At 40.0% G+C, this 133,428-nt stretch overlaps 11 protein-coding genes across 16 annotated transcripts in view; 6 read left to right on the top strand and 5 right to left on the bottom strand.

The window, feature by feature from the left end:
• Nucleotides 1-12,895: 12,895 nt before the first annotated feature.
• Nucleotides 12,896-21,805, bottom strand: LOC129378625 (C2 calcium-dependent domain-containing protein 4C). Its single transcript, XM_055058986.1, has 2 exons — nucleotides 21,402-21,805; nucleotides 12,896-19,070 (listed from the first exon to the last, which is right to left on the bottom strand). The coding sequence occupies exon 2, from the start codon at nucleotides 19,015-19,017 to the stop codon at nucleotides 17,758-17,760; it is 1,260 nt and encodes a 419-aa protein (XP_054914961.1). The 5' UTR covers nucleotides 19,018-19,070; nucleotides 21,402-21,805; the 3' UTR covers nucleotides 12,896-17,757.
• Nucleotides 21,806-27,557: 5,752 nt separating this feature from the next.
• Nucleotides 27,558-41,949, bottom strand: cdc34a (cell division cycle 34 homolog (S. cerevisiae) a). Its single transcript, XM_055046492.1, has 5 exons — nucleotides 41,470-41,949; nucleotides 31,906-31,992; nucleotides 31,254-31,351; nucleotides 30,150-30,284; nucleotides 27,558-30,055 (listed from the first exon to the last, which is right to left on the bottom strand). The coding sequence occupies exons 1-5, from the start codon at nucleotides 41,650-41,652 to the stop codon at nucleotides 29,833-29,835; spliced, it is 726 nt and encodes a 241-aa protein (XP_054902467.1). The 5' UTR covers nucleotides 41,653-41,949; the 3' UTR covers nucleotides 27,558-29,832.
• A 635-nt stretch (nucleotides 41,950-42,584) lies between these two features.
• Nucleotides 42,585-69,153, bottom strand: ap3d1 (adaptor related protein complex 3 subunit delta 1). 5 transcript variants are annotated; one of them, XM_055046457.1, is made up of 35 exons: nucleotides 68,787-69,153; nucleotides 65,814-65,909; nucleotides 65,032-65,112; nucleotides 64,804-64,884; nucleotides 64,601-64,708; nucleotides 64,323-64,452; nucleotides 63,485-63,624; nucleotides 63,039-63,112; nucleotides 62,882-62,931; nucleotides 62,611-62,660; nucleotides 62,257-62,305; nucleotides 59,504-59,649; nucleotides 58,889-59,037; nucleotides 58,562-58,792; nucleotides 58,245-58,476; nucleotides 58,007-58,152; nucleotides 57,741-57,882; nucleotides 57,359-57,430; nucleotides 56,950-57,025; nucleotides 56,599-56,798; nucleotides 55,870-55,943; nucleotides 55,012-55,035; nucleotides 53,682-53,844; nucleotides 53,350-53,499; nucleotides 51,844-51,897; nucleotides 50,266-50,361; nucleotides 49,856-50,014; nucleotides 49,549-49,596; nucleotides 48,908-48,928; nucleotides 48,341-48,530; nucleotides 48,173-48,261; nucleotides 47,707-47,792; nucleotides 47,163-47,284; nucleotides 45,213-45,292; nucleotides 42,585-44,966 (listed from the first exon to the last, which is right to left on the bottom strand). In XM_055046457.1, exons 1-35 carry the CDS (start codon nucleotides 68,880-68,882, stop codon nucleotides 44,871-44,873), a joined length of 3,801 nt encoding a protein of 1,266 aa, XP_054902432.1. In that variant the 5' UTR covers nucleotides 68,883-69,153; the 3' UTR covers nucleotides 42,585-44,870. The 5 variants fall into 5 exon arrangements, with proteins under 5 accessions (XP_054902432.1, XP_054902440.1, XP_054902454.1 ...); XM_055046465.1 differs by lacking the exon at nucleotides 48,908-48,928; XM_055046479.1 differs by lacking the exon at nucleotides 51,844-51,897.
• A 941-nt stretch (nucleotides 69,154-70,094) lies between these two features.
• On the bottom strand, nucleotides 70,095-77,077 carry hdgfl2 (HDGF like 2). 2 transcript variants are annotated; one of them, XM_055059011.1, is made up of 16 exons: nucleotides 76,839-77,077; nucleotides 76,333-76,409; nucleotides 75,363-75,504; nucleotides 74,875-75,066; nucleotides 74,514-74,636; nucleotides 74,363-74,431; nucleotides 74,089-74,269; nucleotides 73,892-73,976; nucleotides 73,494-73,791; nucleotides 73,268-73,398; nucleotides 73,099-73,166; nucleotides 72,486-72,556; nucleotides 72,297-72,398; nucleotides 71,463-71,619; nucleotides 71,275-71,392; nucleotides 70,095-71,147 (listed from the first exon to the last, which is right to left on the bottom strand). In XM_055059011.1, the coding sequence occupies exons 1-16, from the start codon at nucleotides 76,908-76,910 to the stop codon at nucleotides 71,048-71,050; spliced, it is 1,986 nt and encodes a 661-aa protein (XP_054914986.1). In that variant the 5' UTR covers nucleotides 76,911-77,077; the 3' UTR covers nucleotides 70,095-71,047. The 2 variants fall into 2 exon arrangements, with proteins under 2 accessions (XP_054914986.1, XP_054914992.1); XM_055059017.1 differs by having other exon boundaries at nucleotides 74,875-75,063.
• A 1,382-nt stretch (nucleotides 77,078-78,459) lies between these two features.
• fh (fumarate hydratase) lies at nucleotides 78,460-80,392 on the top strand. The gene has a single exon (XM_055058264.1). It carries the CDS (start codon nucleotides 78,537-78,539, stop codon nucleotides 80,034-80,036), a length of 1,500 nt encoding a protein of 499 aa, XP_054914239.1. The 5' UTR covers nucleotides 78,460-78,536; the 3' UTR covers nucleotides 80,037-80,392.
• Nucleotides 80,393-80,461: 69 nt separating this feature from the next.
• Nucleotides 80,462-83,375, bottom strand: fam32a (family with sequence similarity 32 member A). The gene is made up of 4 exons (XM_055058275.1): nucleotides 83,247-83,375; nucleotides 81,979-82,126; nucleotides 80,896-80,949; nucleotides 80,462-80,672 (listed from the first exon to the last, which is right to left on the bottom strand). Exons 1-4 carry the CDS (start codon nucleotides 83,318-83,320, stop codon nucleotides 80,604-80,606), a joined length of 345 nt encoding a protein of 114 aa, XP_054914250.1. The 5' UTR covers nucleotides 83,321-83,375; the 3' UTR covers nucleotides 80,462-80,603.
• Nucleotides 83,376-83,507: 132 nt separating this feature from the next.
• On the top strand, nucleotides 83,508-85,464 carry mrpl54 (mitochondrial ribosomal protein L54). The gene is made up of 3 exons (XM_055054926.1): nucleotides 83,508-83,719; nucleotides 83,943-84,099; nucleotides 84,790-85,464. The coding sequence occupies exons 1-3, from the start codon at nucleotides 83,590-83,592 to the stop codon at nucleotides 84,920-84,922; spliced, it is 420 nt and encodes a 139-aa protein (XP_054910901.1). The 5' UTR covers nucleotides 83,508-83,589; the 3' UTR covers nucleotides 84,923-85,464.
• A 1,165-nt stretch (nucleotides 85,465-86,629) lies between these two features.
• malt2 (MALT paracaspase 2) lies at nucleotides 86,630-96,121 on the top strand. Its single transcript, XM_055019870.1, has 16 exons — nucleotides 86,630-87,289; nucleotides 87,436-87,602; nucleotides 88,929-89,059; nucleotides 89,147-89,303; nucleotides 89,389-89,567; nucleotides 90,681-90,777; nucleotides 90,973-91,023; nucleotides 91,193-91,285; nucleotides 91,367-91,570; nucleotides 91,735-91,912; nucleotides 91,987-92,061; nucleotides 92,159-92,286; nucleotides 93,032-93,181; nucleotides 93,276-93,433; nucleotides 94,472-94,609; nucleotides 95,363-96,121. The coding sequence occupies exons 1-16, from the start codon at nucleotides 87,168-87,170 to the stop codon at nucleotides 95,792-95,794; spliced, it is 2,460 nt and encodes an 819-aa protein (XP_054875845.1). The 5' UTR covers nucleotides 86,630-87,167; the 3' UTR covers nucleotides 95,795-96,121.
• Nucleotides 96,122-97,675: 1,554 nt separating this feature from the next.
• Nucleotides 97,676-106,372, top strand: safb (scaffold attachment factor B). Its single transcript, XM_055054916.1, has 20 exons — nucleotides 97,676-97,983; nucleotides 98,200-98,290; nucleotides 98,589-98,650; nucleotides 98,739-98,963; nucleotides 99,528-99,561; nucleotides 100,372-100,723; nucleotides 101,041-101,084; nucleotides 101,164-101,252; nucleotides 102,388-102,537; nucleotides 102,985-103,058; nucleotides 103,201-103,247; nucleotides 103,339-103,424; nucleotides 103,585-103,727; nucleotides 103,823-103,916; nucleotides 104,018-104,211; nucleotides 104,289-104,415; nucleotides 104,623-104,687; nucleotides 104,774-104,832; nucleotides 105,516-105,570; nucleotides 105,685-106,372. Exons 1-20 carry the CDS (start codon nucleotides 97,831-97,833, stop codon nucleotides 105,800-105,802), a joined length of 2,262 nt encoding a protein of 753 aa, XP_054910891.1. The 5' UTR covers nucleotides 97,676-97,830; the 3' UTR covers nucleotides 105,803-106,372.
• An 11,615-nt stretch (nucleotides 106,373-117,987) lies between these two features.
• lpla (lipoprotein lipase a) lies at nucleotides 117,988-126,072 on the top strand. The gene is made up of 10 exons (XM_055056441.1): nucleotides 117,988-118,252; nucleotides 118,911-119,116; nucleotides 120,276-120,455; nucleotides 120,922-121,033; nucleotides 121,753-121,995; nucleotides 122,407-122,649; nucleotides 123,247-123,367; nucleotides 124,352-124,534; nucleotides 124,624-124,731; nucleotides 124,831-126,072. The coding sequence occupies exons 1-10, from the start codon at nucleotides 118,147-118,149 to the stop codon at nucleotides 124,880-124,882; spliced, it is 1,554 nt and encodes a 517-aa protein (XP_054912416.1). The 5' UTR covers nucleotides 117,988-118,146; the 3' UTR covers nucleotides 124,883-126,072.
• Nucleotides 126,073-132,990: 6,918 nt separating this feature from the next.
• The window catches only part of LOC129374617 (lipoprotein lipase), a 9,758-nt gene continuing 9,320 nt past the window's right edge, over nucleotides 132,991-133,428 (top strand). Inside the window, exon 1 of the mRNA XM_055053123.1 lies at nucleotides 132,991-133,428. This exon is cut by the window's right edge and continues 16 nt beyond it. Coding sequence (XP_054909098.1) covers nucleotides 133,304-133,428 — 125 coding nt within the window. The 5' untranslated portion in view covers nucleotides 132,991-133,303.

Here is a 133,428-nt window from a genome sequence, read left to right as displayed (position 1 = left end):
TACATAAATACCTGGTTTTAACTGCAATGTGCTCATTAAAAGCCAGTTTCTTCTACATCATACTTCCATGATCCCTCTTATTCAAACACATTTTAATTAACTGCACATGACCCTGGCCTCTGGTTGGCAAATTGTCACATCCTTTTTATTTAATGAAATGTTGGGTAATGAGGCTCACGTCATGTTTGTGTGCTGCCTTATGCCTAAATAGCCTGTTTAGTGTTTCGGGGGCTACAGCTGTCAGACTTCCTGAGATGCTGACTCTCTGTGCAGCGTCAGAGAAAATCCCAACCCCAAGCCCTGCACCACGGTGAGACAAAACAACAAAAAAAGACTGAAGGCTCCATCAGAGAGACACTGTGCGGTGAAATCTAATCCCTGAAATCCAGGGGAAAACCAGAGCGGTGGAAGATCTGAGTCTACCTCTGCATGTGACTGAGGGTTACTGAGTTTGGCTGGCAGCAGCATCCGGCGGGCTCCTCTGTTTCACGTCTTGCTTCATATTCATAAGGAACCTCCGTGGACCAATTAAGTAGATATCATGACTGTGACTGGATCACTGGCTTTTAACGTGACAACATATCAGAACCCATTCCTGTGTGAAATAAATTTCTCAGAATGAAATTAAAGTTGCATCGGCGCCTATTTACCTGGAGCTCGCATCAAGTTCCTGTTTGATTAAAACTGTAAAAACAATCACTTCTGCGAGGCATCTAGAAGTGCCTTCTTTTTCCAGCTTTAACGATGCTTCTGCTGCATACCCGACAAGCTTTAGTGATGCCAGCACCCTGCAATCTCTGGAGAGGTCGGGAGTCGGAAAAGTCGTGGATGAAGAGGCTCAGCGGGGATAAACTCTTCTCTACGGGGATCCTTTCACTGTTCAGCAGAACAATGCCCGTGCAGATGTGAGTCGTCATTCTCACACACAGATGCTGGAGAAAAGAGTTGGTGGTGAGGGAGAACTGTTCAAATGTCACGGGTTAACGCTGTTCATCAGGATATTTCACAAATTACCCGAGAACAATAACCAGGCAAATATTCATTTGCTCGAGATTTCCTCTATGAATGAACAACTTCGGATTTACCACACAACGTCATTGTTTGCAAAACTACGTGAGCATGCAGAGGCGTCAAGACAAAAATAGTGATTAAGGATCTTGCATTTGCTCACACAGTCCTCTTTTTTCACAACTGTAGCTCCTTTAATGCTTTGAGCTCTGTCTGCATTCAGAAATGCAATCAGCATAAAGTGTAACAAGGTATTTAAAAAAGAATTTGCTTCACTTTTTCTAATCATTAAGTTCCTTGATTGAACTGTTTATTCAGCAAATGCCACGTTACTGGATTTTTTTTTTTCTGTGCTCTTTCATTTGTACCAAAGCCTCCGTCTAAGCTCAAAGCTTTCTCCTCATCTCTTTTCCACAACTCTTTTCTCACCTCTGCTCATTAAATAAAATGATTACCTGGATAGCCACTAATTTGTCGCTCCAGCTGAACGCCTTTTTATGAAAATATGTCTGCCGCATTTTTTTTCTCTGCCGCAAATTTACATCCATTTGTGGTACTCCATGTTCTTTGCATGCACTTTCGTGCGTCATCCTCTGTCTGAAATTCACTTAAGCTCGGGGATCAACACAATATATCTCATTTGTTTTGCTCTTACACGAACACAGGCAAATGAGAAGTTGCGGTCTTGAAAGGTGGTAAACAACAGTGAGTGCCTCATAGATTTAAGGCAGTCCTGAAGTAAGTGATCTTACAAATCTTCAACTTTTAAACGCCCTATTATGTTTCAGTTATTACAGTTAACCACATTATGTCTGACTCTACTGATCTTAATGATAATACTGTATGTTATTCGCTAACTAGGACTGATCACTAATGAGTGATCAGTCATTAGTGATCTGCCAATTATGCAGATGACGCTCAGCTTTGTCGCTTCTTCAAAGATTCGGAGCTCTTCAAACTCTGAATTGCTTCAGTGCCTAAAAGAAATTACAAATGGGTTCAGAAACAACTAAACCAAACAAGGTCTCATAAAAACTTACAGTTTTACTAATGTTTTCAGTGTTTTTCTCCATTTCATTCACACGCTCATTAATTCAGTGCTTCATATTGCACACACCAACCCTTTTTCCTCTGTTGGAAATGGACGACTTTCGTCGTATCTACTTGCGTAGTCGGGGCAGGAAGCAGACCTGTTGCTCTCTGTAAATATGGAAACTACCTCCTGCCGTGTTGGTTTGGTACGAGACCCTCAAAAAGGCAGTGAATACTGACACCACAAAGAAGTTTGGAAAAAAATGATGGATTCAGATTATTGAATGGTTCTTGAAGGGGAACAGGTTTTATTGGAAGTTGGATGTTGTTGGGGTAAGTTTGAAACACTGGATGTTTGAACAGGCAGGTGAGGAGCTACGGATGGTTGTGGCGAGATTTTCACAACATGAACCAGAGGAGCAGTAAGGAGATTCATGCAGAGAGACCTGAGGCAACGCAGTGAACTCTTCAGGAGAACATCAGAAAGGTGAGAACAAAAAAGGGGTGAGAAACTCAGAAGAGAGCGTCATGAGGAGGATGATACCTACTTCAAATCAAACAGAAATGGTGTCAATCAACTCAACTCCGTTTGTGCAGCAAAACGTTTTGTTTGCTTTGAAGACATTAATGAAAGTTTGAAGGTCAACTAGCCCCCCACTTTTACAAAATCAAAATGACCTTTAAAACTTCAACTCAAAACAAAAATGGTGTCAGAGTTGATTGATAACTCAACTATGTTTGATTTGAAGAAGGTGGTGCGGGGACCGGTTGACCTTTCATGACCTCTGTAAACATTTCTGATGATAACGGCACAAATGAACATTTTTGCTGCACAAAACGTTTGACACCATTTTTGTTGTGATCGGAGGTGGAGTGGCCAACTTCACAAAAAGAAATGATAAAACAACCAAACACCAATTTGCTTATTCCTTCTTTTCTTCTTAGTGATGAGTTTAGATTCAGTCATATTTTTATAACATGTTACAGTAGATTTTGTTCAATCAAACCTGCTAAAAAGCAGCAGGTTTTTTAACAGCACTAGGATCATAAAATGATGATTTTCTGAAGTCTGAGCGTCACCAGCCCTGACAATAACAGTGACTATTATAACACATCCATCTCGCAGTAAAAATATCATTACCTTATGCTAAATGTCAAAAATTATTGTAAATTATGTATCTGTGCACCTGTTTATCTGAGTATTTGCAGGTCAAGGTCTCTCGTCTATGAAATCTCGGCCTTATCACAGTTCTCATTCAAGCAAAGAGGAAAGGTCACAATAATCTTCCTCATTTAATCAAACAGCCATTAGCGAGCGTTATGTAAATTGGGAATCCAGCTCTGCGTGAACACTGATACATATAGTCTGCAGGCCCTCTGTTAGAGTGCTTTAAAATTCAGGCACATGTGCGGCGATCGTTCGTCTCTGTGGGGCTCAGATGCGGTGAACTTTCTCCAGAAGTAATTACACCCTTATATTCATCTATCTCTGTAATTATACCCTTAGCAGCCATCCTGCTCTGTACCACTGAGCAGAGAAGCAATAAATTAGTGAATCAAATGTTTTCAGTTCCCCGGTGAAGCAGGGATCATTAATTTCATTTCATTTTGGGTTTTTTTTCAGAAACCACAGATGAAAACAATGCAGGGTTTAAAGGCAGCTGTAAGCTCACAACAGATTTCACTGATACCATATGCAGCAGTCTTTCTTTCCAAGGATCAGATGAACTTCTGGAGGGGCCTAAATTTTCATTGCATTTTGCTTATATTGCCAAACACAAAAAAATGTTTAAAAATCATAATTTTCTATTCATCAATGAGAAAATCTACTTTATTATGTCTTCTACAAGACATTCAGAACCATTTCCAGTTCAGGACCGATGATCCGGAAAATATAATTTTACAAAGTGGGAGTTTATATATTACATTTATTACTTCTGTGAACTTTACCTCTTTGCTGAAAGGTCAACACCTACGGTGTCTGATATTCACATCCTTTGATTTTATTTATTTTTTTTTTTATGATCTCTGTAGAACAGAACAAGTCTCAGTGTATTTTGCTGGGACTTTGTATCATAGAGCAACACTAGGTACCACATAATTGGGAAGTTAACTTGCCTTACGGTGCATAGCATTACATAACTCTGAAAGCACCAAAACGCAATCATCCAGACTGACAGGCCAAGCAAGAGGAAGAGCATCAATCAGAGAAGAAGCCATGGTAACTCTAGAGGAGCTGCAGAAAGCCGTAGCAGAATCTGCTGCTGACAGGATAATTATGAATCTAACATCTCCTTGAACTGTCAAAGATAGAAATGACATATAATTTGTATTTATTAAGATAAACAACAGTCGTTGTCACTGAGCCAACAAAAGCCTGGAAATAGTTTAATCACTCTGGGAGGAACAGAATGGAGCAACGTCACCATGTTGACTAAAATTACATCTGTGTGCTGTTTACAATATGCTTCTGCAAAGTTTGAACCCCATTTTTATGTTCTTCTTACTGCAGTTGTAAAACTTACGCTGTCTCAACTTTACTTTCACTCCAGCTTTTGTGACAGAAAAATAAAAATAAAGAATATATATAAGTAAGCTAAACAACGATTCATATCGACAGAATGCAAAATATGGCTAAAAGAGTACAAATCAACATGTCTTTTTATGTGTCTGAACATATTTCATAATATGCTTCAAAACTGCTGGACAATATGTTTACAATAATTGCAGCTTTCAGAATTGCATGTGTTGAATCACAGAGCCATGAAATTGGATTTAAATTAAAAAGCATGGTGATAAATTGCCAATTAATTCAATTGACTTATAACTCAGAATTTGATTCAAAATGGCCATAAATATTTACTTCATTATTTGTTTCCATTTGTCTAATTTATAATTTGTAGCACAAAGTTCAAAAGTTGCTAAACATGTCTGTAGCCAACAAATAAGTATAATATTATTACCGTAAATTGCATTATACTTTAGTTTTTGTCAAATTCTTGTGCTAAATAAGAGTTTTTATGGAAGTAAATATTTATTTCAGCAAAGGGAATCGAAAATGCACTAAATACAAAACATTTGACAACAGAAAGGACAAACAATGAAGGCTTAAATAAAATCCCCTCCAATGTATTTTTACGGCATACTCCACAATAAATGTTATATAAATGCACTTAGTCAGATACAACATCTCCTTAAGAGCTACATAGCTATGCAGGTGTTTGATTCAGAAACACAGTTTGCAGAGTAATTCCATTTTTTTCTAAATTTTAAGATCTGAAAAAAATTTGACATTTTTTGAAAAATCTAGCATAAATTAGTAATCAGTTTAATATTGATATATTAAGTGTTTTTAACACTTTCAGTTTAGGCATGCTTCTTTTTCAGTAGGTTTTTGCATCATTTCTTTTTTAAAAAATCTAAATCTACTGTTCTAAAGCTTTTTTAGCCTTGACTTCTTTTGTTCTGAGTCAGAACACATCACGATAGGTGACTTAACAACATGAATACATTGTTAATTATCTTGCTAATTATCCATTTTCTAAGCTACCTTTCTTAGCAGACAGCCCACACAGATCCTGCGATAATTTGAGTCTTTGGCGCATAGAAACAGGTTCATTGTTCTTTTTTTCTCAATCAAATCTCAACGCAGAGAATGGTCATGAAGGCAACGGGTGGAAACATAATCAGGTAAAAAAATGGGGGGAAAAAAACTAAAGGGAGGGCTGGAAGGACAGAGAGTGCCAGAAAAAGAAATGATTGGCATAAAATTCAGCTGCCACGCCGCCTGGGCCCAATTAGGACGCCATTATGGAATCACTATAATAACGCATCATTTAGCACGCTGTATTTCTGCTCCATCTAGTGAAGTCTCACCATCGCAGAACGCCATTATTTTAACTTCGTCCTTCGGCGGTGGACCTAGACAAAGAGTGGGAGAACAAAAGCTGTGTGTGGGTGATACTGATTATGCTACAGGCTGACCTGAAGCGAAGACTGGCTGCTTTACCTCCTGCATGGAGAGAAAGTTCAGTTCTTTCCCCTTTGCTTATCTGCACCCCTGTTAGTCCTTATAGAATATGTCACAAAGCTATAGGGCAAAGCAGAGTTTTGACATTTAAGAAATAAGACCATCAGATGCACCCAATGGTGAAAAATATATACGTATATATTTATTTTACTGTATTTCAGATCTAATTTTTCTACACTTCCACAATTAACAAGTAGAGTTTTGCTTTGTTGTTTCTTTTTTAATTTGGGGCTTTTTTCTTTTTTTTTCCGCTTATCTATTTGGAAGATGCCACTTGACCACATTTTTACTCTAAAAGAAACTTCAACAAGAGAATTGAACAGCTGCTAAAACATTTGCTTGCTTGTAGTTTCTGTTTCTTTCAGTGTCATAATGTGGTGCTTTGATCACTTTTTGTTTACTTTAAAAAACCAAAAGTGATCTTTACTTTAATCATGATTCTCTTAGTTGTTGTTTTTGTCTCTGTTGCTCATTATTTCTGTTTATTCCAAAGTTTATTTAGGTATTAATTTCTCCATCTTTCAAAAAAAAATTTTAAAAAGTAATAGACCAGCTTTGTCCTCAGGAGCTAATAGGAGTGAAAACAATTTAGCATTTCAAGGAAAAAAGGAAGCAAAGAGGATTTTAAAACCTGTAATTCAGCCCACCGCCAGAACAGCTGGTTCTCATTAAAAATTAAAGCCCTCAGCTCTGCCTGCACACAATGATCACGGCATGCATTTAGGAGGCTTGAATCATCTCCTTTAATTTCTGCTGCGTGTGGACTTAGAGCCTTGTCTCAGCACAATAACGTGATGCTCAGGCAGATTGTTACCCTGGGATGTGAAGTTTGTGCTGCTGGGGCAAGCTTCGCCTCCCAGGCGGCACAATATGCTGGCAGAAACATCAGCCGCCGCGCAGAGACGCCATCTGTCTCTGCACTCATCGCTCCCCTCAGAAAGGAAGCGCAGGCCTCCTGCAAACTCCCAGCGGTTTAGCTGATAAATAAGCAGCCACAAAACTTGGAAGGGTTGCACAAGTAACACAAAGCCGACAAGAAACTGACGCACAGGCTGATTCATGGAGCTTTAACCACTTTGATTCGTTCTAATTTTGGTAGCCTAGACGCTGCTCACAGTGGCCAACCTCTGAGTCAAATCATTTGTTATTTCTGGAAGTGTCGTGATCAGGCTCTTAGCATATGGTAGGTAAAACATGCCAAAACAATTACACTTTGTTAGTATGTAGCTCAAAAGTAGTTTCTTGACTAATGTGAGCAATATAAAGATTAAAAATGTTAAATTTGTTTGTGCAGTTTCTTCTTTTGTGATGCAGTGTCATTAACAGCAGCTCTATGGTCTCATACTCAGTGAGAGAAAGTTTCAAGTCAAGCAATTTATTAAATAACCTGAGCTCCAACTGATAGACACGTTTTGGTTCTCAATTTAATGGCCCGGGATGGAAATCACAAATGATCCTCTCGTTTCTTCCCAAACTGGACAAAAGCTAAACACTTAATGGTGATCAGGAGTGAAATTTCAGGCGATAAACATGTACAGTAAATCAATTCTGTCTGGAAAGCAAGCCCAGGGAAGTGCGTGTCCATCTTTGTTGTCTCTGCGATGCAAGCGAGGCTTTTTTCTGATGCTTCCCGCTGTCCACTTTGACATTTTCACCAAGAATTTTAATCTGGTACAAATCTCTGTGAGCAGAGTGAATTGTGAAATGATGGGAAATCTATATTTAAATACATTTGAACTGCATCCAGCTCTTGTGCAATCTGGAGGTGGGTGTGCTTCTAAATGTAGGCGTCCCCAGTTGGTAATTAAGTGATCGTAGTAAATACAAACTTCTAAATTTAAATTTTTTTTTTTTTTAAATCACTCATTCAGTCCGTCCTATTGTTCCAACGACATTAAACAGGATTTAGTTTTTCTGACCAGAAGTCAGAAAGTGAGGGAAAAGGTTTGTGTCTTCTTATGTTAGGTATTTAACTTCGACTTTTCACATAGACTTGCAACTGTTTCAGCTTTTGTTGTGCAGGGATTTTTGTTTTGCTTCCCTGTCTTTCTTGACAGAGTCATGTGGGAGAAACGGAGCTGAAGCGAAGTTGTAAAACCTTAGAAGGTGAAACACGGGCCTTCAGCAGTTACAGAACAAAGGAGCCACATTAGAGAGGAAAAGGGTTCTTAGAACTGCCGGTATATGTTCACTAATCTGTTACGACTCCAACATGCAGCATGTTGAAGAGAAAACAAACACGCGTTGCCAAATGGCAGAGGATAACTCTTGCTGCTTGCGAGGAGCTGCATGACCACTGAATCAAACTCCCTCTGTGCCAACGATACAAAACGACTGAGCTGAGTGCTTCGGAGGCTGGTAATAAAAGAATTTAAGCTCAATCAGCTACTGGAAAAGAACATCAGCTAAAAGCCCCATGGCAGACGCCTAATTGCGCTAATCACTACAAATGAGCGTAAAGCAACATATCTAGAAAGAGGATGCAAACCATCTGTGTGAGTGCAAAGTTATGAGTAATTGCAGGCTTCAGAGGCAATTAGGTTATATTTATAGTGAATATAAAATGTGTATCTATCGACTTTTTTTTGTTGTTGTTGTTCCTTTTTATGCAAATAAAGAACTGCACACAGAGGTGCCGTCGTTTGTGTGTGAAGAGTCCAGCCTCAGCCTTCCCAGCATTAAAAGCGTTCTCTCAAAAGGTGTTACTCTCTCCTCAGGCTGTAATTGTCCAGGACAGACGGGCGAAATCACAGCTGAAGGAGTTCTCTCTGAGAGCAGGTGTTATCTGCATTTTCTCCATGCACCGCTGAATGCCGTAATTACTTCTATTGCATTTCGGGAGCCTGCTCAGCACTCACACAGAGGAGAGCTGTCACTTCCCCCTCCTGATCTCACACAGAGTGCATCAAGCAGGCAAATTGCATGTTTTTTTTTTATTTCACATGTGCTTAAAAAAATTATGAAAAAAATCTAAGCATGTGTTTTATGAATCTTTCTGTCATCTCTGCACAGCCAATGAACTCAGCACCGCAGCTCGTGTCTCTAGGCAGGCTGGTATTCACAGCCTCCCTCTCACGATCACATGGTATGATAATTAATCAGTGGGGACTGCTTGAGAGGGCCAATTTGTATCCATGAGAAGCTGAAAACTCAAGCTTTGGTTTCAAGTGTCGTGCAATAAACGGATTAAGCCCTAATTTTTTTTTTTTTTTTTACTGGAGTAATAAGCTGCAATAATTTAATAGCTCCTGGAAGATTAAACACATTTTACAAAAGGAATGCATGAGTGATAACCCAGAGGATGCACAAGATATTTTTATTTTAGGGACACAAAGTAGTGACAATGGTTTCAAAACCAGGACAAACCTAGAGTCTCCAAAATGCAAATGAGGATTAATGAAAGCTCAGAATATGCATGTGTAGTAATAATGGGGGAAAAAAAGAGATTTTATTTACAGAGTTTTATCTTTTAATGGGTCATTGTGGAAACCAAAGTGCTGTTTAAAATACTTGGAGAGCAGACGTGTTAATAAAGCTGGTCATTTAGTTGTTTGTTGCTTATTGTAAAAGATCTCCTGTAATGAAATAAGTTTTGAAATGATGAGTATAGCGTGATATTTGACAGCGTACGTTTCTTCTGTTTTGTCACACTGACATGTTACAGACCATCAGATGCATTTAGGTAACACGAGTAAGTACAAAAAGAAAACACTAACTAAACAGCCAGTTTAATATCCACATCCCTTCGTTAAGACAGTATTCTTCCTCATTCTGAAATCCCTAATTAAGGATGATTAACTTTATCTTTTGGAAAGTCAGGCTGAGTTCAACTGGATTTAATTTCCCTTGCGACATGCTGGCCTGATTGCGGCCCGTACTGCAAAACAAACACATTTTGTTTAATTAGAACTTGACGCACAGCATGAAGCAGGTTAAAAGACCCCAAGAAGAAAAAAAAAACACCATAACTCAATCCAACACAAATAGAAAAAGATATGAAGAGCAAGTTATTGACATCTGTCATCTTAGAAAAGATCACAAAGCCGCTTCTGGGGTGTTGGGATTCCAGCTGTAAGAATATAGACATACATCCTTGGAGAGAAACGTCTCAGGAACTGCAGGCGTCACTCGCCTCATGTAAGCGTGACCTTCATGGTTCAGCATCCAGGGAAAAGTAACAAGGCGAAAAGTCACAAAAGTATCTTGATGTCTTGAAAAACACTGAATGTTTTTAGAGTGAATCCAATGATGTATTGCTACGGTGTTTCAGGATCTGGGAGACTTGTCAACGAAACTGTTAATTCTACCTGAAAATTACGACAAGATGCAGGTCATCTGTGGATGATATGCAGTATTTGTCTGATATATTAGAAATATATTTTTTTATGCCGTTGGTTCGAATGTTGTGATTCTTCTGCAGAGAGATTTTATTTTCCTCTGCTCAAATCCAGTTCAGCCAGCTCCAGATAACAAGTGACTTGGTTTTCCTTCTTCACCAAAGTCACAGCGTGCTTTCACTTTAACCGCTTCCACCTGCATCTGTTTATGCCGTGATCTACTCATGAAAACAAAAAAAAGATTTCACAGAGTAAGCTGCACGGCACGAACGCCCCTCTGCTGCTTTTAAAGCTCCTATATGCACCTAAATCTGTGCTCTGAGCCAGACCAGACAATGTGTCTCCCTCAGGGACAGGAGTGGGCCAGAGAGACAAAACCGCTCCATTTATAAGCACCAAGCTGTTGACCTGATGTGGATCTCCAGTGTTTCCAGCATCTCCCCCTCGGCCACAGAGAAATGTGCTCGTACTTTTCCATTTGATTTGGTGTCAGCGGTCAGGCACGATAATGGGTACAACACTGTAGCTCGCCAAGGGTCCCGCTGACTCTGAAGAATAGGAACTTTTTTTAGGAACATTGCGGTGGAGATGTTTTACTTTAGAATAGGGGGGAGGAGGAGGATTTTGGATACTTTCTGTGGAAGCATGGCTGGTGGTAATGGACCCTGTTAAACACTGGGGAGATGGCTCTCTGCCTCGCTGCTTCTGACTTGGTTTCCATTAGTTGAAGTGATCAGAGGGCGACTCGCAGAGAGACAAAGAAGAAGACACTAAAGACGCTTTATGACCATCACAGCAGTGAGCGGTTAGTTGTTGCTAAAGTTGTTTTCCTTTTGGTTTCTGGTGCTTTTTGTCTTTTATGCACATTTTCCCCCTCCCCAACGCTGAATATTTTACCTTTCGTCAAATTAAGTGTTCGATAATGCACGTCATGTTTTATTGAGTATTATTTGTCGTTTTACTGTGATGAACTGTGTTCTTCCAGAAATACATGGATTCAACTTTTATCTAAACATTTCTGTATCTTTTCAACGTCACATCTCACTGTGAACTTTATTTATGCAACTGAAATGCAGCTTCTCTTTAATTAGAAACTCAAGTTGAAATATTTTCATCCAACATTTGGTTCCCTTTGAAGATTTAATTAGGTTTTTGTTGTAAATATCCTTTTTCAGTTTTTGCCTTAATTTTTTCTATAAGAATAAGGTTGTTTTTTTTTTACATCTGGTTTCGCTTCCAGATTTTGTTTGAATTCAAGTTGATTTTTTTTCCCCCCCAAAGCAATTAAATTATTTACTGTACAATAATACTAACAATGGGTTAAAATATTAAAGTCTTAAAACAAACATTACCTTATCTGGACCAGACCAGGACCGTCTCAAGCTTATTGTAGTTTCTCATGTTGGGAAGCTTTACAGCTCAGTTTCAGGAGGAAAAATACGAGAAAGGTTTTCCTTTGACATTGCAAGAAATGTTCCAGATTTGCTTTTAATGCCGTTTCATTTCGAAACATCTCGTCACCACTGTAAAGTTGCCAGACACAGTTTGGCCTCATAGAAATCAGGCAAAAGGCTCTTTTAGTGTTTTTGGTTTCAGCTGTCAAACTGACCTCTGTGGTTGACAGTTATCTATAGTTCATTGAAAACTTTATAGGGCTGTAAATACAATATAACCTCGGTGGAGTGTCATTAACTGAGCGCTGTTCTGCTCCCTGACTTTGAGACGACAAACATATCCACTCCAAATAAAACGATGTGAAAACAAACCAAGGGGAGCAGAATAGGACAGATGCTGACATTATTAGGTCTATCCGTGCTCATTGCTTCTTGTTTCACCTCGACTTCCACACAATTTGTCTCAAACACGGACAGGTTTAAGACTAATTCCTCCCTGAGGCAAAAATATATATATTGTGCGCTGCTTTTTCCTGCCAATTACTGATCGCATGGCAGTGATAAGATATTTTCATGTTCCCATTTGTGTGCGCACCTCTGATGCTACTGTAGATAAGGCCCAGCAACTCTACTAGATTTTGTTTTTATTTTAAGTGGCAGGACATTATGAGCAAAAAAACAGCATTCAACAGGTAATTGGAAAGAGCAGGTAATGATGAAAGCATAAAATTTTAAACCCTTCTCAGGACGCAATGTTTGCCCATTCAATTATTTCAGCCACCTTGTTGTTTGTTAAGAGATAATTAGTGAACAAACTGCATCTGGAAGAGCCAGACCAACATGCAAAAAGACAGCAGCGTGAGTCCAACCCAGGACCCTCTGTGCAGAACTTTCTATTTGTCATGCCAATAAATACAGTGAATTGTTTGAAAGGGAGAAAATATGAAAAAGTTTGAGTGGAATAAACGTTTTACACAAAAAAACACCAGCAATGTGTCCAACTTTAGAGCTGGTCTTCAAACAGAGTAAGTGTTTCTCTCTTTCAAAATTATATAAAAAAAAAAAAAGGTACAAGTCGACAACGACATTACCAGTGATTGCAGCGACGTTTTATTGAAAGTATCTCCAACCCATTAACACACACAGAGAGAGAACAGCTGTCAGTTGTCGTAACATCACAGTGTGAACATAATTAACCACACAGATCAGAAACACAACATTAACTTCTACACAACTCGTCTACGTTTAAAGAAAAGTTAACGATCAAGAGTCAAGTATCGGATTGGCACTTTTTCAGCTTCATCTGTCAGAGCAAACGTCTCGAGACAGGAGGGGGGGAAAAAACACATCACCACATTTACATTTTCATTGAAAACAAAATGTCAACAAGCCAAAAGGAAACAAAGTCACCGTCAGTATAACACACATACACGGATATTGATGGTTTCTTATTTAAATTGCCATCAGCAGAGCCTCTTTGCCCTTTATCTAAATTAGAAATTTGTCAAATGGACAGATTTGAACCACAGCAGCAGGGTGGCCACTAAGGAAAGTTAATGCTGATAATTCCTCTGTAGATTCAGCTTTGAGTTTAAAGCAGATAAATGTTTTCCAGTTCCCTTAACTCAAAATTCTTTTGTGCTTAAAATAAGCAGAATATGCAAACCAAACAACACCAAATAATTAAAAAAAGGGAATAAAGTTGAAGAAGGGACTCAGACAGAAGAGCTGTGAACTCTGCAGAGTTCAACTGAGTGGAGAACTAACATGTGGTTCTTCAGGTTTATTTCAACACCACCCTTCACAACTTTATCACTGACTCAAAGCCTCCATGTTGTACAGTAGTCTTCAGGTACAATGGGCCACCAACACTGGTTCAGAAATCAGGGACTAAAAAGTGGCAGAGCACTACTGTACAGCTTTAAAAGAAACACTCCATCAAACAGTCAGCAAATCACAGCTACCATGTGCATCACTATAGGAATCACTCTTTGTGACAGAAGCAAAGTTTTACCTCGATATACAAAAGCACGATTTCATTTTATTTCATTTTATTTTAAAGAAGTGCTAAAATTGAGCCACATCCGAGGAAGTTCAGCCATGCCAGAAGACACCTCAGAGACACAGTTTGGGTTTTTACCGGGAGCTTGAATCCAAAGTAGCAAGCAAAGACCAGGAAGCAGCTCGACGGCAAGAAGGCAGCAGAGATGACAGCACGTCACCAAATCCAGTCCTTCAGAGGACGGCCGACAGGGAGACGACACGGAGCACATCAACGGGGCAGCCGCAGGTGGGAAAAGCGTCACTCTCTCTCCTCTTTTTTTCTCTCTCCTCTCTTCTCCTCTCTCCTCTCTTTCTTTCTCTCCTCTCTTCTCCTCTCTCCTCTCTTTCTCTCTCTCCTTTCTTTCTCTCTCCTCTTTTCCTCTCTCTCCTCTCTCAACTCGGAGCGCAGAGTCTCGGTGCTTTCCGTGACGTTTCCGTGACGTTTTCTCTCTCGTTAAAGCTGAGAACGCGTCGGCGCGCGCTCGCCGGCGCATCGTCAAGTCGCTCGACAAAAACGTAAGTCCTGTTTACAAGCGAGTAGATAAACACAGAGCGAGTCCAGCGTACGGCAAGTTTCAAAGGCATTTTACCAAAAATAAAAAAATAAATAAAAATAAAAAATACCCCACTTCATACAGAGAAAGTGAACAACTCTGGATAAAATCACGCGGCTCGGTCATTCTCACCGTCTCTCTCACACACACAGTAAGGCTTTAGGGTTTCAGAAAACTTTGAACAAGTCATGCAAACACCGGTGACGTGTTGACGCCATGCTGCTGGTACGCACTGACGCTCTAATCTCACGTATTTAAAAAAGTAACACATTTACATGCACACCGCTAATACAGAGGCACTACGGCTAAAGACCGGTTGCATACGTCGACGACTGACTTTAAAATTTTTTTTTTTAAATCAAGAATTTACAGGGTTTAATGAGTTTAATGAGCTTGTCCTTTGTCCTTCTGCCACCAACGTCACTCTAAATGGGCTTAAAATTTCACCGGACGTGTGTTCATTTAATAAGTTTGATTAAAGTGGAGAGAAATTGAGCATTTAAGGGCTTTTAAACTGATGTAAGAGCTTATTAGTAAGGTATCAGATTGATGATGGGCATGTACCAATTTAGTGAGTGCCTGTTGCTTGGTTGCACAAGAGTTGATCATGTTGCCCACACTAGGCAGCTGCAGCTGGAAAATCAATCAGGAAGTCAAACAGGCTTCATCAAACAGGTATATATGTTACCTTTATTACTGCAAACACTAATATAAAATCCGTCCAACCGTTCTGGGGTTTTTTTGTTTGTTTGTTTGTTTGTTTGTTTGTTTGTTTGTTTGTTTCCCCCTTGGAGATTTCCAGAAGCTGTTTGAATCTGAATAAAGTCTGTTTCTAATCTAATGCTGGGTTTGAGTAGACCATTGGAGTTGCAGGACGGAGTTTAACTCAAGTGAAATCCTCCAACCTGTTGCTGTTTTATGCTCTCGCACAAATGCATCAGTTTGACATGTTTCCCCTCTTCCTTTAAACTTTAAACTGAGTGATATCAGCGCTGACTTTACCTGAGTGGTTTTGTTTACCTTTTAAATAAGAATAAAATGTTTTAGGGTCAAATATGTCACCTGTTCTTAATACAAGATTGCAATATTTCAAACAATGGGACACATTTGTTCAGGGATGTTATTGAGCATAAATCCTCTCCTAAGTTTCACTCAGAGCATTTTTACGTTTACAGGCAACTTCAGTAAAACTGAGACAGTTTTTTTTTTGTATTGCCAACCCTTAATATCAAAAATGTCTCCTGACCCACAAGAAATGTGTGGTTGTGTATTATTATTAGTATTTTTTTATTTTATTTTTTTTGCATCACTTGCTTTCTTAGGGTTAATGTGCATTCATGTAGGAAACTATTGTTTAAAACAGTTCTGTAATTACAATATTTAACTGTAGAAAAAAAAATAAGACAGTTTATTCACAATGTTGAAAATCAAATAAATAAGATAACTGCACACTTATGAAATAATCTTGCATTGATTGATTTAGAATTACGGGTCCCAGCATTTTCATATCTTTTGACATAGTGAATTTTCAGTTTGTCAAAATATAGTCTAATAAAACTTTATTGAGAGCCTCCAAAGCAAGAACTATTTAGTGATTTTGAACAGGAATCTCTAAATAGATTCCTGTATGCTTGTATAGAGCAGTCCTCTATACAAGCATAATCAGTTTTGGAGAAAAAACTAATTATTCTGAAGCGAGGGTTTTAAAGAAGACAGCTGAAAATTTTCCTCCTAAAGTATGTTCTCAATTGTTCTTGGAAATGGATCATTTCCAATAAGCATATTTAAAAATATTCACAAAAAGTCAAACTACAGTAGATGTGGCGAAAGGTTACAGGAAGCTCTAATTTAGTTATATATTGATACTGGTCAAAGTAGGTATGTAGAGGTGATGGATTTTAATATTTCTGAGCGAGATATATAGAGCCCCAAACATTTGTACTCAAGCTGACAGCTAATGGATGAAATTTGAAGCAGAAACCGAGCGCAGTAACAGGATGCTACATAAATCACCGTATAAATGCAACGTGTTTGAAAACAGGTCTGATTTTGATGCTTTAACCTTGGGTGGATCTGGTCCGTGAAAGCAAAACTGAGACGGTGCGGTACTGATGAGGAAGCAGGTATTGGTTGTTGTGTAACATTTCTCATTTTGAGTGTTTTAATCAAGTTTAATCAGATCATTGCAGTCCTTTGCTTAATCAATCATATTGTAATTCCATTTTTGATGTGCATGTAAATGTGGGCGCTCTCTTCGCTCCTTGCCTTCACCCTTGCAGATCAAAGGATCATTTGCACATCAGGATCCAGGGCCACTTCAAAGCGTGCACTCGTTCACAAAAGCATCTCTGTGCCGGCAGATGGTGGAGGCGATGTAAAAATCCTGCGCTGCCGCGGATTTCAGTCACATTACAATAATAAAACCACAGCGAGGACGTTGGCGCGGGAGGACAGGAGACAGCCTGACGCACAGGTGCCATCCAACCTTTGAGCCGGGAGTGCCTGGCTCGGGACATTCGGCCGGGAGACGTGCTCAGAATGGAGAGCTTTCATCTGCCACATTCGTCTGGTGCTGTTGGGTTCAGTTTGGTTCGATGAGAATCCATTTTTAGGAGAAGAAGTGAGTTAAATCCTCCATTTGTGTACACCAGGGAGGTCGTTCTCTGAGCTTATGTTGAAAACCTTTCTTCTTTATAGATTCTTCCCCCTTAAAGTCAGTGAGTGATGGAGAAAACAGTGCAAACACCAAAGTACAGCTTCAGTCAGAAGAGGTTCTGTGGAAAGGTTACAAGCAGCTAATAGCTTACCTGCAATGAATAACTCTTGGCATCTTTATTAATTATAAACCCAAGTTTGTTGGTCCCAGAGCCTGAAGCTAACAGCTGGTCTAGCCAGGGCTAAGCATGTTTCAGGTGAGAAGCAGCTTTGACAGAACCATGTCAGGAGTGGACCCACACAAAACTGAACCAGAACCTCAGAGCTTCAACGTGATGGAGAAACAAGGAATTAAGGAACTTTTCTCTTCTTATGTTTCACACAGGAAGATGATTGCAGATACCCTGCCTCCAATTCCTGTGTGAAATGTAAGAAATCACAGATGACTCTAATTAAAGTCAAGTTTTCATAAACCAGTGTTGTTTTTGGGATCTGAATTGTTTCAAGACTGTAGAAATCCACTTTGGTCGCTAATTTCAGACTAGCAAGAGCTTCAGCCATGATGACTGACTGATCTGGATCTAAACTAATGCAAGATGCCTAAAGAGTCATCTACAGTAGGTCAGAGGCTTGCTTGTAAACTTTTATCAGAACTGCTTTTTGAAAATCCCAAGTTACCAATTTAAGCTCCATCTGCTGTGGTTTTAGAGTCCTGAGAGCAACTTTGCTAGTGGTACCTCCCTCTCTCCCAGCAGCATGTCCCTCTTCAGGCTGGTGCCTTTGTTCACCACCTTGAACTTCACAGAAAGGTTCTTCACCTGAACAGGGCTGATGGAGTCAAAGAAGAAGTCCTCATTGAAGACGGGGTTGCGGCTGTTCTTGATGATGTTGCTCCTCTGCTTCTGCAGCTTGCCTGGGTTCAGGTACACAGACACGCAGCAGTTGATGCTTTTGATGTCGACGTGCTTGTCGTACAGACTCTCAGCCACCAGGACTCGGATGAGCAGGCGCGATGTGCCGGAGTCGTAGTTGGCGCTGATCCTCACCGTGCCGCCCTTGTGCAGGTTGATGGTGTGCTCCCGCTGGAGGCCGTGGTCGGACGCTCCTCCGGCGCCGTGAAGGGACGGGACGCGGAGCCGCCGCTGGATGTTGGGGCTGGGCTCGGCCGAGCTGCACTCGTCTGTTGACAGGGAGCTGTGGCGAGCCAGCGTCCGCTTGGCTTTCACCACTTTGGCCTGCGTCTCGTGCGTGAAGATCTTGAGGAGGGATGCGGAGCGGGACAGCAACGGAGAGCTGAAGGGAGAGGACTCGGCGGAAGAGCAGGTGTCACTTTCTCCACCACTGAAGTACCGGTAGGGGTTCATGTGGGAGGTGTTGCAGTCGGCGGGGGTCAGATGGTTCCCTGTCTCACTGCCCTTCCCTGGAGTCCTCCTCTGGGTGTTTGGAGAAGTGATGGGACTGGTCAGCTCACAGTGGAACAGGGACTCTTTGCGTCGAGTGTGGGGGCTCTCCTTCAGGGTCGCGAAGCCATAAGATGTCTGAGTCTTGGGAACGTATGGCAGAGACATCGCCGTCTGCGACTGGGGGTCTGCATTGGTGTCCCCAGCCACGACGTCATCCGCACTCTCTATCTGGATGATGTGGCGGTTCGCTGCTCTCAGCAGGTTCTTTGTATCTCCTGCGATCTTGGCCACCAGGCGAGGGCTCCTCGGACTGCTGATCTTCCTGTTGCTGCTGATGGTTTGCTCAGAAGTGGACGGCTGCAGCCCCTCTTTGGGCTTGATGCTCGGCACCTCGGGCTCTGGAGGGCAGCTGACCAGCTTTGGGGGGATGAAGAAGTCTGGGATCTTGTCGGGAGTGAGCACGTTGCTGTACGGTGCAGCGGCAGCCTTTCTGTCGCCGTTGTCTCCTTGTCTCAGCACACTGGTCTCCACCGAACCTCGGATCTTATCCAGAACCCACATTTTCCCACCAGACAGTGGCAGAAGCAGGGGAGCAGGTTTCACTCAGGAGCCCTCTGTAATTAATGACACACATTGGATGGAGAGAAGTGTAAATGAGCACTCCAACAGAGAGAGGGCATAAAAACACCTGAATGCTGAAGAGCTGAAACACAGTCGTCAATTAAACTCCCATGTATTTGCTGAAACATAATGGGTATGAGTTATGAAAATTGAATTTCTCTTAAATTTAGAATATTAGATATTTTTAAGCAGAAACTGTTAAGTTCTAGTTACATAATGGCACAATAATGGACAAGATTATTGAGTTGAGAGTTGTCCAGCAGACAGTCACTGAATTCCTTCAAAAAGACATAAGAAATACAAAAGATAATTGACAAAAGAGTTGTTTCAAAGCATAGTAATGGAAAACTAACAGCAGAGTTTGCACTATTTTAAAAAAAAGCCAAATTGGGACAACTCAGCATGTTTCCACATGTACCACTAACCCTGAATCAGTGCTGTTTATTGCTCTGCAGGACTGTGTGAGCCAAAGCCCGACGTAAATCTATGTGGTATTGTCAAAAATAACACGGGAGACACTAAACCCAACAATGCAGGCATGATGAAGGTCTCCATTAAAGCAAACTGGGGTTATCTAATGCCAGCCTCCACGCCACATCAAATTGTTGCATTCAGCAGCAATTTGCAAAGAATCAGCAAAAAAGAAAAAAAAAAAAGAAAACCCTTTTTTAAAATCAATAATCAAACAAATCAATCTGCAGAGCAGAAATGTAAACATTCTGGTGAAATATTATAAAAAAGCAATTATAAATCAGCACTTTCCTATCGCTTGCTTGTTAAAATGGCTAAACTTGAGTGAAGCGGATCACATCAGATCTACATGATGAGAAACTCGTTGCTCCTCATCACTAAAGACGACTTGAACCTCAGACATTTAGCTTGGAGAGCTTTGACTATTAGACCACGGTGAAGCTCAAAGGGGTCACAAAGGCCCTCAGAAAGAAGACTGTAGCACCTTCACCATAAAACACCAGTAAAATGTTCAATGAGGTCCCCAATGATCTTGGAATTGGCTATTACCCAGCATGCAAATGGTCCAACGCAGAGGCATGTTCACAACATGCTAAGTAAGGGCACCCAACCCTGACCATACACGCAAGTTTACCCCAACAGCAAACTGCAAGGTGTTAAAACAAGTCTCCAAAATACCTAAAATGTTACTTCCTGTAACATTACAGAGAGTTTATGCAGAAGTCCATGTGCCTTTGCAATCAGAAGTAGATTGAACAGATGTGACTTGCTTTTGAGGCCTGCAAGGATGAACAGTTGCTTCATAAGAAAAACATAAAAGGCCGCCAACTGATCCTTGCAACACGACAAAGACCTAAAACATTCCCACTGAGGACGGGAAAAGAACTGAGCAAAGGAAAGTTCTGGGTCAAATCAAAGTCCACATATTGATCTCAATAAGAGGCTGTAGGGAGACTTGTAATAAAACCCTGAAACGCGAGACAAACCTTCCTCAGACTGATGTCAGAGCCTGAAGAGGCAAGTAGATGCTAAAATGCATCTAACTGAAGTTATTTCAGCCCAGTTCAGGAAAAGGCTGCAGAGCTTTTAATGAAGTGTCCAAACGCTTTCCTAAACTTAAAAATACAGTTTTGTTTATATGCTCTGTTTGATCTGAATGACTCATGATTTTTATATGCATGAAATTAAATGCAATTTGCACTCATACATGAAAGGGGAAATGGACATTTCTCTCATTTATTTATTTTTTTATGTGACTGGGTCACATTTAAAAACTGACAATCTGTTTAAATGCATATTTAGAACAAACAGTCAGATTTGGCAAATTTGATCAGTTTAACCTGGTTGTAAGTGCGATGAGGAATGTGAATTAAAATGCACTTTACAAAACATCTGGATAAAATTCATGCATATCGACTTCAAAGATGAAACCCTGGACGTTTGAAATTATTTCAAACAATTTAAACAATTTATAATAATTATTCCGGTTATTCTGAAAGATCAGGTCAGCTGCATTAACTTCGGGTATGAATAACATCCTGAGAGAAAGGCAAAATAAGAAAAAAAGTCTTTTCATTTTATTTTTATTTAAGTGACCTCGCACAACAGAACAAAATGCATTTAATTCTGATGAACTAGTCTGAGTAAATGCATGTTTTATTAATGGGGATTGTTAAATAAACTAATTGTTTTTCTTTATCTAAAGTCTCATTTAAAAAAGAAAAAAGTTACAAACGACAACGCGGCTCAACAGGTGCGCAAATGGCTCCTCCATCTCCGCTGCTCTCCAAACCGCATACATTTCGTTTCGGTGCCAAGTTAAATCAACTCATATTTCATAGGGATGTACTCACAAGCTTGTCTCAGAGCGTGGCGTCCTTTTTTATTATTATTATTATTACTATTATTATTATTGCGCTCCTCTGCGTGCAGTCCTGCGGTGACAGGTGTTTCCTCTGGACACACGGCCGCGATGAGAGCTCCGTGACGCGGCTGCTCTGCGCCCTGACGCTCGGTCTCCTGCTCCGGAGCTCCTGCGGTGCGTTTTTATGGACAGCGCAGAAGCTTCGGCTGACCAATAAGATCCACCTGTGGCACTCCGCGTTCTCCCAGCAGAACCAGTGAGAAGAGCACTGGTTGCGTCTGAAGTTACACAAGTGCGATGGAGGTTGTTTTACGCAGCCCAAACTCTGCTTCGTCTTTGTTTGTTCGTGTTTTTTTTCTTCTGGGAAATGTGTCTGATTTTTGTTTCTGTTGTATCTATATATGTATATTTTTTGAGTGATTCTCAAGGCAAGGCAGGATGTGTGAGAGCGTCCCCAAAAAGAAAACAAAAAACAAAAAACAGAACTCTACGGGCTGCAAATGGCTTCAGCTTTTTGTGCGTCAACACATAGATTAAGAACAGGTTGGTGTTGGGAGGATATAAATACACACGCAGCGCAGCAGGAAATAAGTGCTGCGTGTTTCGTCTCTTTCTTTGTCTCTCCATCTTTGGGTTTAAACCAGCTGATCGGTTTCCCAGGTAACTGCTATGGCAACAAACCTACATTTGTTTCTAAAACAGGACGGGGCCCCATGACTTCATTGATCTGAGGAACAAAAAAAAAAACAACTGCACTTTATTTGTCCAGATTGCCTGGTTTGGAGCTCAAGTGTCGTGGATCATGAGAGTGGCGCGTTTGGTTTGAACTTCATGAAAGTGGAAAAATCAACACCTTTTCACCTCGTGCTGCCGCGTTTTATTTCATTGGTAAGTTTATATTGGAAAAGACACTGAATAAAGATGCATTGATGTTTTACCAAGCAACAGGTAACTTCTTGCTTGGCTTTGTTTAAGCGTTTAAGTCTTTCTGTGATACACCAGCACAAAGCAGTGCCTGGTTGCCGGCTGACAGGAAAGGTATGAAAGTCGGTCCACTTTTGCTGGACGTTTTTATGGGCCAAATGTCTTCAGGACAATGAACTTTTAGTGCTTTTTGCTAAAGAGGTTATGTGCTCATTCAAATCAGATGGAGGGTCTCTGTGAACAGCAGTGTTTCTAACACTAACCAGCTTTCCTGTCCCTGCTGTATAAAGCATTCCCCTCAGCATGAAGCTGCCACCACCATGCGTCTCCATGAGTTCTGGTCTTTGGGGGAACAGCTGAATGTATGGTGAAATTAAATTACACACAACTGACTCACTTTCAGTTTACTAATTAGTTTATTCCTGAGGATGGTTGGCATCAGGTTTTATATATTTAAGTATTTATCTTGGAATAAACCCTCAAAGACCCAGAATGCTGTCGCTTGCCTTGACATCACTCCTGTACTTCCTTCACTGGCTTCCAGTTTGTCTTAGAGTTTATTCCAAACTGGAATAAATTAAATCAACTCTAATTAAAAGTTAGAGTTGATTTCTAACTTTTAATGTTAGTTAAAAAAAAAAAAAAAGCTTTTCAGGGAATTGTACCTTATTTATGAAATCTTCTACAACATCACCCAGCTGGAGCTCTTTGGTCCTCTGACCAACATCTTCAGAAGTCTCCAGATCAAAATTCAAACACTGAGGTGACCATCGTTTGACGGTCCAGAACTATGGAAAAATGCCTCTGTTTTTCCATGGTTAGAACTGCTTTTAGCACATTGTCGCGGTGAGACACTTTAATGTGTCCCTTTGTTTGTCTTGTTTCTATTCTGTTCTCTATTTTCTTTACTGCAGTAATGGAAGCACTTTGGTTCCTGTGTTAAAATGCTATACAAATAAAATCTGATTGGTTGAAGCCGAACGCTCACCAAACCTTTCAGATTTTATGCTGTGTACCATTTTTACAACCCAATCCGTTCAACAAACAATACATGCAAATTAACCTTGTAACTATAATGTGAAAACGTAAAGATGCATGACACAGTACACATGTATGCATACACAAATATTAATTTTAAGAAATTAAAATGATCTGGTGTTTGACCTATGATGGGGCTGCAGGCTTTCAGTGACACATCACTCCTGAACCTGGGGCACATTATGCATCTCACTTTCAGATGTTTCTGCCTGATGCGATCAACTGTGGAAAAATCTATTTATTATATGGATTACTGAAGAACATCTGAACCAACTGCTGTTTGTCCTGAAGAGAGAGGCCAGAAATCGACCTGCTAGTTTTAGAACAGGAACCGGAGTTAAAGGGACAGTACCGTGGATTTTCCAGGCACTTGGTGCCATTTTATAGCACAACCAAGTAACTGTGTTACCAGCTGTTATAAAAAAAAGGCTGCACATATAAAACATGTCTTAAGAGAAATTTGACTTTACAATTTAATGACTTGGAATTGGCCTCTGTCTCTTTAAGATGCACCGACTCTGACACTCCGCCTTCGCAGGTTATCACGTTTCTCCATTAAGCCTTTAACCACCATGCTTAGGTGTGTTGGACTGAGAAGAAGTTCCTATATTGAGCTCAGCAGATGCAGAGTTTCATCAGGTGTTTGCTAATTGCTGCTGCTGCTAGTCTGAAGGAGTGAGCAGTGGAAAAGGCAAAGGTTGTCTTTGAACGATTTCTCAAGAATCAAAACGGTACATCACATAGGCTTTTGTTGAGTGAATATTATGTAAAGCTTAAACAAAAAAGTAAGCTTTTACATAAACTTACACTAGACATGGCCTGGGTCAACTTATTACTTAGAATGTAATATGTTTGCTTGATAGAATTTTAACAGTGATTTCACACGTTTTATTTAATTGTCTAAAAGAGCGGTGAACAGAACATCTCTGTGCAGTACTGTGGGCAGCTTTAAAATAATGAGATCAATTCAGAACCTTCAGTGGGCCTTCGGAGAAAAGGTTAATGCATCTGTTCTTCTCCCATTAACGCAGGCCACGCCGCACACCTCTGTCTGTCACAGAGCAGGAGGAACGCGTGAGCTATTAGAGACCAAGGTGAAGAAGTACGCTTCCTCGCAGACCCGAATCGATGCAGGCAGAGACCAGGACAATGACACGTTTAAAAAGAAAAGAAGGAAAATCGTTTGGAGGATGAAAGTCAGAATGTGCATGGCTGTGAATCGTTACTCCTGCTGACGTCTCATCGGGTCCCTGGACAGACGGGGAAGAAGTGGTCGGGACCCGGATTCAGAAAGGAGGCTGAACAAAAAGCCTCGCAAGAAATCCTGTGAATGTTCAAGTTTCAGCACGCGTTACTGGAGAGATACATGTTCACACAGTCTATCAGATGTTGACAAAGACAAACTCATTTATATCAGTTTTTGGCATTTATTAAGACTAAACTTCTTTAGCTCAAGGTCTGTTAGAGTTACATACATTTTGTGTTTGCTAAATGTTTTAGAGAATTTTTTTTTAAATTCTGTGTCATATAGTTAGATTTCCTCAATTTTGGTAAAACTGTCTTTTAAACAATGAGTGGGCCCATTCTTCCTGACAGAACTGCTTTAACTGACATCCATGTCACAGTTGCAGTAGCGTTCTCCATCTTTTTTCTCTAAGTACAACATGGGTCATTTGAGCCGAATGCTTCTTTTTTGTTGTCGTTTCATCAGACCTCAGGACGCACCTGTAGAAATAAATCCCCTTTTTGTGCCGTTTTTGAAGTGATGGCTTCCTCCGCACTGAGTGGCCTTTCAGCCCACGACTCACTGACACTCGACTTTATCAAGTCTGTTGCTTTTGTTGTCACCCATTATGATCAACTATGGAAAACAGAAGTGAAACACGTACTTTTGTTCACTCCCCTCCCCTTATTGCTGCCATCCCACCTTCATCACAGCTTCTGTTGCCTTGGAGACATCTCATAGTCTGACATATGGATTAACCCCTCCCCCTTCCGTCTCAATTCACTTCTCTTCATCTCTCGAGTTTGTTGCAGGTCCCTCGTTCTCCCTGGAGCTCACCGACAACTCGGACTCGGCTGCCTTCCAGACTCTGGCTGTCCGGAGATTTCCTGCCAATCTTCCAGCGAACACAAGACATAGTAACACACGTGACTCATGGTCACAGTGTGAAAGTGACAAAATAAATTGATATATGTATACATTAAAAAAAAAAAAAACATTGCGCAGTTTGAACAAAAATGACAAAGGAGGCAGGGAAGGACGCAGTCTGGCAAATGCCAGGACTGTTTGAGTCTTGCTTTCTCTGCTTCACTGAACTGGCATTTGGAATGGCCACACGCAGGGCAAAGGTCAGAACTGTTGCAACAGGAAGCAAATTTGATGGACTCCATGGAAATAAGGTACATTCCTGCGACGGGGAGACGGGAGGAGTAAGTTAGAAGAGGAGCAGAAGGAGGATAGGAGGGAAATACAATAACAGCCCAAGAAAGGACAGCACACTGCTGTGAGCACTTATGATCTGCCTGAAGCCCTAAAATATGGATTACTGGTGTGCGTTATTGCCAGATACAACCTCCTTTTTTTTAAAGCATTTCACAGATTAATGGGTTTCATTTTCAGGTGGTAAATTACAGGCCGATACGAGAGGCAGAAAAAGAAGTAACTGGATCATGTATCTTAGTTTTACAAGTGATACAAGGGCACATTCTGCAAGACAAGTTTGCTTTCAGACTCTGGCACATCAGGCAGCATTGAGAAGGTTCTTCATAAAGCTGTTTGCTCTCTCTCCTCCAGCGGAGAGCAGACCCTCCAGCTAAAGCAGGTTGGTGGATTATGAGCTAAGAAAACGAGAGAAAGAAAACCGAGTGTTACTTTCTAGAAGATCAAACTAAATCACCATATTCATACTCACTCAGGCGTGTAGATTTTTTTTGTCTCCCGCCTGTGCAGAGATGAGGGACAGAGTGCTGGGTGTAATCAGGCACAACCTTTTGCTGCCCCCTAGAGGCGTTAAACTGATGTGTTTTGCTGAGAACTACAACTAAAAGCCTGGTAAATGTCTGCATGTTCCTCATCATGCTGAACAAAACAATTTGTTGATACTATAACCAAGAGCTACGCAGATGATCTGAAAAACATCAAATTCTAATTTTACTGTTCAAAAGGTTTACTCTAAATTGGATCCTTTTACCTAAGTGTTACTTTTAGTAGCCATTATTTTGTGTTTATACTAACAGTTTTCCCAGACTTTCAGTAATATGGATCAAGATTAAAAAGTGCCATCACAGCATAAAGGTTATATGAACACTGCACACATAGGCAGTGTTGCCAAATCAGTTTATTTATAAACAGAATTAAATCGATACAATTATAATTATTGTTTTTCAATCCGAGACTTAAAACTTTCAATGAAAATACAAGTTTAACCACTAGTTGGCAGCAAAGCTTCTGGCACGGTCTAGACCTGCCTGATACAACCTGGCACGTTTCCTTGCAAATAAAATTTATCATCACAATAAATATGTATGAACCATCACAAACATTTCAGTCCTCCTTCATAAAATGTGTCCTTCAAAGTAAAGCAAGGAGCTAGAATGATAAAAATGACATTTATATGACTCTTACAGCAACTTTTACTACAGAAAACAAAGAGATTTGTGTTTTCTTGAGGGACTCTGAGCCTTAAAGCTTCACAATCTTACCTTTGCTTTCTCAGAGAGTAAAACTTTCTAGAGTGGGAAAAGAACAAAATAATCATAATAATGATAATAATAATTAATAGCTTTAATACAGTTTGAAGGACTGGTGCACAGGTTTGAATTTGAGCTCGAATGAGACAAAGTATGGATAAAAAAAATCAAACGCATATAGACACACCATGTGAAACCTTAGGACACCCGTTAAATATTCTGCCCTTTATTAGTGTAGTTTTTTTTTGTTTATTTTTACTTTCAGCAACAAGTAAATGTAAACTTCTGACACAAATTGAAAATCCCCCCAAAAAGGAACAAAAGATCCAATTCTTACATGTCAGAGAGTACTCTGGGTTTTACGTATTCATCCTCTTCAGCACCTGCAAAGGAGCACAGAAAATGAAAAGAAGTGAGTTACAAAAAAACAAAAAAAAGACGACAAAAAACAAAACTTGAGCCGTACTGAAAATAAACAAAATCATCAATATCTAATAAAGAGCTTTATTTCAGAATTTAAATAGATTTACAAACCATAAGAAAAGAAAATATAAACAAGAAAACAAAGCATCAAATGATCGTCAAACTATCCACAAGTGCATATCAAGGTAGAGATTGTAAACAGTCCTTTGAAGCCAAAAAGTAAGTACTCCTTCCATCCCCACCTCGTCAGGTTCACTCAATTGGAATACAATTTGTTGGTGGTCGTTTTTACCTGAGGTTCTTCGTTTTTGTTTTTTATTTTCATTAATCAAATGCTGGGTTTTCTGTCATTGGTGTTTCAACAGAGAGATCATAAAACTCAGGGGGGTGAGTGGAAAGGAAAGATGAAGAGAAGAAAAAAACAAAAAAAAAACAGTAGTCTTACAAACAACAAATGAATTCCATTCTCCAAAAACGTAATACAGGGTTGGAGACCATTAAAGGTCATAAAATAGGAATCGGTTAGTGATCCAGTATTAGTAACTCATTGTGGAGGAAAAGGTTCTTAAAATATTGTGTGCTTTGTCCGTTTGGATTGATACAACATTTTGGTTGATTCCGCTTCAACATTTTACTTCTCCACACTTCCATGAACAAACTTGAGTAAAACAAAAGAAAAAAGATCAAGTCAATAATCAAAATACTTATGAAATCTTTGCAACTCATATCAAAATCTGAGGAGACAAAAAAAAAAGTAAAACTAAAACAGGCCATTCACAATGTGAGAGTTTCAGATAAAAATCATCAATTTCAAGGACCTTTTTACCTTGCACACATTCCCAACCATTAAATCATACCTAAAACCACAAACACCTATCAGCATGCTAGTGAAGAACCAGTGTCCTGCTCATGCTCCGATAAAGACCCATCCTGAACTTCCTCTTCACATTTTTCAGCACATCTTTGAAACGATCTGCGGCTATTCACACAACGATAACGGTTACAGTAAAGTTCAGCTTGTCACTGGAAATACTGCTGGTTGTTAGTGGTGTGCAATCTCCAGTCCTCTGCTGGCGCAAAGGAGGCTGAAAACGGACCAACAAGTCTAGAAATTCAACCGGCCGTCATTTATTCTTCTGCCCTATCTCGGCTCAGACGACTGGGTTCATTGATTCAGGTGAGTCAAGATGGCTGCAGCCCCAGTCCAGCAGTTCAGGGGTAAGAAAAGAACAACAATCCTGCATGTGCACACAGTCGCCAGTAGGAGGCAAGCTCGGTGAAAGATTGCAAGGCAACTTCTCTGCTGTGGACGTCTGTGCTACTCTGAGTGGGAATGACGAACCGACACCGAACACAAAGACGGATCCGGCGGCAAGCGCCACTTCAAAAAGTAAAAAATAAAAACAAAAACCCTCAGATCCTTTTCCGACTGGAGTTTGGTCTAACTGCTGCAAGGCTCTGCTTTACTGCCACACTTACAGCACTGCATGTAACACCAACTCAAGCTCTGACTGCATAGATTTGTTTTCATTTTTAAACAGCACACTGGCAGCATGATCTACATTTGACTCGTGAGTTCAGCTTACACCCCGGATAAATCTAACAGGTGCCTCTATAAATAAGCGGCGAGGTTATCCGATAGAAGTTTGAACCCTTAAGTCAGAGCTTGAATATCACTCTTCTGGTTGGGGCTTGCTTGGACTGGTCACCTAGCTCTAGGATAAAGGAAGGCACAAGGAAGTGTGAGTAGCCTGCTGAAATGGATAACTTCCCCGTTCGGAGCAGCCCGAGCCCCGCGGCTTTAAAAGTCAAAGGTGAAAGCGTGTCAGGGCTTTGAACCTCGTGCTAACTGGAGGTCGCGCATAATATGGCTCAAGCAGAACGGTTTGCCTTAATTAGCTTCCATTGTGTTTTACAGTGATCTGATTTGTTGCAAAAGAGAGAAACTTGACATCTGTGGAGGAAATAAGTCTCAGTGCTTTAAGAGACTTTTCTGGACATTTTAACAGCTAACAGTGCAGAAGTATTCCTTTGCATTTGTCCTGCTGTTTGCGTGTATCATGTGTAACCTCTATTCAGATAACATAATGAAAATAAAAAAGAACATGAAAGGACCCAAAATAACTCTGCTGCCGTGTCAATGATGACCCAGGCTTTAGTGTGCATTCTGTGATTGCACGCAGCAGACCCTGGACAAGCAGTCTCGTGCCAAGTGTGTCCATTAGCAGGAGGAAGGGGGTTAAAGTTCGGTCCGTGACACAAGAAGGAGGCTTGAGTGTGTGTGTGGGTACGATCGAGGCGTGGTCAGGAAAGGGAGTGGGTGAGGTCACAAGGAGGCATGGTCAGGAGTCCTCTGTGCCAGAGTCATCCTCATCATAGCAACAGTCCTCATTGTCTTCCTCCTCATCTTCGTCCAGCTCCTCGTCGTCATAGTAATCGTCATATAAGAGGTTGGAGCCGTCGTCTGTGGGTGGGACCTGGGTGCGGACGCAGTATTCGTCCAAGGTGGTGGGAACTTTGACGCCGTCCCGCTCTGCGTCCGCTTTGGTCGACAGCACCTGTTTCCTTTGAAATGGGGGGGAAGGAGCAAAAGCTTTGAGTCGACACTGAGCAGCAAGCTGCGGTTTAAGTGACGCTGTGCGTTCTCTCCTCCCGATACCTTATGATCTCTATGTATTCTCTGTCTTTCCCCTTGCTGTCCCTCCATTTGCGGTACATCACAGAGGCGTCCACGTTGGCTGGGGAAAACGTGTTGGGTTCGTTCAGCAGCGAGATGACGCTGAGCAGGATGGTCCTGCGGAACAGGCAGAGGAGGAGGATTAGCGTGGAGCAAAGTAATGCAGAATGAGTAGAACACTGAGACGAAGAGGACAGAGAGGTAAGACGAGACAAAAAGTGCATAACATATTTAAATTTTTATAGATTATAAACTGAGTTTTAAAGACTCTGGTTAGTGAATATGTTGAATCAGTTTATTGTGTGTAGCTTAGATTTCTGAAGAAACTGAATCAGTCTTTCAGTTTTTAGTCAATTCAGAGAATGTCCAATTCTATTTCTACTGTTGAGTCTAAATGTTAAAATATTAATTTGGGTTTTCACAAATGAATGAAGCTTTAAACCACAAACTGTTTTAAAGAACCCTTTAGCAGCAGAAAATAATTCTGTTCAGGTTTGATTACCATTTCAAACAGAACCATGAAATGGATTCCCAAACTCTCGGTTTGTCTGTAACTGTTTATTTTCTACAAGTTAGCCAACATTTCCAATCAATTCAAAAAACAAACAAAAAAAAGCTTAATCAAAACCAGTTTGTCAAAGTCATGGTGACGCCAATTGGAACAATTCTTTAGACAAACTAGATGCATCATGTGGTTTAACACCTCTTTTTGGTAATGAGTTGGTATTCAACAATTCCTCACAAGTATACAGTATTAAAGTAAAAACATGTAGGTAAGATTTTATTTTTGCCTTTCTGTAGCTTTGTGAACCACAGAAGCACAAAATCTCATCTTATGTGGAAGAGACCAGCAGCAGGTCCTTCATTTTAAACCAACTAATTTGGTTACTAATTTGTTAATTTAAGTTACTCATCATCATTCATGGGTAACTTATTCTTTTGATATATAACCTGTTAGTCATATGAACGGAAAGTTAACTATTTATTTTTGCCAAATAGCCAGTTTTGGGTTTAAATATTTAACTAACAAAAGTATGTTCTATTGAAAACAATTTGAGGAGTTTATTTCTTGCATCTCAGGTTTACCTGACATTCTGCGTGGGGTTCCACCTCTCTGAAGGGAGTTCTCCACTCTGAGGATCGTCCACCGGCGGATGTAGGATGGAGATGCACACGTCTCCGTTCTGCAAAGAAAACAGCAAACAGCTTGCTTACACAAGTAATTTAACTATTCAGAGAATGCAATTGAAGAAAATATTTTTTTCTTAGCTTGTTCATTTCTAAAGACCTTGAGCTAATTTCTCTGTAGAGACGCAGCCTTACAGTGGCGATTCTCTTGACTTATTGTGCAATATGAGGGGCTGCAGCCTTAGAGCACAGGGGGTGTAGACATGAGTCAATACATTTGAAGCATTGAAGACCAAGCTGTGATAATGCATAGAATATCAGTCAGCAAATAGAGCATCTTTTTATATCTGTCAGAAACAATTTACTCTGTATTTCCAAGTTTTTTTGTCGCTAGTCCTAGTTAACACTATGCTATCCTGTTTCACAGAAAAACTTTAAACCTTTCTGTCAATCCCCAATGTGGCTTTTCAGTGCTGCAGAAACACATCCTTTCAATCAGATTTAAGAAAAACGCTGATTTCACTATTACTGACTAATAAAGAAGATAAAGAGCATAATTCAAAGTCGAGTTCACAAACTGTAAAAACTAAATAAATGTAATATTCATTACCTCATAGATGTTGGGATGCCACATTTTGGTGAGGAAGCGAAAGGCAGGTGGAGAGTACGGATAATCAACAGGAAACTTGATCCGAGCCTGAGGACGAGAGAAGAAACATCGGTGATGTGGCAGGAAGTTCAGTTGTCCTTCTTTGACTGACTTCAAGTAAATCACAAGTGATTCCAGAATCCAGAGAGAAGCATTTTAGAAAACTTTTCCAACCAGCTGAGGTGGGATGAGCTGTACGAAATATTGAACTGCTGTCTATATAATTTTCTTTTTCTTTTTTTTTTAAGTGTACTATATCTCAATCAAAATGAACTGATTGGAGGCTTTATTTGGTGAATTGCTCTAAAGCATCTGCAATCTGCAAAATAATATATTTAGTAATTTGGGTAGAGGCTACCATGCAAAAGTTCACAAAGAGTGCTTAGGACATTGTAACCAACATAAAAATCCAAAGCAACATTTAGTTTTAACATTGCTATTACATGTTTGATTGGAATAATTCTTCCTTCTTTAAAAAGAAACCATTTTCTTAAAATTGCTGTTTACATCAGAATTTAGATTTTATTTGCCTTCATCTTTCAAAAATGTAGGATCTTTGAAGGAAGAATCCTTAAAAAAAGAACACTTACAAACAGGTGTTTGAAGTGTTTGCACACATACAAACACTTACTTATCCAGCAGTCAGAACAAAATAATTCGCTCCGTTTTCTTGTCAAACTTCAAAAACTGGTTGCTGAAATACTCTTGAATTTGTTGCCAGTCACCTCCAACAACGATTTAGAGAAAAAACAAAAATAGTAACTGTGGAGTCACTGTAAGCCACTCCAGGGTGGCTGCACACGGAGGAGCTAATGGCAGGAATGGAATACGGAATGGAGGAAGGGAGAGACGGAGGCTCGCACAGCGTTTGGAGCTCAAGGAAACAGCGGTGACTGAGAGGAGGGGAGCTTGGTCCACAGAAAGACAGCTCAAAACAATCCACTACTCATATTCACGTTCTGCTATTATATGTTCCAACAGTGAAGCACTGCCACATGAACATGTAATGTGGAGAACCAGTGTGTAGAGAGCCCCCCCTCAGCCTTTCCTCTGCACAAATAGTGCCAGGAGAGACGGGCACAGCAGGGGATCATGCACCAATTGGACCGATTACACGTATGCATAGAACACAGCAGGAACCGTCTGCTGATACCCATGTCAGATTCACACACGCACAGCTTCCTACATTTGTTGATTTAGCATGGTCAGATGGTGTGTGTGTGTGTGTGTGTGCGTGCGTGTCGGGGGTGAAAAAAAGTGAGTTCAGGGGTTTGGGTTTATATTTATATGTAAAAAGGTTTTAGCCTTCTTTGACTGTGTTGCATAACCTAAGCCAAATTAAGGCAAACATCTAATTCAGCAGCTCTACAAGTGTGACTAAATCTCTGTGTGTATGCGTGTGCTGGTCCCTGCAGTGTACAGTAAAATATAAACATTTGGCATATATTACATAAAGGGATCAACAATCAGGAGAAACAATCTGCTCTACCTCATGAAACGCCACTAGAGAGAAAATGCTGACATGATCACAAATAGGGAAAACATTAAATCCCTGGCTCTGACTGGTCTTGGCAGAAAGCTGGCCGACAGGCAGAGACCAGGGTTCAAGGCAACACTGTACACATTAGAGTCTGGCAGCAATTCAGCAAAGAGGGAAGAGCCTGCAGGGGAGGCGGACAAAAACTGTACAGCATCAGGGACTGTTGCTGGTGGTCTTCAAAAACAAAAACAGTCCAAGAATTAATCGTTTGTCTAGACATTACCAAGCACGCATAAAAAATTTATTAAATTTAACCATCTAACTTTCTGTTCTAAATGTTTTAATACAAAAAGCTGAGATGAATTTATATTCAACATTTTACATATTTCCTCTTTCTTTTTGGTCAATCAAATCAAGCCCCAAGCCAGAAGACCTACACAACTGTCAACTGTCTACTGAAGGGCAAAGTGAGTTTTTCTGAATTTATTTATTTGTGCATCAGTGAGCGAGCTTATTTTTGTAGATACCTGTTCATAGAAGAGTCAATATCTCACTCTTTTGGCTTATTTCTGGAAAGGCTTGTGCACATTTACACAGGGTGTCTCATGAAAAAGGCCTCATTCATCACAACCTCGCCAGACGAAACGCAAGCAAACACTGTGTAAAGTGGAGAAATGCAGTGGTGCAAAAATGATTGCTTTAAGTACTAAAGTTTTCTCTAGTTGGTGTTTTTTCTCTCCATCATATTCTACAAAATACAAATGTCTTTCATTTTGGCTTTTAATAACCCTCATGCCCAGCAGAAACTAAGACTAATTGAATAAGATGGGGTAAAGAAACCGAGAGCGCAACAGGCCGCCGTCTTTGCTCATGTGTTTTACACAACACTATGTAATCTGGTTTTGCTTCCTTGGTACTTGGCAAACAGGATAGAAAACAAAAAAATAATAAAAAATACAGTTTCAGATGTTAAACGAGGGCTTCTGCATGTTTGCTGCACATGCATAAGTCTGCATAGGCTACCAAAACCTTCACTGAGAAATCCCCTTGATTGAGCTGTCGCCTTGTCCTCCTTAAAGGTACTCAAATTAATCTATTCCTATTAATGAAACATACAGATGTAGTTCAACACTGCTTTACAAATTTTCATTAGAAATTGTTTGGTTTTTTTGTGTCAGATTTGAGAATAGTCCACTTTTAAAACACTGTTACAGTAAATATTAATAAGTTAAAATTAAGTCGGTGAAGCTCTGCATTGGTTGCTCGGTGTGGGGCAGTGTTCGCCAATTGTTACGCTAGGTGGCGCTTTATTTTTGGGCCTGTTTTTTTTAGGACTGTTTCTAGAAGCAGTAGAGACCCAAATGGAGGAACAGAAATGTGTAAAATGTGAATTTTGCTGAATAGCTCCATTAGTCAATGCCAACAGAACCAACATGAACTTGTTCAGAAACTCAACCCTATTTGTTGGACTGAGCCAAATGCCTTGAATCTTTAACCCTAAGACCATGTTTCCGGTCCATCACTGTTCCTGCTTTACTCTGGATAAAGACCACTACAGACAAGGAACCAGTCATTACAATTCAATCTTCACCACATTGCTTAAGTCATCTTTGTCCACTTTTGCTTCTTGCTTAATATGGCCAACCCACTAACAGGTGCTATCATAAAAGGACTATGAAAGGTTTCCCCCACCTTTCACCCAATGACTGCTGAAGACAGAAAGGATATAGACAATAGCTTGATAATGAGTATTATTAGCTTTTGATCTCTATGGTGATAATGTCACCACCTGATCAATATATATGGCCACATAATGATCAGTTGTTTAGCGTTATATTCCCTGTATGCTGCAAGGTGTGCAGCTGGAATGGTCAAACAAAGATTGTGAAATCAATAGACAGAGAGGGAGATCCATTGAACCTGTAGGCAAGAATCACAGCTAGATATACAAACGGTGTACAGTGAGGAGGCATGAAGGAAGACAAATGTTTGGAAAGATACATGTACCCAGACATACACACAAAGCCCCAACCCCAAACACTAAATGTAAATATTGTTTTCATTCCAAAATTTGTCAGCTTACCTAAAGTTTTAAAATGTTGCTGAACTGTGAAATACTAATACTCTTATGCTGGACAAAAAGAAATCCAAACATAATGCTAATAATTATTCTTAATGTTGTACAAGTGCCATTAAAAAAAACAAAAAAAAAAACACTAATTGTTTGACCTATTTAAGGAAGAGTGCAACCTGGGTTCAACCACTTATGCATGTTAGGGTTAAAAATCTAAGCAGCATACATGAGAGAAGCCAATTTGCTTATAAACATCCAAAAACAAGATTCAGGAAAGATTTTTTCTACTAATGCTACTAGGAATCCAGAATGTGAGCCTAGTTGGATCATTCTATGAAAATCTTTCCTGGACTGTGACCTAAAAAACTGCCTCGAGTACGAAACAAGAATGAGACAGAGAACACACCCACCCTCTGAAAAATGACAGCAAGGAAGAGTAAAGCAGGTCAATGAAGAGACCCTGAGAGGAACAAATCATTCTGTTCTCCTTCTGCACCTCTTCAAGGTCTCTACAGACCTTAACCACACACACACACACACACACACACACACACACACACACACACACACACACACACACACACACACAGGGATGATCATCCCTAATGACAGAGGAAAAGGGACCTTGAGAGAAAGGAGCTAATGTCAAGCACACATGTTCCAGAGTTTACAGTATAGCTAAGCAAACAGGCTAACAACTCGTTATCTAAATTCTAAATACAAAGAAGCAAATTAAAAAATTAAGTCGAACTGACTATCAGAAGGATTTTTATGACATTGAACTGCACAAACAGCCATGTTTCAGAGATACGATTATCACACAGCTAGCCTAAACAGGAAAAAAACAAAAACACTGCCAGTGCTTCAGGGGACAATTATAACTAGTCGGGGCCTCACACTCACCCCTGCCGGCACTAAGCCCTGCTTTCTAATGGGAGGGGGCTGCACTGTGAGGAAGGGATCTGTCTGCTCTTGAGTGAGCCGTTTCAATATTCCTTCCTTTTTCCTCGGCCCTGCTCTTGTTTCGCCGTAACACAGCCAGAGGGGGAAACATGACTCTGGAAACTCTGCCCAGCCGATCCTTGTGCAGCTGGGCAGGGTCGTCTTGCCTGTACCCGTCCCTCGACTGCTGCTGAAGAAAACAGCAAGCTAAGACGAAACAAAGACAACTGTTCGACAGGAAAGGGTGGCTGTTGGGTAATTATCAGAGCACGCCATCAGCCAAGCCAAATACTCTTCTCATATGTTGTTAACACATGTATATAGAGTGAAAAAAAAAGAAACATCATTGTGATAAAAGATTTTCAGTCTACAGTGCGAGATGTTGAGACCTCACAATGCTCGGAAAAGAACACGCACTTTTCTGAACTTCACTCTATGATAGACCTGGGCCTCTCAGCCATGTCCTGGACGGCTGATCAATAAGAGAAACTGAAAATAAACATGCAAAAACTGTAAAATTTATCATTAAAATAACTACACTGATTTGTTTCATTATATATATATATATATATATATATATATATATATATATATATATATATATATATATATATATATATATATATATATATATTTATTGGGAGGATACAGCTGTCATTTTCTTTTTTTGGTAGCCACATTATGTTTCATCATGACGCATGTACCATCTGACACGGTACAAGGCACTAAAGCAATGGCGAAAAAGTTCTAGGCCACATTTTCTGTACTTTACAGCCGTTTGTGTGTGTATAATGTCCGTCAATAAAATCGGGGCTTCAATAAAGAGCTGGGACACTATTGTTTTCATTTGAATCGTATTATTTGATGACGGAGCAATAGATGGAGAGACAGAAAAGAATATTTTCTGGAGCACAAAACAACAAATGGAAGAGTGAAGAGAATGAAGATGTAGAGATTTTCAAAGTGTTCAATAAACAAGAGCCAAGTTATGGCAGTGTATGAAGAAGCGGCGAGGAAATGTTCAGGTCAGCTGAAATTACTTCTAGTAAAGTGAATGTATTTACAATATAACAGATGAGAAGGAAAAAAAAGAAACTTGTTTGTGGTTATTTTGTTGTTCACACAGTAGCTAATCATGTGTTTAACTAAATGGTTAATCATGAAACAGACAATGAATTTGGCAGTGACACGCTTGAGTATAAATATCTTAACACCACAGTAATGTTGAGATTTATATAAGTCTGATCAGACGCAGTTTCCAGTAACTGTTAACCAACAAGTATATCATTTAAAACAAAATTTTAATACTTTTTCATGTGGCTTGACTTTTTCAAAACATACTTAACACAAAGTTTGTCATTCAGTTGTGAGGATGGAGAAGGGAAGCGAGAAAGACATGGCAAGGGAACAGGTTTGTCTAATATTAGCTGGAAGTGTAAGAACAGCCACTTAATCCCAGGTGATTCATTTTAAAATAGGTGTTTAAAAAAAGTTCAGTAGCATTGTTTGTCATTTGATTAAAACTATTAAAGCGCAGGTTAAAAGCTTGAACCAGTTAGCAGACATCTCTACTGGAAACAGCGTTGCACAATTTACTTCATTTGATGCTATTTTTGACATGTGAGATTGTTAAGTTGTTACATGTTGTGCAAAAGCAATGTCAGGCTTTTCCAATATTGTGCAGCCCTCATGAGAATGATTTGTTGCTTTCAGAGATGCACAAATCAGTGGGCAAGAGATCAGTAATAGTCATTTTTTTCTTGATCGGTATGTGAAATATTGATCTAGTTTCAAGCTGTAGCAGTTTTTCCTCTCACCAGAACTCTTCTTATTTTTACCTAAAGAGTGTACTGTGATTCACTTCATTTCTTTAAGATCCTTGAAACATTCAAATCAATCGCCAGCTGGGGCAGCATGCTTGTACTACATGAGTAGCCAAGTCAGCCGGTGTGCCTTGTACATGTCCAAGGATCACTGCCAGCTATGAAACAAAATGGTCCTCTGCTTGTAATCAGACACTCAGAGCAAGGGGTGGATGATTGGGGATACCTGATGTGACAAAGCAGAAGACGAACAGAAACTTGAGATGTGAACGTTTAGAGGAGCACCTGAAACCTGCAGGCCAACGGCCAGTTTATAATCCTAATGCCCCAGTCACTGTGCACACAACCCAGTTACTTAATCAGGACTGAATTATATTATAATATGTCTCAATCCACTGTGTGGCCTATAAAGACGGTGTGGTTGAAAGCAACACCCGCTGAGAAAAAAGACAAATGCTGACTCAGCCAGGCTTCATTAGTATCTGCCCCGTTTCAGTTGAGAAAGGTAACCAGGCCAAAAACATTTTCCCTCCTCCTGCCTGTTAGAGTAGGGCAAACTGGTTGGATGGAAACCCAGACAAGAACAATGAGTCATAACCATGCGGTGGATTTCACAGTCGGGATGTGCATTCCTGTCCCGACAAAGGAATCCTGTAGCACCCACATCGACACACAGAAACACCGTCCCCAGAGGCACTGGGGCCCTCTGCCTGTGTTCACAGGCTCCACAAAAAACAACAGAGGCGGACTGAGCGTACTTCTCAAGTACTGGAATTACTCAATCCCAAACAGCTGAAGGGGTGTTTTCGCAAAAACAGATCCATCAAACTAGGTTGGACACTGCAAACACATCCATTACAGCAGTAGTTTAAATTAAAATCTTCTGCTGATTCACTCATGAAATAAAGTGTTCAAACTTAGCCTGCTTCACCAGATTAATAAAGGGCCATCATGTTTTCTTTGGCATCAGTTTCAGCCAAAAACAGAATATGATCATGTTTTTGCTTTTTAATCTTCAGTTGATGATCATGTTATTTATTAAGTTTGAGATGAATTGACAGAAAGCTGTTTGTTATGGCAACACCTTTTACAAAGTAGGTGTGTAGCTTTCAGTGGGATTTAAAGTGAGTCAGCTATTGTAATTAGCTTCAACTGTTGAGTTAGAAAGTACATAAACAGGCTGTCGACTTTGAATACTCAGAAATATAGAGTATCTTTCAAGAAACATATTTGATAAGTTGATCACTATCGAAAACATAAGCAGAGGAAGAACATCTGTTAAAGATCTTTACTCTTGAAGGAGGAAGTATGTCAGCAAACAATGTTATTTGTCACACAGAGGGGGAAAATCTGAATGGATCATGTATGCATAAAACTGGGGCCATTTGGAAGGAATTGAATCTGTATCAGAAAATGAGCAGCCTTTCCTTCATTTTAACTGAAGCTGACAAGTGAGCTGACAAGTTTATCTACCGGGTACAGAATAAAGAACCATAGAGGACAGATAACACAACCAAATGAGAAAACAAGTATGATTGCACATGAAAACAATCCAGATGGGCTTGCAAGGTTATACTTTTAAAGGATGAGCCAACGCAAGACACTGGTGATGTTTTGAGAGAGATTCATTTTCACCAGACCAAATATAAACTTTTACAAAGAAGAGAAAATTCTTTGAAAGTGAATGTGTTGACAATGCATTGATATATTTGTTTAAGTCACTTGGTTTGCCCAGTTTTACACTAAGAAGTATGTTCAATAAACCATGAACATTTCTTCAAACAGGTGTAAATACTGTATTACTTATGAGTAGAACTAAACTGAGTAATAGCTGTGTTATGATGGAAGACCTTCAGAGATTTAGGTCTTTCAAAGGATTTTTGGGAACAACCCAATAGTTCATGTTTTCAGGTAAATACATAAAATACATGCATCAATGAATTAGCAAGAGATCAGCTGTAGCTGATGATCAGCAGGTCAGGGGCTAAATTATACATATACTGTTTTCTATTCATTAAAAGAACTGCCTCTATGTTTGGTCTATAAATCCATAACCAACAAAATCTACTTGAATGGACTTTCAGTTTGGTAAATAATTAGTCTTTGATTAAAAAAGAAAAAAGCTGGACACAAATAGGGTTGGTGGATTGAGAAATTGTTCATGGTTATCAATTTTAGTTCTAGGGAAAAAAAGAAAAATATAAATGGGTCAAAATAAACCTTCCAAGAAAACCAGAAAGTGATACCAGTAAGGACAAAAATCCAGTGCATCACTCACAACAAACCACAGTTTTGGCCTCTGCAAAACTGAGTGTACACTTCATTAATAAACACATATTCTCTTTAATATTCAAATGAAATAATCTGTTTTTTGATAAAACTATTGGAAATGTTTGCCGGCATACCTAATGTAAATATCTGGATGCTTTGCTTTGACGATGAATACTGATTTTGTTTCTGCATGTGTGTAATTTGTGGCACTGTTTTTTCCATTTACAAACTGCAAATGCTGACTGCAAAAAAAAAAAAAAAAAATTAAGTGCATTTAAAGCCCTTTCACATACTAACATGAGAAATAGATCTTTGCTGAACTTATTGCTGTGTAGTTAAAGCCATTTTGAGGAAAAGGGAACAATGTTTCACAAGTTAAATGCATATTGATGCTAAAGTAATCCTGATTACATTAGATTGGTGTGATCAAACTGATGAGGCTATAATAATATTCCCAGGTAAACTGGCTACATTTGAAAGTAAAGCAGGGTTGTGCTGAGCACAAAGGAGATGATTGAATTAGTTAGGAGCGTCCCACTGAGGCGGGTGTACATCCCAGCCTTTTGTTCCACAGTAAAGGTATCAATCATATCCCGACTGTAACTGTAAGGATCGATAAATATGAATTTTCTGAGAGAAATTAGCCACAAGAAGGAGCTTCTTGTGGCTCACCATCAGACCTGAAGACATCTGACTGAGCAGAGTTGGTTTAAAGTTGAACAAAGAGCTGTGTTGTATCACAGCAACGATGAAACAGGAAGCAACTATTAGTTAAACAATGAGTTCACAGTAATAACTTTAACATGCTTATGTTGGGAACTGGCACATAAAAGGTGACGCCAGCAGGAGTGCTGCTCCTTGTGTGGGAAAAGGTAGGAAAGATAAAATTCGCTGAAGAACAATAGATGTGAAGCTAGCTAACGTTAGCCGCTCACCTTAAAATAACCACCCTCGTAGTGCGTGTTTGGGGGTCCGAATATCGCCACTTCCCAGTTGTACATGTCCGACTCGTCCACCAAAGTTATCTTGAATCCCTCCACCGGCTCATCCTGGAGGCTCTTCATCTCCAGCATCAGTGCTTTTTGTGAACTGGCTACATGGTGCCCATGCTGAGCCATATTCCACAACGACTAATATTAATATATTTCGGCGACCCACTGCCAACTATGCCTGCGAAGGACAAAGCTAGGTCGGTGCGAACAACGGCTACCAACTGAACAACGAGGCCCCCCGAGCGTGTTAGTGAACGTTGGTTTCCGTTGGTTGTTCGGGGGGAAAGAAAGCGAAAATAATAATAATTAAAAAAAAAAACAGGCTCTAAAAGACCGCGACGAGTGGGCTTTATTTGGCCACAGCTGGAGCGCCTTCTTCCTCTCTTGTTGTGAAGGATCCCGGGGAGCTCAGCACATTCTAAATAAACCTGTTCCAATGAAGTCAGACACCAAGTCTACCTCATTTCCGGTTGCGATTTTTTCAAAATAAAGCTTAAACATTTGCTCTACTGGAGTTACCCAAGTTCTGAAGCAACAAAGCAGGTCCAGACAGTCACGCTATGACCTCTGTAGTCAGTTTAACAATGTATTTTGTGTAGATTTTTTTATAAATGTATTAGCTTTACACTAAATGTGATGTTCCACATTTGTCTCTGGAAACATTCCAAATCCTTCGGGGTCATCAATGTCTTTCCTGGTTTTCACCATGGATTTAACCATTTTCTCGCAAAATCACGAGCACTGATTTGTTCACTGCGTCGAGTGATGTGTACTTTAGATGTTATGGGTTAGTTTTGGCTTTTGGCAAACTATTTCAGATGATCTGAAATAGTTTGGTGACAAAAACAAAAAAGAAAGAAAAAACTGTAAGGCCAACACTTTTTCAGAACACACATTGAAAATTTGGTTAAAGTGTTAGAAAGTTTATGTGAGTATGTATCACACTTACTTTAAAGAAGGAAAAAACAAAACACCAGTAGTAACCCCAAATGCAAGCAAATTTGGAGTAACACTTGGAAACAGACAGGCTTCAGACAAAGTCAAAAGACCAAAAAAAATTTGGTATATGCAAGTTTTTATTGATTTATTTTTTTTGTAACACAAAAGAGACTACAGAAGCTTCTCCCAGAATTTATTTCTAGTTTTGATGGACTTTCTTTAAAGGGAGAGTTTATAATTTATGTTGTCCTCTTGACATCATGACCATTTACAATGTATATTTGATAGCTGAGCATGGAGAATTAAAAGGAAAACAAAAATAACTGTTGAAAATCTTTCATGTGAGCGTACATTTCATTGTAACGAGCCAAACGTGGAAGAAGACCTCACAATGAACGAACCAAAGAGAGTTGAGACAGCGGTTTGCTTCTCCGTACACTGCTTCAGGTGAACTTTTAAACTGGTTTTCTGAGCCCCGTGCCCTCGGTGTTCATGACACCAAAACCCTTCCTTCCCTTGTGTTTAATAATTTAAAACATTCAGTGATATCACGGCTTAACAGGTAAAAACACAATGCCATTGAAAATAGAGCATGATCAAGTAAACAAAAACATATTCAGGGGAAAGAAAAAGAAAAAAGAAAAAAAAAGGACAGTATGGAATGACTTTTTGTTTAAGCATGTCCTGTGATAGAACAATAACAGAAAAAAATACATTCCTAATCATGCAATATACACATTTTAATCTAATATTATGCACACAATGATCATAATAATGAATGAAGAGACGATTTCTCTTGGATTCAGCGAGGTTGTTTTCAGGAACGAGGAATACATACATGATCGTTTTCTTTTGACATTCCTGAAAAACAACAGATCATCTCTGTATTCAGACTCTACAACTAGACTGAATATCAAGTGGAATGGCTGACCCGATGGTCGAAGACATCAAAATTATCTACAACAGCAGACTGATGCAAAGAAGGGCCTCAACAGTATATATGAACTAGTTTTTATCTTGCTAAACAGGGTAAGAAGTCAAAAACGAACAACTTAATTCAAATAAAAAATAAAAAAAAGGTTTTGTGAGAGGAGGCAAATTCTTCCTTGGGGCGGAAAAAAACCCCCCAAAATGACAACAGAACATAAAAAGAGGCAAGGCGATTTTTCCGAAGGGCAGGAAAACATCAGGGATGTCACCTGGGTGCCGGCTGACATGGGTGAAACAATCGTGCTGCAAACACTCGAGTGGCCCAGGCGGAAATATTTCACAAGAACACGAGAAGACGAAGGAGGTGCTTCCTCCCGGTGGAATTTAACCAATACTGGATGACAGAGAGCCTGAACGGCGTCTGCTAGCACAGAATGCGCCTTCCTGGTGGCTAGTTTTACTATTATCAACGATTTAAATCCATTTAATTCATGGAAGGAACGATATGTCAATTCTTCAGAAGAGCTTGAGTAGACTGTAGGAGAAAAGGCACCGAGCAAAAAAAAAAAAAAGAAAAACATGAAAAAAGAACCATTGACCCACTAAGTTTCTTTTGTTTCTGAAAACACCACATCTGCTCGGAGCATGACCAATGAGAAATTAGGGACAAAGCTTTCTATTAAACCTTTAAACCTCCCTGCCTTTTAGTGTATTTAGCTTTGGTTTTCTCTCTGCTCCATCAGCAATGCAGCTGCCCAAATGTTTAGCCTTCAGACACCAGGTGAGGTGACCAAGTTAGAGTACAAAATTTTTTCCAGCTAGGACCCAGATGACAAAAAAAAAAAAAAAAAAGTCAGTCACATTGTTTTTTCAGGCCCACAAAGCAGAGCTGCAACGATGTTCAGTAAGCGGGAGGCAGGGAGTCGAGACAAAGGCGAAAGACAGGCTTCAAACAAAACAGGAGGAGAAGAGACCCATACGTCAAAACAAAACCAAACTGCAGACGAAAACATGAAACCTCAAACAGTAAAAATACAATTCAACCATCAACAGCAAACATCCAGTTGTTACATTACACGACTGTTAAAGAATGAACTGCCAGCAGGGCGGGAGGGCAGAGGGATAAGGCCTGGGAGAGTAGAGGACGTGAGCAAATCCAGAGCAAGGAAGAGCTGGAAAACAAGTAAAAATCATGGTACACAACAGAGAAGACGATGCGTGGAGACATTGAGTCTGTAAAACAACAGCGAGGCTGAGTGACCACATAGAATGCAGGAGAAAAAAAATTAAAAGGAAAAAAGTGTAGCAGAATCAGAGTGGATGTGAGGAGAAAGAAATCTTGAAAATTTGAGGACTAATAAATAGGGTGAAGCTGGAGGTGCCAGCCGCAGTGTTTCGTAATGTGATTGTGTTGCTATAATGAGGGAGTGGGTGGCAGGGAGAGCCGGGTGCACCCTGGGGGCCTTCAGAAACAATCAGCACTGAGAGAAGGTCTGCTTGATCTCATCCAGCACATTCCCAAGCAGCGTCGGCTCGTCACATTTTGCGTCGATGGACACCGTCTGAGCAGACTGGGAGAGAACAAGCAACAAATATAACATTTCATGATGAGGTTTAACATTTTAAAACAAAGATTTGAGGCTCAAGTTACAAGAAAAGCAAATCTGCATGAAACTCCATGCTGGATTTAATTAAACAAAAGTGGTTGCTCAAAAAAGACATCTGTTTTGAATCATCTTTTTTCTTTTGTTTACATGTTTTGCACATAAATTAACTATGGTATTGAAGGCACAGCTAACAAGCAAAGAGTCACTTACAGTTTTGACCAGCAGACAGACGTGGTGACCCTGGATGGACCTGCTGTACATGGAGGCACAGGAGTCGATCCTCTCCACAACTAGTCGAGGAATCACAAGAGGAATAAACTGAGCAGCATCATTTAGGTTGTTTTCCCATTAAAGAGGTCTCTCTGGTGGACCCATGGCTGCTCTTAACTGGTTTTACAAGTAAGAGGTTTTTCTGACAGAAGCCTCATTATATCAGAGAGCATCTCTTCCTGTAAAAGCCTGATGCTGAAATACTGTCAACAAGATAGGAAAAGGTTGACTTCGTGTGACGAGTTGCATACACCTTAAATTATAATTTCTTAATTAATAATAAAAGCCTACTTACAAAGTTTAGCATACATGAAACATTAGGGCTGATAAAAACCAACACCTAATGAAGACAAGTAAAACTTGTGCCAAGATTCCTAGCTCAGAAAAAAAAAAAAAAAAAACTTTCTGAAGTCACTTCTTGGCATGGTCCCTCTTTAGCATTGATTTTTTTTTCTTTATATTTGGGTTGTTGAATTGAAAAATGTTTACTGTACAACTCTTACATGTTTTCTCTTTCAGTGGCAGCAACTCTGGTAGAGATAAAAGTTTTCCAGGACAGCGAAGGCAAGAGCCCCGAGAGAACAGGACCTAACTGGCTGATGGGGGTTGGGACTACTTTCCTAAAGTTTAACTTTATGTTACCCCTGCAAACAGACGTCTCAAGATCTTACGTCTCACTTATAAGCGAGTTGAAAAAGTTTTATATGGGGCTTCTCAAAGAGGAGACACATAAAAGCGCTGTGCAGACACATATAGAATACAAGCATAAAAAAGGTCCTGCAAACAAAGACAATTCAAAGAATGTGAAACGCAATGACTTGGAATTTATCTATAAATGCTTGAGAAAATAAATCCTAAGTTGTTTCTAAAAATGTCTGATGTTGTTGAATCTCGCTACACACAGTGCAAGTATATTCCACTATCTCAGTGCCGCAGACCTCAAAGGCTCTGTCCTCTTTAGTTTTAAATCTGATATGAGAGGGAACCAGAAAACCCTGATCAGCTGACCTCAGGGACGTACTTGGAGCATGCAAGTGAAGCAAGTCAGATAGATATAAAGGTTTTTAACCATCAAGGGCTCTATAATAATGATCTTTTTTTTTTCAAAGGATCCTGAAACTGATCATTTCCAGCTTTGGCAATATTTCTAAGATAGAAGAAACAAGAGCATGTTCCTTTCTAATAATATGCATCTCAGAGTTCAGATCTATAACCAGTACGATGACATCGGGCCAGAATAAAACATTTTTTTCTTTCATAAGTTCTACTAAAGAATGCTCAATGAGTTTAAAGAGTTGATTTAAACAACAATCTATATTCATGCATTGTTACTTCTGAACTGATAAATAGCGCTGAGAAACTGGAGTTTTATGTCATTTTAGGTGGGATTTATAAAGACCACCCTGTGACATAAAACAACCTCAGTATTTATCTTTATAAACTCAGTAAAAAAAAAACATCAGGGGCAAATGTAGATAAAAATAAAGAGCTGAATGTGGATTAACAATGTGTGTTTTATCTTATTCTTGTATAACTATTGTTAAAGTTGAAGCTCAGATGTCTTATTATTCTCCTGTTAAATAAAAACTATAACTACTTTGAGATTTTAATTTTCACCTCAGAATATTTTAACTACTTTTCAGGAACATGCTTCAAGCCTTCGACAACTGCATGTTTTTTTTGTTTTTCTCAGTCCCGACGGGAGTTATTGCAGCACTGAAGCGTCAGAGCTGCAGCTAATGCTGATGGCATTAGAAACTGAAGGCACTTGTGCTAAGCAAGCACCTGGCCACTTAAAGACTACAACAGAGTTGGTGGAATAACTCACAGTGGGGGTTTTATGGTCTCACAAACATGGATTTAAACTTTTAAAAACCAAAACCAGACTACCTGAGAAGTGATGGTGGAAGCAGATCCTGGCCAGCAGATGGTGGAAGGGCATGTTGACTCCCTCCAGCCGGAGTGAGCTGCTCTTCAGGTCTCCCGACTCCAACAGTTTTGCAAAAGCGTCGCTGAAAAGAACAAACCAGATTAGAAGACATACCTGCGACAGCAGACAAAATGTTCAGCAGTTATCGGTAAGCACATTCCAAAAGTGTTAGAGCCAAAGCAAAGAGAGACAACTAAACTTACAAAAAGTCCCTAAAGCACGAAGAACACTGTTGAGGTTACAAAACATTTAGGCCGTGTACATGACTGTGTAAAAACACCAATGACCAACAAGCACACAGAGTTCACGACCCTGGGGCTTGCTCAAGGTGAGGAGAGTTTATTTTCCAGCTTTAGCTGAACACATGGACATCAGACTGTGTTGCCATGAAAGTGCTTCCAAATAAATCAGAAATTTTGTTATTGAACTACTTTTATTTTTAAATTGAGAAAAGACATCAATCATTTTTAAATATTTGTACATGTGTGCATTTAAATCATCCACCTGTAGCAAGGAGTAGTGATTAAGTAGGAGGTGCAGGTAAAGTGCAGTTTGAAGTCCACTTTCTCATGAGTTGAGTCGTCTTCATTCTGCAAAAATAAAAAACAACACACAAATATATTTTTGTCGTTTTGGTAAAATTAATAAATGTCATCCTCTATGGTATTTAACCAAAAAAATCCCCAAATGGATACGAGCTAAGTTCTAAACATTTACTGAGAAGTCCATGGACTGACTTAGAAATTTGTGTAAATAAATGTAGAAACAACAAAAAAAAAATCATCTATAGACCACAACTGGCTCTAAAAAAAATGAAAAAGAAAAAAAGTAAAGACAACCAAAAAAAGAAAGAAAAGAAAATGCCTTTTTACAAAAATAAGTTAAGCATTGTCAGTAGAAATGTTCTTGCAGTTCTTCTATAATGCTTTTGTTTAATGTATAGATGCGGCGCTCTAATATTAATACTGACCTTAACAATGAAGGTTAGAGTTCCCTTCAGTTTCTGTGGCATTACGATGCTTTGCACAGTGAAGACAAACCGTGCCTCATTGGACACTCCTTCACCAACAGAGAAAAAGAAATTGTTAGAAAGCCCAACCCGACTTTCACAGGAGGTATTCTGCAGATCCTTTCTGACCCGGAGGAAGCTGGAACGGGACGACGAGGCCATCGTGAGGACCCGAGCCTTCTGGCCTCTGTAGTTTGGAGTTCAGAGAGTCCAAGACGTTGAACTCCATGGATTTGAGGAAGCTGTTGCACTTGTTTTCAAATATAACAGACACAACCACCTGGCTGCCATCCTGCAGGTTCCCCTGGATGTCGTACACCTTGAGAATACAAAGGACAGGTAACCAAACAGGTTTTTGCGTCATAGTCACAACACCCAATTCATTCGAGAAGCAGTTCAAGAACTTGGAGGAAAAAAAAAAATTGGCTGAAGAAAAAAGACTTTCAAAAAAAACACAGAAAATTAGATTAATTAGTTTGGAATGAGAGGACGCAGGGCTTCATAGAACCAGTCTGAACACCGTAAGATAAACACAGGGACAAACATCAGCCTTAGAAAGTGAAGCAACACCCCACAGAGGCTTTCATGTACTCTGACCCAGAGGGCAAGTCTGTGAGAAACAGCAAGGACAGAGAACAGCACATCTAAGAAGGAGTTTAGAAGATATTCTGTCAATGACAGAATGGTGAGCAATACCTCGTCAGCATCTTCCATCATCTTTAAAAAGAGCGAGAGACCAGAAAGTAATTTAGGCTTTTTTCCCCCTCTTATTTTATAATAGTTGAGGGTTTTTAGGTCATAATTAGAAAATCCACACAAATACCATTGGTAACATTTTCACATGAAAAAAAAGCTCATTTACTCAGTGCAAGAGTGTGTTGGAAAAGTTTTGCATTTCTCACAAATACTTATTATTTTTAATCTAATGTGGAATTTAGAGCCTCGTAGAATAAACATCAATATTTCATAAACTTCAATGCATTGTATTGGGATTGGACAGACTAACACAAAATGTCATACAGTAGGGAAGTGGAATGAAAAGTTGTGTTCAACAATGTCTCCTTTTCATTCCACTTCGCACAGTTACCACTTTGTGTAGCTCTATCACATGAAATACCAGCTGCAGAAATCTGAGTAATCTCAGCTAATGACACAAAAAAACTAAGATGAACAACAATCAGCAACAAAGACAGATGCACTGACTGTTTCTTAATGTCGAACTGAAGGCCAAACATAATCCAACTTCTGAGAATCATTCATGCCCATTAGAAATCAAACTGGGGAGTTAAATAACATATTGATGCCAAATTTAAAAAGAAAACGTCCCAGACACTCACCATCTTGATGTAGGAGTTCTCGGCCAGCAGGCAGTAATTGGACATTGGCTGAAAGGAGAGAAAAGCTGAGGTCATATCAGCCATTCTGTGTCCCTTATGTTTAACATGCAAAAGTGTGATTGTAGCAGAAAGTGACTTTGAACAGAGCAAGCAAAACAATGACGATAAATTATTCTCCTTGAGCTCTTCTGGCTTTGGGATCACAGACGCTAATTGAGAAAAAGGAGCATGTTATAATAATTAACTTAGGAGAAAACCAAGCTCATTGGCACATGCACAACCTTACACTTGCTGCTTTCACACTGACCGGGAGGGGCTCTTCCTCCTCAACTGTGCCGTTCTGAACAGACTCCTCTCCGGCACCGTCACCATGGTGATGATGATGGTGGTGATGCTTCTTCTTCTTTTTCTTCTCCTTCTCCTCCTTCTCCTTTTTCTGCTTCTTCTTCTTGTGTTTTGAGGACTTCTAATTATTAAAACACAGAACACAGCCATGAATTACTGTCACACCAGACAAATGAGTATATATACATAAAAGCTGAACAGTGAAAGTGGTTGAAGCAGTTATTCATTTGACAGATGCCATCAGGTGTTGGACCATCATTTGCCCCAGCTTGTTGGAAGGAGAGCTGCCAATGCGACAAACCCATCCAGGGTGTGAATCTTGAGGGCTGCGGCCAAAAGTTTAACTTTGATCACATTATCAGCGTGACTCACCGTCTCCTCCATTTCTGTGTCTTTGGGTTCATCTGGCTCGGAGTCTGGTGCTGTGACAGAGGGCTCTGGGGCTGCTGCTGCTACTGTTGCTGCTTCCTGCTCAGACACACACCCAAACATAAAGCACCCGATTAATGCATTAGCAGGAGCGACCACAAACACACATGGCCGAGTTTGCCACATCTGTGTTGGAAGAGGCAAGTGAATTAGGGAGGACGACAAACATGCCTCGCTGCCTTATATGCTTCGTAAAGTTACTGGATTAACCAGCGACACAAACTAAGGAGAACACACTTAAAACTGTCTACCAGGCGGAATCTAACCAACATATTTAATATATACAGATACGATCTGTCTTGCTGGAAAGACAATCAGTGCAGAAACAAAAACACGTTAAGGCCCATTTCTAGATTGTTTTTGTTTTTTCTTCAGGGCTGATGAGCTCCAGGATAAAGATCCAGACACCTGACAGCACTGGTTCTACTTAGCAAGTCCTCACAAATCAGTCAACGAAAGATGTAAAAGTAAGTTTTAGTGAACATCAAAAGGCAACTTCTATTTAAGTGTATCATGTTGGTGTTTTTCTGCCGCTCACAGATGAGATGACGTAAGGAAAGGAAGAAGACAAAATGAAAATTTTACGCATGTTTGGTGGAGGCCCGGTAAGCAGGACAAATAGACAAAGTTTTTGAAAAAGCTATGGCTTCAAAACTGTAAAGATTTTCTGTCATATCACTCCTATGCTTTAAAGTCATTTTAGTGAGATCTTAGAAAAAAATGACAGGAGTTGCCAGGATGTCGTCACAGTTACAAGCAGCACCTGATCCTGACTTAACAGGTTAATTTTACTTTGTCAAATAGGAATAACAAGCTGTGCAAAAGGCACACTTACCTGAAAATGTCATTGTACATTTTTGCTCAACTCTATGTACTACATTTTCTTTAAAGAAACAATTATTCATACTTTGCCAAGAATAAGAATTTTAAAAGTTATAATAATGTTCCTGCAAAATGCTGTAATGGTTTTTTTAAGAAAACATGTCTATTATAAGGCTGAATATACACATGTCCAGGGTACTCTGAAGGTAAGTCCTTGCTTAGGTGTTTTCTCAAATCATGAAAGGCTGCATCAGAAAATCTCTAATGAGACATTTTTAACCACAAAATTAGTCTCACAAATAGGGATTTCCTCTCCCTAGGTGATACTCACAGAACTAATATTAACACATACAATAGACCCCCCAAAAAAATCCACGACTGCTAAGGAAGATTCAAGAGACGCAAAATGATGCAGCATTGACACCAACAAAACAAATTCCCACTTTGACCTCAATTATAGAAGGACACCCACTGGGCAAAACAGGAACTTACGCGAACCACTAGTACACACAGACAGTACACCGACATGCTAGAAAAAAAGATGTGCGCTTAAAAATGGGAGTGGATAGAAGCCACTGAAACGGTGTATGGTCCAACACGCGAGGAAGGTCCATGAGACACAGGATTATAAAACAGGGATGTGCAAACTGAGAACAGAAGGGTAGGATGTGTAGAGAGGGAGGGTGGGAATGACTCAACCTGGGTGTTAGAGGGCACTGGAGCGTTTGAGAGCCAGAAATCCAGATCCGATACCTAGAAGAGGAAGGGAGGGAGAGGGGGGGCAGGAGGTGAGGGCCACACAGTTTCTGTATTTTACTACTATTCATGAAAACAGATAAGAGACTACATTGCACTATTTCATAAATAAATCAAGCATTTGGCAAGAGACTGCAGTCGGTTATGAGGAAGCTGATACTAGACCAGAGGAGCTGGTTGAAAGAGAGGCTAGGAAGAAGCAACAGAAGTGGTGCGTCAGGGAAATGATCAAACGTCTGTTTATATGCAGTCTTCTTCACAGCAACTGTAATACATATGTTATAGTGTTTCTGATTAAATAAGTTGTTTAGAGCACCTTGCAAAATTATTCATACATCTTAAACTTCTTCATATTTAATGACGTTAGAGAAGTTTAATGTCTGACAGGACAGCAAAGTAGAGCATAATATCGAAGTGGAAGGAAAACGGAGTCCACCGGTGTGTTAATGTAATCAAATTGGGGTTGTCAAGATAAGAGCTATTTTAATATAATAGAGATTTTAAAAAAAACAACAATCTTCTACAAAATTAATTTGTGTCAAAACTGATAGAAAACAAGTCATTATCAGACAGCAGTGCTACAGAAACTCTTAGATCCTTCTGAGGAACACCAGAGCAATCTGGTCAAAGAATTTAAACATTGAGCTGCTGCTGCTGCTGGAAGTTTAAAACTTCAGTAACAACCTGGTCAAAGGTTGTTACTGAAGAGTCTTCACAGTCCTCTTTGGCTGACAAAACAAATGCAGAAGCGTTGCTCATTTTGCCTAGAAGGCATTCAAACAGCAAAACACAAAAAGCCGAGGGGCAGCGCTACAACTAACACTGCAATAATAAAGTTGTAAAGTTCCTGCACATAGTGATATAACTGCAGGTATGAGTTAACAGGGTTACGTGCCTCAGCAGAGACTCTGTTTTTTACTAAGTAGTTAAGTGACAAAATGATCAGCACGTCCCTTTCATGACTCCACTTTTCAGTGACAAATGAATTGGAAGCCAATGTGGTCGATAATAAAACAACTTAATTTTAACACAGTGGTTCCAGACTGAAGTCGACAATTGAGCAGAAACTCGTCAAACCGGGTAGTCTACCGTTTCGAAAAAAAGTTGACTTTTAAGTTGATGCTTTTCTCAAGTCAGCGCTGATTTGATTTATACTTTGTGGTTTTCCCCCAATCATAGCAATGAAATTATTGTCATTCTATATTTGGTAATATTTTCTGTTCTTTAATAAAAAAAAAAAAAAAAAAACTACATTTAAAGAAGAAAGAAAAATAGTTGCAGTGATATAGTCTTGCGTATTTTTCTTAGTATTGGTATCAAGTTTGACATTTTCTGTATTGCGTCAACCCTAAACCAGGCTGCAGGGTTCAAAAGCTTTTGCACGCCACCATAATTTATAATTTCTTTTAGATGCTAGCCATTTTTGGCTTAGACTTGTTTTGAAAGTACCTCAGCATTGGTAGAGGAGGAAGTGGGCGGTTCTGCCACTTGACTCGTTTCCTCTGATTGGAGCACAGGTTCGTCAGGCTGATCCACGAGAAGATCCTCCTCCTTGTCTTCATGTTTGTGTTTTTTCTTCTTTTTCTCTTCTTTGCTCTTCTGCGAAAGCAAGAAAATAAAGTTTCATGTTTCAGTCAGGCTTAAGAACAAAGTCAAAGCAGCTGACAGCTTAATGATGTCCTTTCATAAATCTGATGAACAATTTTAAATATTTAGTCTGTCTTATGACACTAGATAGCCTGAATAGTGGCTGGTCTTTGTGATCAAAACAATTCCTTCACCTTCCGATCTCTCTCTTTGTCTTTCTTCCCTCTCTTTTCTTTGCTGCTCTTCTTCTTGGGTTCCTGCAAAGTCGCATTTTCAGTTTCTCCATCTGTTGGGCTTTTCTGGGCCTCGGCAGCACGATGTGACCTGACCGGCAGCTTCTCGCTGTCTGCAAGCGGCCTGGACAAAAAGCAAAACGTACAGAAACCCATCACTTAACTCACAAGACTTTGTTACACAACTGACCCACCTGGATTTGGTGCCAAGACCTGGAAAACTATGAGAATTAGTTTGTTTTGCAAGTTGACAATACAAGGCATACTAAGGTGGAACAGAAAGCAATTCTCAGGCACATTCCGGTTTTCCAAAATGCAGAGCTGCGTTATTTCTCCAAGCATGAAACAATTAGACATCGGAACATTTCTCCACACAAGTCTTCATGTCTTTTCACCCTCAAAGCTAGGCCAGCATGCAGTGTGTCCCCCTGCTGGCGAAGATCTATGTACGCTTTCTGTCTGAAAACATACTGTTCTAGCTTTAAACACATTTTATTTGTAAGCCTCCCATCCATCCGTAAACAACTGCCCAACAAGATGCTCACTTCCTTTGAAATTACATTCTACTCCTAAAACTAAATAATTCAACCTCTCCCAGGATGACTTACAGATAGGGTTTAATAGAAACATTTTATGAGAACCAATTGATGTTATGCTTTTCAAACCTACAGACTAGCACTGATTAAAGGGCACATCAAAGGACCAGCAATCAGGTATGACTTGGGAACTGTGGATAGAAGCATTAAGGCATGTATTACATGTGGTAAGGCCTCTAAAAGCATGCACCATATCATTATTTGAAGGAAACAAAAGAAAAAAAAAACACATTTTTTGGGAGCCTATACCAGCCTATATTGGGTAGTCTACCGTAATAAGCAGGACAGATTATTATTAAAGATTAAGACCTGAAAATATCAGCACCAACATGCCAATGAATATGTTTGTATGCTTCGCTTTACTGATAGTCTTAGTTTATAGAGCACAAAAAGAAAAGAAAACATTTGTTTGAATTAAAAGATGCTGATATTGCCAAGGTAAGTGCAAAGGTGCAGGAAAGAAGAGGCATCAGGGTAAGAGAACAGGGACTTGGATAAATTGTCCAAAGCTGCTAGCTACAGAAAACACAAGGCAGGGAAGGAAAAGAAAGGAAGCAGGTAGGGCAAGCTCCAACTAGAAAAGGATGAGGCAGCTGCATTGTATGTATTAAGGCGTCTATTAGCGGAAAGACAGAGCCGGTAAGCCCGTCTGTGTGCAGTCAGAGCCCACTTCCTGTGGCTGGGGTTCTACTCACCTGCGCCCAGCCGACTCCATCAAACTGCCCACACAGAGAGACAGTGATGGTTGTGTGCAATCACAGAAAAGAAGAAGCAGAAAGTAATGAGGGTGTGAGGAAGGACAGGACCAAGTGGCATCAATTTTGATGCTTTGGCCAGAAATCTCAACACAAAGTGCAGGGTGGAACTTTCCAGGCTACTTGTACTTCCCTAAAGACATTTTAGCTCGTCTGCTAAAATATGTACGGCTTCAGCTCAGTCAAACAGCTTTGAGCTGATGTGAGACTCAGTGGTTCTCACATCAGCTTTTTTATTGCAGGAAAACATTCGCTTTGAGATTTTCAAATCTGTTCCAGACTGTCGAGCCGTAATATTGACATCTATGTGCCTTTTAATTATGTACATTAGATTCCAAGTGGCACAGGTGAGCCATCCAGGAATACTGAAAGAAGTCCCAAAGCATTTAAGAAAAAAATACTAATAAAAAAATCAGGTGTTTCAATGCTAAAATCCTTAGTATGTCGGGAAACGGGAGTTAAAGTGGGAAGAGAATGAAAACAAAACCTATTTTAGGACAAATTTAATACAAAAAATGAAGGAATTTGATAAATGTAGTTAGTCCTGTACTAAAAAACAAAGCACTTCAAAATAAAAAATTAAGATAAAAATTACCAAAAAAAGGAAAAAAAAAAACAAGATAAAAAAAACATACACAGTTCCTGGCAAGTTGCTACCCAGCACTCAAAAAAAACAAACAAAAAAAAAACACAAAAACCAAGCAGGTTGATTATTTTGTAGATGTAGTTGAAGTTTGAAATGAAGAGTTAAACTAGTGAGAACAAAAATTGAAGCAGATCAGAGCCATGTGAACTCACTTGTCCAGGTCGATGTCCAGAGCTTTGTGGGGGTCAGTGGGGTCTCTTTCATCATCATCACTGGGTAAGGCATTCTGCAGGCAGCAAGAGGATACAGCAAATAGCACAAGACTTAGTACCATGGCAAAATATCAATTTTAACAAATTTGATAGAAATCTTAATTTCTATTACCCTGTAAGGCTCAAATGCAGCAGTAATTATTAACTGAAGAAAACCGATGCAACTTATTCACCAGAGTATTTTCTTTTATGTAAAACATGTCTAAAATGTCAACAACGAAAGCACTTTTTGATTTAAAACAAAATTTAAACAGAGGTTCCCCAATATTTCAGACATATACATTGATTTTTTTAGTTATTCAGAGTAACATCAATACAGATTTATAAAAAGCCATTTGTGTAGTGGTTAGTCAAGATAATTTAGCTGCATTGATGTGGTTTAAAAATAAAAAATAAACTCTGATTCTTATGTTCCAGTTTTTTAGGGCACCGTCATCTCCGTATTGCAAGCACTACTTCGTATCTTAGTGAATTTACTGCTCTGCTTCAGCTTGATGCATCAGTTTTGTTTTTCTAATTTACTAGTATTAACTAGTATTTACATGCATTAACTCAAATAGCTGCAAAGAGTTTAAATAAAAAGCTAAACAGTAGTAGTAACTGATGTCTGGGTCAATACTTAACTCATGGCGTTTCTAATTGACCATTGCGATCTCCCGGCATGCCTACCTCTGGCATCTCCTCTGTAACAATGTCCACCATGTGAGCTGGAGTGATGTCCTCTTCGCTCTCCGGAGCCGAATCGTGTTTCTTCCCTCGTCCGCTGCGCTTTTCTTTCCTCTTCTTCTTTTCCTTCTTCTTCTTCTCTGCTCTCTCTTTCTGACGGCGCTCCTCCTCCATTTTTACATACTGGTCAGACATAGGCAGACCTGAACAACAGGGGCGTCGTTTATAAGACAAATGAAAGAAGGCAAGAAGAAAGAGAACGGTAAAAAACACTGGAATTTGGTGACTAATTTAACTAAACTATTAAGATGTTTTTAACGTTTTTTTGATTAATATTGTGATATCTGACCCCACCTGGGACTTTGAGAGGCACATTGAGGTCAATCTGCACTACTGGGATGTGCTCCACGCCAGGAGCTTCTTGATACACCTACACAGATAAAAAATAAATAAATAAATAAAACACAAAAAAGTCATTATAGTGCAGTTAAAATCTGTTAATTTGATGTACGATGTGCAAATGGATGAGCAGAACATTGGATATATTCCATTGATGATTAAAGACATCATAAAATCTGGGCATACAAATATTGGGGTTTTTTTCCCATACTTTACATTCTTCTAAAATTATCCTTAACAAAAGAACAGTGATAAAAAAATATCCTTAAGTTTCTAAACTGCCTATTAACTCAGTGTTTCATTTAAAGAGTGTAAAACAAAGCACTATTATTCATAAAAGTTGAGTGAAAAGTGATCAACATACCTTCTGAGAGGACGGGGAAGCCTTGATGTAGAATGGATTGTTGGCTTGCTCCTGCTTTCTGGCTTCCCTCCTCTGGGAAAGAAATAAAATCCGCATCATGAATTAATCCATGAATAACCTCTTTACTCCGTTTTAGAACACGCAGGGATCCACGGGGAAGGCAGATAAATAATGCTTTAACCCTGAGCTAAAGATCAATACTTTTTTTTATTAAACAATCACAGCTCGGGAATATATACATGCTATGTCTTTGAGAATCGAGAATGTCAAACAAACATGCAAATGAAGATGAAAAGAAGAGGACTTGTATTAACCATTCCCTTATACTAATAATAGAACGCAGATAACAGGAGTAAAATGTGCTGCGTTCCTCCATGCGTACCCGTGCTAGCTCTTTCTCGTCCACCTCTGTGTGACGGGGTCTGGAGTGTTTCGGCTCCTCCTTCGCAAAAATCGCCTTCGGCTGCTCATCCTCAGACTCGCTTTCAGAAGGCGGTTCGTTGATCCAGGCATCCAGGTCCAGGCTTCACAGACATACAAAGCTTTTAACACTTCAGTAGTCAAAGTAATTATGAAGGCGCTGAAATTTTAGCTATAATTAAATATGTCGGTACATGGTAAAGAAAAAAAAAAAAAAAAAACACTGACCCTTCAGGAACAGGAACTTTCTTCTGTGCTTTCGGGGCTACGGGGTTGAGTTCTCCTGCAAACAGCGCGTTGACTTCCTCTGCCACCTCCACGTCCTTCTGCTGAAGTTTCTGGATGTACTTGACCAGCTGCAGGATGCAGGACGCCTGAGGACAGAAGGTGAGCCAGTCAGCATAAATCGTACTTGACCAGAGTAGTTTGTCCGGGCGTGATCTGTTCAGCTCCCCGTCTGTCTCACCCTCTCCTGGACTTCGAGGTTGGCGCTCTGCACAAACAGCGGCAGCCTGTCTATCATTAGCTGGCTGGCTTCCTGTGCAGCTGTGCTGTCTGTGTTCCCCTCCTCGCCCTTCAGCACCGTTGCAAACAGCTTGGCTGCGTTCTGAACATACACGGCCTGGATGTGGCCCGGCAGTGTGGCCACCTTGGGCCGCAGCATGGCCTCCAGCGTTTGCATCGGGTTCTCCAGGTGTCTACCAAAACAATAAGATTTATACACCTGCATGCTTTTGGGGTCGTCCTCCGCTCGGCACATTGTGTGTGAAAATGTGAACTCACTCGGAGAACTCGCCGCAGATCCAGGCCGCAGCGTACAGAACCTCGCAGATGCCGTTCCGCTGCGTGTTGCCTGTCAGCAGGTGGGCGTTGTCCAGTAAAGTGGCCATCTGAGCGACGGCGAACGCGCGGATGGCCTTCACCCGAATGGCAACGTCCAACATCTGAGAGGCGATGAGGTGGCCGTGTCGTGTGCCCTCTAGTCGGGTCAGTTCCACCAGGATGCTGATGTACCTGTCAGTCACGCACAGGACAGCAAGTGGCGTTCAATCCAACCAAGATAAACTCTGAGTGAGGCAGAAAAGAGCGCAGGCAAACGGCAAAACAAACCATTCAAAGTTGGTGATGTACTGGTAGTTGCTCTGGCTGCAGATATCGATGATCTTGGTGAGAAGTTCATCCCTGTAAGTGGTTCCTTCAGCTTTGTCCACATGCAGCATAAGCTTCTTTACAATCTCCATCAAGTTCTTCTTAGAAACCTGGACAAAGCAGAAATGCAATCCGTAATGATGTGAATTAAGGTTTGAATAATGTCTCTTACCTTATTAAAAAGACAATAAAAACATATTGCTGAGGCTAACAATACACATTTTTCTTCATGCTTGAGCTCAATGAGATTCCCATTTATTCATCCTGAACAAACATCATAATGCAGGAAACTAAATTAACTGAAGATGCGCTTGGTTTTGTTGCCAACTTCCAATTTTTGTAAAACTCTGAGCTGATTCTACAGATTTAATCTTATTCTGGATAGGATGAGCACTAAGTTCTTCAATCCATCCTGCTGTTATCAACTTTCATTGATATTAAGATCAGCTTCCAAGTCTTTGTGCTCCTTCCTGTTTCATTTTACGCATCTCACCGAAACGAAAATAGCTTCTACATGCATGTTTACACATAGCATACATGGGTCAAACAGAGTGGAGTGCTGTTTCAGCTTCATACCATGCCGTAGAGAAGGTCCAATGCTCTGAGACGAATGGACTCATCTTTGTCATCAAGACACTGCAGGATGAGATCCTTATGAGACTGGACAGACTTGGGGTGCGTCTTCAGGATCTTGGACATGGCGAGCAAGCCCAAATATTTCACTGCACAAAGATGAAAACACACAACCTCATACAATGAACTTGATAGATAACAGCTCCTAATGTTTTACTAGTTCTTATGTCTGCTGATACGCAATTTGATTAGACAGCCAATTATTAATTTATGTGGATAATAATATTTTAAATGATTTATCTCAGTAATTTTAAGATATATTACAGTCCAGTGTAAATGCATTCTCCCAAAAAGGGCTGAACAATACCAGGTAAAATGAGCTTTTTAAAGCTGCAGCAATTCCATTGAAGGAATAAAACTCATCTTGAGGAGAATAATTAGACTGATATGAAAAAAATGTTTTAAAAAATCAGTTAATTTTAATGAGTATAGCCAACAACTAAGGAAAACGTTAAAACGACTTTTCTCAGAAAATGTGAATATTGAATAAGATCAATTGAAGAATATTTATACAGGAATGTTGCACTGATGTGCACTGTGAAAGAGGCATGACTTTGCAGTAACCCCCCACGCTTTTATAGAAAAGCACATTACCGGAAAGATTAGTGGATGGAAAAAGTGTGGTAGAACACTATGCATAAGTAACAGCATAATGGCAGCCTCAAGAAGACTGAAGGAAAGTCTCTTCAAGAAGTTTCCATTTTCACTGGCTGTAAGCCATAATCATCACATCTAAGGAGAAATAAACACTTAAATCACTCTGTCATGAACGCATGAACAGAGTTATTGAAATAAATTAACTTCATGATTTTCTAATTCACTGAGATCATCCTGTATATAACCCAAGTTCTACAACAAGCTACAGATTCAAAAAGGAAAAACAAAAAAAAAGGAAAACAGCAAGACAAAACTTAGAGGACAATGGAAAGGACAAACACACATACACACAGGAGACTAGTTTTGTTTTGATTTATCCTTTAAGTCCCTGACAGATGTTCCTCACACACCAAAAGGATTTTCTAAAATAGGCATTCTGTCAGTCATTGTATTGGGCAGAGAATAACAAAGCCTCTCAGCTTTCTCAATCAATAAACGTAAAGCAGTGACCTTTGGGTGAGGAGACGCTAGGTGCAGTGAATGTCATCACACAAACGGCCAGCTGCTGACGTTGCTACTTCACAAACACAGCAGATAATTAATACCACCTTTAACAAGTCATATCACGCAGCGGTATCTATTTTTGCACAATGCATTTTCTTTTACTGTGGGCAACAAAATAAATAAATCATTTGGTCAGTTTTCCACACTGTCATTTCTTACTCCTGTTCATTGAAATACTGCAGACACAACCTCAGTATCTAAAGCTAAAAAGTTCACAAAGTGTAGATCAAAACAGACACAAAAAAAAAAAAACGCAGCTTTAATATGCATTAGTGTTTACCCTGTCATTGTCCATTTATATTTAAAACACAAGTTTGCCAGCCTGCTGGTTACACATTAAAACCACTTCCCCAAAGGGGAACTAATAATTTTAGAATGCTGCATTAGCTTCAGATTTGAGCCGTTAAGAATGCTTTATTTAGCATCAAAAAACTGGTTATGAGCTCTGCCAGTCTTCAAGGGCTTTCAATCCGATATTTAAATGAGGATTTTGAATATTGTTCTCATTTATCAGTAAAAAGCTAATTTACCTAACTTTTATCCAACATTTATGAACAACTGCAACTAAGCGGTTGGGTGATGTGTTTATTGATGAAAATCTGTGGGATTTTAATTGTAATACATTAGAAAACATAATTGTTCACTATTTGACCTGCTGATCATCAAACTGAGCAAAAAGAGTGAAACGTGTCCATTGTGATAGATTTTTTGAAAGTATCCATTCTGCTGTAAAATCTCTCAAAGATTATCTGATAAAAGCAAGACGCAAGACTAAAACAGAACCCAACTCTAAAGAGGAGGGAGAGGGAACAAAAGGTCATGATGTTCATGCATGCTTTACATTTTTTCCATTTTTGGTTGATAGGCGGTGCTTTCTCAGTCAGTATCTTTATTCTGATTTCCAAAGCTGTGATACCAAGCAGGTTCAGTCTCCAGCGAGGTTTACCACCTCTAGTTAGCACAATAAGGTATTCGTGTTACGTCACAGTAAAGGCCGCTGTTTAGACGTAGCAGACACCTGATTCCGAGGACCAACAACGGTGCTCTAAAACCAAGCCACATTTCACAAAAATAGCTTCAATTTTTTTTTCAGCAGAAGATAAAAGAATAAACAAAACGTTGAACCTCAAATTCTAGTATACTACCACCAAAAATCCACTCTCTACATCACATACACACAACTAGCTATGGATGTCCGGATAACTCGAATGGCTGACTACAACGATATAAAAACCAAAACTTTTATTAAACAACTCCAGCTTAAAGCCTGGATGGTTATTGAGCTACGAACTGAAGCAGTCCGAGAATGAACACTGCAAGCTTCTTCGCAGTCCTACTCGGCAATTTGCAGATGCTGCTTTGGAACAATGGTATTCCAAGCAGGCCTTCTAATTTAGTAAAAGAGCAATAAAGTTCGAGTTATCCAGAGTCAGGAGGTCTACGGTGTGGTCGTCTACAAGAGCCGACTGTTCCACAGTCAGAAACACACAGACAATGAGAAAATGACACACTGCAGGCATTGACAGAGGGCTCACAGTTCTGGTCCGAGTCTTCTATCAGGATTCGCAGTTTCTGCACACAGAGCTGTGGGAGAGAGAAAGAAGCAAAGAAAGAGAGGAGCAGGAGAAAACAAAGGGAGAAAAGGAATTAATGATTTTCTAGACCTTTCCACACCAGATCTGACTCCCAATAGGAAATATCATGCAAAAAATTCTAGAGTAGCTAACTTTCTGGATCACTGAGAAATGGACTGAATGTCTTTTGGCCTTCCAATCAGACAGACCATTTGCTCATCATGCATTATGATTCAGCTGGAGTGGAAAGAATTGGGTTGAGCATAATTTCCATGCAAACTTCAATAGATGGGATGGAAAGCTGGAGCTCCCTACCTGGATGCTAGCGCTGTGGTTGGGCATCCCAGAGGACAGAGAAATCAACACTGCAATGAAGGACAACAAGGCGGTTAGCTCAGGTCTGGAATCTTTACAGAAGTCTGACTTACACATTTGGATAAATGGGATAAATGGCAAAATGCATTTTTAACTTTCAGGGCTTACAAACTCGACAGTAGGAGTTGTGGTTTAAATCTAGGATTCTAATCTCTTAAGAAACTCAGCAACAATTTGTTGAATGCATTCCCCACAGATTCCCAGTACTGACCTGCAATTACAGTGTTGACACATTCATACAGCAAAGACATGGCAGAGGTGCTGTGGGACAGAAAGATGAGTTCAAGAGCAAAAACAGATTCATTTGCCTCAAATTGTAATTCTTTAGTATCCATAGGAAAAATATAAGCAGGACTTTGATCTCTCACCTGTGGATTAAGTTTGTCAGAGGCTCAATAAGCTTCTTCCCCAACCTTGGCTCCAGAGGTGTGAGCGCACCAAACTGTTAGGAGAGGAAAAGGGTGACAATTGAAGTATTGGAGTTACAATGTGAGAACTTGGCAGTTTTCTATGTGGAAGCTTCAGCACAGATTAAACCTGACTGTAAAGCTACAAACGACACGACTCTGTTTAAAATCCTTTATCTGTTGAATCCAAAGTGTCATGTGACCTTGCGGGAAGAAGAGGCATCTTTTCCTCTTTCAGTGTACATGTGCTCTTTTAAATAGTAAAATTCTTAAAAAGCACAACACACAAAAAAAAAAAAACACCAGAACTAAAAGCACTGGAACGGATTATTTATTTTATTTGACAATTCTCATGTTTCTAGTTTTTTTTGTTTGCTGCAGCCGCTCCGGTCGTCCTGTTCACTTACCAGTTTGATGATCTTAATGAGAACCCAGTTATTGGTGGAGGAGGTCATAAGCTTGAAGAAAAGGGGGGCGAGAGACAGGTAGTTCTTTGGGTTTCTCCTCGCCAGCTCACAAATCACATTGACGGCCGCTGACTGGACACCTGAGAGAGAGCAGAAAATAATTAAACATAGGGGGGAAAAAGCCAATGTGATTGCAATGTCACATTGGCTTTTTTAATTGACTATTTCAAAGGGGTATATCGTGCATAATGGGGGAAAAAAAAACAAAACAAAAAAACCCCAATGAGAACGCAAGAACAAGGAAAAGATTTTTAGAACAGTTATGTTTTATGCGTGGCAGGTAAAGCCGTTAAATTGTGTAGAAAATTACGTTAAAGAACAAAATAGAATGCACATTTTAATCTCAGTTTCATTAATGGATGGGAAGAAGTATATAACTGTTTAGCATTGCAGCTCATATTTGACTTTTAAAATACTCAGCAGCAGCACTGATACCTGGGATATTGTTTGCAAGTATTTTTAATGTGTTATATTGTGAGGCAGCAGCTCTCAGATAGTGCTGCGATGAGATTTAGCACTTGAAAATGTCACACCCCAGTTTATTTTAACACTACAGCAGCCACCATGTTACCTTAATTTCCCTTCATTCACTATAAAACAGTCCTGGTAAAACACACCAGGCTCCCATCATTCTGTTGATTATATTCATCTACAATTTGAAAAAATGTTTTAGATGGCAACATATCATTGTGCCATCACATATGCCTCTAACAAGCACCACAAACTGATGGAAAATGTCTTTGTGTTCAATAAATTAAATACATGTCTTGGCAATTACCTGGATCTGGGTCCTCCAGTTTCTCCTTGAGTCTTGGGAAAGCGGGACGCAGAGATTCTGGGTACTTTAAAAATACCTTATACATGATCAGCACAGCTTTTTTCCTGATGTAAGGTTTGGTGTGGGACATCTGAGTAAAACACAGCAAAGGAAAGGAGAAATATGATAGTTTTATTCTAATTTTAAAAATAATATACATTTCTTATCTATTCTGGAAAAAAAAACAGGACACTAGAGGATGAACCATGCAGATAAACTTGACATTTTCTGTGACTCACCAGAGTCATAATGTCGTTAGCGAGATCCCGTGCCAGATCAGGGGTAACGAAACAAGACAGGCCTGTTAGGGCAACACCTGTGTCATACTGGTTGGGACTACTGAGATCCTGCAGATGGAAATGGCCGAAACAGAAAGAAAAATTGTTGATTCAATGAAAACCAGTCGGCTCACAATAAAGCACAAAACAGGTGCATCGCTGACCTTTCGGATCTGATTGGTTGTCAGCATGATGACATCTGTGCTCTCGTGGAAACACTGCGAGGCTGCCAAGTAACCAATCCTCTGCGAAAAGGAAGGCAAACACATTCATCAGCGAGTTGACAGAAATGTACCTGGACAGCGCATTTCCTGGAGAGGATTCATGGTACTGCTTTCAGAGAAGCCTTCTGTCGTTAGATGAGTTCTGCAATAACAAAACCAAAGTCCTACCTTGTATGTGAACTTGGAGGAACTCATGACTTCAACGATGTTGAAAGCAGCCCAGCTGACATCGTAGCCCAGCATCTGAAGCTGTAACACAGACGGGACAGATACGGTGGGCATAAGCGGAGAAGAGGGCGGCTTTAAGCTGTGTCTGTGATAAATACGGAAACTAAAGCTCTGAGTGTGAGCAAAGGGGGCAAAAAAAATGGAGGTTTAAACCCTGATGCGTTTGTAATCTACAAATAAAAAAACTTTTACACTTTAATTGGAAATTGTCCTGCTCGTAGTGGCGAAATTGCCAGCGGATACACATTACAAGCAGCTGCAGGGTTAGAGTTCACCTGATAAAGTTTTACAAGAAGCTATGAGAAATATTTTGTTTTGCATATCAAGGTGAATCTTTCTGCATCATTCCTTCCAGTGATAAATAGCACCATATACTCATAATAACGTATTCTATCCCTTTTTTCCTCTCTTAAAAAAAAACAGCTAATTGATGAAAAGTATAGTGCACAATGTCTAACAAGAAAAAAACAAAACTGTGCTTCTCTCACTTGTCTTGCAGCAGAATGCACATCAATACTTAATCCCGCAAACTGCATGGAGTAATGCTTTCATTTTTAGCAGGCGCTTAAAAACGAGGACATGGTCTTCTACCAGAAGAAGCAGGGAGGGAATGGATTAAACCACCGGTGCTACACAGAGGTTCATCTGTGTGTGCATGAGTGTGTATGTGCGAAGCAGAAGTGACAGGCAGCGGCGGGGTGTGCAGGCAGAGGGGATCTTACGTAGGTGAGCTTGCACACAGCATTGGCCTTGACAGCAATGTTGTCTTGCTTGAGCTCCTGTTTGATCTCGTCGATGCATGTGGAGATGTATTTGGCCTGCGGACAGACAAAAGGAGCGGACAAGGGGAGAATAGACAAAAGCAGACACCAGATTAGATTAGGTAGAGCAATATCCGGAGCGGCACGTTTCGACCGAGCAACAGAAAGCCAGCTGCAACAATCCTGCTTGTTTTGTTGTCGCTTTCCAGTCGAAGGGGGAACTAAATAAATAGGTTGCACAAGTCCTGCCCTTTATGTTGCTCTCCATCCAAGATTGCATCTATTGACGAGCCTACTGTTGGCTCAGGGAGGCAGCTGAGTCATACGTCAAGCAGTAATCAAATACAATTGTCTTGAAAGACTTTCAATGAAAAAAAAGCAGCGAAAAATAAAGCAGAAAAGGGACATTCATTAATCCATCCGGTTTATTACTTTCAGTGAAACTTATTACTGCTGTTGGTGTCGAATGTTAACTTTTTTTTTTTTCAAAAAGCACATTGAAATACAGCTTATTACTAAATGGGCCAAATGAGTCAATTTAGCCTGAATTTAAAAAGACATTATCCAGGAGAATGTCCTGACTCCTGGGTGCAAGAGCATCTTTTCCTTCCACTTAACTTTCCTTTCATATACTTGGACAAAGCACTGAAAAGTCAATTTAAGCTTTTGTGGCTTATATTTCTTATAATAGACTGATAAGGACTCTGCTAGACAACGGCCAATTCAACAAGTTGTACTTTTTAACCTCCTGAAATAATTACCATTTCTGTGATACTCTGAATCATTCAGATGCAACTGCAAAAAGCTCGAAGCAACCAAGAAATAAAAACAATTAGAATCCTGAAATGATCATCTGCAAACGAATAGAATACATTTGAAATGAATAGAATACACAGACGCTGCGTTTTGCAGAGACGGTCTTACTCAATGACACTCAGAACTGATCAAAATAACTCAAATGACTGGGCAAAACCATCCATTTAATTCAGCAGTGTGGAGTCAACAGCTTTCATGCAAGAAACCAAGTCAGTCATTGTTGAGAGGCGCAACCCCACAAAACAAACACGTCTAGCTATGTGGAGTGTGCTGGTCATGTGTGTGCAGTCATGAGACAGCACAGTGACAGGAGGAAGGGGGTGCGGGGGGGGGCAAGGGTTGCTGAGCTCTGCTGCTGACGATCCATAAGACGCTGTGTTTTGCAGAGATCGCACAAGAAGAGACAATCTTACTCAATGACACTCAGAACTGATCAAAATAACTCAAATAACTGGGGCAAGGCCAACACACTGATGCCAGTGGCTTCTACTGAAACAGGGCTGGAACTACACTGGAGCGTGCGAGTTCTCCGAGTTGTCCCATTTCCTTTCTTTAAACAGAAGAAACCAACAAACGGCTCAAAATCGTTTCCCCTCCGAGTTCTTTAAGCTGTTCAGCAACATCCTCACTTATTTCTTCAATTTGCTCTCTGTGCTGTAGCACTAACGGGAGAACGAATGGATAAACCGTGTGAAAGATGTCGCTTACATGTGAAAAGCAAACGGAGAGCATGAGAAAATGCAGGCTGCCCACGGTTAGCACACACTCACAGGAACACAGAGACAAAGTATTAATATTTTAGCAAACTGTCCACTGTCGGCTGGGCAACCAGCAACTTATCTGGGCGACCCGGGTTAGGTTACAACTGACGGCGAGTACAAAACCACGACCCGAGTCAAGAGATCAAACCCAAACAGGCTTGAAGGACGCAGCAGGTCCCAGAGTTTTATTTAGAACATTTGATTTCTTCTTTTTTTTTATAGAATCTACTGGTTTAGTTGCTGCAAAAAAAATATGCCTGTCAGATGAGTTAGACAGAAATCCAACACCAATTGGTCTTAAGACTGCATATACCAATTATACTAACTAGTACTCACTGAGCATTTCAACATCAACAACCAGGCAAAGCATCACCAGCACAAGGTGATTTAAAAAGATCGGCTTGAGCGCCCTTTGCCTTTGCTGCACCGTGGATGGTATCATCAAACACAGTCAGTCTGATTGTATGTTAAAGCCCCTGCTTAAAAAAGATCCACATCATTCGTTTCAAGAACAAGATGGATGAAGAAGATGGCAATGAATCACAGTTGATCAGGAAATTACTGGTAAACTGCTGGAATCTTTTTAGGACTTTCGCCTTCGAGATTGTTGCAGAGGCAGATTATGGTTACTGAAAAAAGGTTTGATTGTTGTGATGTTGTTCTGTTTTAGCAGAATGGAGATGTTTTCCGTCCTGGGTTAAAGCTTATATAAGAAAGTACAGTAATGTAGCTTTGAGGGGGTCAAAATGGGACTGTCACAAAGCTCCTCAGCTTTGGCTGCAAGGTACAGCACAACACTAAGGAAGCATGTTTACTTGACATTTTTGCTATTTAGACGCAAAATATAAGTGTGCGTTATTGATTGTTTTTTTTTCTCCCCAATCATATGTGTAAATAGCATTGGAGCCAATGGGAAGCCTGCTGTTGGTCTGTAGGCCAGTTCAGTAATCCTTCAGTGTGTTTTGATCTCAACTATGCTGAGCAGTAATTTCCTGGTAAACTGTGATTCATTGCCATCTTCTTCCTCCATCTGTTAGCCAACTGTCAGCATCAACCCTGCAATAAGCCACCTCGTCAAACACCTGACACGGTTCTGAAAACTGCCTTGCGGGTTTCATTCTGAAAAGATGAAAAAAAAAAGAAATGAAAGCAAAGCTAACTCGGCTGGTAGCAGGTAACCCCGGCGGGTTACCTGCTAACCGCTGGCTCTAACGTCTGGCTAACTTACCCACTGTTAGCCGTGAACGTTGGTTAGCTAGTGGCGGTATAACGGTGATGCTAAAATGAGTTGAATTCAAAAAACATTGCCAAATGTTCGCTTTTAGGTGTTCCAGGTGGCCGAGTGTGCTCGTTTTACCTCATCTTCCTTGTGATTCCGGATGCCACGTACTAAATCCTGGAGATTTTTATCGAACATCCGATCGATGCTCCCTTTGACAATCTTCAAAGCCATGTCTGCCTGTGACTTGTGCCGCTTCGCTCCGTCCCTCGGGGGCTAAAAGCGCCTTGCAGAGACGGTCCCCTCTCCTGAGTGCAGACCGAACCGACCGACCCGCTGGGCTAGTCTCTCATCCACCCGGGTACAGTGGCGTTGACGGTCCGCTGCAAGTCTGCCGAGCCCGGGTGGGTAGGTGAAGCTGCTGAGGCCGGACGGGGCGTCCTGAGCTGTGCAGAGACGCTGGCAATGGATCAGCGTAGGAAATGGCTGACAAAATGGCGTCTAAAGTCAGCTGACCGGAGCGGTGAAGATTCTCATGTGGGAATCGGAGGAATTAAAGGTCCAGAGTCCCGAAAAGTCAGTCTGCCTCTTTTTGACAGTGGATTATTGTTACATTTGGTGCTTCGATTTAATAAACAAGAGGATTTGTGATTTCATTTAAAAGGGAAATTAAAACATTTTGTTAACATTTTTTTAACAATTAACTTTTTTTTTGTCCCTACATAAATCCATACACATACTAGTGGAATTGTTCTGTATTTATTCTCCTTATTTTATCTCTGAAGTTAATGCTTTATGTTCTTGTTGAAAATTTAGAGAAATGAACTATATGAAAAGTGAAGAATTTGTATTCTAATATTTTCAAAGAAAACACCCGTCAAATTGAAAAAGTTCAACAAAGTGTCATATCTCAAAATTCATTTCGAGATATTTGAAAAATAACAGGCGGATGAACACATTTTTCATACAGTGAGATTATTTGTATGTTTTTACTAGAGCATACAATTGTATTTTAAATAACTTGGGTGTTTTTTAGTTTTGTCATAAATGTTTATGCTCTGTTAAAATTAATGCCAAAATTTCATCTATAGAAATATAATTTTACTGCTCTATTACTTGGATTCAGTTAGTGGCTCTTTTCAATGGCACAACATATTTTAATAGAAGCAGATAGAATACATAAAACTGAATAATACTAGATTATTCAATAAATAATGCATGCCTTAAAACAAAACCAATTTTTTATACCACATATTTTATATATTCTTATTAAAGGTATTCATGCAATAGAAAGTCCATCAAAAGTATTGAACTATGTCCTAAAAGGCCAGATTTTGTGATACAGTAAAATAGTTCTCAGTAACTCCTCAGTTTGCACAGTTCTTTCCGTCATTTATCAGAACCTCGATGTAACGTATGAGCAGAGAAGAAGCAAAGTGAACAAAACCATGCTGAGATTTTTATTCAAGTCTCAACTACGTTATAGAAATGCTTTACCAATTTACATAGCACTAAAAACACATGATGTATGCACATAAAAAAGTCAAAATAGGCTGCAGCTACATGAAATCTCAATAGCTTCTGAGGGCAGTTTTCAGTTCTTGCCCCCCCAATCATGATCCATTGAAAGCAGACACTAAAGAGGAGAGTGTATGGTGCTTTACTGCACAGCAATTATTTTCAGAGAAAACTGTGATCCTATGAAAACAAAGGCAATTAAAAAGGAGGTGGACCTCAGTTAAAAAAAACAGCTTTTTAGTGACTCTTTACATTTCTGACTGTTTCAACTGGATTTAGGCCAGATACTTAAATAGTTAACACAGAAGACTCATAAACAGGACTGTACCACTCTGGCAATGCCACACACAGAAAAGAGGCCTTGGTGATGTTTGGCAGGTTTTATAAAAGGAAGTAAACAGATCTAAGGGTTTACACAAAAAGTCCTTAAAGAAAAAGAGAAAAAAAAAAAAAATTCTCTCCAAGTCGTCCCGGTCTCTGTTTAAAATAAGTTTTGCTCCATTTCATTCTGGTTGCAAGAGCTTAAAAAAAAAAGAAAAGAAAAAAAGTGATCTTTTTTTTTTAATGTGGTCAGTTTGAAAGTAGGCGGAGGACGAGGCAGGAGCTGGAGTTTAAGTTGAACAAAATGAGAAGGAAATTCAGAAACAATACAAAGAAAATTTTCATTCAACGGTGAGAAACAATGGACCAACAGACTGAGTGGATGGCTTTCTGAACCACAAAAAAGTCCAAAGCATCATCTATTTTTGTAACAGGTGCTGCAGGAAATGCCGGGTGCGTTGTGGTGATGCTGCTGAGCCGAGAGCGGCGTCTGATCGTCAAGCAGAGGCCACCATCTTTTAGCACTTGGTCCGCTGCCAGTGGTTGCAGAGAGTTTTTTTTTAGGTTTCTACAGTGGCCGGTTCTGGCTCTGCTGAGACGGTACCGTCTGCTTCCTCATACGTGGGTGTCTGTTGTGTAGCTGGGCTGTCTGAACTGGGCCTAGAGAAAAAAATAACATTTCAGCAGCAGCAGCAACAAGTGTACTAAAACTTAAGCCATGCATCTGTTCCAATGTTCCAATAGGGCATCAATGAATAAGAGCGATCTGATACATGTTGACCCAGACCTGTTTGGACTTGAACCTTGGCCGTCATTGTTCTCCTCTTTCAGAGGCGATTTGGGCTTTTCGTCTTCCTCTGCATTCTCTTTTTTCTCCTCCGATTCCCCATTCACGGGTGTGGATTCTACAAAAGACATTCAGACTTACAAACGGCTGCAATGAGAGTAAAACTCAATCTGAAACGTTTCTCATACCAGTGTTTTGTGACTCCTTTTCATCATTCTCTGTTTCTTTGTTCTCTGTTTTAGGCTTAGCTACCAGCTCTGGTTTTCCCACGAACCGAAGTTTTAACTTGTTGTAGACGTCGCTGGCCTTCTCCATGACTGCAGCGCTGGCTTTATACCGCCGAATCTGATAAGTTATTTTTTTATTTAAGATTTTGAGAGAGAAATGGATTACTATAAGAGAATCAAGTCAAATTGCACAAGATGGAAATATACAGCATAAAACAATAAATATCCAGCTGAAACTAGACATTTGCATGCATTTTGTGATGCCTTCTTCCTCTCTGATCAGCCTTTTAGCCCATGTCATTACAGGCTAGTTTTAACATGGTTAATGTGCGTTATTGTTCTGGGGTGAAAACACACACTTCACACCAAAACACATTCATCTGGGACACATGGCCCATTCCCTTTGTAAAGAAAACACTGGCTGGACATTCTCATGATGTTTATACTTGTTTGTAAGTTCAATGTAAAATCTTCAGACTTCCAGAATGATCTGTCCAAAATGCCCATGTGTCCCGACAGATATCTTTTCATTTTACACCACAAGGAAGCAGTACGTTTGAGGTTTTGTTTCAAAAATGCCTTCACTGAGGTCTCCTTGTTTAACTGAAATATTCTGAGTTAAAAAAAACAAACAAACAAAACATATCTATGTTATATATCTACGCTTAGACAAAAAGGCTCTTTACATTTTTTTCTGTGTATGTACTTAACTAGTTTCAACTGGAGGCCACTGTGTTTTTTTTATGTATGAATGCAGAATGAATTATTGCACAGAAAATGCACAGCAAGCAGCACCTTTTTTAGAGTGGCAATAACTTCAGCATTTTTATGGAGAATCTGGCTGGTGACAGGTACAGCTTCAAGCTCTTCAAGTGCTTTTAGACAACGCTCAATGTCCTGGAATGCAACAAAAACACACATCCATCTATTAATGTTTCATGGCAACACAAAGATATGAAGGAAGCCGCATTTTGTGCCACTTACTGGGTTGTCCACTTTAAGTGCAAATTTAATGTCTGTGTGGAGTTTCTGTAGCCTTTCCTCTGGTGATGGCTCTGGATATTGATGAAGAAACACAATAGTTATCTCTTCAACTTTTCCTATAATGTTTTTTCAATTTAATGCGAAATAATCCATACCCATTGGACTTCTCACATTTTGTCAGTGTATTTCTTATTTGTATTTCTTATCCTGGACAAACACAAATTAGTGTATATTTGTGAAAAGAATGACAAAGAAGTCATGACGTATGAATATGTTTGATCGGAACATCCCAGTGGAGTTCTGTGTTTAGGATTCCTCCTGATTGTCTGCTGTGTTCCTTGGTCTTCATGATGCTGTATATTCTCTTTAATAAATATGTACATTTTAAAGACGATGACATCTTACATGCACTAGATTTGATTGAGAAGCATCAGAATAAAGGGGAGGAGACGTTTACAGATCCAACATGACTAAATGAAAAGAGCTCCAGTGGGTATGAATATTTTAAAAGGGATTTTAATAAGAAGAATTTGCAGTCTTCTTAGCCTATTAAATTTGCTGATAGTAAGTAATAACCAGATGCAGAGCAGATGAAGCTATGACTGCTTCTGACCTTTTTTCTTTTCCACTTTCTTCTCGGGTGGCCTCTCTGGTCGGCGCTTGGGCTTTTCGGGCTTAGACCTGAGTCAGACACAACTGCGTGATCAGTGTCCTTTAATATTTAATGAAGTTCTTCTAATGACATTTGCATTCTGTGGCCTGTTCCCTTTCTGGCCGCTCACCTCGCTCTGGACTTCTCCTCCACCCGTCTGGCTTTCTTCTCTTTCAGTTCCTTCTCCTTTCTTTCTTTTCTTTCCTTCTCCTTCTTTATTCTTGCCTTCTGTTTGTCTGCTTTCTTTTGTGTTTTCTTCACCTTTTTGACAGAAAAAAAAGAAAGAAAATGTTTTATCTCAACTATTATGCATTAAAAATAGTAATAATTTATGGTAATTCAGAAAGGAAGCTTACCTCTGCTGGAGGTGGAGAATCAGAGTCAGAGGGTGCGGGAATCGGGGGCGGAGGCGGTTTCTTGGACTTCTTCAGCGGATGATCGTCAATACCTTCATCCGAGCTGCTACTGCTGTCACTGTCGCTCTCTTTTTTGCCCTTTTCTTTGTCCTTTTTCTTTTTCTCCTCCTCCTCCTTCTCACGCTCACGTAGCCGGCGGAGCTCCTCGGCCTCCTCCTTTTTCCGCCGCTCCTCGAGCTCTCGTCTGCGCTCCTCGTCTCGTTTCTTCCATTCACTGATGCGGTCCGGTTCACTGTCACTGTATGCAGTGGGGGGAAACCATTCAGCTGCTTAAGTTGATATAATAATAATCAGCAATTTAACGTAATAATTTATTTAAAAAAAAAGAGTAGCCTGACCTGTCACTGTCGGAGGATGATGACGGTGCTCGTTTAGCTGGGGCAGGTTTGGGTTTTCTTGCTCGAGGCTTTGGAGCAGCTTTCTCTGTGAATCCAGGAAGTCAAGCACTTAGTATAAATAGATCGAATTCACAAGTAAGAAAAGCTTAGAATCTTTTTTCTAAGTATTTTGGATGAGATAGATTCAGAACTCGTACCTTTCTTCCGAGGCTGCGGGCCCTTGCGGGGAGGCGGATCAGACTCTGACTCCGACTTTGAGCCGGACTGGGACTCGGAGCCAGACAGAGCCGGCCGTGGCTTCTCGTCCTCAGAGTCGCTGTCTGCGACTTTCTTCTCTGACCCTGATCCCGACTCTGAATCCGAGTCAGAAGAACCTTTCTGTGGAACCCGACATAATACGGTGGAGAGTAAGTCGAATTATAAACACAAAATAACCTAAAAATCACGAGTAAAACGGGATTTATGCTTCACCTTCTTCTTCCCTCTGCCTCCGGCTTTCTTCACTCCTCGTCCACCAGATTTCTTCTGTGGAGTAAAATCCTAGAGAATGAAAAATAAAGCCCAAATTTATGTCGTAAACTGCTCTTTGTCTCCACAGTTAGCATTCATAGCGACAAATTACCTTATCGCTGTTTTTGCCAGAGTCAGATTCTGAAGCCGTCGGTTCTGATTCAGACGGAGACCCGCTCTCCTCTTCATCTCTGTCGCTGGAGGAGCCTCGCGCTTTTTTTGGAGGAGGAGGCCGCTTAAAATAAATATTAAGAAAGAGTTGTTTTTTAATTAACATGCTTTTTTTAAATGGCTTCCTCTTGTGTATATTCTCCTTTAAGCAAATAAAGGTGGGGAAAAAAATCTTATTTGAAATTAGTGCACTTATTGTACCCCCAGCCTCTTTTTATGAAGTCATATACATTATTAGAACATTATTAGAAAAATATATTAGAAAAATATTTCTATTATAAATTTTCAAACACTTCATTTACCTTGGGAGCCTGTGGCTTTCGCTTTATCCCACCTCCCCTCCCTCTGTCGTCACTCCCAGAGTCTGACTCGTCCTCGCTGCCGGAGTCGGCTTTTTGAGGAACTGGAGCGTCTTCATCGTCGTCCTCTTCATCACTTCCCCGTCCTCCTTCCCCTGCTGCTTCATTGCTCTCACTATCAGATGAGCTAGCCTGCTGCAGAAATATACCAGTCATGACATTAACTAACATGTATGTTCTAAAACAACCCGACATAAGCTCAGAGAATATTTAAAACTAACTGTTTTGGTCTTATGGAAAATCAGCATTGCGCTTGGCATGTTTACCAGTTACGGGAGGTACTAAAGTTTTAAAAGTTAGGATTTTAAACCTTTAAATTTTTCCATTATTCAGGTTCTATGGCTTAAAGTGTGGCAGACAACCTAATAATAAATCTAATGATCACTCTCACTTCTGGAAGCTTCAATATTTTAAAGATCCAGCGGACTTACTGCAGCTGGAGCACTGTAGGAGGCATGTGGATTGTTCTGGATCTCCCATAAACCTTCATTGAATCCCTTCCTTTTGTTGGGCTTGCCGTAGCGCTCTCTGTACTTTTCATATGGGAAAAGGTCTTTTGCTGCAAGGAACGCTCTGTGGCACAGACAAAAAAAGACAGTTTTAAATTAAATGGCTGAAAAGTATCCTAGCAGTTCAGGTGACAGAATAGTTCAACTTGCATACAGATGAGACTTTAAAGCGAGGTATTCTGTCCCCTGCTGGTGACTTTATGCATTGTCTGTGCCATCTTGTCAAATAATGTGTCAAAAAATCTCTCTTGTTTCACCATTAAAACTCCCCTTGAGCATCTAATATGATGCATCACAATTTAATCAAATCTAATTTGCACCTTTCAGACTTAGACTTAAAAGACTTAAAACAAATTTTTAATAAATTTATCTAAAAGGCATAAATGATAATGCTACTTGAACCATCTTATAAAATGTACCATATTTAGCCATGCAAATTTAAATTTTAGAGATGCACTAATCAATAAAGCAGAAATTGGACTTGACCAAAAACTAATCATTCCCTCCATTCTTGATGTGCAAACACACCACCTATGATTGTGTATTTTGATACGCTTTTTAAAAATGGGTTATAGAAGTTTCAATGAATAAGTAGCTGTAATCTAGTGATTTCTAAATTTTATTTTTTGATTCAAAATTACCTTATCAAAGAACATGTTTTCTCCATTTATGTTAGTTCTTAGGGGAAAAATATGACTAAGTCCAAAGTACATAAATAAAAACACAGAACATCATAAATGGCCAGAAAAAGTTTTGTCAGTTCATCAGAGCTGTTTTTTTTTCCACGAATGAAATGAAAGACATAAATGAAAACTTTAAAAATAATTACAATTTGAGTCAATATTATGTCAAAAGGTAATATAAATATAAACCCGCTGAACAATGCACTTACGTTTCATGAGTCCCAAAGAAGAAAATAGGGATTTTATTAGGTGGTGGTTTCACAGCTCCATCAGCCACATCTTCAATCTGTAACCAAGCACAATATCCAAGCAACAACTCAAACATTACTCTGCCATCATGTCCGAATCCCCATCAATAAAAAGTGTTGTTGGAGAAGAGCTCAGCTCTACGCGCCTGGACACCGTAGAGAGGGACTTATGATCCAGGAAACAAGCCACAGTTATCTCAAACGTCATGTCCAAATGAACAACGTTAGCTCCGCTTGTATATTTTCCCCTGGCAGATAAGGCCAGCATCACATGCAAATTTCACCGCCCTAACTCTAACTATAGGCTTTTATGAATTAAAAAAAAAGAAAGCAATTGCCAGATCTCACAACTTCAGTGACGTATGTGTTTATTTGTGTATTTTAGATATTGAAGAGATACAGAAGAGAGGCTTCCACAGCGTCCCATGCAGAACAGCCCACCCCTCCTCCTCCGGCTGCTTACTTACCCTAGCTGGCCAGTGGGGGTATCCCTTCATTTTAGCGAAGACCAGGTCTCCGGCCTGGAAGTTGTGTGGCATTGTCCCACCTCTCCGTGCAGCCTGGGTTTCAAAAGCGTTCGGCTGTCAATTTGCTGTTTGTGTCTCTCTTGGTCTAATGTTTTCAGGTTGACATGAAACCTGGAAACGATGGAGTCAGCTAACGAGCTAGCTGCATTCTAACCGAGCTCGGCGTTAACGCGAGAAGAGACTGCGAGAACAGTAGAGAAGGAGTGTAGCGGGTACTTCCGCTCAAAGAACATAAATTACCTTCAGAATAAAAGGCTCTTGAGAAGTTCGTGGAAAGCAAATTTTACTTTGGTTTAATTGCAATATTTCAGTTTTCAAACTCATTATTAGACTGTCAAAATTTAATTAGCAATAGGTCTACGCCCTTAACATTTTTTATCACTGTTTATATAGACTGCCATATATAGCCTACACTTTTTTTGTATTTATAAAACCAATTGTCTACTTTACACACACGTTCCAAAAACATTAAATTTTTGTTCCACTTTAAAAACAAATTGAATAGGAATGGGTTTTTTTAAAACATAAACCTGTAAAGTCAGTACAGAAATGTGTTAATTAGTAACTGCTATAGTATAGTAGGTCAATAACATGTATCTAATGTAAACAAACTATCTCAATAAAATAGTTAATAAATCACACTAGTTGCCCTAAAGAATTAAAATTTATCTGCTGTTGTAAAACCTGGCGGTCCTGTCTAAAGGTCATAACTTTTCGAATTTTGCAAGGGAATTGCGCACACTGTAAAAACAATGACAAAATTGATGAGTATACTCTTTAAAAACAAACAAAACCCAGAAAGACATTTAATGCTGTTTGAATATTTTGTAATTTCTTAGCTTGAGAGTCTGATTGTGTCTGTCACAAGAAAAATTATTTCAAGGAAACACATGGCTCCTTTAAACTAGTGTCACAATGAAACTTGGCACAATTGAACTTCACTTCATTATTGCTAGTTGCTGATTCATTCATGCCAGAGCAAAAGAAAGTAAAACTTTCTTTTAGCCGATTATCATAATTTTAGCCGATTATGATATACATTTAGCTCTCTTCTGAGCTACAATAGCCCATAAAAACTAGGCTAAACATCATAAAGAACCAACTGTTTTTAAATACACATGTACAAACAAATGGAGGATTTTTTTTAATTGAAATAATTGCATTGAATTTCTACGACAGAAATAGAAGTAAATGTATCCATCTTTTACACAAAAGTTTTGCTTTTGTTTGTTTTATTTAAAAATAGAAATAAAGTTCTGGTACTTTTAAAGCCACAGATATTTATGAAAAGTTTTAAACCTCATCTTTAGAAGGCTTTTAAAAATGTGCAACTCTAAAAATTTTATTTAGAAGGACAGGAGGCAGCAAATGTTCTTTTGTTTGGAAAAGCGGCAGACTTTTACAGTCAGTAAAAAACTTCAGATTTATTTCCCAGTCGAACAGTCCCTTCACTACAGGAAGTACAGATGTGAGATATTTTGAAGAGCTTCACACATCCGAATGAAACAGTCGGAAGTCCCGCCTCTCCTGCGCCACGATTGGTTGGACTCCCCTTCTTGGCTTCTTGTCGCCCAATGACAGGTTACAATGTGGAAAGCTGCGTTGACCTCCCCCCAAATTCACCTCTAATGAGAAGCCATGTTTCGCTCGTTAAGAGGCGTCGGGCAGTTTAACTGCAACCTCCTGACTCTTCAGAGACTCCACGCCAGCTCAAAACTCTTCATTTGTACCTCCAAGATGGCCGGCTCGGAGTTCCGGATCGAACGGGACACGTTTGGCGAGCTCAAGGTCCCAGCTGACAAGTACTACGGCGCTCAGACTGTCAGATCCACCATGAACTTCAAGATCGGGGGACCCAGCGAGAGAATGCCAATCCAAGTGATCAAGGCCTTTGGGATCCTGAAGAGAGCAGCTGCTGAGGTAAACAAAGACTACGGCCTGGACCCGAAGCTGGCAGATGCCATCGTGAAAGCCGCCGATGAGGTTTCAGCAGGTAAACTGGATGAGCATTTCCCTCTGGTGGTGTGGCAGACCGGATCGGGAACTCAGACTAACATGAACGTAAATGAGGTGATCAGCAACAGGGCTATCGAGATACTCGGAGGAAAACTGGGCTCTAAGGATCCAGTTCACCCAAATGATCACGTCAATAAGAGTCAGAGCTCCAATGACACCTTCCCCACTGCCATGCACATAGCTGTAGCTACAGAGGTCCACCAAGTCCTACTGCCCGGCCTGCAGACCCTGCACGATGCCCTGGCTGCCAAGGCTGAAGAGTTCAAAGACATCATCAAGATCGGACGCACCCACACCCAGGACGCCGTCCCGCTGTCCCTCGGACAGGAGTTCAGCGGGTACGTCCAGCAGGTGAAGTACAGCATCGAGAGGGTGAAGGCCGCCATGCCCAGGGTGTACGAGCTGGCAGCAGGGGGCACGGCGGTCGGGACGGGACTCAACACCCGCATTGGCTTTGCGGAGAAGGTCGCCGCCACAGTGGCCTCCCTCACCGGCCTCCCATTCATCACCGCCCCCAACAAGTTCGAGGCCCTGGCGGCTCACGACGCGCTGGTGGAGCTCAGCGGAGCTCTGAACACGGTGGCCGTCAGCATGATGAAGGTCGCCAACGACATCCGATTCCTGGGGTCGGGGCCCCGCTCCGGCCTGGGGGAGCTCGTCTTACCGGAGAACGAGCCCGGAAGCAGCATCATGCCGGGCAAAGTGAACCCCACCCAGTGTGAGGCCATGACCATGGTGGCCGCCCAGGTGATGGGGAACCACGTGGCCGTGACGGTGGGGGGGAGCAACGGACACTTTGAGCTCAACGTCTTCAAGCCCATGATGGTGAAGAACGTCCTGAACTCGGCCCGACTGCTCGGCGACGCTTCCGTCTCCTTCACCAACAACTGCGTGGTGGGCATCCAGGCCAACACGGAGAGGATCAACAAGCTCATGAGCGAGTCCCTCATGCTGGTCACGGCCCTCAACCCGCACATCGGCTACGACAAGGCCGCCACCATCGCCAAGACGGCTCACAAGAAGGGCTCCACGCTGAAGGCCGTGGCCGTGGAGCTGGGCTACCTGACCGAGGAGCAGTTTGATCAGTGGGTGAAGCCCAGTGAAATGCTTGGGCCAAAGTGAACTGTGCAAACAAACACTTCCACGAGCTTGGAAATTGTTGAACTCGATGAAAATAAGTTTCTAAATCCTTACCTCTCAATAAAAACAGCCACAGTTCTGTTTTTTTGTTTTTGTTTTGTTTTTTGTTTTGCATACTTTGAGACTTAACCTCTTATATATTATTGATTTTAAGACCTCAGCATCCAGAATGTGGTGTCTGTAAATCCGTTAATGTACACAAAGTTGTATTCTGTACATTTTAATTTGCATTTTTTTCTTTTAAATATGAATTGCTGTCAAGTTTTTCATGTTTAAAGGATATGCAGATGTGCCATATTAGCAATGTCCCATTGAAAGATTAAAAAGATGTAACTTTACCCCCATTACATTTGTTTTCTTTAAAATGTTAAACCAGTGAAGTATGAGGAGGTAAACAATAGAGCACATTAAAGAGAATATTAAATACTTTATTGTGCACAGTAACAACCAAGGAATAAATGCCACTTTAAGCCTAACAATGGCATTTTATAAACATGCAAAATAAAAATAAAAAAAGAACAAGAATTGGGAAAAAAAACAGCTTGTTTTTTACTTGGTCCAGCTGACTTTTGGAATATCGTAATGCTCCGTAAGATTGTCCAGGTGACGATTGAAATCCTGCGCAGAAATAAAGCAGCATCTTTAAAGATATACACTAAACAGTTGCACATCATTTAAATCAAGGTGATTTTATAGCTCTATATGACAAAGCTAAAAAAAAATACTGGGAACAAAATCTACACGTGATGAATATTTCTCTAAATAAAAACAACCTGAGGTCCATTTTAGATGCCTGGGAAGCAGGACAGAGCTGAGCAGCACCACGCCTAAGACGACTCACCTCAACTCTGTGCTTGTGTGTCTTTGATGCCTTCTTCAAAATTCGCTCCATTTGCTGCAAGAAAAGAGAGAAATTAGCTTTAAAACAAAAGACCAATTTAGCCCCAATGTGATACTTTCTACACACTCATCAATCTAAAACAATAGATTGCTGAAATCTTTTATTAAAAATGTTTACGCAGTTTGATAATCTCATCACTATGAGACAATTTTAAATGCACAGTTGTGTGTGTGTGTCGGTAAACTAATACATCAGTATTTGTTTTCCGAACTTAAGTTATACTTGTGTATGTGCAGGTACTTTAAATTAAATAAAACTGATCAGCTGTTGCATGGTTTCTACCCTTAGTTCTGTAAAATATATCCATAGTTTGCAAAACGACAAAGTTCCTAACTATTGCACCAGTCAAAGGGCTTGTTTGGTTTTGGGAGGGCAAAAGGGTTTGTTTGACTAATGTTGACAATATCCAGTAGCATACTGATATACTTTGCAGTAAATAAATCTTTGCTACTTAGCTTTTGCTTTCTTGTCAGATTTCAGGTGAAACAAATGTTAGAATCAGACAAAAGTAACCTGAGAATTTTTTTTTTTATTTTTTAATGCAGTTTATACATTATTATTTAGCTCAGATGCATTTGGGTTTTGCGCATGGGAAAGATTCAAAACAATCAATCCAGTCTCCCTTTAACTTGTAAAAAAAAACCTGTTTTGTTTGGCCTAGTCTTGCTCACCACTTCAATAATTAAAATTCAGTGGCATTTCATGCTTGAAAAATCTCTGATACGGCTCAAGTGAAACATTTCTGCAAATATAAGTGGACCAAAATTTTTCTACAGTAACCTAAAAGACTCTCTGCTGGTAAACTCAAACGCCTGTTAAAAAGGAGGAGATGTCACCTTTTCTACAAAGGCACTATAACATTCACCTATTTAATTATATGTTACACAAATATTAAGGGCAGCAATTTTAGAGACAAAGGAGACCAAAAAGGCTTTCTGCCAAACCCAATTTTTGCTGTGTGTTTTTATTGTTTGTCCTAAAACCAGTGGCAGCAACCCAGCAATGCTCAGGATTTTCACTTACCCTCTTTTCTTGCATCTTGTCAAAAGCGATTTGTGCTGGTGTCCTTTTGTCGATGTACGCCTTCTTTGTTTTCACCTCGTCGTCGTCACTTTGGCTCGTCACAACCTGCTCCAGGCGATGCTTGCTCTCTTTACTCTTCTTCTTCTTCCTTCCAAAATAAACATAAAATAAAAAAATTGAAAACTCTTTTAGTTATTTCAACCACATAACAGATAACTTGCTTTTTTGTTGTCTCTTCTTACAACAAAAAAATCTAAAAACTTTGTTGAGGAAACTAAAACACATGTGTTGTTAATGCAAAATAGTACATAAGTTTCACGCAGTATTCTGCTTCAGCCAAAATTCACTCTATATTTAACACAAACCTTATAGGCTGGGGCCAAATTTATCTATTTAGTTGATTTAAATTCTGTAAGATGGTTTCCCTTTAAAAAAAAATCATGTAATTTATTGATACATTTTAAGAGATCTATATTGAAAATATTTTCTTTCTTGTTCATGGCTTTTAGTAAACAAAACTGGACAAACATCTGCTTTTTAAAGTAGATAATAAAAGCAATGGTATTAGGCTTGATTTCTAGAAGTCACCTAGCAGATGACCGGTTTCATTTTTAAATTGTGTATTCAAACCAAATGTTTCACATATTACATGCTGGTTTTAAATGATTCTGATAATTGTGTAGAATGTCCTCGTTCAGGTTTGGAGAGTTTACATGTTATAGTTTTTAAACAACAGCCAATCAAAAACAATCAAGGTAGTGAAAAACTAGGTGTAGGTGGAGTTGATGAATCGGAAGCTTCGTATGATTTTAAAAGAATGCGAAACGTTCGAGGCCTAGCTTCTGCTAAAGCATTAAAATGTCATTTGGAGATTTTAAGCAAAAAAGAGTAAGAGTTTCACTAATCAAAAGTGTATTGTTTATATTTCGAAACTTGTCTTGTGCTGCGTGGTCGAAACTACGACTTCTGCTACATGAGTGTCTGTTGGTGCTAATGCTACAAATCCAACATTTTAAGCTTTCCATAAAAGCAATTCATAATATTGTCATAGCGAGACATATTAACACGTATGTGTTCTTGGTTTAAACGCCGTTTTCATGCCTACAAATACTAATAATCACAAACGTTAACAAAAATACTTTGTGGTACTAGCTTACTAGCTAACTAGCTGACTGGCTTCAGAGGCTAACGTGTTAACACCAGCTGTTTTTGAGTTAGCGTCCAGCTGTTGAGTTGTGAAAATGCTTCATTAGCTCTAGAACACCTACTTCTTTCCTGCTGATAGATCTCCAACTCCCTTTAGTTTTAGGGAGCTCTTCTGGATCTGATCGTACTCAGACATGTTCGAGAACTTGTCCTCCGGTCTTCTTCTCCTTTATTATGAAGCCAGTCATCTGAGCGCATCACTGCTGCCACCTAGTGACTTGAAAAAGGAACAGCACGCTTATGAATCCGAGCAGTTTTGCCTGTAGTGTTTCATCCCATCCAGACGGGGGCAATATACTGTCCCCACAGAGCCAAAGAAAGAACGCAGTAAACGGAAGTTGAATACGGTTATGAATGTCAAATAGTAGCGCGGTGTGCTATGTCTTGAGGTAACCCTGAATAAAAATGTTTGCCTACTGTTTGTTTCGGATAGCACCGTCCACTCAATGTATAAAAGGCAGTGCTTATTCTGCGTTTCTGAGCAGAATAAGCACTGTAAACAGGATACAGACATGTGGATATGCTAAGAAAGTTGGTGAGTAAATGCAAAACCTCTTCTATATGCTAGTTATTAACTATCCTGTTAAAAGTAACCCCTTTATACCTAACGTAATGCAGTGATCTTGTGTTGCATGCCATTAGACGGCAATGTTACATAGCCAAATGTTCACTACTTTTTTTTTCTCCTGCGATCTTAATTAAGTAACTACTTGTAATCAAATATCAGACATAATCAGATCTTGTTCACCGTCTTTCAGTTTCCAAAGGAAAAGGTAAAGGCATGGTGAAAGAAGAACTGAAAGGTCCAGAGGTGTGTAAAGACCCAGTCAGACTTACATCATATGCAGTCGGAGTTAACATCTACAAACAAGGGGAGGACCCTAAAATAAAGCCTCCAGAGGAATATCCCGAGTGGTGAGTACACATGTCACTGTCTTCTGCACAGTTTAGATATGATTTTGATCAGTGTTGTTCCTACTAAGTAGTACTTAAAAAAATGTTTGGCATTTTGCACGATTGGTCTTTCACCTTATAAAACTCTGTCCTGTTTTAGGAGAGAGCTGTATAGAATACTGACAAACATTCTTAAACAATGTAGGAAATCTTTTAAAACTTCTCAAGCTAACATTTCTGCAGATCCCACACATCCTTAACATAAAGTGTTGTCACCTTCAAGTCAGCGCTACAGACTGCTGTGTGAAAAAAAATCAGCCACCGATGAGAAAGTTTCTCCTCCCAGGGTGTCTCTGAGGAACATAGTGATCGCTTTACAGTCTGAGCAATCATCTACTCTGCTGTACATAAAATATGCTTATTTGCAATACCACACCCTGCTTTTCTTCATAAACATGCCTGTACAAACACATACACACACAATGTGCTTTTAGTTCCTATATCATATATTAATGCTTGTAGACTGAGTGTGGAAACCAGAAGTCAAATTCATCATGCTTGCACACAAACTTGGTCAATAAAGCTGATTCTGATTCTTCTCATGACAAAATCAGTGCCATCTGAGCCTGTATTGTTCACAGCAGATAGACATTCCTGGACATCGTTTGGTCACCTGTTAACTTCTTCTTCTTTCTCTTCTCGCTTGTTCAGGTTGTTCCAGTTGAACTTGGGAAACGCCAAAAAGCTGCACGAGTTGGAACCTGACACTTGGCAGTACTGGAGGCGTCTGAGGAAGGAGAACATGTGGCGCAACAACAAACTGCGCAAAGGGCAGAAGATGTAAAACATGGACTCTGCTGACCTGCAGCTTGTCTGTGTTTCAGGGCACACTCTGGTGTGAATAAAAGTGATATGACTCGTGTTCACAACTCATGTCTGTAATGATAAGGACTAATTGTCACATGCCATTTACTCACCAGGTCACCTGAAATCATGTGACATTGAAATTGTAGCGAAGAGCTGAACAAATAAGTGGATTTCTTTTCAGGTTGCTGATGTTGAGGAAAGGCTCTACCCAAAGTGATAATGGAGTCCAGTTCAATTAAAGATGTTCAGTACAAAATAGTGAAAGGTTCTGTTGGATAACAAAACTTCAGATTTACTGCTATGATAAAATATGAGACATGAAAAAGTATGTTTTCATTTCTGTACTTGTGCTTTGGTTTTCTTTTATAAATCATATTGACTGCACCATTCTGCCTGCCTCTCACTAATTTGACACAGAACTTTGCAAATATCCCAGATAGTGGTAAATTAGGTAAATGTTGGTGTATGATGTCTGTTAGTCCTCGTAGCAATACAAAAATAAATTTTAATTCAAATGCATTCACACCCCTAGATTTATTTACCTGTTTGCTCCTAGAAACGTCGGTGCATTTTGGGAACTAATCGATCAACACAATGTAACGCATGTCTGAAGAAAAAGAACAAACACACACACGTCTTGTAACTTTTTTACAAAATCTAAAATGTCTGCTGTATCTTTGTATTGACACACTCCCGCTCTCCGCCACCATCTTTCCTCTAATGCCTCTAAATCAACTGCAACCGTTTAACTTCAGAGATGTTCTTTTTTAGTAAATAGAAACCACCTGTGCAGTACTTTATATATGCATCTGCTTGTCGAGGCCTGAAAAAGGTTGGTTGGGGAACTTTGTTGTACGAACATAAGGTATGCAACACTGCAGATGGGTCAAGGATAAACTTGCAGAGTTGAATTATAAATCAAAATCCCCAGCACTGTTCAGTCCATCATTTAGAAAAGAAACACTGGAACAACTGCAAATCCAGTAAGACCTGACCGTCCCTCTTCAATGACAATGGCTCAGTAAGCATTAATTAGAGAAGCAGCCAAGAGGTTTGGCAACTCTGGAGGAGCTGCAGAGATGCGCTTTACAAACCTGGCTTCATAAAAAAAAAAAATGTGGCAAGAGAAACCCATCGTCGTTGAAAAACCTCTGTCCTGTTTGTGTTTGACCATGTTTCGTGCAGGGAATTGTTCAAAAGGCTGCAGAGCAACACTGAGCATCGTCCAGGTGAAACATGACGGTGGCAGCGTCATGCTGTGGGAATTTCTTTCTTTGTTTGTTTGTTTGTTTGTTTTCCTCAGCAGGGGCAATGAAACTGATCACAGCTGAGTCCATCCTGGACTGTGCATAATTACATAAAGCCCTGTATAAACATATAAATTTGGGTCGCTATTACAAACGCAGTTCTGACGCCGCTTTTGCGAAGACATTTTATTCTGAGACCACTCACTCGGTTGGCTTTTTGTCTGCGGTCTGACAACCTGACGCTGTTCGTTTTGAATGCGTGGGGATGTCAAACATACACCGTAAAAAAAAAAAAAACGTTTTTATTAAACAGGACAGTTTTGAGTACACTTTTTTATTTTCTTTCAAGTTGAACCATCCGAATGGCGTAACCATGGAAACGCCTCATGCAAATAACCTGTAATACGTGCCAGGGATGGCAGGAAAAAAAAAAAAAAAGAAAAAAAAAAGAGGAACCGAAATGAGAAGCAAACTATCTGGTGAAGCAAATGGGGTTAGATTAGGAGAACGACAGGGTGTTAAAACAAATTGCGGGGAATTATCAGTGTGACTCAAAGGCCAGCCGCTCCTCAGTCACTCGCTCCGAGGTTTACCTCCAGCTCGGACTTTTCTGCTGAAGTCAAACTCAGTTCTCGTTGCTTTCAGCGCGGCTCATGGCGGAAGCGGCGGCTCAGCTGTGAATCCGGACCGCGGCGTCTTTTTGTTCGTTTTTAAGTGAACGCCTCTCGTCTCGTGAGTTTTTGTTTCCCCCTGACTTCTCGCTCTTTCGTGCTCTTCGGGCGGGTTTTTTTGTGAACTCTTCACGCCGGTAATTTTTTTTTCCCGGCTTCGTGTATTTGCGGCTGTCTTCTGCGTTGCCAGGTCCGGTGAACTCGACGCATGCAGTCTTAATCTGTGTCTGCGTCTGGGTTTCTGAAGCGAAGGGTTAAAAAAAAAAAAAAAAAAAAAACGGGATTAGAAGATTGGAAAAACAAAATGAACATCAGCAGTCTCGGCGAAGAAGACTTGAACAAGCTGTCGAAGTTGCTGGACAACTCCAGTTGTGGATGGAGGCAGCTGGCCAGCGCGGCGACTGAACACCCGCAATTCCGCTGCAGGTGAGAGACCCTGAAGGCGCCTCTTGTGATCAAAACATTTCATCAAAACCCGTCTTTATTCCATCTTCATCCAAACGTAAAACCTGTTAGGAAGGGTTGCCGCTCCCGGTGTGCTCACCCTGATCTACTATGTTCTGCCTCCGCAGTGAAAAGGAGCTGACCACCTGCTCCATTCAGGTGCTGGACGCTGCAGGCAGCCCTGCCCGCACACTCCTGGCGTGGTTAGCGGATCGCGGCTGCACGCTTGACTTCCTCCAGCACTACCTGAGGAGGATGGACCACCAGCAAGCCCTGCAGTTTCTCACCACTGCAGGTAAAACGGGAGCCGGCAGGCGATTCATTCAAGTTCTTTTTGACATTTCAACAACCACAAATTTAACACATTGCATTGAAATATTTAGAGATTTTGTGTGTGTGTGTGTGGTGTGTGTGTGTGTGTGTGTGTGTGTGTGTGTGTGTGTGTGTGTGTGTGTGTGTGTGTATGATAGGCATTTACAAAGTAGTGTAAATAAGAAGTAGAAAGAAGAAGTCAAAGGTAGAAGTAGAACACAGACAATTAATTATCTTTGCACAGATGAGAATCTAAAAAGTTCGACCTTTCCTTTTGTACTCTGCAGGGTCATGCTATAAAACATCTCACCCATGAATCAATCATCTAAAAATGTAGAGAGTGCGGTACAATTGTAAGCCTGTGACCTAAACTAATTGACTGGGGAGAAATATTGAGTCTTGGGGAATTTGGGTGTGAGAATTTGTTGGCACAATTCTCACACCCAATATATTATATTGACCTTAATCTGAAAAGTGAAAGAAAAGCCAAAAAAAGAGAGAAAAAATTCCCCTCTGCAGATGCGTACATTTTTTCTGAGTTTGAGCTTTTTTGAAACCAAAATTGTGCAAACATTTGTTGCAACTGTAGAAAGAGACAGTTCTACAAAGATTTGACTCTAAGGAGCTTTTTAGGTTCTTATTTGTGGGGAAAAAAATGTAGCATTTTGTTTGTGATACTAATGCAAAAGTCATACTATCACAAAAGTGGATAAGATCTATTGCTGTTAATGCTCCTAATATTTTCCTTCCTTGCCATCCTGCTCATTGTGTGTTGTGGCAAGATAACTAATAGCCAAATGTATCTCTGTTTAATGTCATAATTTAATGTTAGGGAAACATTAAATTATTAACTACTTATTAAAAATCCCATCAGAGAGAGAGAGAGAGAGAGAAAGAGAAAGAGAGAGAGAGAGAGAGAGAGAAAGAGAAAGAGAGAGATCAAAAACCTTTCTGCACCAAAGCTTTTCTAAAGCCAGAGGATCAACATTTCTCCCTTCACTACTTGTGAAAAAATACTTTCAGTTTCTTTTTTTTTTTAGAGCAAACATCCTTAAATATACAAACTAATCTTATTGAGTTATAATTGACTTCCAGAGTGAAACAACATAAAGAGAAAATGTTTTAGATCCTGTGCTCCTTTATAGTTTGTGAAATTTGACTTTTTGATGTGCTTCATCATACTACTTACAAGTTACTACATGCTATGCGTAATGGTGTGTTTAACTATCTAATGCTGGAACATGTCTTAATAGAAATAGTGTGTTCCTTCACGTAATCCTCGCTGTTCATGTTGTGTGCTTTTGTTTAGCATTGGAGCAGATCAAGATCACAGTCCAGCCACAGTCTCAACAGGCTCCTCTGGGGAGCAGGGTGGTTCTGACATGCAGGGCCTCTGGACCTTCTGGACTCAGCTACCAGTGGTTCAAAGGCAAAGAGGAGGTCAGAGCAATGGCTTATGAATCCTTTTTAAAACTCCTTTGTTTCTTGTTTTCATCTAAGTCTATGCGGATTATTTTCTTGCTTTAGATTTTACACGAGACAGGAAGTTTGCCAGAGCTGGTTCTGTGCCCTTTGGGTCCAGCCCACCAGGGTCACTACATCTGCAGGATCAACCATGGAGAAAAATGCATCTTCTCCACGTGGGCTCATATTCGACTGCTTCATTCTGCAGGCTCCAGCTCAGGTAAGCCTTTCTTTTCTTTTACTTCCTGCTTTTCCCGCTTTTATTGCATGTGGTGCAGTGTGACGGAAAACAACTGTGATGGCAGGCTGCAGCAGTATGTTTCCAGTAAGTGGACTGCGAGTCAGTCAGCAGCCCAGCTCCCAAGCAGCATCCGAAGGGGATGTTTTGGTCCTGAAGTGCAGAGCAGAGGCTAACCCCCCTCCCCAGTATGAGTGGTATCACAACGAAATGCCCATCCCTCAACAAAAAACATGCTCCCTCAGGGTAAGTTCACTTAGAAAACCTACAGTGAGATAAAGTTTAATTATTGTGCACGAATGCCTTTTATTGCTAGTCAAATCTTCTCAGCTGGACAACAAAGAGCAGGGTTTTAGAACTATAGTGCCTCGCAAAAGTATTAATACTCGTTGAGCTATTTTGTTACAAATGAATGTTGAAAGTTGGGACACTTTGTTATTGGATGTTTTACTAATAGAGGCCGAGTTTTCCATGCTTTGACATGATTTCTTTGTTAGATATGATTTAAATGACTGAAGAACAGTTATTGTCAGTCTATGAAGTAAAATGTTTTTTTGTTTTTTTTTGACTGAAATAAGATCAATAATACCAATACAAACTCAGGTTAACTTTCGTAATAATTAACGATCCTGGATATGTTTCATAACTTGAACAATCTGGAATTGTGTTGTAATAATATCTTTTTTGAAAAAGAAAAAGGTTTAACTGCTTTAAAATTGTTGTTTTTAAAATAAGGAAAGTTTAGTCACTGTAAATTACAAATTGGTTTGTATTAATTAAGAAACAAAAGCTACCCTATAACCATTATCTGAAGGAAATAATTTTCAATGTTCAGCAAATGTTTTTCAATTTAAAAAAAGTCAAGGAATATTTTAAAGCATAATTCTGCTTTTGGGTATAGGTTCACAGCTTTTGTTGTGTTCTGACCATAGAGCAACAATTAGGGCAAAGTTCTCATGCTGAGTCTGAGCTTTAAGTTGCTACCGATCTTGTTTTAGGCAGCAAACTGACTACATTTTGAACTAGAGAATATATTGGTGCGTAAAAAGTTTAGCTTAGTTGTTAGAAACTTTGTTTCTGTTATTTGAAATTCGTTTGGAAAAACCTAAATATTTTCCAAGTTTTGTAGCTCTAATACTAACTCTTGGGAAAGATGTGATAGTTGGTAATGGATTTTTCTCGATTTTCTCGAGGCTTTCAAATGGTTTCTTTTTACCTGTTTAGTTATGTTATTTGTCCAAAGTGGTTTTGGTTTTGGACTGATTGTCTGGGACAATAGCAAAAACTTTCCAGACTAAAGTCATGCAATGGTTTTGTTTCTTTATGAGCTTGTTTCTGCAAGTTGTTACTGTTTCCTAGATCCCAGGTGTGACCACAGAGCACAGAGGGGAGTACAGATGCAAGGTGTTCAATTTGTATCATGAGGCCTGGAGCGACACCGCAACAGTGACAATTGGTGAGGCAAAAATACTGTTTTCTCTCATCTATCACTTATATTGAAAAATCTCCAATGATTATTATGCTTGAGTGATTTTGACAACATACTGTTGTCGTCAAGTAGTGCAATGAATATCTGACACTACACATGTTCAGTTTCACACTGAATTTCAACCATTTTGTAACAGCTAACTCTTCCTGTTTTGTTACACAGGCCCGAGTTCAGTCACAGACGCCTCATGGGTAGAAGTTGATCGGGGGTTAGGTATGTCGTACTTTCTGCTAGAATATTCAGGGGGAAATATAGGAACTACATCAGTAATATACTTCCTCTACCCTTCATTGTACCGTTATTCCTGTTTCTCATGTTCTGTTTGTCAAAACTGTGACACAGACATTGGTATGCATCTTTCCTTTTTTTTTTATGTCGCCAGAGTCTCAGGAAGTCCAGAGGTCGACGACCAGATCAGGAGTAAATCCAGTGCAGCAGATGGCCTGTCCTCCCCCAGCAGCCAAGAATTTCTATGGTTAGTTTTGCGCAAACTACACAGAGTATCTCCACATTCAAAGTCGTGGGTTTCATGGTTCCACAATCCTATTCTACTCAGCTACAGACAAAGTTGCTCTCCTGATTGGCAACATGCACTACCACTACCACCAGCAGCTGAGTGCTCCCATTTCTGACGTCCACGAGTTGACCAACCTGCTCAGGCAGATGGACTTTAAAGTGGTCTCCCTGCTGGACCTCAACTGCCAGGAGATGAAGAGCGCTGTTAGTGAGTTCCTGCTGCTGCTCGACAAGGGCGTTTACGGTCAGTCCCCTTATTTCTCTTCATGCTTCGAAAGTCTGTGTCCAGCTACTTAAAATGTGGGATGAGTGACTCAACCCTACCCAAACCCATAAATAAGCTAAAGGCTAAAATCACTGTGACACCCATACCTACAATAATTTTGATATTGTTCTTTACTTCTGCAGGGCTGCTGTATTTTGCCGGTCACGGCTATGAGAACTACGGCAACAGCTTCATGGTTCCTATCGATGCTCCGGCTTCCTACACATCGAAACACTGCTTGTGTGTGCAGAACATACTGACCAGGATGCAAGAAAAAAAGACTGGACTCAATGTCTTCCTGTTGGACATGTGTCGCAAAAGGTATGCCTTAAGTTAGTCATTAAAGAGTGTGTGTATGCCATGCATCTTACTTTTGAAATCCCATCTGTTCCTAGAAACCCAAACGATGGGTTGATCGTACAACCGGGAACACTAAAGGTCACAGCCAACATAGTGTTTGGTTATGCCACGTAAGTTGCTGGTTTTGATCTCTTGTTCTGATCCAAAATTGTTGTCTGTTTTTTAGCGCGTTTTTCTTATCACTTGTGTGTGATTTACCATGTGTAGATGTGTTGATGCTGAAGCGTATGAGGTAAAAAGAGAAGATGTGTCAAATGGCATCTTTATCAGCTTTCTCAAACGGCATGTGTGTGAGGACGAGAAGGTCACCGTGATGCTGGACAAAGTTGCTGAAGGTAGAGGTCTCTCAGTCAGCACTGCTTGCACATTGCACATCTTATGCTACAAAATAGTAATAAGAGTGTAATATGTAGTGTTTGCTGATATCTGACACAAACACATTATACTTAGAACCACAAGTCCAGGTACCTGGTACTTGACTCAGAGCCAGGCTGGGCATGAGGTGAGCAATTTACATAAGGCTGTTTCTGCCTCTTCAAACGCTCCTTAGAGTTAAGACAAGTATTTAAAAACTTGTGCAAAAGTTTTGTGTTAAACATTCAAAAACAGAGCTTGTTAAAGCGAGACCTTAATCAGTTAATGGTTATTTGTTCTTGGTTATTTACTCTATTAAGCATTAAGAGTTTTAAATTGAAGTATTATCATTCTGAGAAAAAATAATTATAAAATATGTTATTCTCTTGTTTCTTTCAATAAAGTAGGCAATTAGAATTTCTTGAATAATTAGCTATTGTTTCTCATCTAATAGTACATTTTATTATTTAGATTAATGTGTACATACTTAGTTAAGATAAATACACTGTTTTTGTGAAGCTCTTTCCAGTTTTTAATAATAATACAAATAATGATGCTATATTCAATATGTTAATCATTTATTGTGAATTCAAAACTTTTAGCAAGGCTTATAGGATCTTTGTCTCACTCGCGTTAATCTGGATTTAAATTCTAGTCTACCTGTCTCCTGCTGTTGGTGGTGAGATTTAGATTTTCATTTTATTCAAAGTTGCTGTTTCTTTCCAGACATGGGTCGCTGTGCGATTACAAGAGGAAGGCAGGCTCTGGAGCTGCGCAGCAACCTGTCTGAGCGGCGTTCCCTCACAGACCGCATATTGCCACTGGACAGTTCTGCCTCCGACTCGGCTCGGAATCTGCAGTGGGCCATCGCTCATGGTGAAAAATTGAAAAACACATCTGATTAAATGCTACTAAAGTTACTCATTATACTTTTAGATCACCTAATTTAAGGATGCTTTTGTTTTACCAGTTCTGCCTGAGAGTCGCTCCCTCAGTTTTGACTGCGGTGTGAAGGTCCAGCTTGGATTTGCGGCAGAATTCTCCAACATCATGGTCATCTACACTCGGATACTTGAGAAACCTGCAGAAATAGATTCCTGCAGCGCTCAGCTTACAGACTTCCCACAGGTGTGCGACTCTTGGGGTGACTTATTTTGAACCAGGATTTTTCAATGCACTTTAAAACGAAGCTAATTTAACACCAATCTAAATCTTATTTGCATCGAGTTTCAGCGATATGATAAAAAGCATCAAAAGCAGTGGATATTTGGAAGATGTCGCCTTTAGTAATGTAATGTCCTCCATTTCTATTCTAATGGAAGTTTATAAAATAGTAATTGCTCTAATTGCTGTTTTTCTTCCCAATTTGATGCTTAAATCCGTTTCTTTATTTTTATGAGCATCTTTTTTCTCTCTCTTGTACGGTAGTCACCGTAAAGTGAATCATTTCATGAACTTTCTTGATGCCCGTTAACAGCAGTTCTTGTTACCTTGTGTTGGATTTTTTTCTCCCCTATTTTTATAAATCTCAATTTTGTAAAGTTCATAACCAGAGTAGCATAGAGTAAGCTCCAAAAGCTTATTGTATCAATTAACTGTTAATAAACACAGTAACACAGACATACTGACCACTCAAAGTAATTTACAGCAAAGCAAATGTTAGCACTCTTTTCAGTCCAAAGCCATTTTGGTGTTGCTTCTACCAAATAAAATTTGATCTCGGGCCACAAACCCCTAAATGACCTTTATAAAGGTATTCACTTATCATGGTAAACAAATAATCATAAAGTTTTTTATTGTTGAATTAAAGAAACTGTTTTACTTCTGCTGTTGGTTTTTACGACCAAGATAAAAATTTTGATAGAACAAACTTAAAATTATACACATTGGTTCCGTCGGATTTAAGGTGGGATTTTATTTAATATTTCTTGCTAATATATTAAGCATCCCAGAAAAACAACATTAAACTATTTTTATATGACAGAAGAATGACTCTGTGAAGAATGTGTATAGACAGAGTTTTGTGACATTATTCTTCTTAAACTCAGTAAAACCAAAACAAAAATCATTTGGTTACTATTAGATCTTTAAAGACTTGATGAGCATCTTTAAGATGTGCTAAAACTGGGCTAGGAGTTTTTAATGTTTTTAATTTTCCTTTCACAGGAAGTGGACATTGACCTGAAGAAGAGTAACCAGGAGACTCTGTTTGAAGCTGGCTGTTTGCTGCTGATTAAGGAGGAACTCCCTTCAGTGGAGGAGCACAGTCTTTACACACGCATCCGCAGTCTGCAGAGACTCAAGGTCAGACACCTGTTTGTGTTTATATACCTTGATGAAAACATTAAAATGTCTACTTTGAAAAGCCTTCAGCCTTGAATTTAGTTCTACATTACTTTCAAGGACCCGGATGTTCTCGTAATCTTTAAATATTGACTTAATCAATTTGTTATCCAGGCTTTCCTTGGGCAATGGCTATGTTTTATTCATTTAAATAAAGAAAAGCCCGATCTTTTTGACATACAGGTTGTGGTAAAGGGTCTTAAGATCTAATTTAAATTTGGATCTTTGGTAAATTATTTGTTAAAACCCCAGCCAGGGACTGGAGATGCAAATTAGCAAGCTATTGTATACTCCTTGTGCAGAACATTAGTTGGATTCTATGTCCTTTAAGTTTATTTGTATGTCTCTGTTAAATAAAAATACTTTTAAAATGTATTGTGCTTAAAAATTGCAATATTCTTGCAATTTTTGAGCACAATACATCATAAATGTATTAAATATTGGATGACTCAAGACTTTTGCACAACATTGTGACATTTTAAAATTTACATTCATTGTGTAAAATGAAAAATCAATGACTTAATATAGACACAAAATAAATACGTAGACGAAGTAATGTTGCCACAAAATTAGAAGTCCCTTTTCCAGAGTGATTCTTTTCAGAAAGACAGACAAACCGTTAAAAGATTTTTGTTTGCATAATTTCACAAAGTTATTAAATTTATTTTGCCTCTTACCTAAAGAAGGCATTTTGCTTTTTCATTGAACTCACAGACGGACCTCGCCTTCACCGTCTGCCTTCACTACACGTATTCCAACATGGATGAAGAGGTAGTGGAGAGGCTGCCAGTCACAGTGGGCAAACCTTTGGTCTCCAAACTGAATCTCCACGAACCTCGAACGTCTAGCAGCTGCTCTGCCACCCTGGGCTCCAGCCTCGACTCCTTCAGCTGCCCTGAGAGCTCCTCCTTAGCCTCCGTCGATTCTCCCTCAAACACGTGGCCACACTATGGAGACACTGGCAGCGCAGTTTCTCTATCTGACTCTCTGACTTTTTCCAGGGGTGCCAACCTACCAGAGGAGAGTGACAGTCCCGGAGAATTGGATTCACATCAACCTCTGACTGCCAGCAAAAGCTTGCCCCAGAGCCAACTCAATGAAATTAGCTACAAATTTAGTGACATGTACAACCTCCATTCTTTATAAGCATCTTACTTTAGGGGATTATTTCCATGTTTTTCTATGCAAATTAACATTTCAAACTATTTAAGACTGAGATATTTTTACATCTAAATATAACAAATACAAACTGTATTAAACAGACTGTGAATAAAAGATAAATATCTTTGTGAATGGTGTTAATCTACACATATATTTTTGTAATTTAGTTAATGTATTTAGCTGATATTTTGTGCTAGTAGCAATGTACTTCCCCTCTTTTGTTATAAGTCTGTTCTTATTTGTATGACACTGCACATGTCAATACACTGATTTAAAGATCAAATTTAACAATTAAAATGTAGCATGACTTCATCTGCTTTGTTTCGTTTATCATCATTTTACACTCTTATGCATTTTGATTGGACGTTGCGTGTGATGTTGTTGCATACCCTTTTTGATGCAATTACAAAACCAGGATCATAACGCACACAGTAATGTGCATAAAATAATTCAGTGCTATGCATACCAACTGGAACCTATTGGAAAAATGAGAAGCCAAAAGAGCTTATTATTTTTGTTAGCAGGTTGGCAATAAACTTTATGGTTGCATTACCGATACCTGCTTATATTGTGCGTGGCTCAAAATGTCTTTTATACTACATTATCATGTTATATTAATTAACTTTGTTTACAAATAAAACTAATTCAAATGTGTATATATTTTTTTATTTTTATGAAATTTCTCCAACATTAATCTCCTTTCTATCTCACATTTTCTACAAATTAAAATAATGTTCTATTGTTTCATTTTCTCACACAGTATTAACAATTTCCTGTATTGTGTTGCCATATTTTAAAAAGTGAGCTGTTGAGTGCAGTGTATCCATATCGTAATCGAACTAAAAGTTTCCCCTCTTTTCGGTTTCTCTTTGCTGCTCTTTTGAATCCTAGCCTTTGTTGTCTTCATCCCATTCTTTCTGCCACAATTTTGGCTTATTAATAACTTTTGCTTCTATTTACTGTAAAATTGACTTGCCCTGTTGTCTTCTTTGCTTCCATGTCTGCTGCTGTTTCGTTTTCCTCAATGACAGATGTGTCTTTTGTCATGCCTGTATTAAGCCTTTTGACCCTTGTGCTATTGTCATGTTTACCTGTAGAAAAAAATACCCTAAACTCCTTTTCTTCAACCTTTTTCTTAATCAAAAAGAGTGTCATCCTGTTGATCGTCATTTTGTATTGTATAACAAAAATACATGATATAATATGAATTAAATTTAGTTAAATTGCAAAATAACAGATTGTTTCATCATGCAAAATAGATTTTGGATTTAAAATTCAGTTAATTTTAGTACTATGCATACTTTTGTTGGTGTGGGTCATTTCTGACACATCGGACAAGGGAAGTAAACAGAATGTTAGGATCGCACACAGGTCAAGGTGAAACTGTCTCAGGAGCATGCAGAGCTCCTTTAATAAGCTAATTTTGAGCAGGGAGACATTTGACCCTTGAGGAATGCTGTTTGAGACCCCTAGCTTCGGAGACCATAGGTCCGCAACAGAACCTGCAGGGGTCTTTTGACCTTCTCTTAATGACTTTGGTTAAAAATGATAAAGAAAAAAATGTAAACAAATAGAAAACAAATGTATTTTAATTAAGTAATTGCATGAATTTCAAACAATACAAAAAGTGCCACAAATATATATTTTAGACCTGCTTATCTTAGGCTGAGAACTATATTTCTTTACAAAATTTTTCCACAAATGTCAACAGGAGAAAAAAATATATTTGTCCACTTTTTTGCAAAAGTGTATTTTTTATTTTAAAAACTTAAAGTAAATGGAATGGAGTCATTTGCCGCACTACATGAGTTTTATTTAGGGTAGAAGAAGACTGTCTCGACTTTATTGCGCATGCGCATTGACGTCATCTCGGCTTCAGTCGTTCGCCATTTTCCTGTGGGTTTTTGCAAGTCCGCGGCTCTCATTTGTGAGGCGGCGCTAAAAAAAAACAAAACAAAAAACACACACACGTTTCTTTCGAGGACTGTTTAAAGGGTTTGCAAATATTTTCGGGCAGAACTATGGCAAATCCGTTTGGTGACGTGGATATGCCGGAGGGCGCAGAGGTCCGCAAGCTGTCTGAGCTGCGAGTCATCGACCTAAAGGCCGAGCTCAAGAAACGAAACCTCGACACAACTGGCGTGAAGAGCGTGCTGTCGGAGCGCCTCAAAAGGGTACGCTCCTGTCCCGTTCAGCGAAACTAGCGCCGTGTTAGGAAGGCAGCGTTCTACAAAACGCGCTCGTATTTCTGTTGAGCTTTGCAAGCGCATTTTTCGAAGCTCAGTCTTAACGGAAGGCTATCACCGCTAGCTTGCCGGGCTAACTGATCTCGACAGTCTGCAAATGTGTTCTCACTATTGATCTGTTTTTACTTTATTATTCGCAAACAGGCAATTGAGGAAGAAGGCGGGGATCCAGATCAGATTGTCGTCGTTCCGGACTCGAACCCTAAAAAGTCCATACCCAAGCGAACCGCCAAAGGTAAGACAGCTGCTGGAAGCGCAGCTAGCCAACGTCTACCTCATTCAAATGGTTGGATCAATCAGGCCTGCAGCTGCTGATTCACTGAGGGAATATTAGCTGTCAACCACCCTACACACTTGGTATTTTGTCTGGTAGATATGAAGAGTGTTAAAAATTGTTCCAATAACCCAGATTTTTACCCTGTTCTAAAATGCAATGTAGTCTTAGAATTTGCAGATAGTGTTTTGTTTTATTTTGTTTTATTGTACTGTACCACCTTCTCATGTCTGCATGAAAAAACAAATTTCTTCCCCAGATTCCCGGCAAGACGAAGAAGCAGAAGAAGTTCCTTTGGAGGAGGATTCACATGATGGACAAGTAAGTTTATTTTTGAAAAGTAATTGTTTTTTAAAATGCTGCTCCAATTGCAGAAATAGTGTGATTGATTTTTATATGTCCTTTTCAGGAAGACTTTCTGGACCACGAGAACATGCAGGACGACCACGAGAACATGCAGGACATGGACATCCTGGACATGAACGTTCTGGATGAGACCGAGAATGAAAGCGGGATGCCCGCTGGGGACCCTATTGACGATGAAGGAAATTTTGACAGAGACGACGACGCGTTGCTGGAGGATGAAAACGACTTCACCGAGCTTGGGTCAGGGCAAGAGTCTCAAGGTCCAGAGGTAAGAGGATACGATTGTCAGCTTAATTTGCAAAGATTTTTAATCGGAATTGCTCAGATTTTGCTTCTCATTTAACAGTTTGGCTGGGGCGACATGTTTAAAGGGGATGAAGATCTAGTAAATTAAGTTAGAAGCTTGAGATCTGCCACTGTAGTATTGCAACTGTGTGGATAATTGTGCAGGAAAGAGAACTGAATGTGGAAGACTGTTTGTTTTCAGGCTGTTCTTTATTCAATTTCTTTTTCAATAAAAATCAAAATTTCTTGAAAGCAAGAAGAATTTTATTGTTAATTATATTCACACAGCTTTCTCTGGTTTTCACTGACCACATCAGAAGTAATAAAACTTTGTCCAGTGTAGATGGTAAAGAACGCAAGGAAACATTTTTTGTGTGTGTACTGAAAAACATTTCCAGAGTATCATACCAACCTCTGGAAAAATGTAATGCGTTTAATATAGGAAAGGATTCAAAATGTTGAAGAATCTGGTTTAAAGTCCATCTGAAAGTTCTGAAAAGATGTTAAAGTCATCACCGCCTCATCAGTCTGTTTTGTTTTCTTTCAGAATCCAGATGACGGCGCTGAAGAAGGACTGACAGGTACTGTAGCAGAAGGTCTACCAAGGGATCTTTTTAGTGTCAAGTTTGGATTTGCAAACAGTTTAGTTACAACCAGAAGGAGAGACTGGAAGCCCAAAGGAAATTGCTGATTTTGTGCCAGAGGTTTGTTGACCTATTGAAATAAAAATCAACACTGCTTGAAAAGGACAGATCATTTGGTTTGATTTGTTCAAACAGTTGTTTTTAACAATCTTATGCACTTGGTCAGCAATTGCATTTTCCTTATGGTCAGGGCCGACTGAGCCATTGCTTGTAGTGTTTATAGGTTTGCCACATGAAGACTAAGATGAAGAAGACCCCATAAGATTTGTGTGATTCATGAATGATCTGGACGAAACGCCTCAAGTTGAGCTGACGTTCTGTCGAAAAAAAAACGTGGATCCCTGGATGCGCCTTGCTGGAAGAAGATGGATCTGCAGCGAGCTTTGGCTGCTGCTGCACAGCTGGTTTTGTGGCTCTTATCAGCGCTGAAAGCGATCTGTGTGTTTTGGATCAGGTGACTAGTGCGAGGAGGTTCTCCTCGAGAGACGAACCAAGGTGCTTGCCGCACCTTAGTTGATTGGTTGTTCTGCAGCCTTTGGGGTCTCTTCCAGTCTCTTTGTTAGGGTCTTCTTCTTCGTTTTAATACTTCATTTTAAGAGCACAGCCAGGTGGCCATGAGTTTCGTAATCCAGGCCTTGCCAGTTCCTCGTTAAGCATTGATGTGTTTCAGAAGTGATTAAACTCTGTGCCATTCTATTCCTGTTAAATCCGTAGAAAATAACAAAGTAGCCGGGTCTTGTTTATCAGAGCCTCTAAAAGAAGACCAGGACCAGAGCCCCGAAGAAGAGCTAGCTGCCGGAGGGGAAGACGGCGTGTCCAACGCTGGTGCCAAGTCCAGCAGCGCTGCATCTGGAGATGGGGATGACGCCAAAGAGACCGGGGATGTGAATACTGTCCCAGAAGAGACACTTGACTCTGAAAACAAAAGCTCACAGGCTGTTAGTGTAAGCGAACAGGGCAGCTCGGGTGAATCTGTTGATTCAGAAAAGGGGTCTAAGAAGGGTGAGGAGGACGAGAAGACTGTGGATAAGGCTGCCGTGGATTCAACCTCAGCACTGAAAGAGTCCTCTTCAGTAGAGGGCGATGATCAGAACAAGAGGTTTGTTGCTTTCTGTCTACTAGAAACCAAAATGGCTGTCTCTGTTGCATTGGCCCTTTTGTGATTTCAAAAATTTGGATGCTCTTTGGAGGTAAAAAAAAATTCCTGCGGAGTTGAGATGATTTTGTCATTCCCTGCACTCACCTGTCCCGCTTTACTATTTTATGAGTAATGATTGTGAGAGTGGATTGCCATTTATTCACCGTTAAATCACTTTACTGAAACATGAACGCTTTATAACAAAAGTGTAAATATGTCAGGAGTTCCGGTGTGCTCTGTTATTTTTGTTTGTTCACATTTTTTTCCTTTCTTTCCAGTTCTGAAGAAAAAGACGCCAAGACGGAGACAAAGGATGAAAAAGGTAAAGGATTTTTTCCCTCTCTCTGTCATTCAAGCCTTTAGTGTATATAAGCTCACTTATCTTTTATCTGTTGTTGCAGCGAGCACTAGCAGAAATCTGTGGGTTAGTGGTCTGTCTTCCACCAGCAGAGCGACTGATCTGAAGGCCCTGTTCAGCAAACATGGCAAGGTGAGTGTAGCAATGCAAAGACATGCTAAATTATTTCGGGGCCAAAAACTAGGGATATAATTGATAAAAAGTTAATTTAACGGATGAATTCACTTCCTTCCCTTTGAGCAGTGTGTTACACATTGAATGAGGAATCTGGAGAATTCTGCATATTTTTAGACTTCTCTAAATTAAAAAGGGAGAAAGGTGAAAAATAGATTAATCCTTGAAACCAACGTTAATTCATCAGCTTTCAGCAACAGAACCAACACAATTGAACAGGAAAAAAATGTTGCACTTAACCAGATTTTAGCACTCATGGAATCAGCTCTTGTCTTTCCTCTTATGGTCACCACCAACTTTTAGTATTTTATTTTTGTGCTCCAACAGGGGTTTGGTCTGCGTAAGGCAGGGTGCTCACCAGGCTACAAGGTTAATTATGTCTCCTGATACAGGCTTTGTGGATGTCTATGGGCGCCATCACATCAGAATCAAGTGACTAAAAATAGAAAATCTTTCCTTAGTAGATTTATTTGTTGAGGCTACTAAAGCTTCAGTGGGTGTGAAGAAAAACTAAACACCGAAATCTTGCAATGGATTCTGAAATGACTCTTCAGTCTGCCTGAGGCAGTCAGGTGAGTGTTGTTCTGCTTGAGGCTCAGAACTTAACACTTTGGAAAAAATGTGCTTCTGGGAGAGGAGTCATCCCTGCAGACTGTTTGACCAATCAGAACTAGACCGGGTTGTAAAGTGAGAGCTGCCATATTAAACAATGAAAGATAAAAGTATTTCCCCATTTCTCAGAGTCTCAGACTTCTTTGTTCTGAAATGTTTAGTTGAATCACTTCAGCCAATGATACCCATCTCATGAAAGATGGGTATAATTTTTAAACGTGTTCCCATTCTGTCTAACGGGTAAAAATCTAATGTTTTACACATTAAACAGATGTTGGGTATTATGAATTATTTTATAGCTCTCTGGATTTCTGAATCAATATTACTATATAAACATGAAAGTCCATCAACAAAACATTTTAAGGGTAACAACCAGTAAAGTTTATACTACACTTGAATTTTGTGTCTTCTTCATCAGTTGAAATGTAACTAAACTAAAACTTGTAATTATTTGTTGTTGGCCGTATTATCTTCCCTGCAGGTTGTTGGTGTAAAGGTGGTGACCAACGCAAAGAGCCCGGGCGCTCGGTGCTTTGGCTTCGTCACCATGTCTACCTCAGAGGAGGCCACCATCTGCATCAGTCACCTTCACAGGACCGAGCTGCATGGCAAGATGATCTTTGTGGAGCGGGTAAGAAAACAAATGTCAATAGGACACAAATGTGTCCTATTGACAACTTCTCAACAAAAGGTTTAAAAAAGCCGATGAGTGTTTCAAGTATTGTCCTTCAACTTCATGGATGATATCCAGAAACAGGCTGTACCTGTCTACCTGTAAACATCTATAAAATGTTTACACCAACCCCTCACATGGGGATAACGTCGCATATTAAATATACGGCATTATCTTGCATATTAGATGTTGTATTAGATGTCGTCTCTATTAGATGTTGTATTGTGAAGGCTCATATTCCCCAAGGAAGTTTCCCTCTTCTCATATGTTGCTGGGAACTCTATGAATATTCACTATTTGACTCTATGTTTTAATCAGAGTATTTATGCTTTTAGGTCAAATCAGTAGAAAGTATTCTCAAGCAAACAAAAGACTTCTTTAAGAACTTACATGTTCCCATTTTAGGCTAAAAATGAGCCTGCCGGAAAAAAGCCGGTTGACAAGACTGCCAGCGACAGGAGACCCTCGACTGACTCCAAGTAAGAATACAAAATTCATTTGGATGGTTGTTTAAAGCATGCTTTACCAATCATTTATCTTGTAAAAAATTAAGAATGAGTGACAGAAAGCTGAAGTCAAGCATGAGGTTGATGCTGACAATGATTTTATTTATTTGTCGAGGTCTGAGAAGGATGATAAAACGGAAGGAGAAGGCAAAGATGATAAAGGTGATTTTGTTTTTTTTTCAAACTTCAATACAAATGAATCAAATTTAAATAAAGTCGCTTAGCAACTAAAGTTTTGTGTTTTTATTTACAGATCAAAATGAGAGGACTGTAGTGATGGACAAGTCTAAGGGAGAGCCTGTTGTCAGTGTCAAGGCTAAAAGCAAAAGCAGGGAGAGGGTAAGAAAACGATCCCTCAGCTGCTTCACTTTGAAAGATATTTGAACTCTGCATCTTTTTTTCCTCTGCCATTTTGAAAACATCTATTATGAAATTCTTGGTGTACAGATGAGGACTTTTCATTTTTAGCGCTTCTCATGTTGCTTTTTTTTTGTTTTAGAGCTCCAAGAGTCGGAGTCGTGCCTCTTCCAGCAAAGAGAGAAGAGACATCCTGACGTTTGCCCAGATCAAGGCGCAGAGAAAGAGGGAGAAACAGAGGCAGCGAGAGAGAGAGATGAGGGAGGCTGAACGATTCAGATTCAAGTAAGGATAAGTAAAAAAAAGAAAATCAAATAAGAGCTTTATTTAGCTTGAACATCTTTGATACAAGGTTAAACTTATTTCCATTTTATCTCCAGTGATCGCAATCGTGAAAACCCGTCAGAGCGTGAGCGAATCCGAATGTTCAGAGAAAGAGAGGAAAGGATGATGAACAACCGGCGCTGGCTGGAGGTCCGATAAGAGTAACAATTTAGCAAAATGTCCTTGCATCTTAGTCGTACTTCACCTCATAATGAAATCCTAAAAACCCGTTTGTTGATGGGGGATGTCAGGTGGAGAAGCAGCGGCTGGAGGCAGACCGGATGGAGCGCCAGTTCCTGGAGCGGGAAAGAATGCGGATCGAGTACGAGCGGCGGCGCGAGCAGGAGAGGATAATGAGGGAGCGCGAGGAGCTGAGGAGGCAGCAGGAGCAGCTGCGCTTTGAGCAGGACAGGCGGCCTGTGAAGAGGCCGTATGACATGGACAGGTAGGCGGCACAGTGAGCATCCAGAGCTGTGTTTACATGCTGGTATGCATCTCACAGTAGTCGCTTCTTTTTTCCAGAAAAGACGACTGGCCTGACAAGCGCATGGCTATGGATGACCGTTTCGGCCGCTCAGACTTCGGTCGCCAAGATCGCTATCAGGACTTCGACCACAGAGACCGTGGCCGTTTCCAAGACGACGGACAGGTGAGATGACTCAGCTTCTCATTTGCAGTTTGACACTTTTAAAACCAGGAGGAAACGAGGCTCAGAGTCTGATCACTGATCTGAATCTTTAAGCTCACAGCAGTGCTGTGAAGACTTAACTAGAAAACAAACAGCTTTCTTTAAAACCATTTGGTTTGAAGAAACACAAAGGGAGCATCAAGGCAATATCTTGTGTGTCTTGTGTAGCACTTCTCAGACAGACACGGCAGAGATTCGTGGGGCGGAGGCTACGACAAACGCATGAACCCAAGGTGAGCAGCACTCAGACCTGCCTGGCACCAGCTTCTGGTCGAGCTCCGATCTGATGTTCACCATGTCAGTTCTGTCTTTCTTTCAGGGACGGTGGCCGCGACTGGGACTCTGGCCGAAAGATGGATGGAGACAGACCGTGGCAAGGTAGCAGCTGGTGAACTTGTATATCTCGCATTCCCTGAAACTGAACATGACGTAAAATAAGTGGCAGCATTTTCAATAACTTGAAAACTTAAAACAACAACAACAAAAAAAAGAAACAACCCGTTTCATCCATGTTAATTCAGTTGCAGCTCTTCGTGGATGCAGTTAAGCTACAATTGGTTGTTCTAGCACATGAAGACACACATTGTGGTTTTGACTGTATATTCAGTCATTGTCCTGCTGGAAATTAAAAACTTCAATCTCTTGCAGCCTCTCTTAGATTCTCCTTATGTATTTAGCTCAGTCCATTGGTCTCTGACCAGCGTCTATGTTCATGCAAAGGAAAAGCAAATCCCACTGCATGATTTTGTCAATTAAATATTACTGTTCATTTTTTTTCTGCATCCAGCAGGTTTTTACTCTTCTGCAGTTTAATTTGTCAGTATAGAAGTGGTTACATAGTTAATATATTTGTAACTGTAACTAAATGAACTATGTATGTTACACAGGGCTTTTAATCTATTTACCTACAGGCAGTGGAGTAATGTAACAAAAGTATGTTAGTTTCTGTTCTTGCATAACAAAGTGAAAAATGGTGAAGGGTGTGAATACTTCCACTGGTTATGGTAGTTGTACCATGTCGGACCAACACGTCTGATCGATGTTTACTCTCCTGAATTCAGGTAGAGATGGTGGCATTCCAGGCCAGAGCCACATGCCACGTGGAGGAATGACAGGGTGAGCAGATCATGAGCTTTTACTCCATATATTAAACTTCGTCTGCAGCCCAGAGGCTTAAAAGTTGCCAGCACGTAGTCACGTGTGGGTGGGTGTGTGTCTCGTGTGTTGCAGTCGTGGAGGCTACATGAACACAGGAACGTCTCAGTCTCTATCGGGAGCTCTGAACAGACAGAACCAGATGATGCAGGGCGGCGGCATCCAGGGAGGAGCTTTCGGTCGACGCTACTGATGTTGTACAGTTTTTGAATGGTCACAACATTGTTTTTGTTTTTTGTTTTTTTCTTTTTTGCCATAAACCTTAACGATTTTTCCTGGTAGGTTTGCCTTGTTTTAATTGTTAGTGGTCTTCTGCTCTGTACTTGCCAGTTGTACAAATTGACCATTTTTATTGTGCATCCACCCCGACTAATAAATTCAGATGTTTATAACACCTGGGTTCATGGACCTAACCTCAGCACCTGTGTCCTCCCTGTTTTTATATGTTCAAAGTTTTATTATTTTTAATCAATAGAAGTTTCTCTTTATGAAAAAAGGAGCTTTTTATTTTGCATCTAGGAAATACAGGTTTTTATGAGGAATTTTAAGTGTCACAATTCATTAAATTGTATTTGTTAGCTTTTTCCACCGTTTGCAAGTGGAATTTATGCTGAATTATGAATCAAAATGTTCAATCAAGATTGTCTTGACTTTGTAATGCTTGGGTATTACTGTCTCTCATTGAAGATTGTTTTAACGTCGAATCGGCTCAGAAAAGCTGATGTTAAATTTACGGGGTGAGAAAATAAAAACATTTTCATCATTTTAGTAGTGCTTGTCTTGAAAATGAAATTCTCCCAGGTTTGGATGAGACAACAATAATGTTTCTCATCTGCTCAGTGGCTCAGATGAGAAACATTGTCCTGGGTTCGATTCTTGTCCTGAGACATTTCCAGCATGTTTTTCCTTCTGTGGATGGTGATTTTTGAAAAACCATTTGTTTAATAGTACTTGATTCCAAATCCTCACTTTAGTCTCCAACTCTCAGCCTGCTCTCTGTTTACATGTTGCTCTTTGTGCTCATGCAAGAAAATGCTTTTTAATTTAAATTTTTTTTTTAAATTTGAATATTTAAAATATACATATATTTTCAGGGGTTTTTTTCTTACATATTTAAACAAGTAAGACTCGGACCTAGGTTTTATTTTGTTGAAGCAAAAATGAATTTGCTAGATTCAGTATCTGGCCTTTTGAATTATTGAAGCGCATCAGACTGAAGCGCATGTGTTATTACTCTAATGGCTGTTGTTTTTAATTACAGCTCTGCCACGGCAACACATTATTTATTTCCAAAGTAGAAATACATTTTGTACCAGAAACCGGGATTGATCTGGGTCAGTGCTGAACTGCAGATAAAATGTGTACAAATCATTTAGCATTGCATTTAACCCAGCCTTCTGAATTGTTTTCATAAACAAAGTGGTGCTTTTTGAAGTTAGTTTATGACTGGAAAAATAGTTGCAGCATGTTGACCTCTGGTCTGTCATTCATGTGAGCGCTGGCTTTGTAATGACATCCAGATAGAGTTGTTGGACAAGTTACAAAAGGGATCAAACCTTATTTGGTCATTTGTATGACTGCCTGTAAATTCCTATTTTGAAATAAAAATGGAAAATTCATCAACAAAAGTTTGAAATGTCACCAGCGCCCAATTTCAGGCTTTCTATGTCAATTGTAACTCTATGTCATGGTGAGATTTCTCAAAAATACATGCACCAGCTGTGAAAAGCTTTCACTGTTACAAAAGTCTTTAACCTGCTACATGGCTTTATCTGTCTGAAAACTGTTCCGGTTTGACTCGGTTCAATCAAAAGCTTTTGAGCTGCAGCTCTTTCTGTCTTTGCTGATGATCGAATGTGTTAAGCGTTCAGCGAGCATCGTGGTATCATCTGTCTCAGACACATAAAAAACACTTTTCATTGTTTGCATCCACAAAATGTTGAGAAAATAGGACTTCAGCAATAAACAGCTCTATTAATATGGGATTAGGTGTGTCACAAACACTTTAAAATTGGACATAAATATTGTCAACCCTACTTATTAAAGCGGACAGTTTTAAAGCTATTGTGGTCATTATAGCTGTTTTAAATTTTGACTTGAGCAGATTGACCAATCAGAAGGTGTGTATGAAACACAACACTGACAAGCTAAATTATTTCATGGTTCAGTGCAGCACAAAAAATATTAATTTGATATGAAAATAATTCTTCATGGTTTTAGGGAATCTTTATGTCAAGGGCCTTCAGGTGACATTTGTTGAATTGGGACTATCGAAATAAACTTACTTAAGTGAACTGAAATAATTCAACACTTACCTGTCAAATCGAAACAATTAAATCAGGCAAGGATTTATTCATGTGTTCACTGAATTAGTAAAGCAAATGTTTTTCTTTCTACTTTATATTTGTTTTCCATAAAATGTCCTGTTTGACTTCCTATTTCCGTCACCAGAGAGCAGTGTATGACCATAAATATATGTGCAACCAAGCATATATTTGCAGGAACCACCTGATGTAAATATATTGGATGAGCTAAACTGTAGATTTATGCTGTTTGTGCCTAAACCAGCATTAACTCATGGCATCCGACTCTAAAACGCCAGTCTGGCTGCAACTGTTCTGCAGAAAAGGAGTCTGGGGGCTCGCTGGACATATTATGAAGATGACAAAGTGTTAGTTTTTAGAAGCAGGGCTTTGACTAACCACTCCTCAACTACAAATAATCCACCAGATGTGGGAGGGTCAACATGACAAGCACCACTGGCAGAAGAAAAACACCAGCTTGATCCTCAGAATGGCTGCAGATTCCTCGGAGGTGCAAGGCAGAAACTTGCGTCCGTCCATTGAGCCAAGCTGAGGTCAGAGCAAAGAAGAGGCCCCACTGATCGTCAGTGTCGGCCCCTGACTGTGAAACTTCATTTTCTCAGATTCCTGCTGTCTTGAACATGATTGTGTTTATTTTTCTCTGATGTGTCTTCTGATTTGAGGGGAAGAGCTCATTTTCTGCAGCTGCAAAAATACAGCTTGTCTGGTTTCTAATGAATGAATTAATTAAGAATAATCAGCTGTGGTGACTCATGTGTCATAGTTCATTTTTGTTTTGTGTTTTTATTGGTCTAGTTTAGTTGTTCTGGGTTTAGGCATAAACACACACGGATTTAATAACAGTGTTTGTCTTTCATTAAACCCAAACTGGTATGGGATAGTTAATCATTGATTCCCTTCAAGAGACAAACCAGAAACATAACGTCTGATTTGGTCATGACTTCCTGTTACTGACTTCTAATTACACCTCTTCAACTCTGTTAATCTGTAACAGCAGCGGGAAGCTGATATGAGTTATCCAAGAAGCTAAATATTTATTGCAACATATTTGTTTTTGTTCACTATTTTAAAAAAAAAGATCATATTTGATGCTGGCATGCCCAATCTGAAACCTTCAGCAGGTTCTAGAGCTGCATGCGAGGATTGATATCGTCATATCAAGCGTTATTTCTGAAAATATTTGGGTGGATCTCGGCTGTTTCCCAGCGCATGTGTGAACTGTGCAGCAGAATCTGCTGAAATGTGATCTGATGCCCCAAATGTTACTCCAGTGTGATCCACCACAGGAGGATCCACCCGGCGCTTCTTCACCAGCAGAACCAAAACAAAGCTGAGACAACATCCTTCCAACACAGGCGGAGTTCGGAGGAGCAGCGGCGCCGCAAAGACTTTGGTCCTCCGGCTCCTAACTGTACACGTTTACCTAAAATTGCAGTGCTGTTCTTTAACTCACCCAGTCAGAGATGCATATTTGTCATGGCAGCATCAGCTGCATGTGGTCTGCGTGGGATCGAGTAAAATCTGAGCTCACTTCTTCACTCTACGCCACATGGAAATGATTTCTAAACAAATTAGCATTTATTTATATATATTTTTTAAAAGTTTTTTTCATTTGCAGCGGTGACGCGTATTTTCCCCATTAAAGAATAAATAAAGTTGAGCTGTGAGTTTTTATTTGACACTCATTGATCTGGATTTTCATTTCAAATCTAAAATCTTAAAAAAAAAAAACTGCCAGTGAGCAGATTCTGATTTCAGTTTTGCCAGCTTTGTGTTGTTAGTGAGGAAGGCTTTATTAACATTTAAAAACAAAAGCAAAAATGCTACAGGGTTGATATTTGTGAAATGTGTTCAGCATCTCATATTAGACTAGTATGGAAAGCATAACAAAGAGTTTTGATTGTTATTCTAAACCTAAGATTCAAGCCTGTTCCATGAGATACAGAGGTGAAAATGAACAGCCTGCAGGCCTACGCAGAAGTCAGTTTCTTTTCTCACAAATGTAATGTTTTCTGAGAGTTTATAAGTTAAATATCTCAGTGAAGCTGAAATTAGAAACATCAGACATGATAAAAGAAGTACCTCCTTACATACTGAAAAATGTTGTTGGATTTTTGAGTTTGAGAACTTTAGATTGCTTGAATCCTTAAAATGAGAAATCCTTCAGAGTTGTTAGATGGGCACTAGCACACAGTAATTTTTATTTATTTTTTTTCACAAGCAAATAGTCTCATTTTAGTGGCAAAGTGCTTCTTGTGGGAGTCCTGTGGCAGACTGCTGCAGTGGCACAAGAAGGATGATACGAGCCAAACCTCCTGCTGTGAGAATAAGACAGCGAACTTCAGACTAACTGGCTCATTCGATTCTCTTGAGACTCAAACCTTCTGTGTCCACAGCTGAGGAAGATCATTTCTGGAAGAGCTGCGGGCATGCCTGAAATCAGAAAAGCACTGCAAAGGATTTATTAGTTAACAAATCACTTTAAAATCACTCATCTTCAAAAAATCTGATTTTCTCGAGACAATTGCTCACAGACTTTGCAGTCATCTCATCCGATCTGCGGGCGTGAAGAGAGATCCGGATCTGTCAGCTGATCACTGCCCGATGGTGAGTTGGCTCTGATAATGGAGGAGGATGCCAGTCGGACCTGGCAGGTGATCAGGCCTGCCAGGTCCGACCGGCTTCAACTGTAAGAGTTCACAGCTGAATGTGAAGCAGCCGGAATGACCATCTCTAGAAAATGCCTTGGGGAAGAGTTCCCCGGTCATCCATGCTGGACAAAATAAACACAAAATTTTGTTTTGACTTTACTAATTAATTGTAGGAATTATTTTTCCCCCATCCTCCTCCTAACTGGTACTTTTATTTTCAGGAGATCTCAAGCTAGAATACGGTTGTAAAACTTCACTCTCCTTAAAGGAGCTGGCTCAACCGTTTTTATGCTGAACTAAAGACTCTCCACTGTTGAGAATTGTGGAAAGAAACTGCAACTGGTTGCAGTAAAATAAAAAAAAAGAAGATTATTTATAATCTCTTCCCATGTTATGACAAGAGATTATAGCTAAAAGATGCAGTTGCACACCTTTTTTTTATTTGTTTTTTGTTATATTTTATCTAAGATGTTGTTTTCCGTTTGAATTGTTCAAAGTATTTGTCAAAATACTTGTGTAAAGGACAGGGTTTTTTGCCCCATTTTGTTACTGATTTGTCTTGTTTTGGTACCCAAAGCTGCATCCTTTTAAACCTTTGCAGCCTATTTGGTTAATTTCAAGAGGTGACTGTGTAAATTGTTGTAGATCCAAAATGTAAAAATAGTTTTGCATATTTGCCTTGTTAAATAAAATGCATCCCAAGAATTTAAAAACAACAAAAACTGAAAACTGTCTCACCAGTAAGAGCAGGATTTGCACCCATTTTTTGGATTATGCTTGATGGATTTAGTCAAGTTTAATAAGATAATTAAAGTGGGTACCTGGGACACAAAATCAGTCCCACAGTCACATGGATCACCCTGAACTTTAAGAACGTGTCACTCTTAAAAATGAGCTGCTCCTGGAAATTTGTTATATGTCAGATAAGATGAGTTTCCACATAGCTGATCAGGTCTGTCAGAGGTCCTTGTGTGTAATCTCAGCCCACCGCCGCCTCCCAGACGCTGGCATCCTCTGGAGCAAATGAAACCAAAGTGCTTACGAAATGTCCTCTTGTCCTCCAGTTGTGACATCAGAAGTAGCTTGAGAAACTCCACTTTCTCGGGGTTGCATGCATGCATGCACTTCTGCGAGCATTGATGAAATATGGGCAGTGGTCAGGCTGCACGTCCAGATGTTCTGCCCACACCAGTGCTAAACTGCTTGTACAATCGATCTGTGTGCAAGAGTGTGTTAAAGGTATTTGTGAACTGGTCACAGTGGGTAAAGGACAGAGGGAACTCTGTGTGTCCTGAGAGACATATTGCCAACAGATGTTTGAACAACATACACGCAGCCAGAAACACGTACATTACGCTGTGTTTGCTCACGAGACCAGATATCTTACACACGCCGTGTAAAACTGCCATTTTTTTTTTGTCTGACATTAAATCAACCTGACTCTTCTCTGTTTTGGGCTAGTTAGGATTACTAAAGGAGTTTTATCTTGCTTGAAGCCTGATGGGATTGAAATGACTACACATTTCACTTGGTTCATATTCAGAAGTCTACATGATGTCACTGGGCCTTTAGGTCAAATGTGCCAAATTATAAGCCTGCAGCTCATCTCTGGACAGCTCTGTCAAATCAAATCTGTTTTTATCACTTCGAATTACTGCAATGTTTAATATGATTTCATTTTTAGAAGTACTCATTGAATGGAGAGGAAGCCATAATATTTCAGCAGTTTGGTAAAAGGCGGTTTCATTAAACATTTTGCCATGTCACCGGGATTCTTTGAGGACATTTGTGATGTTTATGTGGCCCGAAGTGAAAATGAGTTTGACACCACCGCTTTAGGTGAAAACCCAGATCATGAAGATGAGAATGATGATATTCCAGCTTTGTAAGCTTCTGATGTTCCACAACATTTTGGTGATCTGGAGGAAGACCAAACTTCAAACACATTGCTTCTTTATGAGACATCATGAGAAAATAAGAAGAAATCACACACACAAAAAAAAGCTTTCTCTACTTTTCCATTCAAATGTCAAAAATAGTTTTGCCAATTTGCTCTACTTTGTTTTAAATCCCAATAAATTACATGAAAGTTGCAGCTATATCATAACATGCTTCAAGGATAGCAGTGTGTGTGTGTTTTTTTTTTCTTTGCTTGATTTGGACATTTACTAAGCAGTTTTCTGTGTGTTTGTGTCTGAGCTGTTTTCCTGTATCCTGTGAGTTGTTTTTCCACCTGAAAAGCTGGTTTGTTTACTGCAAAGTGTTGACAAGTGAGATCATTAAAAAAAAAAGAAAAGAAAAATGACTGGAGCACTTAATCAACCCCTGCACTCCCACACAGTAAACTTTGTGCAACAAGTAGCTCAGCTGTTAAACTGCCGGCACAAGTGTCTCCTAAAACGTCTTGGCACGAGCCAGGAATAAAGGACTGAAACATGGGTATGTTCTCTCAGAGCCTTTGTTCAACTTATTTTGCAGTCTCATTGAGTCTTTAGTGAGGGTCTAGTAAACTCCTGCTGTGCAGACGCTCTTTCTTTTCAAACCCACAGAGGGACTTTCTCTCTCTTTGAATGAGCCATTTGAAAGAAGGACCGTGTTTGCTGCTAATTGGAGCAAACACTGGAAATGCGACCTCAACACCTCCTCTCTTGAAGGTCTTTTTCGTTTTCTGTTGTGTCCTGGAAGATATGCAGACAGAAATGAAGGTGGAGACGCACAGATAAAGAAGAACGCAGTGTCAAAGAGTCCCGGCGGCAGAATAAAAACAGGACGGCCTTGCACAGTGTTTTACGTCAAGTTTGATAGCAAATATTTTACGTGTGAATTCACCCCGCTACAATACTGACATGGGCTGACAGATAGAGAATAAATAAAGGGGAAGTTAATCTTTTGCTTTGCTTTGCCATTCAGAAGAAAACTGGATGGATGGAGTAGCATTTAAAACGCAGAGACACACTTCATGTGTCCAAACACACAAGAAGAAGAAGAAAAAAAGAAAGTCAACCCGCATCGTTGTGAGAAACCCTTATTTAGGTTCTCCCAGCATCAAAATAGATGCTGGCTCCAAGCTGCTGTGTTGGCAGCAGGTTCATCAACACTGGTTCTTGAGGTTTACATCTCACATAAAAAATGTGTAACTTAACTTAACTATGTTGTCACAAAGACTTCAGCCGCACCTGCAGCTTCCCCTTCAGAGCTTTAGTGTCTCCTGGGAGCCTTTTAACGTCCTGTAAACCCATGGAAACCCTGCAGGCATGAGAGAGGCAACAAAAAGACACATGCAAAATATTTACTGTCAATTTAAATATTTGCAACAAGATCTGAAACTGTCGGCACACATAGCATTTATATGGATGGATGCGCGGCTCAGATCCGGTAAGCAGCTTCAGACAGTCGGATTGAGCAGATGGGATAAATGTGAAACAAATGTGCTCTCTTTGGGTTTGGGAGCGTCTCTCGTGATAAAAGCAGCGACAGGAAACGGAGCCAATCTGTGTTTTTTCCTGTCAAGATCCCTTTGATTTCCTTCAAGGAAGAGCAAACCGAGTGATTTGGGAGCTTTAAAAGCGAAGCTGTCTTTGCTGGCCTCTGAGGCCCTCGTTATCTCTGACCCACCCGCTTTCACCGTGTTTATCTGACATGATTTCTTCTGAGCCACAACAACCTCCCGGCAGCTGAGAAATGTCTGAGTAAAGCATCTAAAAAGAAACCCACACATCTATGAAGTTCAACATGACTTAGAGGCTGGGTGTGTATCGCAGGATTTCTGCCGAGCCGGTTATCACTGCTGGCCTTTCCCTCGGTCATGTAGAGACCAAACCTGGAATCACAAACTAAGAAATGGGCGTTTCTCTACTGTCTAATTGCTAGGTTGGACCCTCTGCTCGACCCATAAGCATTACCTTCTCCACAGACACAGACAGACATGCTGCAGTCATTTACAGTAGATGAGGAGAACAGCTAAATGTTGTGACCCCTGACTCCTCCAAAGCAGCTTTGAGCTCTGAGTTCACATGACTGCTGGTGACTCACATCAACCTGCATGAGCTGCTCATTCGACCTCTGATGTGTGTCAATCGAAAACAAGCCCACAGTGACCCCGTGACCCGACTGGTCAACAGAATTGACTCACATGCTACTAGGCAAGAAATCTTAGGTACAGACCTTGCTACCTAAGATTAACCTAAACACAAATAGCAATTTAGCCAATTAGATTGCAGGATTTAGGCATCTCGACTAGGAGAAACTTGCTGAAACTCAAACTGGGCCAAACCGCCCTGTTGATGTCAGAGGTTGGAGCAGAACGTATACCATCTCTGAATGAAGGACATGTCGAACCGCGCAGTCAATGGGCTACAGCAGCTATAGAGCCGCTGCTGGCAGACAGCCAGAAAATGATGCTGCTGCAATTCACAAAGGTTCACGAAGATTAATGCCTGGTGTGGAAAACCTCATATTCAGCTGCATCTTTTGGATGGTAGAGTCCGTGTTTGGGATAAAACAACAGGGAAGGATGAATCTATCCTGATTTGTAACAACAGTTCAGGCGGCTGCTGGTAGCGTCATCATGTGGGGGAAATGTTCTTGAGTTACTTAAGTTCCTTTGTACCAAGTTTAGTTTGTCACCTCAAGTAAGTTCCCAATCACGGTTCTGTGAGTCGCAAATCCATTCTATGCCAAATTTTAGAAAATGTAGCTGTGTTGGCCTTTCTGTGGCAAAAACCCTGAATAAAAACTGTTTGAGAAGATTAAAAAATAAAATTTGGGGTTTTGAATGACTAAAATGAAAGAAGCATGAGCTTTGTGCAGCATTCAAGATATGACGGTGACATTTAATTTTTCTTTGGGATCAAGAAAGTATTTTTGAATTTGAATTGTTGCGATGGATAGGATTTGTCACACGTCTGTATTTCTGCACAGCACATTTGACACTTTTCACTTTATTGCCACAGCTAAGAAACGGGGCATCTTTCTGTGCAATATCGTGAAAGTCCTTCATCTCCTTTATATTCTCCATCAATCTTTGCTTTTTGCTTTCAGGGTGATGTAATGACATAACAGTCAATTTTAAACTCAAAGATCTCGTAACCCAGACTCATGTTTTGTTCTGAAGCTGGCTCTGTGAACTGACGGGGCAAAACGCTTGAAGCGCAAGGCATAGAGTGCGCATGGTGTCTGAATCCACATCTTGTTTTTATTTCCCGTGACCCGATATGAGGAGAGAATGTCCTTCTCAAGAGGTATGAGGGTTTCTTCTGGACAACCTTTTCAGTCTCGGTCAGCCAATGAGAAAGTGGAACTGTGTACCACACCCACTCATGTATGTGAGAGATCCTGAATGTATGGACGGATTATCAGACAGTGGGCCCCAGTATGAAAGCACACCACCAACAATGCCCCATCCTCTATACAAATGGGAAAGACAAACAGTTTTTTTTTTCAATCTTTTTTTGTTCCTCTCAGCTTTGTCTTCCCTGTAATTTCTGCTTTTGGTAAAAGTCAAATTGTGTGTTTCAGGTGACACAGTCCTCTCAACATGAAGAACCTTTGCCTCTTGTTAATGTACACAGGAAACATCTGTCTTCCTTCTCCAGTGGGTAACAATGCAACCACCAGCGGTGGATGCCATAGAACATGATGCTCACACTAACAGAGCAGCTGCTTGAGGCCCCCACTCTTACAGTGAGGCCCCGCAAAGCAGTGGAGCTTTGCCAGTTGGACCGTGAATGTTTTTCTCAGAATGAGAAGACTGCGTCTGATTATAGTGTCCACACTCTAGATTTACAGGGGTGTCAAACTCCAGTCCTCAAGGGCCTGCAGTGTTTAGATGTGCCACAGGTACAAAACACTGGAATCAAGTGGCTTAATTACCTCCTCCTTGTGTAGATCAGTTCTCCAGAGCCTTGCTAATGACCTAATTATTCCTGTCAGGTGTGGTGCAGCAGAGGCACATCTAAAAGTTGCAGGACAACTGTTCTCATGGCTCACGGCTTAAACTCCCGATTCATGAAGGATACATGAAGGAGCCGAAGGAAGTGGAGCAGCTTTCTGCCAAAAATGTCCATCACTTGTTCTGCTTGGGTTTGGGGACCTTAGAGCTACCGCAGAGCAGTGAGTTTTAAAATTCAGATGAACAGTACAGCATACGTCATGAGGGAAATATGTGTTGCTGATGTGGCTGGTGGGTGATGGGTTGGGTCCAGGGCTGGTGGTGAGCATGGGTCAGAAGAAACAAATTACTACGGCTGTTTGGATTTTTCAATCAAACAGAAAACTGAAATAGTTCTGAACAAATAGAGAAAACTTGTCCTATGCCATAATCTCCCAATTATAACTTCTTAATATCATATCAAGATTTTGTTTTAGAGCTTGTTGCACATCTTTGCAGTGCCTTTTGAAAATTATACTTTTCCACATTTTAACATGTTGCAAAAAAAAAAAAATCTTAACATTTTATTTGGGTTTTTGTGTGATATACAAAGTAGTGTGCAGTATGGAGACGATCATACTGTGTGTGTGTTTTTTAAAACCAAGTAAAAACCTCTGTTGCAATTATAGCTGCAGGTCTCTTGGGTGCATCTCTTCCATCGTTGTCACATTTGTCAGCATTAGATATTTATATTCATATTTATAAAATGAAAGAATTGAGCATAAATACATCCGTTGTCTGAACCTGCCACATATCTCTGCACGGTTTCAGCTGGGCTTCACCCTGGACAGGTCACAAGTCCATCACAGGACAGTCAAATATACACTGAACAAACAACCAAACCTCGCACACTCACACTCATACCAAGGACCAATTCAAGAGGTCATTTAACCCAACAGTCATGTTTTTGGACTGCAGGAGGAAACTAGAGTACCTGGGGAAAACCAGCCTGCTGCAGAAAATGTCTTGGCCAGGATCCCATCCTGTTTTTCTGCAGTCAGTGCAGCAGTGCTAACAACCTTGCTGTCCTAAAAATAAAATGTCTCTGACACAAGAAAAGAGGTTTTCTGTCTCTAACTTGTTTAAACTGTACTTTTTAAATTAGTTGCAAACCTTTGACTATCCCAGTGCATGACACACACACACACACACACACACACACACACAAAAAAAGACACCTATTACCACATCATTTTGGCAGCAGATCAAAGGAAAGTGTCGTGTATCACTAAAACCAGACAGTTGGGAGCTGACATTAATGGCGCTCTGTAAATGAAACCTTCTGCTTGGCTGCCAGGGGCCCCACTTTCCTCACAGCAGGATGAACAACCTCCTTAGTTTTTTTTTTTTCAGAGTTGGGACAGCGTTTAGTCTCCGCCCCCCAAAAAACCTTCCAGCCAATCAGAATCGAGTATTCAAATAAGCCACCCATTAAGATGACCTGCAGCAGCAACTGTTGCAGACCATAAGCAACTTCACCCTTAAACCGCAAACAGCGTACCACTTTGTCATCAGTGCTTTGGGTTTAAGTGGATCCACAACCAACCAAAAAAAAAAAAAACAAAAACAATCATAACAACAATAACTTTGAAAGTCGGAAAAACCCAAATCAAAAGAATAACTCAGTAACAACATGGGAAAAGAGATGATCTGCTTTGTGACTATTTGGATGACTTTGGGAAACATCCACGCAACTTTTTCTTCGGATGTTGAACCCGCCGCCAACTCAACCGCTTTTGGTAAGACCCACGTTTATTCATGCAGCTTGAGAACGAGAAAACAAGTGAAGGGGATAAATATGCGGACAGCAGGTTTACCGCTGCGAGCGGCTTCGCTTTTTGACCCGTAATAACCCGCCTTTAAAAAGAGCGCAGGTCCGCATGCAGCAGCGTGCGTGAAGAAAAGCGGCAAGCAGGAGCTGTTTTTTTTTTTTTGAGTCTGAGGATAGATAAGAATAGGGAGGAAACGTCGGTTGAAGTTGATTTAGAAAATAATTTCTTCACACCATAAGGTTTATTCTTTGAATTATAAAACACAGCTGTTTTACTCACTTTGAGCACCGCTTGCGCGTTGAGATTAGAATCAGAGCGACTTTTTTCATTTAAAGGAAAACTGGTTTGGTTTGATTTAAAATGTAAAAATGCTGTCGTGTGTCAATAAATGAAGTTTTCCCGGTAAAGTTTCAGAAAAGGGACAAAAGGGGGCGACACTGTCACGCATCATCCAGTCGCTCTTGCGTAAAACAAACACACAAAAAAGTTCACAATTAACTTAACACACATTTATTTTATTAACAATCAACGTTTGAAACGCTTCTCTGTGAACAAATCCTAATTGTTTACAGACAGAACAGATTAACCCCAATGATCCGCTGCGCTCTGTTTGCTTTTGCAACAGCGAACCGCACCGTCACCGACGCGCCTGTGCCGACCACCACTGAATGGATGACGGATTTCACCGACATCGTGTCCAAGTTCTCCCTGCGCACCGCCGAGCTCCCGGATGATGACATGTGCTACATGGTGGCCGGCAGACCAGAGACCATCACCGAGTGCGCATTCAACCCAGAAACCCAGACCTTCATTGTGATACATGGCTGGACGGTTAGTGACACTGAAACTACATTGGCACGCAAAGCTTCTGCGCAGAATTTTTTTTTAAATAAAATAAAGAAATATGTATAAATCCTTTAACATATGATGGCAAAAAACACAAGCTGCGGAGGGGGAAAAGCACACAGTCCATGCATACATCTTCTGCTGTAATTGGATTTAAAACCAGTCATGCTGCACAATTTGAACCTGATGAGACCTTGGCCAGTCTCCAACAAAACACAGAGGCAGTGCTGGATAAATCACGCCATATGGCAGCTGACCTCAGACACTGACCTGACCATGTCGTCACCCACATGTTTGCTGCAGCACAAGCTAAACTACTATGGCAGTAAAAAAACAAACAAACAAAAACTGGTTACAATATAGAAAATACTTTTTTGTTACATACATGTGAATGAAAACATGATCTCTCTCAGTGTTAATAAGAAATATTGACAGTAAATGCAAGAGAAGTTGAGTCTTCTCCAGCTGAAAACACAGCTCTGCTTACAAGAAAGACAAATTTGGAATATTTCGGAAATAGTTAAAATCTCAGGAAACACGGGCAGTTTGTGATGTGGAAAATGAAGAAATCCCACAATGCTGTGATCAGCATGTCTGTTCATCAGCTGACTTCAGGTTGGCTATCAGAGCAGATAGCCTGACTAATTAAGCACCTCACTTCATGTGCGGGGCATTTAAGATGCAGAATGGCAAACCAAAAGGGATAAAATACTGTCCAATAACCTCTTAGAAAGTAGAGCCCAGTCAATATTTATGATACAAAATACAAAAGTTGTGATGCAATACTTAGTTTGAGTATTACCGCATGTAATACTTTAACTATTACATGCGGTATAATCTTAGCAGCAGTTTGAGTGATTTTGCTTCCCTTTTAAAAGCACCTACCACGTTGATGTTCAGGAGTGTTTCTCATATTTAGAATTGTGAAGATTCTCATACCAGTCGATTCCTTGTTACTTGGTTACATTGACACAATCTTATGTTTCACAGTTCTTTGAAACATAAGGCATCAACAGCACAAAACATGACTATCAGCATTTATCTGCAAACCTTTGCAAAATGCCCTGAGGAGATATTCATTTATTTATTTTGTTCATATGCGGGGTCACAGTTTCACCTGTTGCTTTTATGTTTTGCCCTGCAGGTAACAGGGATGTTTGAGAGCTGGGTGCCCAAGCTGGTGTCCGCCCTGTATGAACGTGTGCCGACTGCAAACGTGATCGTGGTGGACTGGCTGACCCGCGCCAACCAGCACTACCCCACCTCCGCAGCCTACACCAAGCTGGTTGGTCGAGATGTGGCCAAGTTCGTGACATGGCTGCAGGTGAGCTATTGGATCACCTTCTCTGCATTGGCTTTCAGAGTGCTGTAAATATAACATGCGACTATGTTGAGTTCAGCGACTAAAATCTGCTCCTTAATGCTCTCTCTTTCCAATGAGGCCATGTGGTTATGCTTGTCTACGCTATGAGATTTTAAATGGCTATAAACACATTTTATAGTCATGTCTGCGGCCATGGTTGCAAGGCTTAGAGTCAGCAAGGGCACGGCTTTTGCAACAGCCTAACGCTTTCCCTTTACTTACGCAACTTCAAATGATTAAACGCAGTCTGGAATTTGGCACAGGATGAAATTGCACCAAATTCTTTATCTGGATTATTTCCCACGTTCTTCCTGAGTGCAGAATGCTTCAGAGCCTTTCCAAGTACAGCATGCATTTCTGCAGGTTTCCCTTTCGCTTGTGTTACGGCGCTCCTTGCACACGTCTCACCTGTTTTGTTGCTTTGCAGAAAGAGCTGCAGTTGCCCTGGGAGAGGATTCATCTTTTGGGATACAGTCTGGGAGCACATGTGGCCGGCATTGCTGGAGATCTCACTGACCATAAGATCAGCAGGATCACAGGTGACTTAAATACCAGGATTCCTGTGCAGTTTGAAAAAGTCAGCAATTTGATTTAAGGGTTTTGCACTTTTGATTTAGCATGAATCCATCAGTTAATGACATAACTTCATATAAAGTATTAGATTTATGCTATTTATATGCTAAAAATGGTTAAAGGAGGCTGAGAACTTTGAAAAATTAACAGGCAAATAATTAAAATTTTGACATGTTAGGAACGTTGGATTATAGTCTACATTTAAAAGAACCCAATAAAGTTGTGAAAATGTTGTAACTCAAAATCTTTTTAACAGGCTGTTTGGTTATTTTAGTATTAAATTGAGTTCTTAAGGTTGTTGATGCATACCTTCATGTATGAGTCGGTCACCTTCCACATTCCAGGCCTCCATTGTGTGTGTGCATGCAGCCGATTTGTGTCAGATTTAGAGCTCCAATTTGCTTCTATGAAGTTGATCCAGCTTTAAAATCTCTCTGACCTCCTTCAAATAATGGTGTATTTACTAGATCTGAGAGCAGTGGGCCATTAAGCACCATCAGATTTGTTTTTTGGGTTTTTTTTCTTTTTTTTGCCTGCACAAATCATAAGGAGGTCAGACCTCAGTCTTCCATCAAAGACTTTCAGGCCTTTAATGCTTTGAAACATAAGTAATCCAAATGGTAGCATTTTACCTCCAATCACGTTTATCTCCGCAGCTAATCGATTGTTTTGTTCTCGTGCCCAGGTCTGGATCCCGCCGGCCCCACCTTCGAGCACGCAGACGAGCAGAGCACTCTGTCCAGAGGCGATGCCCAGTTTGTGGACGTCCTGCACACCAATACCAGAGGCTCTCCAGACCGCAGCATTGGCATCCAGAGACCAGTGGGCCACATTGACATTTACCCCAATGGAGGAACCTTCCAGCCGGGTTGTGACATCCAGAATACCTTGCTGGGGATTGCATCAGAAGGGATCAAAGGCCTCCAAAGTATGTAACTCAAAACCTTCCAGGCTTCTGGAGATAATGAGATTTGCATTAATTACCTTTTTTTTAAATAAAAGTATACCAGTCTTAGGAATACTATATTGTTAAGAAATTTCAGTGAGAAGTCAGTCAAGTACTTGCTAAAACAAATGGTTGCAGGTTAAAGTGTTTTTGCCTCCATTCATAACATTCCAAGCTAAAAACACAAAGTGAGCAAAATATCAAGTGTATTTCCTCGATATTTTGTTGCTTCATGCTTTTAGAAATCAGAGCTTAGCCTCGGATGCCTTCTGCATCCTCTTTTGTGACTGTCTATGAATGAAAAAAGGAGAACAAACCCAAGGAAGTAATTTTCTGCCTTCACCAGCATTTATCTGCAAAAAACGAAGAGCCTTCTTGCCTTCTTGTTTGCAGATATGGATCAGCTTGTCAAATGCTCCCATGAGCGCTCCATCCACTTGTTCATCGACTCGCTGCTGAACACCCAGCAGCAGAGCATGGCCTACCGCTGCAACTCCAAGGACGCCTTCAACAAGGGAATGTGCCTGAGCTGCAGGAAGAACCGATGCAACAAGCTTGGCTACAACATCAACAAGGTCCGGACGGCCCGCAGTGCCAGGATGTTCCTCAAGACTCGGGATATGATGCCTTACAAAGGTAAATTTCAGCAGAAATGGTGTGACACTAAAGTGAACTCGACTTTTTCACAGAGAGGAAAATTTGTTCTTGAATGTCGACTGCAGGTACAGAAAGGAAATCTATTTGACATCTGAGAAAAGTAGAAAAGTCTTCCTGGATTTACATGCTTTAGTCTGCATTACTGGGAGTTAAAGTGTGCACATGCCTTCATTAAAAATTAATCCTCAGAATATTAGCTACAGTGGCTCGATACGCTTAGAGTAAATGCGTCTCCTTGGACCCGACCGTGATTGTGGAAACTTAATACAGCTTCACAAGCTCCCTGCATTTATGAGGTCCTGGGTATTTTAGTTGCTAAAGTATGTTGAAGTAAAGTGATACCTATGCATGTCTTTGGCAGTGGAAAAGTTTTGTTTTTTTAGAAATCACAAATCAGCAAACGTGTTAACATTTACTCGATAAATAGCAAGTTGTTTCAAGAGCTTTTAAGGCTCTGCACATGCATGCCAAACAAGAACATGCTGATCTGTCTTTGAAGCTCTTATGAAAGGTGAAATAAAGTCTAAATAGAAATATATAATTTCTCTGAGAGTGAATCTTCTTTCCATCTCGCAGTTTTCCATTACCAAGTGAAGGCACACTTCTTCAGCAAGGTGAAACAGAGCTTCAGTGAGCAGCCAGTCAAGATTTCACTGTATGGAACCCACGGAGAGAAGGAGGACATCCCGCTTGTCCTGTACGTACATGAAGCTGAGCATACAGCAATTTAGCAACAGTGTTGTTCGTCAGCATATGTTGGTGGAAATGAGGGTCTGAAACCGATTTCAGGTTTCAGGTTTTGTGAGAACGTCCCACTTCTGATTTTAGATCATTTTTAAGGAACTATGAGCAGTTTTTTTTTTTATCAAGAAAAATAAACTGAATGTGCAACTGTCCTAATAATGAAATGCTCATAGTCGACTGAAATAAACAAAATTCTCATTTGCATCATTGAAAATCCATCAGCAGATTGTGGACATATATTTGTGGTTAAGGGTATCTATAATTAAAATGAGAGCAACAGTAATACAAAAATCAGTGTATTTGATTTGCTCCTTTTCATGCTAATAATTTTTGTATACTTCAAAATACAGAAGTGGACTATAACAAAATGTATTCCTTTCTTCCCTCTATATTCATTTCAACAAACAATTGCAGTTTTAATATTAAAAACAACATAATATTTGAGAGGAAAGAGATGTGATCTTAGATTTGATGTTAGATGTGATGTTAGATTGTAAAATTACTCATTTAACAGTGTTTCTACGGTCAATTACTGATAATGTACAGCAGGACACGAAGGAGATGTCACATTGTGTGTGTTAGAGAATGAGTGATGTTTCACAGTTAAACAGGATTTCATTAATATTATCAAACAAAACCAAAAGGATTGCAGAAGGGATAATCTAAATGGTTTACAGCAGCCAACTGTCCATTTGTTTTCCCTGTAGCAAAGGTACACCCTTACTTTACCTCAGCTTCTTGCAGCGTTTAGGCTTTTCATGATTCCAACAACTCAGTGGGACTAAAAAGAGATCATTTTCAATCTCCTTCCTTCAGTCACTACTTCTACTGTGAAGAGAATTCTGATCAGCAGCCAGTTTCTCTGTGAATCTTTACATGTAATAAAACTAATCAAATATGCCGATCTCTGAACATATTTCCTCCTTTATCCTATCAGGGCCACCCTTGATAGCAACAGCACCTCGTCCTTCCTGATCACCACCGACGTGGACATCGGTGACCTGATGATCGTCAAGATTCGCTGGGAGAAGGACACACTTTTCAGCTGGACCGACCTTTGGGGGAGCACCAACTTTCACCTCCGAAAGCTCCGCATCAAATGTGGCGAGACTCAGTCCAAGTGAGTTCTTTGTCTTTATACTAACATTTATCTACTCAAGAATTAAATGTTTATTGTTGACCGAACTTATTTTATCTGTGTGACTGCAGGGTGATCTTTAACGCAAAAGAAGGAGAGTTTGCTTACCTTGTTAGGGGAGGGGAAAATGCAGTCTTTGTCAAATCAAAAGAAGACACACTGAGCCGTAAAGAAAGACAGTAAGTTACCGTCACTCATCTCCCAACAGACTCAATACTAATGAACCTAAACCCTGATCAGCGTTTGAACTTGATGTTTTCATCTTTTCTTCCCGCCAGGATGCACAGACTCAAGACGCAGGGTAGTCTCTTTGGTCAGAACGAGGCTTGAAGAAAACTTGAAATTGCTCACCGGTCTCCTCATCCATCTCTAGTTGCGCAACCAAAGATGGACAGCACACAGAAACACTGGGGAACCATTTGCGGACACCTGGACACTTAGTGAATGATTCTGTCTTCCTACTTCTGCCCTGAAACCAACCCAACCTCATCCGCAGTTTATGAAATCAGTCTTCTTCTGACTTCCTGTGTCCCTCTTCAAATTCTGCACTTGCAAAAAAAAGTTACCGGTTTCAGTTTTGAGGATGTGCTTGTTATTTAAAAAAAAAAAAAAACAACTGTCCATTTTAAGTAGCTATTGCTGCTTTGTAATCATTGTTTGTGCTTGTGTATCGTGTATGAACTGTGTTTATTGACTTTCATGTAACTTCAGAACCCTGAAATGTTGTGTTTCCTTTGCCTATGTGAACTGGGATTATTGATGACCTGTAAATGATTCTTAGTGATAGGCACAATCATGGCACATTTCTGCGTTTGTTTTCTAATCAACGATTTTGTGACCACAGTTACTTTTTTTAAAAACCACTATTTACCAACAATCGACAGGGACCAGAGAAACTTTCGCTATCTACTGAAGTCGATCAAAGTGTTCCTTGTAAATACTGTAATCAGCGATCAGCGATCTTTTCTTTTTGAACATGAGCCACATGCTAACACCTAATCTCTTGAAGTGTTGTTTGTTCTTTGATTTTGCTGCGTTTTGTGTCATTGCTCAGCATTTGAGATGTCAAGAATGGTCAAGCTGCACCATTTTAGTGATTTGCATTCTTTCATTTGAGTATTTTTAAGTATAACAAGTCGCAGCGATTCGTTTAATTATCCAGAAACAGAGTTCCAACTCATAGTTTACACAGAGGCACAAATTGAGCCTGAAAGAAGAAAAAAAATATCACCAAGCAAGCCTTAATGTTCACCTTACATCTCAAGAAGAAGACTTCGCACTGTATTTATTGATTGTACATTTATATATTTGTATATGAAGCTGTAATATATGTTGGCAGGCTTGCATTGCTGCTTGTATTTCTATATATGAAGCATTTTAAAATGTTTTCCATGGAAAAAGCTTCGGGAGCGTTGGTTAGACTGATCCAGCATTGACTTTTTTAATGAACCGGAATCCGGTACACTGTTTCACAGGAAGAGTCCAGGAGTGGTATAATAAAGAGCTACACCCCAGATCAAGATATTTTCTCCTGCTCTAGTTGCTTTTGAAAAAATGATTGAATTTATAAATACGTTGGACTGTGGGCTTGCACAGACGTTTGCCCAGGGCCTGTGTAAGTGGTGTTTTCATCAGGTGGACCCTGATTTTCTTCCATATTGGAAAAAACAGACTCTAAATTGTAACAAAATATGAGTATACATATGAGTATACATATGAGTATACATGCCTTTTCATCTCACCTCTCAACAACTTGACAGCATCTGCAAATCTGAGCAAGATAATGAGGGTAAGAGCTCTTATCTAGTATCAGGAAATTCTTGAAGACAATTTCATGGCATTTGTAAAATAGCTGAGGGTGTGTAGCTATTGACCTTTAAACACCGATAATTCACAAGGCTTGGTTCATGAAGGATACTAATGACATCCGTCTCTTCCGGAGATTTCAAAGGTGGTTGCAGTATGCACACAAACTCACAAATATCCAAGAACCAGATGCTTTTTTTACATTTCCAGCAGGCCAAGATTCTGAAACAAACCCAAAACGGGTGTCTGGCTAAAAGTCGCGGGTCAAAACAGATCAAATTTACTACAGGAAGTACTAAAGATTGCTATGTGCAATATGGGTGCATGTTTCTGAAAGCCTGGTTCCAATCAGAAACAGATCATTTCTATGTGCAAATGGCATGATTTTGCCATTTTGCTATTTGGTGTAGAGATTCAGCTGCTCAACAAAATCCTTTTTCTCGCAGTCAGGACAGTGCCATGTGTTGATGTACGTAGCTGGTGCCAAGTAAATAATGGGTTAAAGTTCCACTGGTTTACAGTTATGTGAAAAATACGAAAACATCCTTGTTAAGCAATCATCGTTTCATAAGAATTAAGATCTGGGGTTATTTCATTCCAGCTTTCCACTCAGAAATAGTCTGAACTTTAACAAAAAATAAATCTCCCTCCTCAGTCACGTGATACATAGGTTATGTGAGGTTATTTTATGGTTTGGTCAGTGCGCAGCTTCCTCTTGACAAGGGTTTGCACTTCATATACGCAAACCATCAATCCATTGTCCATACCCACTTCTCCATGTAAGGTCACAACGGGCCTGGTGGCCTTCTCCCGGTGCTTGGAGAAGTCATCCGTCCATCACAAAGAAACATAAACACACTGATAGGGAAACAACGCAGAGAGAGACAAGGAAACCGAAGATGTGAGAGAAAATCTGAGTACCCAGAAAAAACCTACAAACCCAGCCTAGAGTTCGAACCCAAAGCCTTCTCGATGCCAAGCAGCTGTTTCAAGAAGTACACCACTAATCAGGGTTAATTTCAAACATTGTGACATTAATTGTAAACATAGCTAAATAGATTTACCTATCTATGAATGATACAAGACGAATTAAAAACTTCGTACGCACAGAGAAGACTCCAGCTCTACCGTGCAGCTCCCAAATAAACCAGGAAAAAAGGAAAGCTGGAAAACGAAAGAAAACAAGAACATGAAACAAAAGCACTAAGCAGAAATTATGATGAGCTGCACAAAAAATATGCAAAATCATGAAAAACAGAACCAAATCACAGGAACCGTAAAAAATCCATTAAGACCATAACAGTCTCAATAAACCAAACCTGTGTGTGGCTAGTGTCACCGAACTCAATTAATTTGGTCAATTACAACTTACTTATAATTTACCAAGAGTGGTGACTGCATTTTCACATGGGACCAATTTGAAGCTTAAATAACTTAATTCCTTTCTGAAATTAAATGATTGGGGTATATTTGTCTGATAAGTTTTTGACGATCATTTAAATGTAACAAAGGCGACAATGTGAAGAAAAAAACAGAGAAAATCTCTGACAGATCCATTGCAGCTCTATTTATCAAGAGATGTCTTTTGTGCACCTATAGCAGCATAAAAAACATGAACGCTTACGTTTTTAGCTCTTGCTTGGTACAGGAAGCGCAAGATGCTGGAAAAAAGCTGCTTTTCCAAAGGCCTGTTGACGGAAAGACAATCCTATGTCCATCGTTTCATCGCTGTAGTCCAGAAAACCAATTCTATCTAAAAGTAATGAAACTGTACCAATTGTACCAAATATGAGTGGGGGGAAGAAGAAAAAATTCTGAAACATAATTTGAACCTATAAAAGCAGATGGAAGATTATCTTACTCATTTGGTCAGTAAGGAATAATTAATTAATAATTGTGGGTGTCAACAGCGTAGCAGCTGACATGTTCATCTTGTTCCCTGAAAATAATGCAATCAGAAAACCAGGATAGACAGAGCAAAAGTGCCTGGTCCAGAATCCTGTGTCTCAACAAAATGTTAGGTCACTAATAACATCATTACAGGCCAGAAAAAGCAAAAAGAAACATTCTGCAAACTTCAACCAAGCACAAAACAGGAGTTGAGGCACTGCAAGGACAACAATAAACTTAACAATACCTCTAAAAGTTATAAACACAATGTGGCATTCATTAAAAGAATAAAATAAATTAAAAACAATCGATGAACATCACAACTCACACAAATAAGTCAGGGAGACAATGTTAATAGCTGTCCAAATATCACTTAAAGTTCTGATTTCAAGTGTTGTGTTCTTCCAGCTGCGGGCTGGGAAAGATTATTTTTTTATTTTCCCCTGAACATTTGATTGGAAAACGTTTACGAAATAAGTGGTGTTAAGTGCAGAGTCATTTAACAACTTTTAGTCACATGAGGAGATAATAGGCCTTCGGTGATTCTCAGAGGTGTTGTCATGATCCTGAAACATCTGGGATTCATCCCGGCCCACAAATGGCTGAATTTGTTTCAACTAAATAGTTTTAAAGAATTTTATATTTTGAAAATGTTGCACCAGTTCTCTGTCTACAGGGGAGAGTTTTTAATTAATGTGAAGTACACAAGAAATTTGGTCCATTTATTATCTGTTTTTTTATTGTTAGCAGCCTATTTCCTACAATTTGTGAGATATAGAAAAATTATAAAAAAAAGAAAAAGAGAAAATAAATAATAATAAAAAAAATGCATTTTTGTCTGTCAAAGGCTGCTGCACTTATCACAGAAAATGTAATCACTTATTTTATGATAAATGTTATCCTCTTCTCTCTCTACCAGATGCTTCAGGTTTATTAGTGATGAAATACAAAACCTTTAAGAGATTTCAAAGCATCCAGTACAAATAAAGTGGAGAGCTGTCTTTAATGCAAAGGAGGCCATATGTAACCCCAGCGCTGCTGTCGGCCATTTCTCCCGTCAAAGAGATTTCCAGTGACTTGTGAAAAAAGCTGGAAAGTTACCAAACAATGCTTGGAAACTGGAGGAAGTTAATGAACTGAAATCAGATGAAAGAGTCTTTAAAAATGTATTTACGTTGGCTAAATGTGGTGGTCAGGAAGCTCAAGTTCACCTTCTGCTGACAGATGCTTTGGAGCTGATCAGATCCTCGAGTGATTATATCATCTAGACAAAAACATTGACTTGGCTTGACAAGTTTTCCAAGCCTGAATACTTAGGAAAGTAAATCCAAAAAGATAAGACATCTGGCCATGTCATATTATCAGCACTGAGAGATTTACCATCGAGGGATCGGCTTCTTTCACTCTTTATAAAATGAGATTTGATCATTTTCTGACATTTCACAAAACTTCGCTGTACAATAAACCCCATATAAGAGCCTTATGTGTTCATTAAATTTTTTACAAGTGAAAAGAAAGTGCTAAATTCACAAACTCGCTGCTCAGAAGTGAACATCCACAGTTTCAGAGGAAGGAAGCTGAAGTCAGTCGAAGAGAAAGCTGCCCAGAAGAAGATGTAAGCCAGGCATATTTTCAGGCTGATTACACTCATAAAAATACTGGAGTTTTTCTTCCTTTGCACTCTAGTTGACTCGCATGTGTCTCCTCCAGCAACAGGGATTCCCGTCTGTCTCTCTGGATGTCTGCTTCCAAAAGGCAGTGGGACTAAAGGCTTACTGGGCCAAATGGTTTCATCTCCTTGTTCCAAAAGGTTTGCATAGACCAGCCGCAAACAACAACTATCCCGCAAAAAGTAAAAACTCCTTGATATCCAGTTATTGGCCCGATTTAATGAGCGACACCAAAGCTTTAAAAATCTACCTCAAGTTGTGTGCAGGCCATCCGTTGCCATCTCCAGTGAATGCAATGCATTCACTGGATGCATTCACTGCATTCACTGCATAACAAAGAGTCAGACGACAAAGTGTCATCATTTTAAACCACCATAATGGGATTCAACAACGGAGGATTTTTCATTTTGATCTTTCTTTACTCTGGAGTCAGAGATGGTGCACAACCTGAACCAGCCATCAGTCTATTACAGAAGCTGAACATAAGCAAACGTTCACAGATGCTCATGTTCTCTACTAAACTACCACAAAAAGACCGGAATGAAAAATCACTACGTGTACAGAAAAGTTCAAGCTGTCTGGACTGACCACATCAACCCACAAAGACTGGTGACCTGTTTGCATGCCTCAGACATAAAGTTGATCTGTTACTGAAATATGTCATACAAATTTCTTGCTCTTAATTAAAAGAGGAACAAGTCTTCTAAGCAAAAGTGCCAAAGAGTAAGGAGTAAAACAGTGAAGTAAAAGTATCTCTAATGTTACATCAACAGTGCAGAGGGGTCTGAATAATTCTGGGCTCAACTGCATCTGATTAAGAAAACCACATGAACTAAACTCACAGCTGTGTACATATGAAAAGTATTTGAACTTGTTTCTTTCTATGAAGTGTTTGCGTGAAATAGCAGGATGAAACCTGCAGGGAGAAGTTGCTGTTTACTTCTCTCTGCTCTCACTGTATCTGTTTTGTGCAAACCAACAAACCATTCCTAGAAATAAGATTTGGAAATAAGTCCTGGAAGATCATAAAAATCAAGAGGCATTTTCTGCAAACTTATGAGAGTCTCTCCAGGGAGCCTGTAAATCTCCGCCGCGGCGCTCTGGCGTCGGACTCACTCTCCTCCTCGGCTCCCTCTCCTCCTCAAGTCAGAGTCTCTCCCCTGCAAAGCCCAGACCAATCGGATCCGAACTGCAGCACCAGGGGTGGAAAAACAAATGCTGTCACTGCTTTTCGAAGAAAGTGTTGACATGTTCGAAGAAGGATAACGGCTCTTCAGCCAGCAGGATATAAACCGCTGAAATGAACTCCTTTCACAGGGTGACTGGCCTTATCAGTGGAGATGGGGTAATCCACTGGGAGTTTGCATCACATGAAGACACATCTCTCTGGACGCTTTCAGGGAACTCCTCAGTTCTGGACCTGAACCAGAACTTTCTGAAGAGAATATTAATCTCCTGTAGACTGGGATTACCTTAGGATTCTCCAGGATAAGTTCAGGGCGAATGTTCTTACCGGACATGAGAACTTCTTTTGAGTTTTCCGTTTGGGGTTTGGTATTTTGCCGTTTTTCTTGTGCATGTGTGTTTTACATTTATTTACATAACTCTTTCAGTGTGCAAGTCTTTTTCTGCTCCCACTTTTCTTATGATATTTAAATTGCTAGTCATCTTTCATTGGTTTGTCTCAGTGTCTCAACTCTTTTCTCCCTTCACAGCTTTTCTGCATCAGTGCATCGATCACTTATTCATTATTCTAATCATCACCTACATGTTTATACTGTTTATTTGTATTTCGATTTATCTTTTTGCCATTTTAGTCAGATCTTCCTGTAACTCTCCCAGTGGTCTTGTTGGTTTGTCTCCAACGTTTCCTCTGTGGTTCATTCAGTTTGTAACATTTAAGTTCTTTTTCTTGAGCTCACTATAAATCGCTTCACTGTCTTATCAGTTTATTGCTGTGAAAACCCTATAAATAAAGATTGATGCGTCTTGTCAAGCACACTAACTGGCAAAACATTGCTTTCTATTCAATCAATCATCATCCAAACCTGTTTATCCTTGCATTAGTGCAGGAAGCCTGGTTTCTATTTCCAGCGGCCATTGGAGATGAGGAGTTCACCCTGGTCAGGTTGCAAGTCCATCGCTCAATATTACTATAATGTTCTTAAATAAAACAGAGCAATGTTTATATAAAATCAAAATGCTGTGGTTAAAACTATATATATTCATCAAAACTACAATTCAGTGTAAATATGTACAGTTTTGAGTAATGTGAAATCCTTTAAACAAGTTGCTTAAAAGCTTGATATTAACTAAAACTACTTTGATTCTTAAACAACACATTAATATATTGTTGTTTTTGTTGTTGCTGTAATTTCAACTTGTTCATTCTGTTTAAGTATAATCCTCCTGCAGTAACCTGCCTGTCACATGACGGCTGTTTCCAGCATGTGGTCATGAACTTTTATGTTCAGCTGACCTTCGTAGCAATAATCGTGGGACCTCAACCATCACCTCATTGGCCTCCTGCCCGGCTTGTCTTGCATCCAGTGCCAGAACTCCGGGAAACAAAATTAGCGGCACTGAATTAAAGTGCATTCACTCATCTGTGAGCATGTTGTCTTTCAACAGCATGCAACTGCATTTAGCCTTGAGGAATTTTTTTTTTTTTTTCAGAAGTAGATCAAAGGTCTCAGGTTGTAAGTTGATGCAAACTCGGAGCTACAGCTGTTTTTGAATCTTATTCACTTTAATCAGCCTGGACTTTAAATGAAATAAAAACCCCTGTCTGTAATGTGGATGAGCTGGAATCTTTATCTAGTACTGCTCAAAGCTATTCATACAATGGGGGGAATTATTTCAGAAGGAAACATTCAGAAAGTAGAAAGAATAATCAGCTTGCTGGTTTGGAGCAAAATGCGTCATGAAAACAACTTTTACACTGGCAGTTTGTTGCTGTTGTGATTTTGGCCTCATTTTCTCTCAAAAAATGTGTGTGGAGAAAAAGTTGAATGAAAACCTTCAATTTGTTTGTGCAAACAAATTGAACTTTAAACTGGAAAATATGAAAAAAGTTTGATTCCTATTTCTTAAGTTTGTTTGATCATCGGCAGATAACAGCAAGGAAATGAGAAAATGTGTTTGATTTATCAAAGCTAATATTTGGGTTTACGATTTGAGGACCCTGAGAGACAAGCGGGGACCGTGGGTGACCTCTCATATCTTATGTTGTCCCCTGCCAGATGCCGCCCTGGGCGGCTGCAGAATCGTCACTGTCAGGAAGTGACAGATAAAAGCAAATGAGGAGGATTTGATTTGATGCCAGGATTTTTCTGCTGTCCAGCAACAGAGCCAGTGCTTTACACTGAGAAATCAGACCGATGACATGCATTTGCTATTTGTATTGAGTCATGTGGATTATGTAACACTGAGTCCTGAGATCAGATGCTTCAGAAAGCTTTGTTTGTCCAAATGGAGGAAGACGTTCAGTCTGCAAGAGGGATGCTATGT

Source organism: Poeciliopsis prolifica, unplaced genomic scaffold (genome assembly GCF_027474105.1).
Source record: "Poeciliopsis prolifica strain line A6 unplaced genomic scaffold, Auburn_PproV2 SCAFFOLD002, whole genome shotgun sequence".
Taxonomy (NCBI): Eukaryota; Metazoa; Chordata; class Actinopteri; order Cyprinodontiformes; family Poeciliidae; genus Poeciliopsis; species Poeciliopsis prolifica.
This window is presented reverse-complemented; position numbering and strand designations above follow the sequence as displayed.

Bases quoted from the DNA above. Each gene is read 5' to 3' on its own strand.
- LOC129378625 (XM_055058986.1), bottom strand. From the start codon at position 19,017: ATGTGGGTTCTGGATAAGATCCGAGGTTCGGTGGAGACCAGTGTGCTG.
- cdc34a (XM_055046492.1), bottom strand. From the start codon at position 41,652: ATGGCTCAGCATGGGCACCATGTAGCCAGTTCACAAAAAGCACTGATG. The intron at 31,993-41,469 runs GTGAGCGGCTAA...TCTCGTCCTCAG, and splicing joins ACGAGGGTGGTTATTTTAAG to GCTCGGATCAAGTTTCCTGT. The intron at 31,352-31,905 runs GTAATGAATATT...TTTTCTTTGCAG, and splicing joins GGCATCCCAACATCTATGAG to AACGGAGACGTGTGCATCTC.
- ap3d1 (XM_055046457.1), bottom strand. From the start codon at position 68,882: ATGGCTTTGAAGATTGTCAAAGGGAGCATCGATCGGATGTTCGATAAA. The intron at 62,306-62,610 runs GTAGGGAGCTCC...TCTCTCCCACAG, and splicing joins ACCACAGCGCTAGCATCCAG to CTCTGTGTGCAGAAACTGCG. The intron at 58,793-58,888 runs GTTTGTTTTGCC...CGTGACTGACAG, and splicing joins TACATCACCAACTTTGAATG to GTACATCAGCATCCTGGTGG.
- hdgfl2 (XM_055059011.1), bottom strand. From the start codon at position 76,910: ATGCCACACAACTTCCAGGCCGGAGACCTGGTCTTCGCTAAAATGAAG. The intron at 73,167-73,267 runs GTGAGCGGCCAG...TGTCTGACTCAG, and splicing joins GAGGAGAAGTCCAGAGCGAG to GTCTAAGCCCGAAAAGCCCA. The intron at 72,557-73,098 runs GTCAGAAGCAGT...ATCAATATCCAG, and splicing joins GAAAGTGGAAAAGAAAAAAG to AGCCATCACCAGAGGAAAGG.
- fh (XM_055058264.1), top strand. From the start codon at position 78,537: ATGTTTCGCTCGTTAAGAGGCGTCGGGCAGTTTAACTGCAACCTCCTG.
- fam32a (XM_055058275.1), bottom strand. From the start codon at position 83,320: ATGTCTGAGTACGATCAGATCCAGAAGAGCTCCCTAAAACTAAAGGGA. The intron at 82,127-83,246 runs GTAGGTGTTCTA...TTATTTTGGAAG, and splicing joins GATCTATCAGCAGGAAAGAA to GAAGAAGAAGAAGAGTAAAG. The intron at 80,673-80,895 runs GTGAGTCGTCTT...ATTTCTGCGCAG, and splicing joins CACACAAGCACAGAGTTGAG to GATTTCAATCGTCACCTGGA.
- mrpl54 (XM_055054926.1), top strand. From the start codon at position 83,590: ATGTTTGCCTACTGTTTGTTTCGGATAGCACCGTCCACTCAATGTATA. The intron at 83,720-83,942 runs GTGAGTAAATGC...ACCGTCTTTCAG, and splicing joins TGGATATGCTAAGAAAGTTG to TTTCCAAAGGAAAAGGTAAA. The intron at 84,100-84,789 runs GTGAGTACACAT...TCGCTTGTTCAG, and splicing joins CCAGAGGAATATCCCGAGTG to GTTGTTCCAGTTGAACTTGG.
- malt2 (XM_055019870.1), top strand. From the start codon at position 87,168: ATGAACATCAGCAGTCTCGGCGAAGAAGACTTGAACAAGCTGTCGAAG. The intron at 89,304-89,388 runs GTAAGCCTTTCT...CTGTGATGGCAG, and splicing joins TTCTGCAGGCTCCAGCTCAG to GCTGCAGCAGTATGTTTCCA. The intron at 94,610-95,362 runs GTCAGACACCTG...TTGAACTCACAG, and splicing joins GCAGTCTGCAGAGACTCAAG to ACGGACCTCGCCTTCACCGT.
- safb (XM_055054916.1), top strand. From the start codon at position 97,831: ATGGCAAATCCGTTTGGTGACGTGGATATGCCGGAGGGCGCAGAGGTC. The intron at 97,984-98,199 runs GTACGCTCCTGT...ATTCGCAAACAG, and splicing joins TGTCGGAGCGCCTCAAAAGG to GCAATTGAGGAAGAAGGCGG. The intron at 103,248-103,338 runs GTGATTTTGTTT...TTTTATTTACAG, and splicing joins AGAAGGCAAAGATGATAAAG to ATCAAAATGAGAGGACTGTA.
- lpla (XM_055056441.1), top strand. From the start codon at position 118,147: ATGGGAAAAGAGATGATCTGCTTTGTGACTATTTGGATGACTTTGGGA. The intron at 119,117-120,275 runs GTTAGTGACACT...TTTGCCCTGCAG, and splicing joins TTGTGATACATGGCTGGACG to GTAACAGGGATGTTTGAGAG. The intron at 122,650-123,246 runs GTAAATTTCAGC...TCCATCTCGCAG, and splicing joins GGATATGATGCCTTACAAAG to TTTTCCATTACCAAGTGAAG.